Source organism: Terrapene carolina, unplaced genomic scaffold, assembly GCF_002925995.2.
Source record: "Terrapene carolina triunguis isolate 2854851 unplaced genomic scaffold, T_m_triunguis-2.0 Scaffold139, whole genome shotgun sequence".
NCBI lineage: Eukaryota > Metazoa > Chordata > Testudines > Emydidae > Terrapene > Terrapene triunguis.
This window is the reverse complement of record NW_020664490.1, coordinates 13,316,796-13,460,974: the sequence shown is the minus strand read 5'-3', so window position 1 is coordinate 13,460,974 and position 144,179 is coordinate 13,316,796. Positions and strand designations below refer to the sequence as shown.

The 144,179-nt window shown below is 43.7% G+C and overlaps 3 protein-coding genes across 3 annotated transcripts in view; 2 read left to right on the top strand and 1 right to left on the bottom strand.

Moving 5' to 3' along the window:
• Positions 1-60,541: 60,541 nt before the first annotated feature.
• Positions 60,542-81,745, bottom strand: LOC112119331 (NHL repeat-containing protein 3). Its single transcript, XM_026653525.2, has 7 exons — positions 81,538-81,745; positions 72,254-72,406; positions 66,684-66,831; positions 65,117-65,317; positions 64,269-64,360; positions 61,630-61,742; positions 60,542-60,880 (listed from the first exon to the last, which is right to left on the bottom strand). The coding sequence occupies exons 1-7, from the start codon at positions 81,628-81,630 to the stop codon at positions 60,652-60,654; spliced, it is 1,029 nt and encodes a 342-aa protein (XP_026509310.1). The 5' UTR covers positions 81,631-81,745; the 3' UTR covers positions 60,542-60,651.
• A 412-nt stretch (positions 81,746-82,157) lies between these two features.
• Positions 82,158-110,223, top strand: LOC112119332 (proline and serine-rich protein 1). The gene is made up of 13 exons (XM_026653483.1): positions 82,158-82,964; positions 89,403-89,468; positions 90,484-90,552; positions 91,010-91,104; positions 95,280-95,373; positions 95,940-96,050; positions 96,777-96,860; positions 98,080-98,158; positions 100,034-100,129; positions 100,245-100,289; positions 103,765-105,505; positions 106,153-106,300; positions 108,939-110,223. The coding sequence occupies exons 1-13, from the start codon at positions 82,920-82,922 to the stop codon at positions 109,059-109,061; spliced, it is 2,796 nt and encodes a 931-aa protein (XP_026509268.1). The 5' UTR covers positions 82,158-82,919; the 3' UTR covers positions 109,062-110,223.
• A 20,217-nt stretch (positions 110,224-130,440) lies between these two features.
• Positions 130,441-144,179, top strand: part of LOC112119338 (stomatin-like protein 3) — a 14,690-nt gene continuing 951 nt past the window's right edge. The window contains exons 1-5 of the mRNA XM_024217960.1: positions 130,441-130,492; positions 134,531-134,634; positions 135,591-135,663; positions 136,784-136,866; positions 139,679-139,882. Of these exons, the coding sequence (XP_024073728.1) occupies positions 130,441-130,492; positions 134,531-134,634; positions 135,591-135,663; positions 136,784-136,866; positions 139,679-139,882 (516 nt within the window). The remainder of the gene's footprint in view (positions 130,493-134,530; positions 134,635-135,590; positions 135,664-136,783; positions 136,867-139,678; positions 139,883-144,179) is intronic.

The window sequence follows — 144,179 nt, the reverse complement described above, 5'->3', positions numbered from 1 at the left end:
TCATTAAGTCTCTCAAAATCCACACCGATATGTATTTTCCCATTTTTCTTTATAACTGGTACCATTGGTGTGCACCATGCAGTTGGCTCAGACTTTCTCAATTACAACATTCTTTTCTAGTCTTTAACTCAGCTTCTACTTTATGAAGTATTTATAGGAATTCTGTGGGATGTATGTACACTAGATGGGTTAGCATTGTCTTTTAGAATTATTTCCACTGGATCTCCTTTTAAAAATCCAATATCGCTAAATATTCCATCAACTTCTTCCACCTTTCTCACTAGACCTGTTATGGTAACCACACTGTGACTGAGGAGATTGTCAGCCTTTGATCCTCTAATCACATACACATTAAAATTAAAGCTTTTTGTCTCTGTGGAAAATTGTCCAATGCAATTCAAAATACTTCCAGGACTATTTAGGAGAGTATCTGCTGGTTTCAGCTCTGGGAAGGGATGAAAGTGATTGTATCCCTTCTGATACGACTGTTATATTTGCACCTGAATCTATTTTAAAATAAACAGTCTTTCCACAAAAATTCAGTTCCACCCTCCAGGCTGGCTCTTTGTCATTACATCTGATTGATCCCAGAAAAAATGGCTCCTCACTTGCAGTGGTCACTTTCCATGCTGCCCTTGTGTGGCAGACAGTGACAAAATGTCCAATTGTTGTGTATTTAGCACATTTGGCTCCTTTAGCTGGACAATCACCTATTGGACTATGAACTTTTCTACATCTTGTGCATCTAGTCTGGAAAGTGATATGTTTTGCTTGGCGCTTACCTCACATTGGTTTTGAGTACTTATTACAATTGCTTTTTGCATCTGTGCTAGATCTCCATCACAACTTTGTAAATCATTTCTTCTCAGTTTCTTTCTCATGGCCACTGGTCTCTATTTCGATTTTTAATCCTCTCCAGTTGTCTTACCGTTTCTATTGGTGTGTAAAGGGTTAACGCGTTCATATTTGCAGTTTCTCGGACAGTCCCTTGTCTAAAATGCCAGTCACTATCTGAAGAAGAGCTCTGTGTAGCTCAAAAGATTGTATCTTCCACCAACAAGAAGATAGTCCAATAGAAGATATTATCTCACCTACTTAATCACTAATCTGTCTCTAATGTGGTCTTTCTTTTTGTTGTCAAAAATCATAGTTTTCTGCCATGTCATACAAGACTCTAATAAAAGATTCCTCAGGTTTTTGGACATGCTGGTGGAAACATGCTCTCTCATAGACCACATTACACTGAGGTATAAAATGCTCTTCAAAGTTAGCCTGCACCACAGTGTAATTGTTCTTGTGGCTCTCATCTCCAAAGGCAAAGGATTTAAAAGTATGTTCAGCTTCCCTGCCCAGAGCATAGATTAGGGACCAAACCTGCACCTCTCCACTCTCCTTGTGGAGTTCAGTTGCAATACGAAAACATGTAAACCACCCAGTCCAATCCGGCCAGTCTAGTGGTCTGTCGAAGCTGAAGCTCTGTGGGGCATGAAACTTTGGCATTGTGACAAAATTCTGCAGTTTCTATTGTTTTCCTTCTGACACCTTGTCAGGTTAGTCAGAGAGAGAGGCAAAATCAGTGCAAGCAACAGAAACAACTTTATGGGTAAGAGAGGGCGGGGGAGAATGTAGACTGTCCCCAACACACAGTAAAGGTGTGATGCTGTATTCACACAGTGCCACATAGGGTCTACACACTGTAATGCAGTTCAGGCCTTCTATCTCTCTACTGAAGGCATGTCCCAGAGGGGGATACCAACATGACAGACTCCAACCAGCTGATGCTGCTCATGACACTTGCCTTAGCTATAGGTTTTCCAGATGTAGCTTGGCACTTCTGGAGCAGGGCCACAAGCACAGTCTGGCCCAGGAGATTATGGGATAGCATTTGTGGACTATCTCGACACGAGTCTGGAGACCTTGGTTTGAGCTGCATCCACAAGACAAAGCTTGGAGATACAACCCCAATGTGTCCTAGGACCCAGGGCAGAAATACTTGTGTGTGGACAGTAGGGGGGGTGTTGGCTCAAACATGAGTCTGAGCCCAGGTTTACAATGTAATGTAGACATACCCCAAAGTCCCAGGCTAGCTCCTTAACCACTGGACCATCCGTCCTCCCTGAGTTTCTAGGAGGATATTGCACCAAGTAAAAGTACAGTACAAATATTAGTGTGACACAAGACTTGCTTAGCGCTATAATACAGTTTATGCAACAATTTCTTGTGTAGTCTTTCCATTATAAGAATGGCACTCCCAAAACTGACACCTCCTTCTACCTGAAGAAAACCCTTAAAAAATAAAATAAACCTCAAACAAATCAACCCCCAAACAAACATTAAAATAAAAAAATAAAAACTAAAAATCAAACACAAACCCTACCTTGAGTGGCCAGTATACCCCAAAACAGGAAGAAGTACACTTAGGGACTTCGCTCTTGCTGTGGAAGGTACCCAGATACTATAGTGATGAGCAGCAGCATAAAAGCCTTAGAGGTAATGCTGTACAATGTACTTTCCTATTCATAGATTCATAGATTCTAGGACTGGAAGGGACCTCGAGAGGTCATCGAGTCCAGTCCCCTGCCCTCATGGCAGGACCAAATACTGTCTAGACCATCCCGGATAGACATTTATCTAACCTACTCTTAAATATCTCCAGAGATGGAGATTCCACAACCTCCCTAGGCAGTTTATTCCAGTGTTTAATCACCCTGACAGTTAGGAACGTTTTTCTAATGTCCAACCTAAACCTCCCTTGCTGCAGTTTAAGCCCATTGCTTCTTGTTCTATCCTTAGTTCTATCCTTCATTACTACAGGCATAGATCTTGTTGGGCATGAGTAAACTTGCACATAGCTTGATTTGAGTTCAAGTTTAAATTGTAAACAAGGGTATGACTGGCTGTGTGCTAAAGACAGTGGTTTGGAGCTAGTTGAAATAAGTAGAAACATCCTGAACTGATAAGCTTGAAATGTAGATAAGGTGTGAACATAACTAATTGGTCCTTATACGATCTGCAAAGCGATTGGTCCTTACATGAATCTGTACAATGTCCAAACCAATTAGATTCAAGAGGTAGAGATGTTAGTAGCTACGAAAAAATGTGCATAAACTGTGTAGTGTATGATACGATTTGGAATTGTGGTATCACCCTGTAGCTAACCCGATGTCTTGACCTGGTCAGTGTGGGCATAGAGCTGTTAATTAGCTGTGGCTAATTAGGTAACCCGAGTGATGAGCCAGAGTTCAATAGAGTTTTTTGACCCAGAGAACTGAATGAGGTGTTATGGATAAGCCAAGTGGAAAAGGTCTCAGAGGGAATCCCCACAATTAGCATCAACCTGCAACTCATCTTTGCTGATCTAACCACTGCTATACTAAATTACCTACTAGTGACTGATTTGGGGGTATCAGGTAATGCTTTGGAAAAGTGATTCAGTATCCTGCATGACAGGGCTAAAAGATTTAATAAAAATTAGAATGGTTTTAGAAACTGAGAATGAGCGTATATTGTGGTTGTTGTGGGTTGTTCTTACAGGGCATGATGAGATGTGTGTTATAGAGTGTGGATGTGACAGTAATTGCTCACAGCTGTGTGCATAACTAAGCCCAGCCTGTGGCAGGCTACATTTATTTATTCTCCTTTTTGCCAGATTTTTCCCTGCCAGCTACACTTTTGGTCTCTAACAAACACTGTTTTTTAAAAAAAGGGTGGTGATGAATGCTTGTGAACAGAGCTGGATTGCCAGTGTCAGGGACTGAAGGAGCTGGGCCAGTTCTGGCCATGAACAGACAGCAGAGGATTCCCCTAGTGAAGGGGAACTCACAGTTGCTGGTGCTGGGGTTGAAGTGGTTTCCATCATATCCAGGGTTTACAGTTTGGTTCAATGGCTCTCAGTTCCCCCACTATATAAACTGTACCAGCATCCCTGGGGGAACTGGCGCTGTCCCAGCAGCTGCTTGTCTCTGGCATAAAAGCCACATCAGGAGAGGGAGGAGGTGTGCTGGGGTGAGGAAGGAGCCCCCTAGTTAGTTCTAACTCACAACAGGGCTGGGTTGCCACAGAGTCAAGAAGCCATACCCAAGCCATACCCTGGAGCTTGGATACTGGAGAACAGAGCCCTTTTTGTTTAAATAAACAACACGTGCAGCCCAGGGAGTGCAAGATTCTCCAGCCACTCCACCATCATGCCTTGTCCTTAAACTGGAAAGAGCACGCTATGAGCAAGAAGATAATTCAGCCTCTTCTGTGGCCATACAGTCCTTGACTCCTCTGCTAAGCCCAGCTACAGTGTTGTCAGTTGATGCCAGTTAAGATGTAGTTTTTATGATACAGACACGAGTCCTCTAAGAACTGAACTGAGACCCACCTCCCCCAGCTCATTTCACCTGGGCCACTAACCAGCTATCGCATGGTAATAACTTTTGACTACTCCTGATCAGTTGCCTAGAAGTGAAAGGTTCTGTATCCCATTATAACACCCACGAGCCATTCATTTCTCTCTCCCCTCCACATCCTGTGCCTGACTGGCATATAGTTCTCTCTGCAGCATATCTGATCCCATCCCTATGTGAGCTGAGCATCTGATAAATGAGGTTCAGAAATTGGTCACTTGCAGCTGAGTCCCTGGGTTAAGTTAATCACTAAAAGACTTTTCAAACCCAGTGTTATGCATTGTTCTTTTAATTTCATAATGGTAAAATAATGCAGGGTAAGAGCATATCTTCCCATCCCATCTGACCAGTTCTCTCCCTTTCTTGAATCTCAGCATTGATTTCCCTCATCTGTATTAAGTACAAATTGTTCACCTTCAAAACTTTTCCCATCTCCATCCATCCCTACATATCCACCCTTATCTCCTCCAGCATCTCCCTCCCTTCCTATGCAGTACCCATGCCCCTCTAAAAGTTCCCTGTCTCCTTCGCCCCTTCAGCCTCTGTGCCTTCTTCCCCCATCACCCAACACATTTGGAACCACCTCTTAACTGATGTGCACCAAACCCCTCCCTTGCCTTAACTGTTGTCTTAATTTTGATGGACTAAATGGGTCCAAAGAGCCAAAGGTTTTAACATGACCCTGTCATTGTCCCAAATTAAACAGTGTTAAACAACATTTGGGGTTTGCTATACAGAGACTTCAGCTTCATATCATGGCAAGCACCATAAAAAATTCTTTTAACCTTTTATTAAAGATACAGAAAAGCTTACGTTTAACAACATCCCTTGTTCCCTTTCCCTTCAGCTGTGGAGAGTTTTTAGAGAACTCCCACCCCCTCTATTTGACAGTCTTTTAGATGGTACTAAAGATGGTGGTACCTGTCCTTGGGGGGAAGAGAGAAGTTAGCTGAGATGAGCTGGAGCTGTTGTTATTGCTGTTATTGTTAAAGTCCAATTCCATCTCTTAGAAGACAAAAAAAGACAAACACACAAGAGAGGAGAGAAAAGAACAGGAAATATAGAAAATGCAGCTTCTGTCTCTGATGTCGACACTCACTTGCAACCTCACTGCTGGAAGAACACAGGCACAGTACAGAGTTGTGTCAGCCACTCCAAGATCTGGCAAACTTGTAGCAGCATCGGGCTGTTTAGAGCCAGGGCCGGCTCTAGGCACCAGCAAACCAAGCATGTGCTTGGGGCAGCACATTTTCAAGGGCAGCATTCTGGCCATTTTTTTTTTTGTGTGCTTCCGGTGGCAAAAGCCTAGAGCCGGCCCTGGCAGCAGCAGCGCGTCGTGCGCGGGGGGCGCCCTGGGGCCGCTGCAGTTCGCGCCGCGGGGGAGCAGCGCCCACACCTTGTGGCTGGGCCGGGTAGGCTTCGAGTGGGGGACACTCAGGCTGGGGGACACCCCACGGGGCACACGGAGCCGCCTGCAGGTGCCGCAGGGCGGCCACCCCCCAGCGCTGCAGCCGGGGCTGGGCGAAGCGGCCCAAGCCGCCCAGGGACTGTGGCAGGGCGGCCAGAAGCATCAGCAGCAGCGGGGCCATAGAGGGCGGGGCGCTGTCATGCGGGGCCTGCGTCCTGCTCTCCGGGGTTCCGCTGCCTCTGGGGCTGCCCTGCCCCGGCTCCTCAGCCCTCTGCCGGGGTGGTCCCCTGGCTCTGCCCTCCCGGGTCCCGGCCGGTCCTGGAGGCGGGAGCCCTGGATGGAGGAACCCTGGGCTGAGGCGTGGCCTGGGAGCCCCGCTGCTTACCCCAACCCTGCCAGCGCTGGACCGGCTGGAGTTGAGGGGGGAGCGGGTGGGGGAGAGCCCAGGGCTGGGGCGGCAGAGGGTGCGGGGGGAGAAGAGATAGCCCAGGACTGGGGTGGCAGGAGGTGCAGGTGGGAGGGGGGAAGAGAGAGCCCAGGGCTGGGGTGGGGGGCAGCCAAAAATTTTTTTGCTTGGGGCGGCAAAAAACCTAGAGCCGGCCCTGTTTAGAGCATTGCTTTTAGTTGTCTCTCTGGTCACAGGCTTACATCAGTGTTGCAAAACATACTGTCTTGGCTGGGTAAGCCAGACTCTGATTAGACAGAAGGGAAAAGAAAGAGAAGAAATAAGGTGGGGAAGGAAAAGGACCCAGCGGGGTGGAGGCGGAGGGGCAGAGGGAGGAACAGCAGGGACCCAAGGTGGTGGTCAGAATTTAGCTGAAGCCGGTGAAGGAGGCTATGTCATCCTGGTCCCTCTCTCTGGCCCAGTCTGCTCAGGACATCTCTCAGGATCAGGACAACAAAGACCTAACAGTGTTACAGTAGATCCTGGGGTCCCAGGAGGTGATGGGGTGGCAGCCATAATGGTGAAGCTTGCACCTTCCGGTTCTCCCATCTTTTAGTTAGCCAGCACCTGCATCTGTCCTCCTCTAATTTTCCTTCAAAGTCTTTTCTTTTAAGGACCCCAAAGGGGAGTGATGGGAGGAAGAGCCCATCCCTACATTATTTTGTTCACCCATTAGGCATGATTTCCAACACACCAATTTTGATTCACTGATTTCCGGTCTCACACATCTCTTGTTTACCAGGCATGAATTATATCAGTGGGCCTCTTGGTCTGGACTAATTCAATTTTTCTGTCTCCTTTTGGCACCTTTTCGCATCAACATTTATTGTTATAGGTTATTGTGATGTTTGATGAACTTTCACTCACTTTTTTGCAGTTGAGCTCACAATTAGGGTAAATTTGTTGGGGGCAATTATTACAACAGAAGTCAAGTCTTGACAAGCAACCTATGCCATCATTTGCTTTGTACTCATTGCATGATTTGGTTACACATTCACACACTGAACCTTGAGTGCAAACCTTTTGGGGGCAGACACTTATTATTTAATGGGCATGTTTTATCTCTAGTGCTGCACTGTTTGCACAGACAGTACAATATAAAAAGTCAATTACATTGCATAGGAGCTCAGAGGCTATGGATGAAGGGCCTTTTCTGGTATGTCTTAAAGTGATTACAAAGAACACATTAGACATTACCAAGACTGATTCTGTTTGAGGAAAAGAACTACGAACACAAGCACCAGGAGACATACCTATACTCCTTTGTGAAACTAAATTTAGAGATGCAGCAGGTGACCATTAGCTGTACAACTCTTTTTGACTTTTCAGTAGAGAGCAGGCCTCAACTGGAGCCTCAGGAGTCTTCTCGCTCTTCTTTAACTCACTCTTTTAAAGATCCGGCTGTCACGATCACTCTCCTTCTGCCTGAGGAGGACTAGACAAGAGACTGACGGCACTTACTTCCTTTAGTCATTTGATCAGAGAGTTTGCTATTCAATAATCTACTATCCCAAGAAGGGATGAATAGTGCATTTGCTGGGAGTGTTTGTTCATATTTTGTTTCTGAAAACTATACTGAATATATCGGGGTTTACAATGGAAAGCATTTTGTAATGTTTACCTATTGTTGCAACTGCTATATAACAGTGATAACAGACATTTAACCACAGGAATCCTTTCGCATACAGCACTGCGTTTAGATCACATCTGTAGCTAATGATTTTAGTTTAGTATCCATTTATTGTGTGATGTTATGATTAATCAATACGTTATACCATATATATTCATTGTATGTTAACTAGAGGTGATTTGTAGGATTATAAAAGTATAAGATTGATCAGTATTTAGAGGAACTATGTAGTAGACATAAGTAAGACAAGCAGAAACGCAAGAAACTGTGGGCTGAGGCTTGCAAGCTTAGCTATTTTAGGCCTTGGAGACAAGAAATGATGGCGTAAGTCAATAACCAAGAAATAACCCGAAAGATTATGGGAAAAGAGGTACCAACTGGTAATACTGCGAAAGTATAGCTGGGAAGATTAAATTTAAATGATAAAATGCTGTAATAGCAAATTGATGTACCACCTTTATCTTGCGGTTAAGGCACGTGTTAGAGACAATATTTGTTGTCTCCAACACATGCCTTAACCGCAAGATAAAGGTGGTACATCAATATTAATGAGAACCTACACAGCCTATAGAATTCGGTGTCCCTTGTGTTTCTAGGGGACACAGACCAATAAGAAAGAGAGGGTTGACACTTTCATATACATGCACAGAATGTAGGTATAGACAGAATCACAGTATAAGAAAAGATGCCCAGAGAAGGAAAATTGAGCTTCCTATGGGAAACCCCAGCAGGAACCATTGATGATCAATCCATGAGAGGGCCAACAGACTCTAACACCATCTAGGAGGATGTGAGTCTATTTGTAGGTGTAACTGGTACATTGTACTTATCTTTAGGAATTATATATGCTGTAACTTTGTTTATAACTTTGTTGGTAACTTTAATAAAACTACTAAAAGATAGATGCTCTTGTAATTGTGTGTGTTATTTGTTTATGGTTTCATGTGCTCCTATGGGCTCTAGATCCAGAACAAACAGAGATAACTCTGTTGAACTTGAGATTGTAGCCACCAGAGCTGAACCCACTGGAGTATAATTAACATTAAATAGAATAAAAGGCTACACATCTGTCTCTCTGTTAGAATGGTATTGCTCCTGTACTCTGTAGCGTAGAATGCCCTCTACAGTCTAGTTTTACATTGACTCACGTTAACAGGGAGTCCATCACTGGGCCTAGAGATCAATATACTGCATGTCCATATCTGTACCACACAATACATCTTGAAGCACTTGGCATGCTAAGCTGAGCCTGAGGCTGGTCTGAACTGTGCAAACAGCTGTGCACAGTTACTATCAGAGCCCCACTCCATGGCACACATCTATTCAGACCTTGCAGGAAGAACCCTGAGCACCACCAGTTTTGATGGGCCCAATTCTCCATTGCACTTCATCTTGTGTAGTCATTTATGCCTGTAGAAAGTGGGTGTAAAATGTTCCCTCTCTGATTAGGGATAGTGGCATAAATTACTAAACAAGGTGCAGGGCAGTGGAGAATAAAGCCAGCATCATAATTAGACCATAAGCACTTCGGGCAGTGACCATCCGTTGAAGTGTTCCAGCACCTAGCACAGTGGTGGCCCTGGTCTTTGATTGGGGCCCCTAGTCACTACCATAACACATGTAATAATAATAAACTGCTAAAACCATTCTAACAATTACTGGCAGTCTATTAAACCTGCTATGAAAGCTATTCCTGAGTTCTTAGAGCAAGAATACTTTCCTTATGGCCACTCTGGGAAGATTCAGGAATTCTCTCGAGTCTCATTTTTGGAGCTACTCATTATTTAAATGCATTCTTTCATAGCGACTGTTTTAGATCCATAAAAAAATAACAGTACATTCTGGGCCCTTGTATGGCTGATTGCTCTCCTGTTTGCCCCAACAGAAATAGAATAGTGCCAGCTGTATGTACGCACAGGGAACAGACCTTTGTTTTACATTATTTCTGATCAAGTTCAAGAATTACAAGAAGTGCTTTCCTCTCTTGTGTTCAGAACCATTTCCAGTGCATTTTTCTAAAATTCCTGGGAGTACAGACTAATATTAGCAGCTAGCAAATGTTTTTGTGAGGAAAATAGGTAAAAAATTCCTTTTTATAAATTCATAGATGTAAGTATAAACACATTGAGAGAGCCTTCAAGAGAGGAAAGTGTGATGAAAGGTCTCTCCATCCAACACTGCATCTACACCATTGTTCTTAGATGGGCGTAAATGAAGCAAATGACAGTACTGAATCACAACTACTATTTTCTCTTCTAACTGATGTAAAGTATTTATTTATTTTGTCTGTGGTATAATACCCAGAATTTGGCAGTATGAACCAAAGTGGACCCCACTCAGCATGTCAAACTTCCTTTTATGTGACTGAACAATCCCGTTTTCTAAATTTTCTTGTGAACAAGAACTCTGTACATCTGATTCTCAGTAGGAAACTAAACTGCTGCTGATGAAAACCAAAGGAGACAATGTCAAGGGAAAAATAAGAGTTGAGCGACCTCAAACAGTGTTCTGTACATATTCATACCAACAAAATAGCAAATTCAGTTTGATTCTTTTTGTGCCTCTTTAGGATTTGCTTTCAGTGAATGTTCTAGTAAATGAGGTTAGGAGAAGGAATGTTCATGGATTCAATGTGTTTTTAATGTCTATGAGATTCTTATGGAAGTGAATTTCTGACATGTAAACAAAATTATAAACCAAAAGCTTGAGTCTCTGAAACAATGTCTTTGGCCCTAGGTGTCCAATCAAAACTAACCAACACATCTCAAACTTCAAACATTAAATATTTTCAACAAACTAGTCACAACAATCCACCAACCAAGAATTAGGGAAAATTGCACCAGATTAATTTGAACTCTAATTTTAAACTGATATAGTTAATCGAGAGAAAAAAACCCATGTAGACACTCATTTCAGTCTATGGGTGGCTTATTTCAGTTTTGTTTAAACCAGTTTATAATCAATTTAAGCTAAATCAAAGTTCTTCAGGGTTTAAACCAATCTCTAACTTCTATAGATCAGTATAAAACGTGGGGTGTGTGGAAGGAGCAGATTATCCCACATCTTCCTACTTTGGCATTCTTTCCTCCAAAGCATTTGGCACTGGCCCCTGTCAGCTACAGGATACTGGACTAGATGGACTGGTCTGATCCAGCATGGCAGTTCCTATGTTCATAATAAGCTTGGTTTAAATCAAAATAAATGTCCACACAGACTCTTCCAACAGTTTAACTAAATTGCTTTAAAATCACACCGCTGAAACCTGTGCATCTTTCTCTTGTAGACAAGCCCCTATTCCCTGAATACTTTTGAAAAGACAATGAAGTCAAGAAAATTGCAATCAGCTAGTGGTCAGCTTGTGAACAGAAATAGGTGCAATCTGTATAATAAATTATTCACAAAGGAATATCCACTCAATTCTAAAGATGAATAGCCCTGTTAGCTCTCTTTAGAGCACCCTCATATTGAATAGACAGATGCTGCATGTCACACTGTTACATGGATTTGATTATAATGGGAGTTAACTTTGAAAAGACATGGCATACAAAGAGTAACTATGAATAAATGGATTTATTTTATTTTTAGTCATCCACTGGGAGGTTAATTTAACAGTGCACTACCTCAGAATGGTACTTGCCATGGCTGGCAGTGTCCAACAGAACTAAAATGGTATGTATTCATTTTATTTCTGTATATATGACATTAAAACCATACAAGCCTCTGAGTATCCTCACATTAATTTAACTTGTGATAATCACTCAGCAGCATCAAATACAATTTAACCCCACCAGCCGACAATAATCAAACGGAGGTAACGATTTGCCTCAGCCAGCACTGCAGACACTAAAAATTAAACTCCAAAAACTCCTCTCACTCCCAAACTATAGCCAGGAACATGCCCTCATCCTTCCCCTCAAATCCTATCAAACAAGTGGCTTTTGCAGCATGCCCAGAAAGTCATCAAAATTCTGGCTATTACAACAAGGGGTATCCAATCTGAACCCCTCTGCTGACTGCAGCCATGGCAGTATGGCCTGGGGAGAGCGGTGATCAGTCAGATTGGCCAGTCCCAGGCCAAAATGTCCACTGCCCCTTCATTAGCCAAAGATGGACAACATATGATTATGGTGCAGTGATTCTAACTGGAAAGTTAGTACATGTATTTAGCTGTCTTCTGCCCTAAGATATGCACATGCAATTCCCATTGACTTCAATGAGAGCTGCATGTATGTAGCCGAGGGGAAAATGTACCTCTAAATACGTTTGAAAAACTAACGGAATGGACAATGCTTATCACATGCTCAGAAATTACTTACACATAAAGTACTTTGTGATTATCAGATGACAATGAAATGTATTTATTTATATTAATATATCTTACATTTATATAGCACCTTTCATCTAAAAAAATCCCAAAGTGTCACCTATGAAGCAAAACACAGCAACGTAGCACACAACAACACTATGCACCAGGAAATAAGGGAGAATACTAGATCCATTTGAAACTCCAGGGGGAATTTAGGCAGACTATAGTTAACTAAACTGGAATTTGACTAGGACTCACATGCCTACTCAGAATGCCTGAGATTTGTAATGAACACCATTTGTCAGAATCTTGGTTGTACATCTTGTCCCAAAATATGATTGTTTACCTTGAATCAGTTGGCAACCACTTTCCACAGCCATTAACATAGGGACAAATCCTCAAGTCGTTACCCAATATTTACTCTATCCTTATTCAGACAAACTACCATTGAAGTCACTGAATAATAAACATTGAAATCAACAGAAATTTGCCTAAGTAGAGAACTCAGTAAAAACTGAGTACAGAGATCAGGATTTGGCCTATGGATATTATGCACTTTTATTAGGGGTATTTGAAAATTGTCTGTTAAAACTGTTTTTGGATAGAAAATTGGGATTTTGACTAAATGATACTTTTCACAAGAAGCGTCTGCTTCCTAAAGAAAACGGATTTTTTTGTTGAAAAGCCAAATGCCTAAAAACTGAAATGTTTTTGATTTTTTTCAGTTAATATACACAGATTGCCATTTGGTTATGCCATGCCCATGCCTTGTGGGATTTGTAATTGAGTTGCTGCTTGTTCCTGTTCTCTAGGGGCTGGGCTCCCCAGCCAGACTTCATTTCCTATGATGTACGGTGGCAGAGGGAGCATGATGAACCACTTCTCACCAAGAGGGGAGACTGTGGTGCCTCATGGGAACTGTAGTCTGACAAGGAAGCCTGACCTATAGAGAAGAATGGGATCATAAGGCACCTGAATTACAAGTCCCTTGAAATACCACAGTGGCATTTAGGAATCAACATTCTTTGGATTTTGGTCAAAATATTTCAGGTTTTGATTTCTTGCTAAAAATTCAAAATTTTCTGTAGAGAAAACAAACAAACATTTTCTGACCAGATACAACTTTTATACAATTGTGAATACAGGGCCAACTCTTTATGTCCTTATTAAGATTTTACTAAACAAAAGTCTCATTTTCCGCAATGCCAACTTTAGATATTTTATCAAGATTCTCGTGATAAATGGTGTTTGTTTGTTTTTTCTTAAAGCCCCTTCTCCTGCAGTTATGTGAACAGCTGAGATTCTCAGTTTTTATATATGAAAACAGAAGTATCCAGCCCTGTTGGCTGTCAAGAAAAGTAAGAAAACATAACCTGAATATATCCTAAAGGCTCAAAAACCAGAAGGCAAATAAAAAGAACCCAAAATATATTCTTTTATTAAAATTCACTAATTTTTGGGAGCCGGCCTCATTTTTTTTAACGTTTTGGAGTGGCAATACATAATTTCCTTCAGTAGGAGTTTAGACCAAATATAGAACTTCAGGATTGGCCTACGGTCTAATAAACCATTTTATCACCTGACAACATCAAGAAGTTACCTGTATGAATAATAAGCCATATCTGGAGCTGTTGGACAACGTAGTCAAACACTGTGGTGATGACTACTTTACTAATGGGTATAAAACTCCCTGTCTAAAGAAGGAGACGGTTCCCAGATTATTAGCTGATTTATGACACCTCTTTCTAATTAGTTACTAGACATAGTCTATGATGCCTTAGTACTCCAATAGGGTGCATGTTGCATAAAAACATCCCTTTAAATGATGGATTTGTCCCACTCCCGTCTATCTGTGGTGTTATTACAAGTAAAAATAAAACTCTCTTGGCAGATGTTTTTGTTTCACAACAAAGAGTTGATAGCCTTGTGAATTGCAGTATGTTTTTTATGGGCACGCATTACTCATTCAAATCTACACTGCAGCATGACTTCTGGGGTAGGCACGTTCAGAAAAAGGCAGATGAATTCTTGTGATGCCTTTGCTTTGCGGATACCAATTATGCAATTAAATCATAGGATCAAAGCTTTAGAGACATGAGAGTGCACATATACTAATAAACTCACCTGCAAGGCTATCAGAGTTAAACTATACAATCAGCGCCTCAGATGCTATCAGGGATCTGAAGGAGCACACATTAAATACGACATTTGAAAGTAATACAGTTTACTATAGCATATAGTGCTAGCTTTGGAGGAACAGCTAATAAAATGATCAAAGTAGTTTGATATGTCTCATTTTGGCTCACATAGCTGAGCTGTATTACAGTCAATACAGTGGATTCTTTTTGTGACTTCCTGAGGGAGCAGACCCCCAAGTGGAAATGGCTTGTGTGACTAGCACAGCACCACAGCATCTTTCAATTATTCTAAGTTAATAACTAAATAAGAAATCAAATATCTGAAGCCTGGAGAACAAATCCAACTGCCTGTTGGTTTTATTTTTCCAAATCAGTTTGAAAATTTGTCTAGCAAACAATGAGTGTGAAGACTGGATAATAAAAACTTTACAGAGGATTAATTGCTTGTATGTATTTCAGTGCACTATGCAATTGAGCTATTCACTACCAGGGAAATGTGTGCCATTCTATATTGTCATAGCGCAGGTGAGATGAAGTGGAAAGGAATGGAATTTTTACATCAATAGGAACTGAGTTATGTAAGTATTACATTCAGAGAATTCCCATGAAGCATCAGAATTGTATTGTCTTTGGCTTTATTTCTACTCTGTGTAGTTGGCAATCTATTTTATTAATGTTTTCTACAAAAGAGTTTATGGAATTATTAATTAAATTGGACTGAGACACAGATGTTCAAAAACAGTAATTGAAATTCTTCAAATCTCTCTGAAAAACCGAACCCTTAACTACATTAACACAGAGACTGAAATCCTGCATGCCCCACCAGTGCTTTAATAACTTACTTCCATCCCAAGGATCCTAGATGCTTTTGCAAATTAAACTAAATATGGGAAATCCTATTACCGACCACAGAAATAATCAGCTTAAGGCAATGAAGTAGAGCAGCTGTGTTGGCCCAGAATCTCTGAGTGGTTTTTTTGGCCCTGGATCGTGGGAGATATTCCAAATGCTAACTCTATATTTCTGATTATTTTAATGTACTCTGTGTAATGGCGTGGGAGATCATTCATTATTATTACTAATAATTATTGATTATTTGTACAGTATCAGTAATGTGCTTGGAAGTAGATGCCTGACTAGGACCTTAGAATAATCTATGGGATGCCCACCAGGAGAAGATTAATGCTGGATCTATTGATCCACAGATCCAAGTCCCAGGCTGGGAGAGGGTCCTTGGACCCACAAAGTTTGGATCCAAGGACCCAATAGAGAGCACAATGACCAGAATGCTGTGGTTCACTACAGAAACAGGGAAATATGAGCGTGGGTTGGCAGGACAGGGAGACAGGACCATGATTGTACAGCTGATTCTTGGCCCTACCCCTGTCTCCTAGCTTTAGGGTGACCAGATAGCAAGTGTGAAAAATCGGGACGGGGGTGGAGGGTAATAGGAGCCTATATAGGAAAAAGTCCCAAATATCAGGACTGTCCCTATAAAATTGGGACATCTGGTCACCCTACCTAGCTTCTTCCCTCAGCTTACTCTGTCCATGCCTGCTCTCAGCCAACCAAGAGCAGCTCCACTGTGAGGCTGTGTTGAAGTCTGCCAACATGCAGAAGAGTAGAGCTGGCTGGGAAATGGTACCTATTTTCTATTACACATTTTTGAACTAACAATTTTTTCCCCAAGAAAGTTTTGGCAAATTATAGTTTCATTCAGATCTTCCATTTGCCTTCACAGCTCTCAGTGTTATCATCTTTAACCCTGAACTTTCCTTCTCTTCACGCCTCTCCTGTCTATAAACCATCTGGTCACAACTTCTGCCATATTGTCAGTGTTCTGCACACTGCCTTGACTCCACCTCTGCTGAAAATCCTCTTTATGTCTTTACCTCCTCTCCCTTTGACCACTGCAGTGTATTTCCCTAAGGCCTCCCCAATCTCCAGCTGTTCAGACTCCTGAAGGTGCAGCATGATGTTGCCAGTAACCACCTAGGGCCTAATACAGCTTCCATTGAAATCAGTGGAATAATTCCCATAGACTTCAGTGGTACAAGATCAAGGCCCTATCTAGAGTTAAACCACATCATCCCATCCTTAAATAACTCCACCTGCCCAAGAAGGGTTTCAGTTTGGATTTCTTGTCCTGTTGAGTGAAAAAGAATTTGTAAAGACACACACAGAGATGGCTGAGTGGGCCCCCTCCTGTTCCCCATAAATACCGCAATCCACTTCCACATAAACCAAATGGAAGCACATTCTTTTCTTCCCTGTTGGCCACAGAGAGGGAGGGGACGATTTAGCCCAGTCTGCCTACATAGACTCCCATTGTCATGTCTTCATCACTTTCCCTTTGAACTGCGGGCAGGGGTTTATGCGCTGGTAAACAGCTGCAGAGATGCCTGCATGAAGGTGGTATGTGAAATTATAACTACAATATATACCCCTTGTTTTCCTTAGTGGCATGTGTGTGTGGAGGGGTGGGGTGAAGTGGGGGGCTTGAGATCCTCTAATGAAAGTAAAAAGTATGTAAGAAGAAAGTAGTATTATAAACTAGGATATGTGACAGACCCAGACCAGTGGGGTACAGGAGTCTGGTAGAGGGCAAATATACTGGTCACTGGATGAGTAGTTTTCTGTTCCCTGAGTGACCAGAGCAGGGGCTGCACTAGAGTAATCAGGAACCTGCTAGAACCAGTTAAGGCAGGCAGGCTAATTAGGACACCTGGAGCCAATTAAGAAGAAGCTGCTAGAATCAATTAAGGCAGACTAATCAGGGCACCTGGGTTTTAAAAGGAGCTCACTTCAGTTTGTGGTGTGAGTATGAGGAGCTGGGAGCAAGAGGCGCAAGGAGCTGAGAGTGAGTGCTGCTGGAGGACTGAGGAGCACAAGCGTTATCAGACACCAGGAGGATGGTCCTTTGGTGAGAATAAGGAAGGTGTTTGGAGGAGGCCATGGGGAAGTTGCCCAGGGAGTTGTAGCTGTCATGCAGCTGTTACAGGAGGCACTCTAAACAGCTGCAATCTACAGGGCCCTGGGCTGGAACCCAGAGTAGAGGGCGGGCCCGGGTTCCCCCCAAATCTCCCAATTGACCTGGACTGTGGGTTATTCCAGAGGGGAAGGTCTCTGGGCTGTTCCCCAACCCACATGGTGGATTTTCTTGCCTCAGAGATTCACCAATAAGCGCAGGACCCACCAAGATAGAGGAGGAACTTTGTCACAGATACCTTAATAGTATATTCTACATTATACACTAATGTTGAACAAAACAAGATCTGGAAGTCAATACAAGTTGAAGCTTCATTCTTGTACATAGTTTCTCATTTTTATTGACGGCATATTGTCCTTCTTCCAAGACAATTCTAGGATTGTAAAGTTTTAGGGAGATATTCAATAGAGCTAAACATGTATCTAGAATCACCAGAGAGGGCTTAAGCAATTCAGCCTTGTTATATTTAGTTAAGAACTGTTATTTTCTTGTAAGCAAAAATCTAGCAAGAAAAACAAATTCCGCTTCATTTGCTTTAGGACAAGGAGAACATTTGAATCAAAACTAAAAAATGTAGCTGGGACACTTGTGAATACTGCAACTGGCCAGAGCATCTTCAGCACAACATATTACCCCTTAAGCCTTGAAGAGTCATAACCAATTCTTCAGCATTCTATAAGCTAATGTACCAAATTAAAGAAAATGCCAAATTCTGCCCTAAATAACACAGGTGTAACTCCACAAAAGACAATGGAATTATTCTGGATTCACACCATTATGACAGTATCATGATCCATAGGCACAAGGATGACAAATTATGGTTGCACAGGCAACCTGAATTCTGGCATTTCCCAATTCTTGAGTGTTTGACTTTGCAACATTAACATTCTTTTGATGTAGTTTTTGGGATGCAATTTCCTAATGAACCCACCTCTGAAATAACAGAGTGTGACGGGTTCCCCCTGGGGTGCCACCTGGAACTGGGGTACCACTGAGCCCTCTGACCCACCAGCCTGGGCTCCCTCTCACATTGTGCTGCTGTGACCAGCTGCAGATATGTTCTTGGTCTTACACTTCCATCAGCATTCACACAGGTAGGGACATACCCAGCTGCAATTACATGCAGGCTCTCTGACTAGCCACTGCATGAACCAACAGTAGAAAGGCTACAACCAAAATAACCACCAGCTTCCCAACCTAGGACCCCAAGGCTGTACCTTCCTGCCGTGGTCCAAACCCCAACCAGTATGAATTTATTATCCAGTTTACCTCCCCCTCAATATGGAGAGGAATATGCAACAGCCCCTGCCCCTTGAGCTAAGATTTCCAGGCACTTCACTCCAAACTCACTGGTTTAGATAAAGCAAAAACAAGTTTATTAACTATAAAATATAGATTTTAAGTGATTATAAGTGAGAGCAAACAGATCAAAGCAGATTACCTAGTAAATAAACAAAAATGCAAACTAAGTCTAAGATACTAGAAAGACAGAATATGAATTAGTAAATTCTTACCCTGGCTGATGAGATAAGCAGGCTGCAGATTCTTAAGGGGCAAGCTGCACTTGCTTTACACCTTGGAATCCCCAGGTCTTTCATACACAGGCTAGAAATCTCTTTAGCCTGGGTCCAGCACTTCTCCCAGTTCAGTCTTTGTTCCTCAGGTGTTCCAGGAGTCTTCTTGTGTGGGGAGTGAAGAACAACCGATGATGTCTCTCCCTGCCTTATATAGCTTTAGCATTTGGCAGGAACCCTTTGTCCCAAACTCAGTTTGTGGAAAAACACTGACATCCCAAGATGGAGTCCAGAATCACGTGGCCTGATGACATGTCCTTGTAGAGTCATAGCTGCCATTACTTACAGGCTAGCTGGAGTGTTCTCAAGAAGGCTCACCAAGTGGGAGATAAGTTTCTCCTAAGGCCTATTGTTTTCCCTAACGGCTCTGTAGCCAGCCACGCAGACAGTCCTACAGCCACCTGCACTGGCTGCTACTGGAGCAGCTCTGGGGCCAGCCGCACTGGCCACTGCTTGGGTGGCCCCAGGCAGCTGGCCCCCAGGGCCACCTAAGCAGTGGTCCCTGGGGCAACCAGAACAGCCGCTGCTGGCAGTCCCTGGCAGCTGGTGCCCCTGGCCCCGGGGTGCTCCCCCTCAGCAGCAGTGGCCCCCAGCAGGGGCCCCCAGGGAGTACTTCCCCAGCAGTGCCCTTCCCCCCCAAGTCATGGACAGGTCACAGGGCTGTGATTTTTTGTTTATTGCCCATGACCTGTCCATGACTTTTATTAAAAATATCTGTGACTAAATTGTAGCCTTAGCTATAATGATATCATAATAATATCACTGTGAAGAATATGGGGTGCAGTGTCATACAGAGGTTCCATCATATGAAATCATACTGACCCCCAACTTGGGTCATCAGCAGGGTTTGGACCTTTAGACCTGTAACACTTGTGCTGAGTACATGGGAGCAGTAGAAGGCTGTTATCCTCTGTATGTGTCTCAGAAACTAGAGATGGATGAGACACACACTTTGCCAGTGGGTTTCACATCTACTTGCTGACAGCAAAGGAATATAGAGACTCAGGACACCTGGGTTTCATTCCATGTTTTGAAGGAAAGTGTTCTCTAGTGGTAATAAATCCTTCTGCCCTTGAACCCCTGCCTAAGCCTCTCTCTGTCACCCTATCCTTCACCCTCGATTCCTGTCTCCCTCTCATTCCCCCTCTACCCTCCCCCACATCGCTCTGACCCCTGCCTCCTTCCACCTCTGCTCCTATCCTCTTGCATCCAGGGCCTGTGCCTATAAAACCCCTCCCTTTTGCTCTCATCCACCCCCTGGCTTCTGTTCCTCTCCCGAGTGTTGCCCCTCTGCCAGCTCCTGTCTCCCACTGCTTCTCCCTGTTTCCAGCTACTGTCCACCCACCCCCTCTGATTCTGCCCAGAGTCTGCCTCTTGCAAACCTCTTTCCCTATTTCTTCCCCCCCCCAACCCAATTCCTCATGCATCATTCTAAGTCAGGCTACTTTACCTCCTTACCGCCTAGGTGCCAGCCAGGAGAGATGGGGGCCCTGAGAGCATGGGGGGAGGGGAGGGAAGGGAGGAAAGCAGGCTCCATGATATCAGTTCTGGCACCCAACACCACAGTGGGCTGGAGCAGCAATTGCAGGGAAAGTCCTGTTCAGCCCCTGCATCCCCATACTGGAGCATGCTCATTCATGCTGCGGGGGTGGCACATCACATGCAAAGGCTGGTCGGCACACAGAAGCTATGAGAGGCTGGAGCATGCTCAGGACAAATCGAATCTTTGAAAAATCTCAATCCACACATGCTCAGTAGAAACACAGAGTTTTGCTGCTAAATTTTGCAAAGACATGTAACTTGGCTAAATATGGGCAGTTTGTCATGGGACCAGCAACAAGCACATCTCTGGCACAAATGCACCCCTCAGAGCTGATAAAGCTAACTGGGAATCTCCTGAAATGCCATTGGTTTGTTTCAATGTCATTTAAGCACTCTAATTTGAAAGTGAATGATCTACCAATAGGAAATATTTAGTTTAGGATTGACAGGCCAAAACAATCTATTAATTCTAGCATCTATCAATAGCTGCCACCTTACTGACAATCACCATTTAAAAATTAATTGAGCTCATATTTACGTAACTTGACTGGGTCTTACTGTGCTTCAGCAACGAGCTACTATTTTGTTGTTTTTTCAAACTAGGGGAACAGACTCCTTGTAAGGCATTGTAAATCATTGTCAAAACTTAAAATTCTGCTTGGTTTGGGTTTTACCAAACTTCTTCATCTGGCAACTTGTTTTGCAAACACCAACCCAGGGATAGTTTGTGTTTATATTTAGTAAGACTTCAGGAGTCAGCTTGGTCAGGGAAAAATAAAAAGGAGCCATTGTGGTTAACTGAAAAAGCACTATCCGGATAGCCACAAAAAATTAAGGCCACTTTTTGTGACCTTTCAAATTGGGTTTGGTGGAAGTCAAATGGTTGAAGTCACCTAGTATATCTCTTGTTCTCTGACTGGCTTAGGCCTTCAGGTGGCTTATGTGTTCAGGAAGGTCAGCAGAAGTTTTTTCCTCTTTTCTCTTGGAGGTTTTGTGGCCTGTCAGAAAATAGCTAGTGTCTGATATTTTTACGAAGCTGAGACTCAAATGTCAAAAGTGACCACTAACTTTGGGTGCTGAACTTCAGATGCCTACTAAAGGACAGATTATCAAAACTGTTGAGCACCCACACTTCAGTTGGAGAAATGAGTGCTCAGCAACTCTGCAAATCAGGCTCTGGGCACGCAAAAATGGAGGCACCAAAAACTAAAGGACAATTTTGAAATTTTTGGCCATCAGCCTTGGGGCATCCCTCCACCTAAGGAGAAGCTATTCTTGACTGAAGTAACACATAAGAGTTGGTTCACAAAATGTGATGTTATCTGATTAAAATATGACCACGTAGATCATTGTTGCTATCACTGTTATATATGTAACCCTTCTGCTAGGTGGAGTAAGCAGCAACAAGGGCAGGGTTCAGTATCGAGGGGTTCCTTTTCAACGATACAACACAAAACTGGCTCGAGCCCCCACACGGTGACCTGGGCACCTCTAAGAGGCAATACTTCCCCTCTTGCAAGCACAGAGTTTGAGTGTAGCAAAAACTTTTAATAAAAGGAGGGAATTAACTCAGCATTAATTTGGGAAAACACCACAACTAGGGTTCATAAACACAAACCATGAGCAAAAAACCCACCCCCAAGTAAGTTGGGCAGTGTCCTTTCCCCCTCATTTTTGTATTTGAAGTTATGAGTATTGGCTCTATTCCTGGATTTCAAATGTTTGCTCCTGGGTCGCACCCACAAGGTATTTAGCCAGCACATTATGAAGGAACTATCCCAGTTGAATGGCCCATTAAATAATGCTTAACTCACAATGGAAGACACCCATCGACACTTAATGGACTTTCCTGCTGTGACTAAGTGAAATCATGCATGGACATGTGACTTGCTCATGTGACTCCAAACGCCATCTTGCTACCTGTAATTTTCCACTAGCTGTGCTGAGGGCTTTGTTTGAAACAATGGATTTCCCTCCACATGGCAGAAGCTATAAAAGGCCCTGGAAACATCTTCATTTGGCCTCTTTCCTGCTCTATGGACTATGAACTTATACTAATGGGAGCATTCTAACCAAGGGACTGATGACCTTCCAATGATTTGGAAGCAACTAGAGACTTAACAAGCCAGCAGTTTATTCCATCACTGATACAAGCCTGATCCAAGAACTTTGCATTTATTGTATGCATTTGATTTTTTTAACCAATTTTAACTCTCATCTTTCTTTTTCTTCTTTAGATACTAAAGGATTGGCAACAGCGTGATTATTGGGTAAGATCTGAGTTTAATATCGACCTGGGTGTGTGGCTGGTCCTTTTTGGATCAGAAGAACCTTTTCTTTGATTAAATTGGTTTTAAAGAACGACTCATCTTTAAGTCTAGTGTTTTTGGTGGTAATACAAGGACTGGAATAGCTAAGGAAACTGCTTTTCTGACTTCTTGTTAGCCAGTGTGATGAAACAGAAGTTTACTTTTGTTGCTGGTTTGGTATACCTCATGGGAGAATAACCTCCAGTTTTGAAGTGTGTCTGCCCTATTTCTCAGCAGTTTGTCCTGAATTTGGTATTCTCAATTGTGACCCACGGAGGCATGTTGATACAAAGTAATCATGGTTGAACCAATTAGTAACAGTGGCCATGGTTTAGATAAGTTCAACATCCTTGTGGGAAGAATAGTAGGGGGAAACACACACACACACACACACACACACACACACACACACACACACAAGCTTAGAAAGGAGAGTTAAAAAAAAAGAGGAAGCTCTCTTTCCATCTCTTGGGAAAGATTAATTGTATGGGGATAGTGTGCCACAGAATCTGGTGCGGGTCTCCATCAGTTTGCATACACTTTCTTTGAGTGAGCTCCACATTAAGAACAATTGGTGTTTGTAGAGCAAAAGTTACAGACATCGGTACAGAATTAGTCACGACAGTAACCCGAGGTAACAATCTACTACAAGTTTATATAGTCATTTTTATAAAACAGATTAATTGAAACATGGGTCAGTCAATGGTTATTTAAGAAAAAACAAGTGTAAGAAAACAATAAGAAAGAATACCGGTTACTGGTGTCTTAGCGCTCAATACTGTTTGGCAGAAACGTTAGCTAGATCCCAACTTGGAGATGATTGGTGCCTGCTAGGCAAATTTCTTTGGTCTGCCAGGCTATATCAGTTCTTAGAATTTTATCCAGCATACAGTGATACCTTCTCTCAAGGGTCCTTTGTTGTAAAGCCTCCATTGATAATAAGGCTGGTGCTGTATTACTACTAATTCTATTAAAGACCATTATAAACTCCAGAATGATATTAAAGTTCATTGAAATTCTCCACTGGCTACATAAGTCATCTTCATTTATCAGTCATCAACAATAAAAACCACTATCTTTCAATTTTCTACTCTCTGGATATCCCTCAGTTTAATGCCCTTGTCATTTCACTCATTCCCTAGTCACAAAGTTTATTTCTCTAAAGAATGAAACTTGCAATAGCTAAGAATCATCTGTGTAGTGTTTGGATTAACTTAAAACTATAGTGAATGTGCCAGGGTTTGACTTTACAGACTCTTCATACAGTACAACTGGCTTCTCTCTTTTCTCCCCCCACAGAACTGAAGGATGCTACATTCATTTACATGAAGCTTTCCTGCAAACCTAGCAGGAGAGCTGGTATCTTTATAAAATATGAGGAGTAAACAAGGAAAGCTATAGAAAACTGTCAGTGGGAAGTTCATGAATCAGACTTCTGCCACTTAACAAGATTCAAAACTGGCTGCTTTCTGAGGACACTAAACACGACCTTTCATGTTCCAGGAGCGATCTTTTTGACTCTGGCGTTACCTTTGAAGTAAACATGACAGAAATTCTCACTCCTCTTGTCAGTCGGAAAGGACCATCTGGTACTACATTAGACCAGTCTTCTATTAAATTCACCAGCATGCTAATTAAAGGATGACAAGAGGATGGTTAAACTGCCAGATGCTATGAAGATATATCACTGTCTTTTTACATGGTTAGGCAAACGTTTAATTAAACCTGCAGCTGCTGTGTCTGCTCTACCTACTAAGTTATCTAAATCTCATTTACCTGTGAAAAGAATGTAGCTATCAGTGTCTTTCAAGGGGTAAGCAACTTACAACAGAGCTTGCTGAAACATACAATACATATGTACATGATTTAATTATACACATCAATAATTTCATCAAATCCACTACAAGCTATTTCACTTCTCTCCCTGGGATAGAGCTGCCTGATACCTGATTTAATCTTTCACCAGACATGCCAGCTTTAACAGACTAGTTGCTCTACAGTTTAATGTTTATTGGGCTATTTCCAACATAACCTTACTGGAACACCAAGATATGGCCTGTGATATACAGGAAGTCAGACTAGATGATCAGATTGTCCATTCTAGCCTTAACATCTATAGATATTTGTAACCAGTGGGCTGGGATTCTGGCACCTTTACTCATGTTGAATTCTACTTTACTCTGGGACTAGTCCTATTGAAAATAGTAGGAGTACTCCCAGAATAAGATACTGCTCAGCATAAGGGTGTGTGATGGGGTGTCCAACCCACACAAGACTTGAAGGCCATTAAAGTGGCTAGGTGGGCCAATTAATTTCCCAGGCTGCACCAGGAGGAGGAACGAGGGAGCAGGGATTGATTAAATGAGGCTCAGCTGGACAGGAACAGGAGGGACCTGTATAAAGCCCAGGAGCTGAGAGCAGAATGGGACTTCAGGGAAGTAGTCTGAAGTCACTCTTAGGGGAAGGGAGGTGTGTTTAGGCCTAGAGGTAGGTAGCCTACAGTTACTCCCTAGGAGGAGGGAGTTTGGGCTGGCAAACCCAGAGAAGGGTGAGAGTCAGAAAGGTGGGAAAGGCAGCCAGGTATGGGGTAGGGCAGGCCTTGGCTGCTGATGAGAGGGCTGCTGAGTTGGAATGCAGAGTTGAGGGCAGGCCTAGGCTCCCCTACCAACTACTGGGGAAGTGGTGAAGAGCAGAGAGCAGGCAGCCTCGGGCAGTTTGCCTTGGAAGACTTTGATACCCTGGAAGGGGAGGATTATAGGGATCTGGTTAGGGGGCCAACTCATGAACAGGAATCTGCAGCTCCTGGAGCAAGAGGGGCCACAGGGTGATAGAAAAAGATGGGTGGAGAGACTGCCAGTGGGGGGTGCAGCACCTGGAGGGAGCTAATGCCCACAATTGTCAGGAGGAGGTGCCCTAGTGGTGAGTGGACCCCATGACAGGGTGGCAGAATTGGGCCCAATAGTGCTCACCATTTATATTCAGCTGCTTCTTTTAAGAAACACTAAGGGCTAGATTCTGATAAGCTTTCCTGTACTCCCAGGTCTGCCACAGAATCTGTGTGACCTTGGCTGAGTCACTTAGGGTAGAATTTTCAAGAGTGCTTAAGGCCCAGATTCCTAAAGGTTCTAAGGTGTTGATCTGCTCAGCATTGCAAGGCCTAAATCCTATTGTTAAAGATGACTTGGGGTCCTAATGCGCATCAACTTTCAATGAGGTTAGGCTGCTAATGGCCAGGTTTACAAAAGTATTTAGGCATCTACCCTGTCTAGCTGCTTTTGAAAATCCCGCTAGGCTCCTATCTTCATCCTAAATACTTCTACAAATCTGTCCTTATATCCTTTTGAAAATGGGACTTAGGCCCTTTTGAAAATTGTATCCTTAATCTCTGTGTTTCAGTTCTCCATCTGTAAAATGGGGATAATAATACTTCCTTGCTCCATCTTGTCTACTTAGACTAAAAAGCTCTCCAGGGCAGGGATTGTATTACTCGGTTTGTACAGCACCTAATAAAATGGACCCGGTCTCAAATGGGGCCTGTATACATTACTATAATACAAATAAATAATGACCAATGTTATCTCCAGTTAACACATTAAAATGATTAATGTATGCATCATATTCCGTAGGCAGTGTGTCAATCACGTGACAAGTCCACTACTGTAGAAAACAATATGGAAAGGCACCAGCTAGACAAATATAGATTCATGTGTGGTCTTTGCAGCTGGAAAGCTTCAGGGATAAAATGGGTTTTGAAAAATGACTCCAAGGAAGAGAGGTGGGATTCTTGGCACATCAGGGGTTGGAGGCTGGGGAGCTCATGGGAGATGATACATAGCTAAAAGTGAGTTTTACCTGCAGAGGGCAGGTGGGATTGGCCGCTGCAGAGGAGTGAAAGGAAAAGGAGCTGTGTGAGGAATAGGAAGAGATGTGGCCAGAAATGAAAGGAGCAGGCAAGGTGGAGTAGAGCAATCTTGAAGGGATGAATGACATGGGCATTGATTCTGCAAGCTGCTGGAGTGCTGAGCCTCTGCATTCATGCTGAAGAAAAGGAGAAGGCAGTGAAGAGCTCCTAGGTTAGGTGGATGGAATATTGTACAATAGGAGATGAACTTAGAGGCACTCTTTTTTAGTCTGGAGGGAAAAGAGGTGAGTGAAGGGCAGTCAAAGAGAAGGAAATTCCAAGGGCCAGGGTTCTGGCCGCAGGAATGAAGAGGAAAGGAGGGAGTACGGAGCTGTTATAGAGGAAGAAATAAAATATTTTCATCACTTCCTATTTCAAAGCATATACAGCCATTTATTTTCATTGTTTAAAAGCCTTTCCAGGTTATAACTTTCTTCTTCATTCATGAACTCAATTAGCTCTTTATCATCTGCTTCCAGTTAGGAGGCTGTGTCCTTTCCTTCCATCCCACTTGTTACCTAAAGATTAGACTTCTGCAATATGCTCTACATGGGGCTATACGTTAACCCACCGGGAGACGGAAGCTGGTGAAGAGCATAATAGCTGACCTGAACGGAGCATCACATGGGGAGCACATGACACCAATGCTCTGGAATCTGCTCAGGCAGCCCACTGGTCTCTGAGTAGAGTTTAAGGTGTGAGTTGTGACCTATAAAGTCCTAAATGGCCTGCTACTGGCCTACCTCCCTGTGCCATGCTGCCACAGCTACGGTTAGCAGATCCAAGTGGATCCCCCTTGTCATGAAAGATGGGGGACAGCTGGCAGGGGCTCCAGGACTCTGGAACTAGCTCCCCACATTGATCCAAAATAGCCTGAATTTGGTGACTTTCTGCGAAAGACATCTTTTGGAGGGTTTTTGGAGGACACTGAGGGATGCTTCCTAGATGATGAAGGGTGCAAGTGGACCTGATGATTTTAATGCTGCGGAGATTTAATTGAATTATATTTATTGTATAATTAATTATGCCAGGACCTCCTAGAGCATCTTTGTTGGTTTGAATCTAAATAAATAATGGATCATTGTATTAATTGACACTAGATTTCAGCTGACAAACTTCAGGCATAACATACATTTCTAATGGAGGCTTGGAGTGCCAGAATCAACTGTAATTTTACAAGAATGCCCACTACATAATTATCTTAGATCACAAAGATTCTGTGATGTCACAACATGTTCCTCTGTGGATTTGCAGTCTGGCATTTAGTATTAATCTCTTTACACAATCAAAAAGTCAAAACAGTACACGCTGAATTTCATAATAAACTGGGGCTAGTTGAATACTAGTGGTAAAATCATCATCTACATTCAGTAGCCCCATTGGTGTGCATGGCTCTTTACAGGTAAATGAAAAGACAAAGTCCTTGGCCTGAGGAGTTTGTGCCACATTCTGTTACTTTTATTGACAGTTATCTGTCTATCCAGGCAGCCACCCCCTTATACAGAATCTTAGGACTGCAAGGGACCTCAAGAAGTCATCTAGTCCAGTCCCCTGCACTCCTGGCAGGGCTAAGTATTATCTAGACCATCCCTGACAGGTGTTTGTCTAACCTGCTCTTAAAAATCTCCAATGACGGAGATTCCACAACCTCCCTAGGCACTTTATTCCATACGATTAAGGGTGGCAGAATCCGGCCCTAAATAAGACAGATAAACAATGATAACCACTTAAGGGCCTGGGAGAAGGGAGTTGACAGGAGTAACAGGGGAAAGAGAAAATGGCTCCAAGGGAAAACGTTATTGGGAAAGAATTCAGATCATCCGTTTGCTTATTTTGTGTGATCTGCTTTCTTGTAAATAAACTTGCTTTTCAAAATTAAATGTTTAAAGTAAAAATAACCTCTTTTTTTTTTAAGCCATAAGGGGGAGGGAGAAGATAGTGCCAGAATGGAGATTAATGATGGCAGTTTGATAAATAAATAATGTCATTGCTATTACATATCAACTAAAGTCACTGATCACTGTCAAGCGAAGTGAGGCATCCCTGGCACCTCCTCCTCTTCTTGCTGGACAATTTCCCTGCTGTTCTGCTGAAGAGCAGAGGAAGGGGCAGCCTTCATCCAAAGGAAAGGGGTTTTTTATTACGTAGTGTGCAAATCCCATTAAAAAGAGAATAACACTAATGATTGTATTGCAGTGTCAACTCAGAGTTTCCTGGTAGTATTTCCCGACCTAACTAATGGTGAGATTGTGATTTTAGACAGAGCCCTGAACAAGCAGTGTGGCATAAACTCTGCTCCCCAGGAGTAGCTTTAAAAGGCATTTTAACTCAGAGATATAAAATTCCTGCCCTGCTTCTTCCTTGCTCTGGAGTACACCAGCAGCAAATTATGAGACCTCATGGGTTGCTCAGCTGCATTGCCTGGGGAAGTAGGGGTGTGTGTGGAGCTGAAGCACTGCCTGTTCCCTGCCAGCCTGCTCAGGGCTGGGGGGGGGGGGGCAGGTAAACACAGGCAGCACCTTCTTACTCCAGCAAACCTGGACTGAAGGTCAAGTAGCCCATAGGGAGGTTTAGTTCCTCTCACTCCCTGTGACATCCCACAGGGTACAATCTGGGCTGCTGAGCAGCTGTGTCCCTTGAATTCTCTAGCTGGGGTGATTTTTACACTGCTTTGCTGTATAAACAGCCACTTCCGGCCAGTTCATACACAGCCCCCAGCATGTAAAATCACTCCCAGCTCAATACATGAATGCCATGGCTAGCCACTCATGAATCACATACAGGTCAACACCAGCTTATCCCTAGTCCTAGCCTTGTTCCTCAGAAGTGTGTCTTTTACTCCTCAGTACCCCTCTGTACAAGCTCATGGAAAGTCCATCATTTCATCAAGGGAAAATGATAATGCACCAGCCTTGTTATCCCAAATGGAGCTTCCCATGCACTTTAATATAAGCACACATTGGTATAGATAACACAATAAGATAAGTTTATTAACTACAGAAAGATTTTAAAGTGGTTATAAGTGGTGATGCATAAAAGGCGGGATTGGTTACAAAAGAAAAGAGTAAAATGCAAGCTAATGTCTAACTTAAACTAACAGAATTCAAAGCAAAGGTTTCCCTCACCATACGCTACAGTAAAATTCACAGGCTGGGTCCCCTTTCAGCCTGGGACCAATCCCCCTTAATTCAGTGTCCTCCAGGACTTCACTGTTGTCCTGAGCAGAGAGATGGGAGGAGGAGAGGTGAGATGGCGGCTACTGTCTCTCATTCTTATACCACTCTCCCTTCTTTGAGGATTACCAGCAGCGGGGGTGCAGGTGACACAGTCTCTTATGGACCTGAGGTTTGAACCATCCCTGTGATGAAATGTAAATTTCTTGTTTACCTCTTTTCCCTGCTGGAGAATGTCCATGTAAGCAGCGGATAGCCCTTTAACACCTGGCTGGGGCCAGTGTGTCTTCGTTTCTGAAAAAATGGTTTGTGGGTGTTACCCAGAATTACAACATATTCAGTAACAATCATACAGTCTTATAACTTCACGTATAGTGCTTACACATATTTCAATGGGATAATGTTCAGCAGATTATGACTTTTCAGATGATACCTCACAAGGCATACTTTGTACAAACATTATCATAGTCTTGTAAAAGTGGTGACTGCCACATTCCCTGCATGGGCACGTAGACTAAAGTTAGCCTGAGTCTTGGACACATCTGGCTGCCCTATCACACATTCCTGCAGCCCAACTAGATTCTCATGCCTCCTGCTGAGCTGTGTGAAGGCACCAGGCATTTGCCTGTAGTTGCACCTTGCAGCCACATGGTGCCTTGTGAATAGACAGCAAGTTGGCACCTCTCCCTCCCCTCTTGCTGCTTCCCCTGCTGGATCCTAGCAGCCAACCATCACCCCCTCACTGGTCCCCAGGCACCCCAGCATACTCCTGTCTAGCCCAGCAGCCACCTATGCCCAAAAAAACCCTTGTAGCCTCAGGCATGAAGCAAGCACACCCCCAGATACTTCAACAATTACAGGCACCCCACCACTCTTAGTTACCATAGTACCACCCATCCAGCATCTCAAGCTATCTGGCTACCCCAGGTGTCCTACCCCCCAACCACTCCCAGCTTTCCTTCCCAACTACCTTCACCCTTCCAGCTATCTCCCAGTCATCAGCCTTCCACCCTGTCACCCTCCCACCTACCAAGTTTGGATACTTCCACCAGGTCCTATCCCACCACTGTTTGGGAAAGGGTGTACAGACCATAACCTGGAGAATATGCTTATATGCAAGTTACTACACAAATTAGCCTATTAAAATATTAGCTAAAAATGAAGTCAGGAAGCTGCACAAAACTCATCAGCTCTTTGTACTCCACACGTGTCCTGTCTGAATCTCTCTCTCTGTAGCTACAAAGCATCAATCCATCTGGGTACTTTGATGAGACATGTCGGCAGCAGCAGGCTAGCACTGACTTACTAGCACCAACTGTCTGTTTTTCTTTTAATGCCGCCTTTCTGAAAAGTGAATGAAGTCTGCAAATTATCCTCCGTGAAACAGAAATTTCAGCTCTGAGTTTAGACATGAAGTTTGCATATTAGGGGATGTCAGTTCCCTGAGGTGCTTCTAAGACAGCATGCTGGCCTCTACTATTCACTTTGCTTGCCTCTAACCTCAGTAGTATTTCCCCCCGCCCCCCCCAAAATTATATTCCATGAGGCAGGAGGAGGAAGTGATTAAACATTCCATGAGGCCATTATTTTTGTATCCCAGAATAAAAACAAAAGGACAAATTTTCATACGGCTTCTACATTCACACCTGCAAGATTTTGGGTGCACAGATTTGTGTGCTCCAAATCTCAGAGCTGTGAATGCAAGCAGCTCTTTTGCATGCAAATCAGGTAATTAGATGTCTAGCTGCCCGATTTCCTTGAAAAAATGCCATTTGCAGCTGTACTACTTCATTTTTGTGGGAGCAAACATTTGTGTGCCACAAGCTGTAATCTCAAAAACTAGTGTGCGCAAAATTGCAGGCCCAAATTTGAGGCCAGGGTGAAACCTTTTTGAAAATTTGGCCATAAATTATTAGTATCTGCTGCTAACAGGGTCAGGCAGCTTGATACTGCATCAGAGCATGCACTTTTCAACACAGCTTCTATAGGTGTGAGTTTCTGTGTTTCCAGGAAGGGAAAGACACATAATTCACCCAAGTGTGAAGTTTGAGAAATATCTTAGAAGACTGTTTTTATCTGTAACTTGAGACCTATTAATTTTACATTAATTATAATATTAATCGGATCCATAAACAGACAGAATGATAACTGATTATGGGGCCATATGGTAGTTTCAACATGGTCGGGAATTTTTTGACAAACTTTTTTTGTTGAAAAATGCTGATCTGCTGAAACCAAAACTGTCTTTGCACAGGGCCGGCTCCAGGCACCAGCCGAGCAAGCTCGTGCTTGGGGCGGCAGATTCTAAGGGGCGGCTTCCCTCCAATCCTTTTTTTTTTTGCTTCACCACTTCGGCCACCCCGCAGATTTGTTTCTTTTTTGGTTCGCCACTCCGGCCGTCCTGTAGGGGGTGGTGGCGCGGAGGAGGGGAGTGCCCTGCTGGGAGCGGGTTGCGCACTCCGTCTGCCCCAGCCGGTGCCAGGTCTGCAGCAAGCCCGGCAGGGCAGTCCGCGTCCTTCCCTCCCCACCAACTGGAGCAGCGCAGAGCCCTCCCGGCAGGCAGTGCGGCGGGAGGGGCCGCGTGGTGAGCGCCCCGCTGAAGGAAGCCCTGGCCGCCCCCATTCTCTCTCTTCCCCCCCCTGCTCCTTCCGCCTCCCCCCGCTAGCCAGGGCGAGCACTCAAGGCAGGACTAAGTCCCCCTGGCTCCAGCTGCCCCGCACGTTTTGTTGTTGTTTTTTTGCTTTGCCGCTCCGGCCGCCCCGCAGGTTTTTTTTGTTTGTCTTTGTTTTAGTTATTTTTTGCTTGAGGCGGCAAAAAAGCCAGAGCTGGCCCTGTCTTTGAAACAGGGTCCGTTTTGATGAATTTCCTGAAATTTTTCTGAGAAATCTCAAATTGTTGAAGTGTCTGGTTTTGAAACATTTAAAATAAAAAAATTCCACTTTCCAATTCAAAACAATTTTGTTTCAAAATGTAAGTTAAATTAGCCCAAATAAAAGTTAAAAAAAGAAAGGTCAAAATCAAAATGAAAGTTTTGAAATTATCCAAATGAAACATTTTGATTGACCCAAACAAAAACAAATTGTTTTTTTGGTTCACAAATATTTTTCAGATTTCAACTCCCCCCTCCTCCCCCTGATTTCAGAGAGGGGAAAATGTTGAACTCTTGTTTCAGCCTTAATAAACTATTGATAGTTGCATTATACTGCCTGAAGTTTCTGTGCTATCTGTCATAGTACAAGCATATATTAGCGACAAGGGACCTATGATGGTGTCCCTTGAATAGATATGAGGACAGAGTTGGCACTGGGGTTTGTTGGTGCCAACTCTGTCCACATATCTATTCAAGGGACACCATCATAGGACTTAATCACATCAGCGACACCATCAAGGGCTCATTCACCTGCACATCTACCAATGTGATACATGCCATCGTGTGTCAGCAATGCCCCTCTGCCATGTACATTAGCCAAACCGGACAGTCCCTATGCAAAAGAATAAATGGACACAAATCTGACATCAGGAATTATAACATTCAAAAACCAGTCAGAGAACACTTCAATCTCCCTGGTCACTCAATAACAGACATAAAAGTGGCAATTCTTCAACAACAAAAACTTCAAAAACAGACTCTAACGTGAAACTGCAGAACTGGAATTAATTTGCAAACTGGACACCATCAAATTAGGCCTGAATAAAGACTGGGAGTGATTGGGTCATTACAAAACCTATTTTCCCCCCATACTAATTTCCCCCTACTATTACCCCCTTGTCAACTGTTTGAAATGGGCCACTCTCATTACCACTACAAAAGTGATTTTTCCTCCCTTGGTATCCTACTGTTAATTGAATTGTCTCATTAGACTGACCTCCCACTTGGTAAGGCAACTCCCATCTTTTCATGTGCTGTGTATTTATACCTGCTACTGTATTTTCCACTCCATGCATCTGATGAAGTGGGTTCTAGCCCACAAAAGTTTATGCCCAAATAGATTTGTTAGTCTCTAAGGTGCCACAAGGACTCCTCGTTGTTTTTGCAAATAAAAAGGGGTTACCCTCATCTCCATGGGAGAATATAAAGAAACTGAAAGCCATATAAGGTGCCATGATTTGCACTATGTGTTTAAAAGACCCAGGTAACTAAAACAGCAAGTGTTACAGGGCAGAGTAAATGTGCAATGGCAGAATCAAATGACAACCTATATGATGACTGACTGAAACCAGTCTTAGAATCCGTCACTTTCAGGAGCTCTACCATTTATTTACAAAAAGAATAGGAGTACTTGTGGCACCTTAGAGACTAACAAATTTATTAGAGCATAAGCTTTCGTGGGCTACAACCCACTTCTTCGGATGCATATTGAGTGAAACAAATATCGAGGAGATATATATACACACATACAGAGAGCATGAACAGGTGGGAGTTGTCTTACCAACTCTGAGAGACCAATTAAGTAAGAGAAAAAAAACTTTTGAAGTGATAATCAAGGTAGCCAAGTACAGACAGTTTGATAAGAAGCAAGTGTGAGAATACTTACAAGGGGAGATAGATTCAATGTTTGTAATGGCTCAGCCATTCCCAATCCCTATTTAGCCCTGAGTTGATTGTGTCTAGTTTGCATATCAATTCCAGCTCAGCAGTCTCTCGTTGGAGTCTGTTTTTGAAGTTTTTCTGTTTTAAGATAGCCACCCGCAGGTCTGTCATAGAATGGCCAGACAGGTTAAAGTGTTCTCCCACTGGTTTTTGAGTATTATGATTCCTGATGTCAGATTTGTGTCCATTAATTCTTTTGCGTAGAGACTGTCCGGTTTGGCCAATGTACATGGCAGAGGGGCATTGCTGGCACATGATGGCATATATCACATTGGTAGATGTGCAGGTGAACGAGCCCCTGATGGTATGGCTGATGTGATTAGGCCCTATGATGGTGTCACTTGAATAGATATGTGGACAGAGTTGGCATCGGGCTTTGTTACAAGGATAGGTTCCTGGGTCAGTGTTTTTGTTCAGTGATGTGTGGTTGCTGGTGAGTATTTGCTTTAGGTTGGGGGGTTGTCTGTAAGCAAGGACAGGTCTGTCTCCCAAGATCTGTGAGAGTAAAGGATCATCTTTCAGGATAGGTTGTAGATCTCTAATGATGCGCTGGAGAGGTTTTAGTTGGGGGCTGAAGGTGACAGCTAGTGGTGTTCTGTTATTTTCTTTGTTGGCCCTGTCTTGTAGGAGGTGACTTCTGGGTACTCGTCTGGCTCTGTCAATCTGTTTTTTCACTTCAGCAGGTGGGTATTGTAGTTTTAAGAATGCTTGATAGAGATCTTGTAGGTGCTTGTCTCTATCTGAGGGATTGGAGCAAATGCGGTTATATCTTAGAGCTTGGCTGTAGACAATGGATCGTGTGGTGTGTCCTGGATGGAAGCTGGAGGCATGTAGGTAAGTGTAGCGGTCAGTAGGTTTCCGGTACAGGGTGGTATTTATGTGACCATCGCTTATTAGCACAGTAGTGTCCAGGAAATGGACCGCTTGTGTGGATTGATCTAGGCTGAGGTTGATGGTAGGATGGAAATTATTGAAATCATGGTGGAATTCCTCAAGGGCTTCTTTTCCATGGGTCCAGATGATGAAGATGTCATCAATGTAGCGCAAGTAGAGTAGGGGCGTTAGGGGACGAGAGCTAAGGAAGCGTTGTTCTAAGTCCGCCATAAAAATGTTGGCATACTGTGGGGCCATGCGGGTACCCATAGCAGTGCCGCTGACTTGAAGGTATATATTGTCCCCAAATGTGAAATAGTTGTGGGTGAGGACAAAGTCACAGAGTTCAGCCACCAGGTTAGCTGTGACATTATCGGGGATACTGTTCCTGATAGCTTGTAGTCCATCTTTGTGTGGAATATTGGTGTAGAGGGCTTCTACGTCCATAGTGGCCAGGATGGTGTTTTCTGGAAGATCACCGATGGATTGTAGTTTCCTCAGGAAGTCAGTAGTATCTCGAAGATAGCTAGGAGTGCTGGTAGCGTAGGGTCTGAGGAGAGAGTCCACATAACCAGACAAGCCTGATGTTAGGGTGCCAATGCCTGAGATGATGGGGCGTCCAGGATTTCCAGGTTTATGGATCTTGGGTAGCAAATAGAATGTCCCTGGTCGGGGTTCTAGGCATGTATCTGTACAGATTTGTTCCTGTGCTTTGTCAGGGAGTTTTTTTAGCAGATGGTGTAGTTTCTTTAGGTAATCCTCAGTGGGATCAGAGGATAATGGCTGATAGAATGTGGTGTTAGAGAGCTGTCTAGCAGCCTCTTGGTCATATTCCAATTTATTCATGATGACGACAGCACCTCCTTTGTCAGCCTTTTTGATAATGATGTCAGGGTTGTTTCTGAGGCTGTAGATGGCGTTGTGTTCAGCATGGCTGAGGTTATGGGGCAAGTGATGTTGCTTATCCACAATTTCAGCCTTTGCACGTTGACGGAAGCAATCTATGTAGAAATCCAGTCTGTTGTTACGACCGTCCGGAGGAGTCCACGCAGAATCCTTTTTTTTTTAGTGCTGGTAGGGGGGATTCTGTGGGTTAGTATGCTGTTCAGAGGTATGTTGGAAATATTCTTTGAGTCGGAGACGTCGAAAGTAGGATTCTAGGTCACCGCAGAACTGTATCATGTTCGTGGGTCTGGAGGGACAAAAGGAGAGGCCCCAAGATAGGACAGACTCTTCTGCTGGGCTAAGAGTATAGCTGGAAAGGTTAACAATATTGCTGGGTGGGTTAAGGGAACTACTGTTGTGGCTCCTTGTGGCATGTAGCAGTTTAGATAGTTTAGTGTCCTTTTTCCTTTGTAGAGAGGCAAAGTTTGTCTTGTAAATGGCTTGTCTAGTTTTTGTAAAGTCTATCCATGAGGAAGTTTGTGTGGAAGGTTGGTTTCTTATGAGAGTATCCAGTTTTGAGAGCTCATTCTTAATCTTTCCCTGTTTGTTGTATAGGATGCTGATCAGGTGGTTTCGCAGTTTCTTTGACAGTGTGTGACACAGTCTCTCAGCATAGTCTGTGTGATATGTAGATTGTAATGGATTTTTTACCTTTAGTCCTTTTGGTATGATGTCCATCTGCTTGCATTTGGAAAGGAAGATGATGTCTGTCTGTATCTGTACGAGTTTTTTCATGAAGTTGATGGATTTCCACTCCATACGGCTAAATGCAGTGCCTTGCATAATGACAAGCATTTATTTACAAGTTTATTAAGAGAGTAACTGATAGATCAATCAGGAGGCTGCACTCATAAGATATTAGATAAGCCATCTAGGCCCAAAGATCTCATCTCGACTGTAATTCCTTCTGTACTGCAACATGGTCATCCCACAAAATAGCTGAAACAGAGTTCAGTTTTGCAATGTAATGGACCAAACTGTTTTAACCTTGGGCTTTTGCAGAGCTGTTGTACGGGGGAACATTTACAACTGGGAGCATCATAAATACGTTTTTCAGTCCCATTTTCACTACAAGACCAAGGTGTTTTATTAACTTACCAAAGTTCTCAGTTTCACCTAACAGTACGAATTACAGTGTAGAGAAGACCAAACTTGAACTCTGCTGCACCACGACCTGTTATCCTATAGTCAACTTCCCATGAACACTTTCCTGGAAATGATTCTGTCTTCTTAATGTTGTCAATAGGCATATGCTGATTTTAAAGATTAAACAATGGGTCTCTAAATGAAAAGAGACATGCCACCCATTGTTGTTTGTTTACAGCAAAACTGATCAAGGGACATTTCTGGCTCTATTGAATAAAAGAGGAATACAGCATATACAATAGCTGTTACAATACTCCAACCATTTCACTGAAACAAAATGGAACAAAAAACAATTATTATGGTAAATCATAGAATCATAGGACTGAAAGGTCAAATAGTCCAGTCCCCTGCACTCAAGGCAGGACTAAGTATTATCTAGACCATCCCTGACAGGTGTTTGTCTAACTTGCTCCTAAAAATCTTCAATGATGGAGATTCCACAACCTCCCTGGACAATTTATTCCAGTGCTTAACCACCCTGACATTTAAGAAGTTTTTCCTAATGTCCAACCTAAACCATCTGTGCTGCAATTTAAGCCCATTGCTTCTTGTCCTATCCTCAGAGGTTAAGGAGAACAATTTTTCTACTTCCTCCTTGTAACCACCTTTTATGTCCTTGTAACGATGCTGCCTCTGGCGGGACGCAACTGAGAGTATCAATTCATAGATTCATAGATTCAAGGACTGGAAGGGACCTCGAGAGGTCATCGAGTCCAGTCCCCTGCCAGCATGGCAGGACCAAATACTGTCTAGACCATCCCTGATAGACATTTATCTAACCTACTCTTAAATATCTCCAGAGATGGAGATTCCACAACCTCCCTAGGCAATTTATTCCAGTGTTTAACCACCCTGACAGTTAGGAACTTTCTCCTAATGTCCAACCTAGACCTCCCTTGCTGCAGTTTAAGCCCATTGCTTCTTGTTCTATCCTCAGAGGCTAAGGTGAACAAGTTTTCTCCCTCCTCCTTATGACACCCTTTTAGATACCTGAAAACTGCTATCATGTCCCCTCTCAGTCTTCTCTTTTCCAAACTAAACAAACCCAATTCTTTCAGCCTTCCTTCCTAGGTCATGTTCTCAAGACCTTTAATCATTCTTGTTGCTCTTCTCTGGACCCTTTCCAATTTCTCCACATCTTTCTTGAAATGCGGTGCCCAGAACTGGACACAATACTCCAGCTGAGGCCTAACCAGAGCAGAGTAGAGCGGAAGAATGACTTCTCGTGTCTTGCTCACAACACACCTGTTAATACATCCCAGAATCACGTTTGCTTTTTTTGCAACAGCATCACACTGTTGACTCATATTTAGCTTGTGGTCCACTATAACCCCTAGATCCCTTTCTGCCGTACTCCTGCCTAGACAGTCTCTTCCCATTCTGTATGTGTGAAACTGATTTTTTCTTCCTAAGTGGAGCACTTTGCATTTGTCTTTGTTAAACTTCATCCTGTTTAACTCAGACCATTTCTCCAATTTGTCCAGATCATTTTGAATTATGACCCTGTCCTCCAAAGCAGTTGCAATCCCTCCCAGTTTGGTATCATCCGCAAACTTAATAATCGTACTTTCTATACCAATATCTAAGTCGTTAATGAAGATATTGAACAGAGCCGGTCCCAAAACAGACCCCTGCGGAACCCCACTCGTTATGCCTTTCCAGCAGGATTGGGAACCATTAATAACAACTCTCTGAGTACGGTTATCCAGCCAGTTATGCACCCACCTTATAGTAGCCCCATCTAAATTGTATTTGCCTAGTTTGTCGATAAGAATATCATGCGAGACCGTATCAAATGCCTTACTAAAGTCTAGGTATACCACATCCACAGCTTCTCCCTTATCCACAAGACTCGTTATCCTATCGAAGAAAGCTATCAGATTGGTTTGACATGATTTGTTCTTTACAAATCCATGCTGGCTGTTCCCTATCACCTTACCACCTTCCAAGTGTTTGCAGATGATTTCCTTAATTACTTGCTCCATTATCTTCCCTGGCACAGAAGTTAAACTAACTGGTCTGTAGTTTCCTGGGTTGTTTTTATTTCCCTTTTTATAGATGGGCACTATATTTGCCTTTTTCCAGTCTTCTGGAATCTCTGCCGTCTCCCATGATTTTCCAAAGATAATAGCTAGAGGCTCAGATACCTCCTCTATTAGCTCCTTGAGTATCCTATTCAGGACAAATTGCTTAGAGCAGGGCAGTTACAGACCAAGGCTGGCTTTCCTTTATTATTAAGGCATATCAAACCAGCCAAACAGAGAGGACTTCGGTCTTACCCCACTGGCTAACCATAAGTCATACAAGCAATTCCCTTAGACACTCCAGTTTCCCAGTATCACCACCAGTGCCACTCATTATGGGGATGAATGGTTATGAAAACCAATACCCCAGTAAAAGAAAAAAGGTTCTCCCGATCCCAAAGGACCAAGCCCCAGAACCATGTCAATATACAAATCAGACCTTACCCACAAATCACGCTGTTGCCAATCCTTTAGAATCTAAAAGCTAAAGGTTTATTCATAAAAAGAAAGAAATATATATGAGAGCTAAAATTGGTTAAATGGAATCAATTACATACAGTAATGGTTCTTGGTTCAGGCTTGGTTCAGGCTTGTAGCAGTGATGGAATAAACTGCAGGTTCAAATCAAGTCTCTGGAGTACATCCACAGCTGGGATGGGTCATTCAGTCCTTTGTTCAGAGCTTCAGTGTAGCAAAATCCTTCCAGAGGTAAGAAGCAGGATTGAAGACAAAATGGAGGGGTTTCCAGGGGCTTTTATATTCTCTCTCTTGTGGGCAGAAACCCCTTTGTTCTCCTGTGCAAAATCACAGCAACAAGATGGAGTTTGTAGCCACCTGGGGAAGTCACGTGTCCATGCATGACTCCATTTTCAGATGGCAGCCATTGCTCGCATGCTATGTTGAATGTCCCAGGAACACTTCTCATATGTGGACTGGAGTCTCCCAAGGTCCATTGTCAGTTAAGTGTTTCTTGATTGGGCACTTAATCTGAAAATTCCTTTCTCAAGAAGCTGACCAATGCTTCACTAATGCTACTTAGAATCAAACATATTGAGATACAAGTACATAAACAATATGCATAATTTCAAATACAAAAATGATACACACAGACAGATAGCATAATCATAACCAGCAAATCATAACCTTTTTATAGACACCTCACACGACAACCTTTGTACAATATTTGCTGCAAATATATAACAGTGGTTGCAACAATGATCTATACAGTCACAGTTTATATCAATAATGTCACAGTACTTGAAAACTGTTGTCATTTCCCCTCTCAGTCTTCTCGTCTCCAGACTAAAACAAACCCAATTTTTTTCAATCTTCCCTCATATGTCATGTTTTCTAGACCTTTAATCATTATTGTTTATCTTCTCTGGACTTTCTCCAATTTGTCCACATCTTTCCTGAAATGGGGTGCCCAGAACTGGACACAATGCTCCAGTTGAGGCTTAATCAGCACAAAGTAAAGCAGAAGAATTACTTCTTGTGTCTTGCTTACAACACTCCTGTTAATACATCCCAGAATGATGTTTGCTTTTTTTGTAACAGTGTTACACTATTGACTCATATTTAGCTTGTGATCCACTATGACCCCCAGATCCCTTTCTGCAGTACTCCATCCTAGGCAGTCATTTTCCATTTTGTATGTGTGTAATTGATTGTTCCTTCCTAAGTGGAGTACTTTGCATTTGTCCTTATTGAATTTCATCCTATTTACTTCAGACCATTGCTCCAGTTTGTCCAGATCATTTTGAATTTTAATCCTATCCTCCAAAGCACTTGCAACCCCTCCCAGCTTCGTATCATCTGCAAACTTTATAAGTGTACTCTCTATACCATTATCTAAATCATTGATGAAGATATTGAACAAAACCAGACCCAGAACTGATCCCTGCAGGACCCCACTCGTTATGCCCTTCCAGCTTGACTGTGAACCACTGATAACTATTCTCTGGAAAGGGTTTTCTAACCAGTTATGCACCCATGTTGCAGTAGCTCCATCTAGATTGTATTTCCCTAGTTTGTTTATGAGACAGTAATGTGAGACAGTATCAAAAGCTTTACTAAAGTCAAGATATACCACATCTACCACCACCCCCTATCCACAAAGCTTGTGACTCTGTTAAAGAAAGCTATCAGGTTGCTTTGACATGATTTGTTCTTGACAAATCCATGCTGACTGTTATTTATCACCTTATTATCTTCTAGGTGTTTGCAAACTGATTGCTTAATTATTTGCTCCATTATCTTTCTGGGTACAGAAGTTAAGCTGACTGGTCTGTAATTCCCTAGGTTGTCCTCATTCCCCTTTTTATAGATTGGCACTATATTTGCCCTTTTCCAGTCCTCTGGAATCTTTGTGTAATGATAATATTAGGGTTACCATATTCAAACATTTAAAAAAGAGGACACTCCATGGGGCCCCGGTCCCGCCCCGCCCCCACCCCAACCCCGCCCCTTCCCCACCCCCACCCCCGGCCCCGCCCCAACCCCACCCCTTCTCCGCCCCCATTCCAACCCCTTCCCCAAAGTCCCTGCCCCAACTCTGCCCCCTCCTCTGATCACCCCGCATTCCCCCTCCTCCCTCCCGCTCTGATCTTGGTTGGGGGTTGCTAAGTGCTTCCCTGCCCCCGACTCGCCCCGCAGCCCCTATGCCCTTGCCTGCCCTGCTCCTCCTCACCCTGCAGCCTCTGCACCCCCCCGCCCCTGCAGCCTCTGTGCCCCCTGCTCCCCACTCACCCTGCAGCCTCTGTGCCCCCTGCCTGCCCTGCCCCTGAAGCCTCTGTGCCCCCTGCTCCCCACTCGCCCTGCAGCCTCTGCGCCCCCTGCCTGCCCTGCCCCTGCAGCCTCTGCACCCCCCGCCTGCCCTGCTCCTCCTCGCCCTGCAGCCTCTGTGCCCCCTGCCTGCCCTGCCCCTGCAGCCTCTGCACCCCCCCGCCCCTGCAGCCTCTGCGCCCCCCGCCTGCCCTGCCCCTGCAGCCTCTACACACACCCCCCCTGCAGCCTCTGCTCCCCCACTCACCCGGCAGAGGGAGAGCTGCGGGCTCCACGTGGAATCAAACACTGCCGCGCTGCTCTGTGGGGGAGGAGGGAGCGGGGGAGGGGGAGGGGGAGGGACTCTGGCTGCTAGAGGCCCTAGTGGCTGCGAGCGGCTTTCAATCAGGCCAGGAGTCCAATCAGCCGCGCTGCACTCCGCATGAGGGGAAGGGGGAAATCCCGGACATTTCTACTTGATTAGAAATCTCCCCCCGGACGGCCATTTAACACTGAAAAAGCCGGACATGTCCGGGGAAACCTGGACGGATGGTAACCCTAGATAATATGGCAATATGCAAGTCTGTACATCAGCAAGTCCTTTTACTTTTCTGTTAACAAAATAAAAAGGATTAGGGGAATGGCTCACCTTCTGTTTGGAAAATCTGCTTTAATATTGGAAGGAAACTTGAATGATAGCACTAACTTTATATGTAAAAGGCTCTGTTCACTTACAGTTCAGCTCTGCAGCTTGCAAACTGCTGACATTCTGCAGCAGCAGAAACAACTCACTTCAAGTGTTAATAACTCCTTAGTGCAGAAATGATATCTACCGCTGTCTTTGTTAAAACAGCTAGCACAGCAGGGCCCTGATTGTGATTGGGTCTCTTGGCAATGTGGTCATCTTAATAACACTAATCAAATGAAATTAATTGGTGTAGTATGAAATACTAGCGCCATTGTAGTTAATGGGAATTTTGCCATTGACTTCAGTGCAGCTGGGATTTCACCTGTAATAATTTAGTCCTTCACTGAAAATATTTCTCCTTTCACCAGAGCAAACTTGGAATCAAAGTACATTTGAAGGTCTCATTTCCAATCTGTCTGAGGCCATACAAGTGTAAGAAACCATGCAAGTCTTAACTAAGGCTATGCAAAAGATTCCACTTAAACCCCAAACACAGTGGAACCACAGACATTAGGCCAAGTTCCAAAAAGTTCAGCAGAGCTGGGCAATATAAACAGCACTGGTCCAGTACTCCCTGCAACCAGTCCATCTGCCACCCCTCCTCCTAAATGCCAGATTCCTGCTTGTTAGCACTGTTGTCATCAGTGGGGGGGATCCAGGGGCCTGATCCTCCATCCTCTGCCTCCTGCGGTTGGATGGCCACTTTCCCCAGGTCTCCTGGTTGTGTTAGATGGCCATTCCTCTAGGGGGTAGAAGGAGTGAGGCATCAGAAACAGCCATTTCCCCCTTCAGGTCTCTTCAGAGGAACAGGAAGCTGAATCCCATTGGGCTCAGGAACCAGGAGAAACCACCCAGATCTAATGAAGAAATTGTCCATGTCTCCTCTGAATAAATCAGGTCTGGTCCTCCACAAATAAAATATCTCTCCGCCTATTTCTCATTATATCTATTCCTCCAAATGAATCGGATAACTCTGTTCCTGCCAAAAAAAAACAGTCACCCCCTGCAACCAATTTTGCTTCCCTTTCCCAAATAAATCAGTCAATTCTTCCTCTCCATCTTTCCCCCATCTTTGCACAGTTCCTCAGTTGCTACTTCAGTCTTCCAGCTCCTCCTCCTCCTTCTCCTAGACCACTCTGCTCCTCTCCCCTTTTAAAGGAATGGTGGTTCAGGGAACACCCCATGCCTCACTTCAACAATTTAGTCTCAAAAATAACTAGTGGTGCCTGGGCCAGTCTGCCATCTCTCTCCCCTTTCCCTCCTTATAAAGAACCAGGAGCAGCGAGGCCACACTGCTCCCTGCTAAAAAATTTCCCCCAAGCCTGTGGCTCATCGGGCTGAAGCGGTTAAGGTGCACCACTTTCATAGCTAGTGGTAGACAAGGGAGCAATGTGGCAACCTTCACGTCTGATGCCTTTGACTGCCCTAACCTGACAGATCAGGTACCCATTTTGCAGCAAGGTGAACTGAAGGTGGCCTTCCAATGTGAGATGAAGCAAGACACAAAGCCACAACCTTCAGCATCATAGTCAAGCACCTTACACTACTCAGGTACTGCACACGAAGAGTGATCTGGGCAAAATTTCTACCACCATAACTATGGCTTCTTGTGGGGGCTCTTCTCACCCTAAGTTTCACAGTATGTGTGACCAAGCCCTTGGTCAGGGTATGCCAGTGAGGGAAAGGGGTTCATGATGCTTTGGTTTTGTAGAATCCATATATGCTATGTTTTTGGGACACAGTCCATCCATTTTTAGCAATATATTTGCCATTTTCTTACTTTGTTCCTCCACAAAGTTCGCTGTGTCCCATGCGTGACTAGGTGTCTGGGATGGACCACACTGATAATGCCACACACAGGGCAGACTGTAAGAATCAGGGCAGACAATCCCCCCAAATTGGTGGTGTATTCTATAATTAGATTCACCAAGCCAGTATCAAAAGAGCTTCTGCAAATACTACACCTGGTTAATCAGAAGCCAAAAATAGTCCCCTTTAGACAGTCCAGTCCTAGGCTCCCATCCAGACAAAAAGGTCTAATATACTGAGAGGTTACTGAAAACCCAATTCACCATATGTGGGGTTCTACTAATCCAAAAGGATCAGAAACTTACCCCCATGTCAATATGTATCTCAGATCTTACCCAAATATCATGCTGTCAGCCAATCCTTAGTAAACTAACTAAAGATTTATTAATAAAAGAAGAGAGTTATAAATAGTTAATAGATCATATACATACAAATGATTGCAAAGACCATGTATCAGTTTTGTACCAGTGATGGAATAGACAGCTGGCTTGCAAAAGTCTCTCTGGTAACTTCAAAATGATTGGAAGGTCCTCAGTCCATAATTCAAGATACTACTTTTAGTTGTAAATCCACAGTCCAGAAAATTAGGAGCAGGAAAAAAGCAAAATGGAGATATCTCAGGGGTCTTTCATAACCTCTGCCATGTGCATGGAAATTTACTGTCCCAAACAAAGCCCACAGCCCCTGTGTATAGAAAGTTACTGGCCTAACATGGAGTCTAGGGTCACATAAGCATAGAAAGCTACTGGTAAAAGATGGAGTCTTAGATCACATGTCCTCATCACATGTCTTTACATGCTTTGCTGAATCACAGGGGTGGCCATTGGTGCCATGCTATCTGAGGCATCTGCAGGAAGGCCTACTGGGCAGGATGAGTTTCTTCAGTGGCCCTTTGTGACAGCTGAGTGTCCTTAACGGGCCATCAACACATTGCTGTCTAGCCCTGATGTAAATCTATCTGGGGGGTGTCACCCAGGAATACAACACAGGAATATTGGCTATGTACTTGTATCTTAAACATTACATCAGATACAAAGATGATACATGCATATAAACAGGATAATCAGACTTAGCAAATCATAACTTTTCCATTCATACCTTACATGATATACTTTGTACGAGACTTATGGAAATTGTGTAACAGTGGTAAGAATGATATAAATATACACAGCATCACACCATATATTTCAATTGAGTTAAAAAATCCCCACTTTATCCTCCCTAGATCCTAGCTATTCTCTTCCACAGCTTTTCCAGGATTAGTGCATATGAAATCCTGAACCTCCAGCAGAAACAGCAAGGTTTGGGCATGCTATCTCCACCCCATGAAGAGAGGCTCTGCAGGGTCTGGTGTGTGTAACAGCTGGGCTTATTTGGCCCAAGTCACAACTTCATCTTATTCATACAAAAAACATCATAATCACACGCTTTAATGAAATTCAAACTTCACTACAGTCTACTCAGAGGGACCCATGATTTGAATAACAGAGGTGTTGCAGGCAGCTTCAATTTGCATAGATGCTATGTGGTAATGCTTGTAGAGTGCATAATTGCGCTATGTCTGGCTCTGGCAAGTGCCATCTGTTTTTCATTTTCTTTAGCAGTATAATCATCACCTCCACCCTCCCCGCCTCCCAAATTCAAAATGTGATTGCCTTCGCACCTTCAATGCAATCCCAATTAGGCTGGGGGTCTATTGATTTATTCTACCACAATGCAATGAACCAACTACTAGATCATTCTCTTCTAAATTAGAAGGAATTTGATTTGTAACTTTTAACAAAGTAACATCACTCATAAAACTGAATGTATAGGGGGAAATCAAATGCTCAGAAGATAGTGATACAAACCAGAACCCAATTCTGCTCACCTGAGCTCATAAGAAACGTTCTTAAATATGAAAAAGTTCATGAAAATGAAAGCAACTTAAGTGCTATCTTAATACAAACTAATAACAACGAAGAAGTGGGCTGTAGCCCACGAAAGCTTATGCTCTAATAAATGTGTTAGTCTCTAAGGTGCCACAAGTACTCCTGTTCTTTTTGAACAAACTAGTAGTGAAGCAGCAGCAGCATGGGAATGGGGAAAACTCTTATCATAGCTGGGTGAAGGGAATTATTTGCTTAATGTTTTCTGTTTCAACTAACATTCCTGCCAGTAAACTCATTTGCAAAATACATGTGGAAAGTGAACACAAAAGGGACATGGACACTATCACAGTGAATTCATTTTAAAATCGGAATATTTGTGGAAGTTTTTTCCCCCCTGGTATTTACTTCACTGTACTTATTAAGCATCTTTCATATATAAATTTCCAGAAAACTGCCAGATATACTCCAACTTGCTCTGCATATGTGGGGGCAGAAAGAACTGGGAAGACAAAGTTATGATTTTGTATAAAATCAACTAATTTCAAACCAACATATGTGATGGGTCAGAACATTCAGCAGATTAAATCGAGTAATTTAGTGTACTTTAAACACCATGAATGTATTTGCTGAAATATGGTACAAAGTAATCATAGATTCCTGAGTCCTTGAACAAAGACTCTTTCTGTTTAAACACGTAGATTGCAAATGATACAAAATATAGTTGCAATTTGGTTTGAGAACAATTACAAAGAAAGCCCAAATAAAAAGGAGAAACTTTACCTAAAGCCCTCTTTGCTTTGTACTTTTCTACACTTCTCAGCAACACTGTTGTGATACAATTACTTTCAGGGAGAAACAGGACTTGACCACCAAAGCTACTGTGCGCTGCAAACCGAATGAGATGATTAACAGGACATTGTCAGATTACATATACAATTACACCCACAAAACCATGTGAAAAGAACAGTAACACGGTTGAAAAGTTGAGCACTCGAAGATTAGGAAATGCCAGAATGAAGGTTGCTGTGCAGCTAGCAGGATGTACAGAACTGTGCTGCCGTTTGACAAATGTGAGTGAGGAGAGCAAGGGGGGCAATTGCGGATAGAGAACACTGGGACGGAGTGCTTTTTGGAGGTGGTGTTACAAACAAAACCAAGTATAAACATGATTCAACATGGGGTGAAATACTGAAGCCATCGAGGGAAGGCCGTACTGTCCCGTTCAGTCCTGGGAGGATGGTCAGGCTACGAGGGCCGAAGGCTCAATCACACAAAGCCACACAACAGAATGTGGAAATCAGACAACAGGTTCCCCACGAGTCCTAATTCCTCTGTTTTCCTTTCCTAAGGCCCCTGGAGGCTACCGCTGCCCTGGGTTGGCAGTACCTCCAATGGACCTACCTACATGAAGGAGAGAAATGGGAGGACCAGGACTGGGGGGCTCACTCTACAACCTAAAACAACTGATGCCTGAATGGAACTGGAACCAGTGGCTTCCGAGAATCTGTATTGTTCCCAGCATTTTTTTTTTTAGCTTGGGGAAGTTGATGGGGGGAAGATCTTCAACCCCGCTGTTTCATTTGGCAATGTGTGTATATGTGAGATACTTAACAAACTTCAGCTCCAGAGGGAGGTGATGGGGCTGGCAACCTCTGTGCTTCAGTGTGGTTGCTGCAGAATGGGGATGCCCATTGCTCTGCAACTGCAAAACTCAACCAGGGTGTGGAGCCCAGGCTGGGGTCCCCAGCTGCAGGGGAGCAAGGCCAGGTTTTAATTTTTCTTTCACTGCATAAAAAGAGGGAACAGAGCACTTACCCCGGGCACCAGAAACCCTTCTACTTACTTAAAATACATATCATGGAACTCAACCAAATCCAGCAGCCAAACTATACTTACCCCAGAACAACAATGAACCAAGACGATCTAACTTGGCCTGTGGTTTTTAAGTAGACAATGTCCCTTTAATTTTATCCTTCAGTGTGTTTGATTATCTATATTAAAGGCTAATAAATTCTTAGCTAGGTTTAACGCAGCAGCAGCAGCATTTCTGAACACTCAACCATTTAGCCCATTTTAATTATTATGCTTCATGAAATGTATCCTGTTTTGCCTTTTCCCCTCTTTCTTACAGAGGAAACGAGATCTAGAAACAGAAAATTGATCAAACGCCAAGTCAGTCTGTGTATTTGTACTTAATTACATATCACCAATTGCCACAGTTGATTTGGAATCTAATCTGTGCTTCAGATTTGAAACTGCTAATTTAGGAAGAGCACCCATCTAAAGCTCTGAATGCATGCATTGTTGGTCACATTTAATTTGACTCAGCTTATATGAAGCATGACCTAGCGAAAGGCTATGTTTCCAGTCTGTCTTATGGACTCGTGCCTCCATTAAATCGCACTGTAGGTCTAATTATATTTTGAATGCTTTTTACTTGAGTGCATATATAAACACACAAGGAAAAAAAAGAAAAACCCATTCCACAAGGCCCACAAGTGAATTCATAAAAAATAAACCATTTTAAATGTTGCTCAGTGTTCCCCATCTCTTGATTTATTCCAGTGTTTCCCATCTTCTCTGTGCCTATATTTTAGACGGCAAACTCTTTGGTCCGAGCATTTTTGTGAGTGTATTAGGGTGCCAAGCATGTTTGAAGCTCAACAAATAGTTAATAAGGAAATAATAATAATCTGGAGTCTTTTGAGCTTTTGGTCAGGCTGCAAGTTTTGCTCCTTTGATAAAGCTTTTCCACCATGCAATTACTGCCCCTTCCCTATCTCAAGCAGCACATCATATAACTAAAAGAGGAGAGATGAAGACTCCATAAAGTCGGCTAAAACCTTACTATAGCAAGTAATGATGTCTATTAGACTGGTGTAATGGGAGTTCTTGGGTACCCATGCTGTTCTGTCTTTAGAATGTAAACCTTTCAGGGAAACCATTGTTTGTTTTCTATGATTGTACAGCACCCAGTACAGTGGGTAACCTCAATCTCTACTACGACCTTAGGGCAATACCATAGTATAATATTTACTACTACTCCACTCTCTCCCAAACTAATAGGAATCCACACTATCCTAATGCAACATTAAAATAATCAAAAAACCCAAGAAATTATGATATATCTATAATAATATATCACACATCCCTCGGCCCCCGCCACTTCCCGCAGCCCCCATTGGCCGGGAACGGCGAACCACAGCCAGTGGGAGTTGCGATTGGCCGAACCTGTGAACGCTGCAGGTAAACAAACCGTCCCGGCCCGCCAGCGGATTTCCCTGACGGCTCACATACCAAAGGTTGCCGATCCCTGAAGTATACTATATGGTGTTTTTCAAATTAATTAAAATGTGGCTTCTTAAAAATGATCTCCAACTGTTTACATTCCTCCAGCTTCTTACCTGTTTTATTGATGACCCAACGCTACTTTAATCTGATAGCATCATCTGTCACAAGCCCCACTGAGGGTACGTCTACACTGCAATAAAAGACCTGTGGCACAGCCATGTCTGGCCCAGCTTAGCTAACTCTGGCTGCGGGGCGAAAAATTGCAGCGTAGACATTTGGGCTCAGTCTGGAGCCCGGGCTACAAGACCCTGTGAAGGGGGTGGGTCTCAGAGCTTGGGCTCCAGCCCAAGCCCGAACATCTACACTGCAATTTTTAGCCCTGTGAGCCTGAGTCAATTGACCTGGCCTCTGAGACTCAGTGCTGCAGGTATTTTATTGCAGTTTTGTATGCTAGCCCTTAGGTGCAGCACAATCCCCGCTCACACAGCAATTCCCTGTGTCTAAGTTTTGACAGGGTATCAAATAATACTGGGGATTAGACACTGCAGACCTTACAGCAGAATTGTCATTGCAAAATATGTAGAGTAGAACCCACACCTCTAACCTATCCCTTTAAAAATACTTATTAAAGAAATATTCCTTTTACGAGAATTATATTAAGGTGAAATATTCCTATTGTGTGTCTCTCTCATTTTATTAAGATATACATGGTTACCATCTATACTTGCTTATAAGCCAAGCACACTAACATGAATATTGAAATTGATCCACGTGTCAGCTGACCATAGACACACGTATATATGTATCTAGCAGCACACATATGGCTACTATGGACATCCCCCAGCCAGGTGAAGATAAGTCAGTGGGGGCAGTAGCAGCAGTTGCTACCTAGGGATCCTGAATATGTTTGAAGGAGGCACTTTCCTTTTAAATCCTAGATTTTTCAAATGCTTCTTACTATCTACAGAACTTAGCCTGTGGCTGGAGTTTCTCATGTTTGTCTCAGCCTAATTGTGACTCTGGGTTGTGGAAAATATGGCATGATTCTGCTCAGCAATTTTGGGTTGCCCACATGCAGAAAGGAAAGTGTTTTGTACAGCTTAACCCTGGAGGAACTGGACAGTTGCCAGATTGCTGTCAGCTAGAGACCAGAGGGCCAAATGACAGGAAGAGGTGGACCACCGGAGGAGCAGAGCACCTGTGGCAGGGGATGCCAGATGGGGAGAGATCTGCCATGCCCAGCCATGAGGATGTGCTCTAATGTGAGTCCACCCTTTCACAGAGGCCATTACCAGAATACTGTGTCCTGTTCTAGTATCCACACTTCAAAAAGGATGCTCAAAAACTGAAAAGGGTTCAAAAAGGAGCTACAAAAATGATTCACTGTCTGGAAAACCTGCCTTATTCTCAGTCTATTTAGTTTATCCAAGAAAAGATTAAGAAGTGACTTGATCATAGTCTGCAAATACAGGGATTCCTGTATCAGAGAGTCCTGATAGATAGCTCAATCTAGCAGAAAAAGGCAAAACTGTGGCTGGAATCTGAAACTAGACAAATTTAGTCAGAAATAAAGTGAAAATTTTTAACAGTGGGGGTACTCAACCATGGGAACAGTTTATCTAAGGAAGTGGTGGGTGAGGTCACTTGAAACTCTTAAACAAAGATTGGATGTATTTCTAAAAAACTGAGCAATAGCTCAAACAGAAGTTATGGGCTTGATGCAGAAACTGCTGGGTGAGGTTCTGTGGGCTGTGTTATGCAGGTCAGACTAGACAGTCATAATGATTCCTTCTGGCCTTAGAATCTATAAATCTATGACTTAGAATCTATGACTTATAGCTTCAGTTCAGAGGCACAAAACAACAACAAAAATAACTGGTACAATTTGGACTGAACTGTTTTTTGTTTTGTTTTTCTTGATTAAATGAAAAATCAAAAACATTCATTTTGGCCAAAACATTTAGAGAGTCAGTTCAAATTGAACATTTAATTTTGAAAATGTCAGTTTGAACCAAAGTGTCAAAATGGTTCTTTTAGACATTTCCAAAAATTGTTTTCAGGGTTGTCTGTTACAGCTGTCCCCCTGTTGGATTCCTTTTCCCCCCTTCCTTTCTGTTTGTGCTGAGTGGCCGCCCCTCCCGGCCATGGAACTGACCAAAGTCACAGCCTGGCCCTGCTCATGAAAATGGCTTGTGCAGACTGACTGGAGCCATTGCTCTGCTCAGGGAGGTGGGGGCTTTTTCGCTCCTTTGTCTAGCTTCTTTGTTGGGACCCGGCTCGGTGTAGGGTGCTCTGCCCAGGTATGTAAGACCTAAAGTGGCCACATAGCTGAGCATATGAGTCATACCTGTGACTCAGAACTTGCCCAGACATGTCCTGTGCTTACCTGCAGTTTCCCTGCCTTCTCTCCTCCCCTGGATTAAGGGGAACCAATCAAAGTTACTGGCGGGAAACTGCCTGAGTTTACCCTTAAAACCAGACATTTTCTGATCAGACCCCCGGAGAAGGTCCTTGCTTTGCCACCTGGTCTGATCAGCTAGGGGTCTTTGGGGGGCCCTCTCCCCGCTCTCATTTGTTTTTGAGCGTACCCCCATTTTTAAACTCCCCTCCCACGAACAACGAATTTGTGCCTGGAGATCTCCTGATTATTGTAAGCGAATCGAGTAATCTCTGCGTCCTCTGATGCTGAAACTGCTGTTCCTGCTGCTGCTTTGGGGATTGGTAAGGAAAAACCTCTTGCACACTCCCCTTGTTCTGGCTGCTGGCTTTCTTTCCCCAGCAGGCAGGCCCAAGCTAACTCCTTGGTCTGTATCTGTAATCTGCTTCTAGCTCCGCAGTGCCTTTGCTGCTAGAAATAAGCCTGCTTGCAGCCACCACTAGTTAACCCCCCCCCCCCGCCTTGAAGCTGTATTCTGGGCACACACCACTCTGCCCTCTGGAACTACCCCTAGTATAAGGTGCACCCATTAAGTTAGATTTAGCCTTTAGTCTAGATAAATTGTAATTTCATTTTGCATAGTTGTGGTTAAGGTAGGTTTAGAAAATTGCTTGCATTGTACTCTGTAAGTTAGGCTTAAAGAATTGTTGCATTGTGTTTTGTTACTTGCTAATTTGTGTAGTCTTGGTTAAGTTAAATCATAGATAAGATTTTGCTGTGTTCTGTATAATTGTCTCTCTGCAGTTTAAACTTGCAGCCTGTCTGCTCTGTGTGTGTGTGTGTGTCTCTCTCTCTTTCTCTCTTAATCCCTTCCCCCACGTGCTCACCCTGGTCCTACTGCTGCCAGACCTCAATTGTATTACTGAAGTCTAGCATAAAACCCCATTGGTTACCCTTTTTCTCTCTAACACCCCTCACATTTTACATTTACACCACTGGGACACATTTTTACCTAGAGTTGTTGGTTATTTAACACATTTTACCCATAACTGTTAATTGGGTATATGCTGCTGTGACACACCCTTTACATAGAAATTGTTAGCTACCTGTTACATTTATACTTCAGTGTAGGGTTACCATACGTCCGGTTTTTCCCGGACATGTCCGGCTTTTCGGCAATCAGACCCCCGTCCGGGGGGAATTGCCAAAAAGCCGCACATGTCCGGGAAAAATGCTGGCCGGGCACTTCCCCTCCCGTGGCTGCTCTGCTCCTCCCCTGACTTTTCGGCTCTGTTTAAGAGCTGAGCCGCCCGAGTGCTATGGGCTTAAGGCAGCCCCCTTGCCTCTGGACCCCAGCCGCCGGCCGGGCACTTCTCCTCCCGGGCTCCGGCGGCGCAGGGTCCGGAGGCATGGGGGCTGTCCGAAGCCGGTAGCGCTCGGGCAGCTCGGCTCTTAAACAGAGCCGAAGAGTCGGGAGGAGCAGAGCCTCCGGCTGTGGCGGCTCTGCTCCTCCCCTGACTCTTCGGCTCTGTTTAAGAGCCGAGCGCTACGGGCTTCGGGCAGCCCCCGCTGCCGCCGCCGGAGCCCGGGAGGGGAAGTGCCCGGCCTGGGGCGCAGGGTCCGGAGGCATGGGGGCTGCCCGAAGCCCGAGCGCTACCGGCTTCATGGTTTGCCGGGTAGCCGCCAGACTCTGCGCCCCTGGCTGGGCGCTTCCCCGCCCGGGCTCCGCTGCGCTGGGGAAGCGCCAGCCAGGGGTGCAGGGTCTGGGGGCTGCCTGGCAAACCGTGAAGCCGGTAGCGCTCGGGCAGCCCTTTTCGCGTGGCTGGGAGTGGGAGGGAGCGGAGTTAGGGTGGGGTTGGGGCAGGGAAGGGGCGGAGTTGGGGCGGGGCTGGGGATGGGAAATGGGCGGGGCCAGGGCCCCGTGGAGGGTCCTCTTTTTTTATTTGTTAGATATGGTAACCCTAGTGTTAATTGGTTACCAACTGTATTGTACCCCACTGTATTGTACCCCACTATTGAAACCCCCTATCCTATTTACTAAAAGAAACCCCTCCCCAATTGTCTACCTTAACAAACCCCATACCCCTCACCATTAAATTTTCCCTGTTTTTGCATTTTCTTAATAAAGTTTATTTTACACCCCACCAGTGCAGTAGTTGTCCCCCAAGATCCCCTACCTGCTGGCAGGGTCAAGGGTGGGGTTTTTTTCTGCACTTAAACTATTTGCCGAATTTAACCTGCATTTGTGAATAGTTTTGGTGCCCTAAACAATGCATTTTTCATCAAATTTACTATTTGCTGGGAAAAAACTGCCTAGCTCTTCTATGACTATGTTTATTATTTATACCTACTTGCATGGGTGTTACTTAGTCTTCAGCACTGTGACAAACTGCTGTATGTGTGAATTAATACATTACAATTATCACCATTTCACATTTCCTATAAGCAGTAGCACATTACAAGGTGTTTTATGCTGAACACTGCAAGTCTCAGATTCTTTCAACCATTTATCATAGACAACCCAGTTATGCAACCTCTTTATGCAGTGTGTTATTGTGGATAATATGATGATGCTGAGGTAAGGCCTGATTCTGACAACCTTACTCCAGAAGTAACCCCATTGATCACACTGGGAATTCTCATGGAGTGAGTTATTACTCAACAGTAAATTACAGGTGGTAGAATGAGGACTGATGAATCAGAATCAACAAGCTTAATTCTGACTTCACTTAAAGCTTGTCTTTACGGGAAAATTTACTAGCATTATTCCAGCATTATTATACTGCTAGTTATACCAGTAATTCATGTGGACACAGTTTTTGGAATAACAGTGATCTTTTTTGGTTTTACATATGTCACTTCTAACGCAACAAATTCCACTGAAATCTCTGGTGTAAGGAAAAGAAGAATCAGTTCAGATATCTGGTAGCCTGTGGATATTAGATTACTGAAAGGATTTCGCTCAACTAGAAAATGTAATGGAGACAAATAAAAATGACCATAAATCCTGTAACAATACACAGTCATTTGTAACAGAATTATCTGGTTTGAAAAGAGAAAATAAAGAGCAACTGATTACTGTTGACTTTCAGACCTGATTTGTTGTTTGCTCTTGCCTTGTACATTGAAGATGCCAGCCATCAATAACAGAGTTTTGGTGCCCTCTTGTGTTTCAAATAAGCAATTTCAGTAACTGCCAAAATTTACCTGTTTGCAGTGTTGCTGTAGCTGTGTTGGTTCCAGGATATTAGAGGGACAAGGTGTTGAAGTAATAACAGACATACTTCCCTGATGGTTGTATTTTCTAAGGGAGAACCTATCCTAAATTCTCAATCACTGAGGGACAATCTACATTCATTCCCATATTTGCTTTCTACAACCAATTCTCTGTATAACTTTTCATGAGTGATGTACCCAAATATTTGGATGCTAATATCTAAACTGAATTGTTAAATTTATTCACCTAAATTTGGATTATTTAAGATTATGTACTATATGTATCTTATGATTTTTAAATCAAACTTTGTATTTGTGGATAATCTAAGCACTATACCCAGATGTACAGACACTCTTTCCTTAATCTGTGTATTATATAATTTTAACATTAGGTTTAATAACATTTTTAAATCTCTTTTTCGAGCTCTGTGTAAGCCTGAAAGCTTGACTCTTTCACCAACAGAAGCTTGTCCAATAAAAGATATTACCTCACCCACCTTGTCTCTCTAACCCATATTTGCACATTTGTTTCAGATGTAAACTTCTATGGGTTAACCTGTTTGCTCAGGTTACTTAATTCCTTGATAATGTATCAGAGAGGATAACAATCACTTTTTTATATGTGTCACAGAACCTCCATCCACTTTGCTGCAAGGATAATGTCTGATTTGGACATGATTTGGACAAACTAATGTACAGTTTAGTAGCTATTTTTCAGACTGAAAGAGTTCAACTTTTTTTTATTTCTAAATCAACTTTAACAAAACAAAAAACCAAAAATCTTCGGAGGAGTCCCTGGCTCAGGGATTGTCAACAGGATAAACTGGTACAATTGTTATACAACGTTATTAACCAATGACATGTTGCAGTATCGTAACATATTTAAATGCTGTTAATTTGTTGTCACCAGAAACTGGGATTTTACAGTGCTTTGTAGCAGTCTAGACAGTATCATGTTTCAAAGTGTCTAACAAGGCTTTCTAGCATAGGTGTCTATACGTAGTTAGCACAATGTGGTTACTGATTTTGCATACAGAAGGTAGCTCTATTATAATACAAATAATAAATAATAATTCTCACCACGTTCATGTAGTCATCCAAGAGATTGCTCTTCCCATGGGGTCATTACTATGGCCCCTCTACACTGTGTAACTACTGACTGCACAGCAGATTTCCCACAGGATGAAAACACATGTGCATGAAAGTGCCTGTACTTTCCATTAATGTTAGAGGAAGGTGCATACACTAAGGAAAATTGATGTCAGCTGGCCAAAGCCTGAAGTTTCAAAAAAAAAAAAATAATGAAAACTTTTCTGCATTTTTCTACCAGCAACGAAATTAACTTTTTTTGTACAGCCTGGTTACACTGAACAATGGAAAATGTCACCAAGCAAATCCTTTGTCTTTGACAGAATGTGGTCAATTTTTCTTGAGGCATGGAGGAAGAAATGCATCAGTACCACACTGCTGTTTTCCGCATGTTCAAGATATAGTTTCCCATTCTCCTTAATGAAAAAAACAAACAAACAAAAAACTGAACAGCCTTGCCTTCATCCAAAATGGCTTGCATGGCTGAAAAGATATCAATAATGGTATTTAAAGATACAGGCAACAAATTGCTAGCACACAATTCAGAAAATAAATTACATAAATAAACCTTATTTTGAGGAAGAACTACCACCTCTGGCACTACAGAAATTGTTTATTTGAAAGATTGGTACTATTGGTACACACAAGAAAAGTAAGCTAGGTTACATTAACTCAGAAGAAACACCCACCCATCCATCCTCCTTATAGTATGGGAAGTCCAGCTTCACAAAACTGTTATTAAAATTCACCGGCTCGCTCACACTTATATTGAGAATAATCAAGTAAAAATACTCTTCTGATGTATTACTCACCCAACCCGAAACAAACACAGTGTTGCTCACCTTGACAGAGTTTTAAGGAAGGTTGTTGTAGTCAAATTCAGTCACTAGATTTTAAGGCCAGTAAGGACCATTAGATCTCCTGTGCTCTCCTGTATAAACATAGGTCTTGGATTTCACCCAGTTAATCCTGTATTGAACCCAATAACTTATGTTCCAGAAATCATCCAATCTTGGTTTGAAGACATCAAGAGATAGAGAATCCACAATTTCCCTTGGTAGTTTGTTTCAATGGTTCATCCCCTATTAAAAATGTGTGCCTTATTTCTAATTTGCATTTGTCTGGCTTTAACTTCCAGCCATTAGTTCTTGTTATGCTCTTTTCTTCTAGATTAGAGCCCTTTAGTACCTGGTATTTTCTCCCTGTGAAGGTACTTTATACATTGTAATCAAGTCACCACTTGATCTTCTTTTTGACAAGCTGAACAATTTGAGCTCTTTAAATCCCTCATTGATTTCAATCTTAATTTAATATCTGGATATTTTAAAAGAATTAGTCTAATCCTCTATAAAAGACTCAGTGTAGCTGGAAATGATCATATTGCTGTTTTCATATCAAGGCTTATGTAACTCAATCATCACATATTAGTAATTACTCTGAGGAAAACATATGATAAACTGTAATAATTAAGATGTATGCATCCATTTTCAATTTACTATTGATGTCATACAGAGCGAGAGTCACAAGAGTGGTGAGGTAGGAAGAGAAAAGGGACACAGAATTTTAGCTTCCAAGTAAGTAATTTTACTAAGCTGTGTGCAAATCAGGCAAAATGTGTTTAAAAACATTTTTTATACAAAACATTGTCATTTAGATGAACAGTTCAAGTTTACCAGTCTGATTTCCCCCCCCACTTTTCCCCAGATCAAAAAATCCCATGCAGCCAAAATCATCACACCGAGCTACAGAAATGAGGAGCACTTTCAAATTAAGCCATAAGGTTCCCCATTGTGAAAGCCTTACTTACTTTTTGCCAAATTATGCTAAAATGTAATTTTGCTCAATTATTTTTACAATTTCAAGCACTTATCAGTCACCTCTTGAACTAGGTCACAAGTATAGCAGTGAAAAGGAGTTTGATAGCCTCCTACTAATCACCAGGTGACATCTGTTCATACCACAAGTACCTATAAACTGAACAAACACACTTTGGCCCAGATTCTCAAAGGCATTTAGGCACCTAGCTCCCACTGATTCTAAGGATGAGGCGGGCAGCAAAGGTCAGCCAAAAATGGTTTTAAAAAATTGATGTTTGAGTGACAAGTCTCAAAGTCAAGTCTCTAAGGCACATGCAGAACTTTATGATCTGCATCACTTGGAAGGCTTCTTGAGCTGCCAATCTGAAGGTATCTGCCAGTACAGTGTCTTTTTCAGTATCACAACCATCTATACAAAGTCCTCTTTGTTCAGGACTGCCTGGTTCCAAAGCAGCAATAATGTCCAGACATGGCAACCAAATCTGACTCTTCCTTGATGATTCATGTAGACTGTTGCTGTAACGTTACATAAGGATCTGGACACTGTGGCAAGAAAGGTCTTCAAAGCTAAACTGAGCAAACCTTAATTTTAGTTAACCTGGTATTGAACTAAGCAATACCATATTCAACTGCTGGGACATCCATGATGGTGAACCATGGTTCCACTTCCCATACTCCTTACCTGGGGAGGTGGAACAGCTTAGCCTCTCTTGACCTACTACTAGCACCCAAAATAGCCAAGGAATCAGGATAGTTATGTGAAAAGAAAAGGAAAAAGCATTCATAACTCCTGACTGAACAGGAGGATGGGTCCACAGTTTCTTAAGATGCATCCAATCTTTCACCAGGAGAGTCATTCTTGACCACTAGAAATATATCAAAGAACTGGTGCTCTTTTTTCACCCCTTCTACACTGAAGAGAGGATACTCTGAAAGGCTGTCCAGCAACACCTAAAAGGCTTTGGAATTACTGTGGACTAGGGAAGGGATGGACAGAAAGATGCTGGTGTATGTTTTTTGGAGAAGATAATGAAGCTAATTTATGCAACTCAAAACCCAAACTGGATTCAGGGGAAGAAATATAAAGACAATGACTCTGGAACAGTCACAAAGAAGTTTGCAAGTTCTGTGCTAAAGAGAAATCAACTGCTGATGTATTGGCAGAAGTCCCTCAAAAAGAAATGGAAAGTCACAGCTTAATATTGAAAGAATGTCCTTGAAAATCTGAAGGCAGAATAAAAGATCAGACTGGTCTTTAAAAACAAGAATCCAAAGGCCAAATATTGCTGTAGACAACGTGTCTAAGTTTCAACAAGATTAAGAGGACAGAAGCATGTTATAGGTATCCAGGCCTAAGGTTGATTAAAAATCTCCTAGTAAATCCCCAGTATGAGCCTCAGGGATCTCAGATGTTAAACTTCAACACATTCTACTTTGAGGCCTTGCTTACACATAAAACTTGTACCGATTTAACTAAATCAATTTAGAAACTCAGTTAGTTAAAAATCAGTGTCACCTCATTGTGAAGACACTCTTAATTTCATTTAAAGTGCTTTATATGGAGTTAGCTTAAATCAGTAAAGAACTGATGCCTTTGATGTCAACAGCGGTATCAATGATTACCTAAGATAGATGCTAGAGATGCTAAAACCTCAGCACTGGCCATAAGTGTCAAAGGTCGCACTGAAGCCCAGGAGACTATGATATGCTACATCTTTATGTTCTGAGTTGGACAATGTTAGCATAAAGGGTCAAGGAAACCTGAAGCAATGTTAAGCTAGAGTCCAGAGCCTCAAGTGGACAAGGCTTCTGGAAAATTAAATATGTAGACATTTCTCTCTGCCAGCTAGGATGTTAGGAGGTAGCAGAGTGCACTGGCTAGGCAAAGAAGTCACAAGATTCACCCCGGACACTGGAGGTAAAGTGTATATTGATTAACAATGGAAATTATGTCTAGACTAGCAGAATAATTACAAACCTAATGTCTTATGATATATCAAGAAACAAGGGGAAAAACTACCTTGAAGTTAAAAGCAGGGTAAAACGGAACTAATATGCATATCAAATGCATTCTCCAAATCCCAACAACTAACAAAAATGAAACAAAACACACAAAAGATGCCAGTAAAGACAAATAATGACAGATCAAGAGAAAATAGCTCCCTGAGTTTGACAAAGAAAATAAGAGTGAGCGCAGGTCACAAAACAGTTATTTTATACATTCTAGTGCTGCAACATGCTGTGCTTATGAGTGGAAGCACAGTCTGCAATGAATGTAAGGAAATCCAGCACAGATCTTGCAATCCAGAAGAAATGGCTTGTGCTGAATGAACCAAAGAAAACCATTAGTTTAAGGGTACATATTTTTGTACTTGTTGTGCACCAATTTCTGCAACATAAATTGCTCCAGTCTTCACATTTACATCCACAAGGTGTGGTTTAACCTCATCAGCTAGCTGGATTGTGTTTACCACATGGCAATCTCCAATGGATCCTATCGGTGGTGCTGCCAAGACAGACACTCTGTTAATATTCAGCTGAGCTACAATTAGATATTCCTCATTGGTAGTTAATCTAAAAATAAATAAATAAAATTAGAATTACCATATTCTTAGAACACTTCATGTTAACACTGCTATGTGCTTTAAAAATTATTATCCATATCTAGGTGAGCAAAGAGCATTCATGTGCAGAGGAGGCAAACAGTTTTCTAACTTTCTGATTTGGACTTCAAATCTGAGTTTTAGGGTATCCTCATGTATAACTCATGTGTCAGTCACTTAACTTCCAGCTGCTGAAGTTTTCAAATCAAATGAAAACGATTCTAACATTCTCAGTCTCACAGGCTGTAGAGTACACAGAGTAAGCATGCAGGACTTGCTCTACATGCTGCTGCTGCTGCTGCTCTTTGGAGCCACAGATTTTGGTGTAACAGCAAATTAATAGGAATTTACACAAAGGAAGTTAGGGCCTGTGCCTGTAGCCTTTACACATCTGAGTAAGGGGGGCAATATCAAGCTCCTAATCATGTTCCCCAATGCCTATGAAACTCACAGCTTTAAATTAAAATGAAAGTCCCAATCCACCAGATGGATCCACGTAGGCAGATCTTATGAAGTCATATGATTGCAAGGATTTACCTTTACAGATCCTATTGCAGGATCAGGAATCAGGACCTAATTCCACAGCAATTCCACTTGCTAATTCCAGAGCCTGATATCAAGCATTTGCTATCAACTTAAAGTAATGTGGAATCTTACTGGAGAAAAAGTCGCATTCTGTTTCCTTTGAAATGTTTTTGTGGAAATACATAATTACAGTACCTGACAGAAGAGGGACCATCTTCTACGAAACAACTACTCCAGGACCCCAGCCATTCCCCTGTGACTTTATCAAAAACCTGGATTCGTTTGTTTCCTCGGTCAGCAACCCACACCTATTGTACACAGTAAATATAGCTATACTACATCAATACAGTATATACAGCTATAAATAGCTACATCAAAAGCATCAGATGTTCCTTACACATAATGGGCCAAATATAGTGAAGAAAAGAGGGTTACATCAGGAATGAATTTGGCTCAACTTTTACTTTACAAAGTTGACTAACCAGGTATTAATTCTCAGACTCCCCCTCAAAAAAAAAAAAAAAAAAAAAAACTAAAAAACATTAAAAACAAATTAAACAAAATATCAAAAATCACAAATAAGACACACAAACTACTTTACTCTGCCCCAATAGAGATGCCAGTGTCTTATGCTCCCCTCTTTTGTGGGTGCTAGACAGAAATGTTTACCACAAAACACAGGTTTTTCAGTGCTCTTATACATACACATATCCAATACTAAGTATGATGTTACCAAACTAATAATTGCTCTTTATTTTCAGCTATGTGATCTAATTTCATGAGCAGGATCTAGGAGGTTTGCATATGTAAATACATATGTGCGCAATGACAATTTGAAAACTGGCTGGCACAGGGAATTCTGGGGATTGGTTATCTTCAGTATGCCCTTGGGCTAAACAGAAATGTGTGGAGTAGGCTTCTTTCTGTGGACTGTGAATGGGTTGTAATAACACTGTACTATTAAGATTAAGGCATCCCATTTATTGCAATCGCTGACAAGATGAAACTGTTTTGTTATAGACAATCATGTCCATCAAACATTTTAGCTTTCTCAGATTATTGCTGAGGTAAGATTATTGCTGAGGTCAGATTATTGCTCAGGGGCAGAGGTAAGTGACAGTTTGTGTACCTTACCTGTGAATTTCCATACTTTGAATTTTTTAAAAAAAGTTTATATTTTAAAAGTTATTTATGTATTTATTTATCTGAGAAATTAAAGCATTTCTGTAAGACTGTGTGTGACCCAGGGGCTCCCTGCCTGGTGCCAACTGGCAGAGGGCACAGGGGGCACGCATGTTTTTACAGGGATTCCCTAATATATAGTGAAAATTATGTTCTAACGGTCTTGGAGTTAAGGCAGATCACCAGGAGTGGCATACCTCAAAGATATTCCTTTCACACAGGAGGTAACTGATATCTATTTCCCTGTCTGGCCATTGGTGTGTTATATGCCACACACTGTATGCCTATTTGCATACTGAGCCAGGTACAAATTGAGAGATTGAGAAATATACAAGAGAGGAAATTTATAGGAAGAAACAAAGAGTAGGGGTGTGTCCTGTTTATGAATAAAGACAAAGAATTGGTCTGGTATATCTTGGAGTGCTAAGAGACACACTGAATCCTTCATCTTGGAGGCAAACTTACAGTGTGCATGTCTCGTGAAAGAAGGGTCACAGCCACCCTAGCTGTAAAGTGCTGCAAGGAGTTTGGGCGAGCAGTATCCTATCCTACTAGATATGAGGGTATCTTGTCAATTAAGTCTAGGCTCCAGAATGCATAATATGATTTTATTTTAAATACAATCATTTGTTTCCAATATTTCCACTTGCTATTACTTGAATCTCTATGTTTTGTTAAATAAATTTATACCTGATTTCACTATAAACAAATCTAAGTGCTGCGAGTTAAGCAAAGTGGTGATCTGAAGTTAAACTGGCAAGGTGAGTTGTAGTTTCTTGGAAGCAGCAGATTGGTGAATACTGCGAGTGTCCCATGGACAAAAGTCCGGACACTCCAGGGAGACACTAGGAGAGCTCAACGGTTCCAGTGGCCTATCGTTAACCTGTAGAGTGACAGCAGAGCCTGCAAGGCCTAGAGGGGAGTACTTGTGTTGCCTGTGGCCAGTAAGGTTGGAGAGCTGATCCACAGCAGTCCCAGACAAGGCTTCCTCACACTAAGGGCAGGTGGTAGTGTGGTGCCACATAACCCTGTGTTTACCTGAGAAGTGTCACAATGTGTACTCAACCTCTGAGGCACTCAGTTAGAACTAAGTTAGAACCCATCAGAGTTGTATGTCAGGGAATTTTCTTAGTTTTTAAATTGTCCTAAGATTCTCTGAAGGAGCTTTGGAGCCACAACACCAAAGGTTCTCAGAGTCAATGCTCCCACCTTACAGAGCCCATAAGATGCACAGGAACAGGGTAGGGGTGGCAGCATGTTAGGGGGACTTCCTTCTTCTTGCCCCCTTGCAGTGCAAACCCTTTAAAGGTCTGTAGGAGTAGCAGCCTCTTCCTGGGGTCTGTAGGAAGTCCGTGTATATATGTATGTGAAGAGATTATGGCAGCTTGTCAAGACTTCCTCTTACCCTCCCAACCATGTCAAGAAAAAGTTTTCAATGTGAAAAAGTTAAGCATGACTGCTCACGTGATTAAAATTGTATGCAGTAAGCCAGATCTCAATAATCAAAGATGAAAGAATGGCACTTTTTAGGTTGTCTTTCTCCCCCCGCCCCCACAAAGGACATTAAGTACCAAAAATACATATAGACATATACAGGAGAAGGCATAAAAGTTGTCTCTAAAACACTGAAAAATAGCGTTTTAATTCCTTACCCGTCCAACAGAATCCACTGTGACACTGTGAGGAATCTTGAACTGACCAACACCTGTACCATTTTCCCCACGCAGCCATATCTCCTGGAAATCTAATAGTAGAAACCAGAATAAATAATGAAAAAGTAGTTTTCACTTTTATTATGTAGTACAGGGATCGGCAACCTCTGGCACGCGGCTCACCAGGCTAAGCACCCTGGCGGGCCAGGCAGGTTTGTTTACCTGCTGCGTGCGCAGGTTCAGCCGATCGCGGCTCCCACTGGCCACGGTTCACCGTCCCAGGCCAATGCGGGTGGCGGGAAGCGGCGCGGGCCGAGGGCTGTGCTGACCGCTGCTTCCCGCAGCCCCCATTGGCCTGGAGTGGCGAACCGTGGCCAGTGGGAGCCGCGATCGGCTGAACCTGCGGACGCGGCAGGTAAACAAACCGGCCCGGCCCGCTCTGGCAGCCGGGCTTGGGCGGTGATTTAAAGGGCCCGGGGCTCCACACGAATTCGGATATAAGGCGGTAAAGCAGCGGGTCTTGGGTGGCGCTTTAAAGGGCCCGGGGCTCCCCGCTGCTTTACCGCGTTATATCTGAATTCGTGTTATATCGGGTCGCGTTCTATCGGGGTAGAGGTGTATTAAAAACATGACAATCAAGGAGTTAGCTGATTAGCTGGGTATTTTTGCTAAAATGATCAGTAGTGAAATAGGCTCTGATCCAAAGCTCATCAAAATCAATGGGGAGTCTGTCAACTAATTCTAATTGCCATAAGATCAGGCCCACAGTTAGCAATGTTGATGTTTAAAACAACTAGGCCTCTACATTTTCAAATGTCAACTCTTGTGTACGTTCCCTTTTCACATACCTGTGGACAGTTTGAATAATCTGTTGTTCATCCCTCCATCTCCATCCACAATGTAGATCTCCCCTGTTTGTTCCACAAATATTTCTGCTGGCTGATCGAACTGCAGCGGATTTAAACCTGAGCCAGCTTTACCTTGAGTACCCAGGATCTGCATAAGTTTACCAGAAGGACTGTATTGTTTAACTGTGTGCCCATACTCCCCTGTATTAAAGAAAGGCATAGAAATTTCTCAGCAAAACCATGGCTCTTCAACATCAACACAGTAATAACAAGATAAAAATCCCTTGTCATTTTAAGAATGAAACTGAACTAAGAAAACTCTGTAGTAAGAGAATGATTTCAGATTAGCGAGGCATCAAATGTACATGTGCACAGGACTGGAGCTATCAGGATGGGATAGAGGACAAAAATTATGCATTGAGATGCATGCTTTTCTGGCCCTGCTCCTTGATTAAGATCTGGAAATGTTGGCCAAGATTATCAGCTCTGGCAAATGAGCACGTGGCACAACTCATGAGCCTTCAAATTGCTCTACCTTGTACTGGGGAACTGGATCAGTGCACAATTAGGACTCGGGGAGCATGAATCTGGCTTAGTGTTCTTTTGGTACTGTCATAAATATAAAGGGAAGGGTCACAACCTTTATGTATGCAGTAACATAAAATCCCTCCTGGCCAGAGGTACAGAATCACTTACCTGTAAGGGGTTAATCAATTCAATTAACCTAGTTGGCACCTGACCAGAAGGACCAATGGGGAAAGAAGATACTTTCAAATTGGGGGGGGGGGGGGGGGGGAGACGTTTTGTTTGTGCTCTTTGTTTGTTCCCTCTTGGGACAGAGAGAGAGACCAAGCAGGTAAACCAGCTCCTAAAAAGATACCTGAAATGATACATCTAAAATTACAGAAATTGTAAGTAAATGCAAGGACATGCGTTAGATTATCTTTTGTTTTAGCTTGTGAATTTTCCTTATGCTAAGAGGTAGTTTTATTACTGTTTTTTTGTAACTGTGAAATTGAGTCCAGAGGGGAGTCCTCTGTGTTTAAAATTTTTGATTACCCTGTAAAGTTACCTTCCATCCTGATTTTGCAGGTGTGATTCTTTTACTTTTTTCTTTATAATAAAGTTCTTCTTTTAAGAGTTAGTGTGCTAAAAACCAAAGGGTTTGGTCTGTGCTCATTTTGTTAACCTATTGGTTAGTATATTATTCTCAAGCCTCCCCAGGAAAGGGGGTGAAGGGATTTGGGGGTGATATTTTGGGGAAATAGGGACTTTGAGTGATCTTTTTCCTGAATCTTAGTCTAAATCACTTGGTGGTGGCAGCAATACCATCCAAGGATAAGGAAAGGATTTGTGCCTTGGGGAAGTTTTTAACCTAAGCTGGTACTTATAAGCTTACGGGGTCTTTCATGCGGGTCCCCACATTTGTACCCCAGAGTTCAGAGTGGAGAGGGAACCCTGACAATTATCTTATTCAAACAATTAAAATTACTGTTCAAAGGGATACCTGCAAAAAACCTATTTTCTCTGTGGAATAATATTTTTAACATGTTCCCATTATACATACCACTTCCAACATCTGTGATCCATATTGAGGTATCTGTAGGGGTGCTGACTGCAAAGATACCATGAGGCATTTCAACTGTGGAATTCCAGGCATGCAGGAAATTTCCTTCATCTGAAAACACTAGTACCTTTGGTACATTAGCCCCTCTCTGAAGGTGTACAAAAATAGTCAATTGAAAAAAGGATCTTATCAAGCAAATAATCTCACCTTTGACAATTCTGTTTAAATGTTAGTAATTTTTATGTCAAAAACTTTTACAGACATTAATTAATAATTCTGACAACAACCTTTGTGACGTGGGCAAGTACTGCTAACCCCATTTTACAGCTGGCGAAAGACACAGAAAGGTTAAGTTTGCAACTGTGTTCATTAATTTTGGGACACTTACGGCCTGATTTTCAGAGGTGCTGAGCCTGCTGCTCTCACTGTCTTCATTTTGAATTGTGATTGCACACCATCTCTGAAAAAAACATCATGCCCTAGGTCTCCCAAGATGGGCACACAACATTTTTAATTGTAGTTAATTGTCCAGGATTGCAGGTGCCATGGCTGTGTTTTATAAATGAAAATCTCACCACTTTTGTTTGCATTGCTGAAGAGAGAGGGTCTCAACCAGAATCTAGATACAAACATGTAGGAATGACTAGTACAGTTAGTAAAATTCTATTATAACACTTGCTTGGGATGGATGATTTTCTGTCTATCCATCCTAGGTACTGATATGGCCACTGTGACAGATATGGTAATTTCCTGCAATATCCTTGAAACTCTTATGTATCTATTATTGTGGGCCGGGGCTGTATGTAATTTCTTTATGAGAGAGATGTGACAAATATTGCAACCCCATGTGTATCTTTGGGGTCCACTGTTTAAATGAATGTTTTATTGTGTTCCACTACAGGGGGGAAGGCTACCACAGCTCCTACAGGAACTAAAAACAGTGGATGGTGATTAAGGCAAGTCAGCCAGGTTGTAATCCCCAAAAGAGGTACCACCTCCTGGGGATGCTTGCGTATACTAGCTCAAACTAGATTTTTCACAGACCAACAGACAAAGAAATGACTTTGGGATAAATAGCCTGAGTTTAAACTGACTTGGGCCTTCTTTCTGATTTACACAATGTACAGAACCTTCTATCTGGAGGGGTGGGAGTGAGAGGCTAAAAAATCAATGATTTTGTTAAAAAAAAAAAAAAAATTTTCATTTAAATTGGATTATTTTATTTAAATTTTAATACGTTTTTCTTTATAAAAATAAACCTGTTTAAAATTAAATATGAATGTAATACAAAATATGTTAAGACGTAAACTTATTATAATCTCTTAAAACATTTAAATAAAAAATAAATATGCTGAATCCATAAGCCTCTATCAAAACTGAGTTAAAGACTGCATTTCTATATAAAGAAAGAAGCAGGGGGAAAACAGCTAACTTTTGACATCAAGCTTTATAGATAGAGCACAATAGGTCATGTACTGTATTAAGGGCTTGTTTTGTTAAATAAAAATAATTTTGATATGCTGTTTTGTATGTTTAATTAAATTCTAGTTACCATGCTAATGCAGCTTGACACAAATCATGAGAAAAAAGTTAATTATCTAGTGAATAAGCAATATATCATTCACCATCTTCTAACATACTAAAAATGTATAATAAGAATTTGAAAATATTAAGCTATATAATTGCTTAAATAAATGTATATAGTCATAGTGTAACCTCCTAGGTAGTAAAAAGATGTACCAAATCTAGTGTAAAGGCTCTATTTAGTTGTAAATCAACACGTTTTAATGGTTATATCAACCAATGAGAATGCACCTTTCCCTAGAAAATAACTGAAGTAAAAATGGAAAAGTAAATTAAAATCAATCATTTAGATGAGGAGTGGGGAACCTACAGCCTGCCGGCCGGATCTGACCCACTGCTTCATTTCATCCGGCCCTCGGCAAGTGCCCACGCTGTGGGCCGAAAGCCCTGAGCCTCAGCACCCCCTGCAACCCCCTGTGACGCTGGAGCCGCAAGCGCCGGCTTGCCCCGCTGCCGGGGGTTAGCTAGGGTTGCCAGGTTATTAAAAGTCCGGTTGGCTCCGTGCAGCTCCCGGAAGTGGATGGAATGTCCCTGCAGCCCCTAGGCGCTGGAGCAATCAGGGAAGCTCCGTGCGCTGCCCCCGCCCCCAGCTCCCATTGGCTGGGAACCACAACCAGTGGGAACTGCAGGCGTGGGCAGCATGCACTGCGCAGAACTGCCTGGCCGTGTCTCTGCCTAGGGGCCGCAGGGATATGCCGTCCGCTTCTGGGAGCAGCGTGGAGCCAAGGCAGGCAGGGAGCCTGCCTTAGCCCCACTGACTGGGAGCCACTGGGGGTAAGCGCCAGCCAGCCAGAGCCCGCACCCTGAACCCCATCCCCAGATCTCGCATCCCAATCCCCTGCTCCAGGTCGTATTCCCCTCCCACACCCTAAATCCCTCCCAGAACCCATACCTACACTTGCACCCCAACCCCCTGCCCCAGCCCTGAGTCCCCTCCTGCACCCAAACTCCCTTCCGGAGCCCACACCCTGACCCTCCTCCCACACCCCAACCCCCTGCCCTGAGCCCCCTCCCACACCCAAACTCCCTCCCAGAGCCCACACCCTGAACCACCTCCCAATCCCCTGCCCCAGCCTGGAGCCCCCTCCTGCACTCCAAATGCCTCACCCCCCTCCTGCACCCCAACCCCCTGCCCCAGCCCAGAGCCCCGTCCCACACCCTGAACCCCTCATTTTTGGCCCCACCCCAGCTTGGGGGAAGCCCCGAGCCTCTGTCCCCCGTCCCCCGTGGGGCTGGAGCTGTGAGCACTGGCTCGCCTGGCTGGAGTGGGACACCCCGAGCCTCCGTGTCCTCCATGGGGCTTTATGTGGCCCGCGACTGATTTTTTCTGTGGGTCAGTGGCCCCTGATAGAAAAAAGGTTCCCCACCCCTGATTTAGATTGAGGCTTTCCACATGCTGATTTAAATCAACTCACCTGGGGTGGCCCAATCCTTGCAGAAGAGTTGGAAAGACTAACACCTACCAGAGCCCTTGTTGGAGTTGGGTGTGATCTTTATTAAGCTTTTTAGTATGTGTGTAGGTTCCTTTATTGTTTTTAATATGTTTTGTCTCTAAAATTTTCACCTTAAATATAAGTGTGCTTGGTTAGAAAAAGATTTGTGGTAACTTATAATGGCAAGCAATTACAGCTGTTCATAGCCTGTGAAGACAAAAGCAAATCACAGATGCTGGCCTGTTTAGGCAGTCTGGCTTGCTGGGAATATCACAGTGTACCCAGGGAACTGTGCAGCCTAGGAAACCCCTCCACCCCCGTCAGGAGGGAGAGAGATGTGGGTCTCGGACCAAAAGAGTTGTTGGCTGAGAAGCCATAAACCTAGAATGGTGCCCTTGAGGGACCATGAAGGGGGAACACAGGTGCAATTGCCCTGGACTATGACATATATGGTGGCAGTGTGAATTGCCATAAGTGCTAACAGCAGTGAAAGCAAGTACCATAGAAGGAAAAACCACAGAGTGAAGTCATAGTCTTTTGTGGAAAGGAATAGCGAAAAGAGAGCCAGGCAAAAATGAATTATCCACAGCTGAAGAAAGGTCAGCTGGCTGAGCTATGCACAGACAGGCAGCTCAACACAGAGGACTAAAGACACAGCTAGTAGATTTGCTGTATTTTGATGATGGGAAGAGATATGAAGTCCAGGTTGGTAGGGAACATTCAACTCACTGGCGCAGGGTCCAGCAGGCAGGGGGAATCTTGGAGCCAACACTTTGCAGGGCAGCATGGAAGAGGCTGACAAGAGGCAGCAACTATGTTCTGTCCAGACCGAATCCATCACTACAACTGGGATCGTGGGCAGGTCCACAGGCTGACCAAGACAGGACACAGCTGGAGAAGGACGGACTGCATCTGGAACCCCAGCTGTTTGCAGACAAGGAGCAACAGCACCAGCATGAAAAGTGCCAGTGTCAGCACAAACATGCAGAGAAGGAGAAGTATTGTCAAGATGGAGAGACTGTGCCAGTAGGACCAGGTTCAATAACATCAGCTCAAAAAAGAGAAACTGCACCAGCAGAACCATAGTCTGGTAAGTGGAGCCAGTCACTAGCTACCTGTCCTGGTGAATGGCATTGACTCCAAATTTCTTCCTCGTTTTAGGGAGGAGGATGACATGGATGTATTTCTAAATGCTTCTGAAATGGGATTTGAAGGACTGACTCCTACCAGAGCCCTGGCTGAAGTTGGAAGGTGATCTCTGGTAAGCTTATTAGTTTGTATGTAGGAGCTTTCGTTGTTTTAATATGTTTTCTCTCTAGCGCTTTCACTTTAAGATTAAATGTGCTTGCTTATAAAGGGCTGTGTGGTAACTTCCAACTGCTGGCAATTATGTTGTGCATAATTGCCTTGAGAGAAAGCAAAATGCAGACCTTGCCCTGTTTAGGCAGTCTGGCTTCCTGGGAATATCACAGTGTAGCCAGGGAACTGTGCAACCTGGAAAGCTCCTTGGTCAGGAGGGAGAGATAAGGTCTCTCCCCAAGGGAGTTAATGGCTGAGGAGCTGGGAGCCTAGAAGGGGTGCCCTTAATGGACCATGGAGGTGAATGCAGGTGCAGTTACCCTGAATTGTGACAGCCCCCAACACTGGAGTATCTGAGCACCTCACAGTTTTTGATTTATTAATCCTCACAACATTCCTGTGAGTATTATTATCCTCATTTTACAGATGGGGAAGAGGGGCAGAGAGACTAAGTATCTAGGGATGTAAATACCCTTTACAACTAAGTTTCTAGGGATATAAATACTGTTAAAAACGTGAATCGTTTAAACAATTAAAAAGAAGTCGTTTAAACGGTTAACCGTTTAAGCAGCTGGGGCCCATCTGGCCAGCACGGCTGGGCCCGCTCTGTCCGGGTGCTGCAGCTGGGCTCACTCTGGGCAGGTGGCGCTGCCCCGGGTGGGCGGCGCTGCTCAAGCTGCGCAGCTGGGCCCACTGGACTGGCCGGTGCGGGGCAGCCAGGGTTAATGGTTAAGGCGGTTAACCGGTAAGACTATTCTTACCGGTTAACTTTTTACATCCCTATAAGTATCTTGCCCAAATTCACACAGGATGTTTGTGGCAATGCAGGAATTGAACCCGGGTCTCCCACAGCGGCCATCCTTCTTTTGCGGTTTACTGAGTTGAGGCAGGGATGCAAAAAACAGTAGCAGAAGTGACATATACAGTTGCCTCCGTTCTCCTAGCAGGCTTCCATGTTGTATGCTATCTGGTTTGTATCTTTCCTTGTAGCACTTGCCATTTCAAAACTATTTTTTTTTTAATTTTAAGCCTTTAAAAAACATAAAAGCAACAAGCCCAATATGCAAAGGAAGAACCTTCATATCCAGGACTACTTTAAAGAAATGTATACTATTAATAACCTTAGTCAAATTTACATCGAGAATTTAATACAATAAACTGTTATAATTATCTTAATATAAATGCAAATGGTAACTCCACACAGGAAAAACAATATAATGCTAATAAGGACAAAATTCTAGTCCTATTACTTACTTGTGCAACATAGACCAGATCATGGAGAGGGTCAACAGCAACACAAAATGTTTGCCCAGTGAAATATTCTGGACGTTTAGGCCAGCCTACATCCAGCTTGTAAAGCTGTTGTTCTATCCTCCCAGGGGAGTAAAAAGCAATTGCTCTTAATACCTTAAAAATATAAAAGTAAAAAACCATTAACAGTTAAATTCCATGAAATTCCACTTTCTATAATCCTTCAGCTTTTTATTAGTTATTATTAGTGTGAGATTTTCAAAGACACAAATTTGATGGTTGGGTGTCTAATTTCCATTGAAAGTCAATGGATGTTAGCCATCTAGCTGTTTTTTGGTCCTTTGTAAATCTTCCTTGTTAGAGCCAAGTGAATCAGCACACTTGAAATGTTAAATCAAGTGTACATCCACCAATTACTCAATAACAAATATTATTCTGACATGGGATTGTATCTAAACAGAGTGCAGGGATGCTGTAGAATTACTGAGGCAAAAATACACGATTGTTTCCCAGTTGGGTAGTTCTTGGCACTCAAAATGTGCTGAGCTCTTTCTTAAAACTTTTAAAAACTGCTAAGCTCTTGTAACAATTCTGGATGGTATGTCCACAATAGCCTTCCAGTAGCTGTATCTGATGTGCTGGCTAAACCATGTTGATCAGAATCATGTTCAAGACAATTCACCCCAAGCACCCTGAGCAGTAATATAGTTTTGAATTGGGTAATATGGAAACAAGTCATACCACCTGTGTTTAAAGAGGTTGTGTGAACTGGGTGGTGGCTAGATTTAATTTCCTAAAGCGGTTTCCATTATCAAGGGACCTTCACTGCATAACACCCGTGTGTGTTAATAGGTAGTTGACAGCTCCATCACAAAGCATCCAATGGATCTCAAGACTCTTGCTGCCACAACCACAGAGTTCAACATGACTCCATTCTGCTACAGCCAGCCTGGAATTCTAGTTCTTCAGCTCCCTACAGCTCTCTACAACTTAAGCTAAAGAAGATCTCTAGTGGCTTATTCTAGTAGTAGGCTCCTTATGCTCTTGGTGGTCTTCGCTGAAGGACAACATCATGCTCACTCTCTTGTACATGTAAAACCAGAACGTTACTATAGACGAAAGGATCAGAGACGGGTCATTGGAGATGAAGGGGGTGACAGTAGACAGGATGAGCACACGTGCATTTCAAAGACCACATCCAACCAGGTCTAACACATTTTGCCACCCTCCCAGAAGCCTCCCATACAGACCTTAAGCCTTTCCTTACACACAAGGAGAGCCAAAACTCTTAAGGAAACACTTGATTAGTAGCCCTGCAAGCAACTCAGCCTCCTGGCCACAATATGCAGCTGGCTACTGATCCTGGCAGAGCTGGGAAGGCATCTATGCTTTACCTCACCTCCTCTCTCCAAAGGTAAAATGCTGGATTGTGCAGGGCAAGTGAGCAAAGGCGGGGGGGGGGGAACTTAGTTTAAGGAGAGGACAGAAGAGGGAAAACAAAGTACAGAGAGAATGAGTGTGGCAAAGAGAAAGCAGAAAGAGAGGAATAGGTTGAAACACAGGGAGAGAAGGAATGAGCAGGGAAGTGAAAAAAAGGATAAAAGCCAGAATCCTGTGAACATAGACAGATCAGGAGGGCAAGAAGCATAAAGACAAGAAAAAGAGCAAGGAATATGCAGGGCCCTGGACACTCCATGATTCCATGACAATGGAATCTGCTACAGAATTTATCTCCTTACCATAGAACTGTGCTCCAGAATCTGACATTTATATATATATTATATTTATATATTTATATATTATATATATAAAATGTATGTTCTAGCCCTTACAGTCACGGAGGAAAACTCAAATGTGAGCCAAGCATAAACTGTCTGCATCATCTACCAGCATCTGGAGGGAGCCTGAAACAATAGCTCCGATGGGGTGACTTGTCCCATTCATTTCAATCAGGGCCCACTGGACTCTGCAATTCTATGGCTGCTTAATTTGGCATTCTCCTAATAAAAGTTAGACTTGCAGACACCTGATAGAAAATATAGTAGAGGGAACAAAGAGAGAGAAAATGTTTTCTAAAACCTCACCCTTTACTGTAATATAGCTGGTATTCTTTTTCTTAATCAAGGGAAGAGAGTCAGGGAGAGACACGAGGCTGAAGTTGATTCCTTACTCCCAGTTCCTTATTTGTGGTACCAGCTCCACATTCATGGTTCCCAGTTCCTTATTCAAAGGCCAACATTATTTTAAAATATATCAATGTAAGATGAAATATTTAGAAAAGTCATCAGATTAATGTGACAATGTGATCATTTTAATTACTAATTCCTTATTTATCAAGTAAATAATCAGAGAGCTGGGTTTTCACTGCCCGCATGTGACAAAATAAGTCTTGGATCACCCAAAGTGACATGTCTCCATGACATGTTCTGTTCTGACCCACATGACTGTTCTGAAGGAGCTGGGGGAAGTCACTCCCCAGCCCCAAGTTTTGTTCCTGTGCAATATACTGCCACATGTCACACCCCTACCACACTTCCATATCGTACACAGAGTTTGAATAAGGCAGTGGGTTTTGACAGACTGTATGTGAATAAATGAGTCTAGTGACACATCCCTGTGGCCATCAGACTGTTCTTAAGGAGCTGGGAATCCCACTCGCTGACCCAAAGCTTTGTTGTTGCATAGTATGCTGCAAAATGTCATACCTCCACTCCACTTCCATTTTATAAATGGTGATTGAATAAGGAAACTAGGATTTGACTAAATGTACATGACAAAATGTCATTGAGGGTGACCCGAGACACACCTCCCCATGACTATCAGGCTGTTCTGAAGGAGCTGGGCCATGCCACTCGCCGATCTGAGGATTTGGTCGTGCGTAATGTGCTGCCACATGTCACACCCCCAACCCACTTCCATTTTGTATATGAAGATTGAATAGGGAATCACATTTTGATTGGCTGTACAATGTGTCTCGGGTTATCCCAAGTGACATGTCCCTGTGATCATCAGACTGTTCTGAAGAAGCTGGGACATCCCACTCGCCAACCTGAAGCTTTGTTGTTACACAATATGCTGCCACATGTTACTCCTATTCCACACTGCTTGAATAAGGAGCAGGGATTTGACTGCCTGTATATGACAAAATGTGTCTCAGGTCACTTCAGGTGACATGGCCCAGCGACTGTCAGGATGTTCTGAAGGAGCTGGGATATGCCTCTTGCCGACCACAAGGTTTGTTCTTGGGCTATATGCTCCCCCACCCCTGTTCCATACTGTACATAGTGCTTAAATAAGGAGCTGGGTTTTGACAGACTATACGTGAGATAATTCAATTTGGGTCACCCCAAGTGACATATCTCCACAACTGTCAGACTGTTCTGAAGTAGCTGAGACATGCCAGGGGTTAGACTAGACAACCCTTGTGGTCCCTTTTAACCCAATGGTTCTAGGATTCTATGCCACTTGCCAACCCAAGGATTTGTTCTTCAGCAATATACTGCCACTCGTCTCATCCCCACCCCAGTTCCGTATTGTACATAGTGTGTGTGAATAAGGAGCTGGCTTTTGACTGGTTGTATGGGACAAAATATGTATTGAGTTACCCCAAGTGACAAGTCCCTGCAACAATTATTTCATTATGAAGAGATGAGGATATGCCCCTTCCAGAGGCGAATCTTTATTTCTGGTCTGACAGATATATTGCCCCAATTTTTGTGTGTGTTTTCTCTGTTAGTTAACATACAATATGTAATATTGCATGTAAAAATCAACAGAATCAGTATTCAATGAATTTGCTGCAAATCAGGCCGTAATGTTTTCATAGAAATTATATGATAGTTACAAATGAAGAACTTTGGTTTGTTTTTAGATGAAAAAGGTATAAAAAATTTTTAAATTCTGTTACACACATAAAACCAGTTGTGTTTATTAGAGTTGTGTGTTTTGCTCATTACACAAGAAAAAAGCTTTACTGTTTATACAAATAATATTGATGACTTCTATTGAACTAATCAATATTTGAAACACTGTAAATATTAATACTATATTCAAGTTACATAAAAAGGTACTACAGGAAGGGCAGTTGGCGTATTTTTCTGTGGTAGGGGAACTGCATTTTTGTCTGAATATTCAATAAATGGTATTTGAAAAAGACAAGTCACTACTCTGAAAAACATCCACCAAAATGCATCTGTTGTCTTTCAACTTGCTATCATGCTGAAAATCTCTGCTGGAAATAACCCACGGTAAAATTTTTGAATCTTTCTGTGATCAGACTTAACAATAATGAATAAGATGCATGGGTCACCATTAATGAAATGATGTGTACTCAATAGACGTAATCCATTGCATATGTTCATGTTTACTCTGAAATTGTAAAATAAGTATAGATGTTGCTATTTATTATAATATTTTAATTAATTGAGCAATGGTTGCTGTTGTTAGTGCTGATTATTGGTGACACCTATATTTAAGCATTCCTAAGGATCTGTATGGTCAGACCCCATTTTGCACAGAAAGGACGTTTCTTCATAAATTTCTGCACAGAATTACTGCATAATCTGGTGCTGTCTGCTGCTTTATGGTCTGTAATCCTGACACAACCACCTATTGCGCCAAACATCCACATGGAGGGGGAAACTTTGATAAAGGTGTGCGTGCAGAAAGGCCAGTAACAGGGTTTCATAGATTCTCAAGTATACCTAGACCATCTATAGCGAGGCGGTGGGATACCCCACAGCCCCGCTGAGGGCCGAACCTCCCCTAACACCAACGTGGGCGGAGCCACCGGGTCCGGCGCCCGCCCCTCAGAGGTCACGGCGCCGACCCGGAAGTATAAAAGCCCGCCTGCAGAGCTCAGTGGAGGACAAGCCGGCGGAGAGAGCAGACGGCTGTGGCCGAGCTCCCGCTTGGGAGACAGCCGCAGGCCGCGACCGACCTGCTGACTCACCAGGCCTGCCGAGCCTACCCCTCGCCCGGTACCCCGAGGAGGACTGGCCAAGCCTGCCCCGTTCCAGCTACCCCGAGGAGGAGCCGAGCCTGCCCTTTTCCAGCTACCCCGAGGAGGAGCCGAGCCTGCCCCTTTCCTGCTATCCCGAGGAGCCGAGCATACCCTTCGCTACCTACCCAGAGGAACCGATGCTGGTGTAGAGCACCGAGGACACTAGTCTGGTCCAGGTACCCTACGAGGGGGAGTGTGGAAGTAGCCCGGGGGCAGCCGACCCCCGTCTGGCTGCAGCACTGCCAGAGCATATGTCAGTGTGTTGCGGCCAGGATCCCCACTGACAGCAGCGAGTTTCTGCCGCTGCTAGGGCCCCGGGCTGGGACGCAGTGGAGTGGGAGGGCCTGCGTCCCCCCTGCCACCCACTCCTTGGGTGGCAGATTCCCCCTTTTCCCTGGCCTAGAGAGGCTGGGACCTGTTGCTCACTGACCCAGCCCCTGCTTAAGGGCCTGGGTTCCTGACTGACTATTTGATTGCTGCTCCGCCCTGACCTAGGGCCTGGGCTGCTACAATCCCTTGACTCAGCCCCTGCTTAAGGGCCTAGGTTCCCGAACTATTGGCTCAGCCCCTGTGTGAGGGCCTGAGCTCCAGACTGCATGATTGCTGCCCCGCCCTGACTGAGGGCCCGGGGCTTTTTCTGACCTATTGGCTCAGCCCCTGCTTAAGGGCCTGAGCCCCTAACCGTGTGTTTGCTGTCCCACACTACCGCTGGACCAGGACTGACAGCAGACCAGAGCGAGGCGGTGGGATACCCCACAGCCCCACTGAGGGCCGAACCTCGGCTCAGGCAACGCCCCGGGTCAGGCGCACCAGCTGCTGCTGGGGCAGTCTCCCCACCTCAGCCCCCCAGCAGCAGGAGTTTGGGTGTGGCGGGGCTCAGGGCTGGGGTGAGTGGTGCTTACCTGGAGGGGGGGCTTCCCTCCCTCAGCTCCTAGCTCCATGTGCTGCCTCTACCAGCAGGCACCGCCCCCGCAGCTTCCCAGCCAATCGGAGCTGCAGAACCGGGGCTTGGGGCAGAGCGGAGGCAAGACAGCACATGGAGCTCAGAAGCCGGGTAGGGAGCCTGCCCCAGCCCCGCCAAACCCCACCCCCAACACCCGCAGTGCCCCCCGGGTCACCGCCCCCAGTACCTGCAATGCCCTCCCTCAGCCACCCCCCGCAAAGCACCCGTGGCACCCTCCCACGTTTTAGTCGGGGGTATATAATAAAAGTCATGGACAGGTCATGAGCTGTAAATTTTTGTTTACTGCCCGTGACTTTTACTAAAAATACCAGTGACTAAAATGTAGCCTTACTCAAATTCAATCTGTGATCTGCTAAACCCCCCCAGATCATTTTCAGCAGTACTACCACCTAGCCAGTTATTCCTTATTTTATAGTTATCCATTTGATTTTTCCTTCCTATGTATAGTATTTTGTGTGACAGATATGACAATTTCCTGCAATATCCTTGGGAAACCTTCCTGAATTAAGGTTAAGTATATTTGAGTCCATTGCATTAAATGCAATGGTTATGTATTATTGTGGACTAGGATTGTCTGTACTTCTCTAGGGGAGAGATAGGATGTAAACCTCAGGAAGTGTTAATAATTTCAGAGGAGTATACTGAACAATGGGCCAGACAAGAATGGACAATTGGGGTAGTGTCAAGTGATTTTCCTGAGGATCGCTAGGGGGAGGTGAATGAAAATTTCCCACCTCTGGTTATGCAAAAAAACCAGACTTTTGAAGCTATGCTCTTCAGAGGGGCTCATTGTCTACTGATTACCTGTTCCTGGAATCTGAAGATCAATGAAAGAGTGAACTTTCCTAGCAATTCTGGTTGTGAGCTGAGGTTGTTATGAACTTGTAACCACAGAAAAACCCTTTTGTGGGGTTTGAAGGACTGTCTCCTACCAGAGTCCTTGTTGGAGTTGAGGGTGATCAGTAGTACGCTTATTGGTATGCATGTAGGTTCTTTTGTTGTTTTAATGTTTTCTCTATGATACTTTCACCTTAAGAATAAATGTGCTTGCTTATAAAGGGCTATATGGTAACTTGCAACTGAAGGCAATTATGCTGTTCATAGCCTTCAAAGAGAAAACAAACTGCAGATGCTGGAAATCTCAGTGTAGCTAGGGAACTGTGCACCCCTGGTTAGGAGGGAGAAAAATATGGGTCTCTACTCAAGAGAAGTGACAGCCGAGGAGCCAGGAGCCTAGAGTGGGTTCCCTTGTGGGACCATGGAGGAGGAATACAAATGCAGTTGCCATGAACTGTGACACTTTGAACTTGTCTTTATTTAATTTAATACTGTTGATTTCCAACCAATTCTTGACTTTGTCAAGGTCATTTTGAATTCTGTTCTTTTCCTCCAATACCTTGCAACCTCTCCCACTTTGTGTCATCTGCAAATTTTATAAGCGTACTCTTCACTCCATTAGCTATTTCATTACTGAAAATATTGACTAGTGCCAGACCCCTACAGGACCCCACTAGATACATCCCCCCCAGTTTGACAGCAAACCCTCACTACTGCCATCTCTTATGCCCCCATCCTACTTCATATTGTAAACGGTGCTTGATTAGGGAATTGGATTTTGACTGGCTGTACCTTACGTGAAACTCTTTGCAAAAATTGCAGCCTATTTCACGAGAGATTGTGTTGGGGTGGGGGGAAGGGGTAATGGGCCACAATTTTTTGCACCATAAAAGTTTCAAGTAAGGCAGTTCCATGTCTCAGCTACATTAGAACAGCTTAATGATTGTGGGGACGTGTCACTTAGGGTGACCAAAGACTTATTTTATCACATACAGTCAGTCAAAATCCAGTTCTCTATTCAAGCACTGTTTACAATATGGAAATGGGGTGGGGGCATAACAAGTGGCAGCACACTGCTCAAGAACAAAGCTTCAGGTCAGTGAGTGGCAGTGTAGCCCAGCTCCTTCCAAACATTCAGATGGTTGTGGCAATGTGTCACTTTGGGTGACCTGGGAAAGAGTTTGTCATGCACAGCCAGTCAAACCCACTTCCTTATTCCATCACCATTTACACTATGGACGTGGGATGGGGTGCTATGCAACAGCACACTGCACAGGAACAAAGCTTTGGGGTCAGTGAGTGAGGTGCCCCAGCTCCTTCAGAACAGGCTGACTGTTGCAGGGACACGCCTGTTAGGTGACCTGAGGCTTATATGGTCACACACAGCCAGTCAACACCCAGCTTCTTACTTGATTAATTAGTAAAGTAATGAGTAATTTACATTATTCACATTAAATATAAAAATATATGGAAATATACCTATCTCAGAACTGGAAGGTACCCTGAAAGGTCATTGAGTCCAGCCCCCTGCCTTCACTAGCAGGACCAAGTACTGATTTTGCCCCAGATCCCTAAGTGGCCCCCTCAAGGATTGACCTCACAATCTGGGGTTTAGCAGGCCAATGCTCAAGCCACTGAGCTATTTCCCCCTCCCCCATTAGGTGATATTTCTAAAAACTGACTCTTACACTGATACATTTTAAAATAATGTTGCCCTTTGACTAAGTTAACTAGGAACCACGAACAAGGAGCTTGGAACAGAGAACCAAGTTCAGCTCTTTGGGAGGGCGAGACAGAAAAGGTGGGGGTGGGAGAGGGTTTGGCTTGAAGTATCAGGGGGTAGCCGTGTTAGTCTGTATCTACAAAAACAACAAGGAGTCTGGTGGCACCTTAAAGATTAACAGATTTATTTGGGCATAAGCTTTCGTGGGTAAAAACCTCACTTCTTCAGATGCATAGAGTGAAAGTTACAGATGCAGGCATTATATACTGACACATGGAGAGCAGGGAGTTACTTCGCAAGTGGAGAACCAGTGTTGACAGGGCCAACTCAATCAGGATGGATGTAGTCCACTCCCAATAATAGATGAGAAGGTGTCAATTCCAGAAGAGGAAAAGCTGCTTCTGTAATTTTCACTCTATTCATCCGAAGAAGTGAGGTTTTTACCCACGAAAGCTTATGCCCAAATAAATCTGTTAGTCTTTAAGGTGCCACCAGACTCCTTGTTGGTTTGGCTTGGGAAGAGACAGGGAGGACGGAGCGGGCTCCCCCTTCCTCCAGCAGCCATCTCCTGCCCGCGCCCGTGGCCCAGCCCCCCAGTGCAGCTGTGGCCCAGGGTGGGATGACTGACGCGGAAGATGGGGGGGGGTACGGAGCCAGCAGACACGGGGGGCCCAAGCTCACCCCACCCACCTGTAGGTGGATCCCCCGCCCGCCCGCGGGGCCTAGCGAGCGGGGAGCCCCGCCCCCCTGCCCAGACCCACCTGGGATCCCGAGAGCGCGCAATAGAAAACCAGCAGCGCTACTACCGCGCTGCCCATGGCAACCGCCAGGCCGGGCCTGCCGCGCAGCTTCATGGAGCCCGGACAGCGTCACCGCCGGGGCTCGGTCTCCCCCGCCCCACCCCGGAGCCGCTGGTGGCTCACGTCAGCAGGAGGCCCCACCCCTCAGCGTGCGCGAACCGGGCATGCTATGGCAGGCTCCAGGCAGAGCCACGGCTCCTACTGGTTCCTGTCTGGGAGACTGTAGCTTTGTCACATGACAACAGGAGGCGCATGTCAGTCACGTGACTTGGAGATGGCGAGGTCAGGCCTCCCTCCCAATTTTTTATACCCTGTTGATCTCCTTTGGAGTTGTCCACCTGAGTGCCTGAGCGCAGGAGAACAATGTCCGGTATCCAGGAATTTTTAAACAATCGATACCGGTCCTTTCGGCAGGATGCTAGGAGCATAGTAGCTAGGGTTATGATCGCTGTAACAGAGGGACCATTCCGCCCGGATTCAGGCATTCTACTCAGTCAACTTACTGTTGGGGTTTCTGCCGCATGAGGGGTCCTCCGAGAGATACAGTGGACGTTGGTTGATGATGTCATTGGAGTGCGATTCATGGGCATTGTGGACCCCAGTGGCGAGGAGGAACCTCGTCGCCGATGGTTATTGCTCGTGCAGGGCGCTCTACAGTTCACTTGCGGCGGCGGTCCCGGGGCGCGGTGCGGCGCGGGCTGGGGGTTGGCTGGGCTAGCTCCGGAGCCGGGGCTACTTTGTGCCGGAGCCGCGGCAGCGCTGTGGCTTTTGTTGCTGCTGGTAACAAAGAGCCGGGAGCTTTGCAGGCGATGGGCAGCGGGGGAGCCCGGGGGCTGCCGGGCCTGAGGGCCGCGCGCTGACGGGAGCGGCAAGAGGCTGAGGCAGCTGCACAGCTCTACCGCCCCGTATGCCCGGCGGCACCTGAGCCAGGCGCTGCCCCGCTTCTCACCCCCCCGTTCTGGGGTCCCCTCTCTCCCTGCTCCGCGCCTCCTCTTTCTTCTTCGTCCCCTTTCTCTCCCCGTCCTCACAAAACCATGTAACTCTTCCCCCCTTTAATGTGCCAGCTCCGAGGCAAGGAGCGTTAATCCCCGTCTCCTGCTGAACCGTGCATTGGACCAAGCATTTATATTGTGACTGAAATCCGCACCTCTGTCCAAAAGAGTCGCATCCCCTGCCCTGACCCTTTTTCTTATTGACTGTTTTAAAAGATTTTTTTCATCTCTGTAAAGTGTCGCTTTTCGGTGCTTTTCTTCTACAATAAAAAAGACGCTTCTGCAGTAAAGAGTCTTGCCTGGATGTATTTTTTCTTTAAATAAAAATCTACGTTGGATGAACGAGTAAAGATGGATAAGAAATCATTTGAGACCGTGCTTGATGAAATTAGAAAGGTAACTTATCTTTTTACATGTTTGGTTGTGTAAATGCAAAACACCTTGCTGGAGTACAGTTGGTTAAACACAGTTTGCCTTAATTGTTGTTCCTTCTGGAAGGCAGTAAAAGTCCAATTATTGCCCACTCTTCAAAGAGCAGAATGATATGCTGATAAGACATACTAGTTTTTGCTGAATGTAAACCAAATTTAGTCTAGTTGAGACTCTTTCTTGTGTGGCATGTTTGTTTCCATCTGCATGCCTCATGGCAGAGATTATATCTTGTGAGATTGTGTTGAAACTTGACTAATTCATAAAAGGTTAAAATATAACTGTATAATAGATATTTTTAAAAAGTGGGTTCAACCTTTCTTCATTTGCAGACCCCTAAAAAATTTCAAATGGAGGTGGAAATCTTAGTTTGCAGACCTCCAGGAGTCTGTGGACCACATGTTGAAAACCACTGTTGTATATTGACAGCCTTTTGTGGACCCCTTAGATATAGTCAGCGGACTCCTGAGCTCAGTGCCACAGGTTGAAAATCACTGTTTTAAATTATTTTGTTCTGGACTTGTAAGTAGTATATATTATATTGTATAGTTAAAACATGAGAGTGAAAGACAGAAGATCTGCATTATATTTCTTGCTGTTCTAGAATTACTGTGCAGTGTCTTTCTAGTTACTTAGGCCTTGTCTACACTGCGGGGAGAAATCGATCTAAGTTATGAAACTTCAGCTACATGAATAACGTAGCTGAAGTTGACGTACTTAGATCTACTTACTGCAGGGTCCACACTACGCTATGTTGATAGAAGATGCTCTCCCGTCGACTCCTCTTGCTCTTCTCGTTCAGGTGGAATACAGGAATCGACGGGAGAGCGATCTGCGGTCGATTTAGCGGGGCTTCACTAGACCCGCTAAATCGGCCGCTTATGCATCGATCGCCACATGTGGATCTCCCAGTAAGTGTAGACAAGCCCTCGGTCTCTTGAAACCCTAGGTTTCCTCAGTCTTTACGTAGAACGAGGCATGCTATGGGACTTAGTTCATTCATGTCTATAAAGTGCTGTGAGATTCTTAGATGAAAGGTTTTTATGGAAGTTCAACATATTATAAAGGTTTCAATATTAATGCTATGTTGTGCATTTTGTGCTTTTTAAACAAGTATGTGTAATCCCTCCCTGACTTTTGGTCATGTATGAACAAGTTTTCGAACGCTTTTCATTTGCTCAGAAAACTGAGACTAAATGACAGGCATTTTAATATTATACTGGATCATGCTCTATCAAAACATTTATGTTTGATACTGGCGAACTTTAAATTGCTTAAGTGGACTAGCCTGTTCTATAGCTTGCATTCTCATCCCAGATGTGATGAAGATTTAAGGAACACCAAAATGACCCATTTATTTTAGGTATATTTTAAATTTGCATCACTTTCTTCCTTGACCAGATTTAAGGAATATGTTTTAAAGTTATATTAAGCTAAAAATTCATGGGATAGAAGGTAGTTGGAAAGTTAAATACTGCTACTATTCCATGTGAAATTTGACTAACACTGACATGTATTTGTCCTTATATGTAATACATCTTATTTTTATCTATTTCCCACACTTTATCTTTTTAATATAGATTTGTACATCGTAGGTGTTCAGTTTAGAATTGAGTTGTTTTTAAAGTGGCAGCAACATCCAGTTTCATGTTTAAATACAGTTTTTGATTGCAAGTAAAATTAATTCAGTATCTTAAAAGAGCACCCCTAAAAGTTAATCATACATTGAATTAATTTGTTATCCCATTAGTGAAAGGCCCTGCCTAAACTGGCATTTTTTTTATTTTTTGTTTTTTGTTAATCTTGAAACTACAATTCTTTTAGAGGATATAATGCTTTGAAAAATCAAATTTTACCTAGTGTTAGTGACATTAAATACTTATTATGGGTATGAGGCTAAATCTTCACCAGCAAATATTTTTTTTTATCAATGGTAGAAGAAGAAAGTCATAAAAAGTGCAATTTTAAAAATAGCTTGCTAGTTGGTTAAATTAAATGTGGGTCTCTAATATTTAAAAGTAGGTTAAACATTCACTTGTCTGAAAAACCGCTAGCCTGAAATGGTCTACTGGAATTTTCTGCTGAGCTAACTACTGATGATCGAGTTGCTTAACTTGTTTGCCTCCATTTCCTAATCTGTAAAATGGGATTAACATGTCCCAACATTAGATATGTTGTGAGTCTTAACTAATTATTTGTAAGTGATTTCAGATCCTAGTACTGAATGCACGGTAGAAGTAATTAAGTGGTATATATGTATATGAGAGAGAGACTAAGTATTCAGGGTGAACTTGAAATCTAGTCAACTTTAAAAATGTATCGAAAGTACAGTATCAGATACTGTGTGTCTCCCTGAATTCACATGTAAATTTTTGCAATTTTATTTTATTATTTTAAAAATATGTTCTCTCTGCTTTTCATTATGTGAAAGGTTCATGCCAATGAAAGGAAACCTCAGCTTTCTGTAGTGTTTTAGTTGTCTTATGCTATTTGTAACAATAGTAATTTTTTTTGTCAGCATTAATTTTTCACATAGCCTCCCATTAAATAAAGTTCAGTTTTCTGAGTTATATTTTAGAGATACCAACTGCTTTTTGATTTAATTTAAAATACCTTAAATGCAAGTTTTATTATGCTATTGTTACTCAAACTATTAGCAACTTAGCGCTGAACATGTGAATGAAGGAAAGGTTACCCCTGTTTCTTGTAAGTACTGTACCTACAATCCAAGTTCCTTTCTTGATGAGTAGGCCCATTGACTGACTAGAATCACTTGTGTAAAAATTTTAAGACCAGCTCTGTACCACAATGACAAATAATTCTTGTATCCTTTTATTATGAAACTGCAAATAAATAATTTAAAATGTGATCTGTAATTGAACAGCAACCTATTTTGGCACGAATATCACTTCATTCTTCCCCTGAATATATCCTTTCAATTTCTTTTGTTTTCAAGGGGAGTTACCAATGTGCAGCATTTACTGCTAGTCTAAAGCTGTAACAATATCACTGATATTTTTTTTCTTTTTCCCCAAAGAGTTGTAGCTTTAGAATGCTACTTGAGACCATGCATAATTATGCCAGCTTCCAAGTGCTGGGGTGTAATTAAGGAAACAGTCCAGTGCTTGAGCTGCATCTTGAGTAACTTATTCCTAACTGGAAAAGAACTTGAGCAACTGTGCTATGTGTCTGAGGCTATGTCTACACTACAGCAGCTACAGTGGTGCAACTGCGCCATTGTAGCACTTCTGGTGAAGACGCTCTAAGCTGGTCATCTTAACTCCTGCCTCCGTGAAAGGCAGTAGCTATGTAGGCAGAAGTTCTCCTGCCGGCATAGCACTGTCCATACCAGTGCTAAGGTCGGTATAACTTATATCGGGCAGGAGTGTGGATTATTCAGACCGCTGAGCGACGTAAATTATTCATAGTAATTTGTAGTATAGACATAACCTGAGCCTCTACCTGCAATCTCTGAAAACACAAACTGATGTATTGTTCCTTATGAAACCGTTCAGTCCTTTTAAAGAAGCGATCCTAGTCATTGGCTCACATGACACCAGGCATCATCTTTATGCTGATGACCTGTAGATATAGCTTCGCCACTATCTCCTTCCCTCCAATCATATCTCTTTCCTTGGATGTCTTGTCATCTCCAATTGAATATGCCCAAAACAGAAGTTCTTCATCACTGTCAGCAACATGCTCGCCATTTCTCAGGCCTATAATCTTGGGACTGTTTGACTTCTGCTCCCTCGCATATTAAGGCCATATCCGAATCCTCCTGCTGCTGCCTTTTCAGAACCTTCAAGTTCCATTCTATTCTTTTCCATCCCTGCAGCCAAACCTTTTTGTTCAGAATCTCATCACTGATCTCTGGAACACACGTATTTGATCCGATAACTCTTACCTTTGAATCCCTCCACTGATCCCCCGTCTGCTATTGCATTAAACTTAAGCGTCTCGTCACCTCCTGTAAATCTCTGCGTAACTTTGCTCCTCCGTCCAGTTTCATGTTGCCCATCTCCACTCTGCTAGTGCTCTCAGCCTTGTTGACCCATTTGTCTTATTACACAATCATTTCCCCACCTTCTTCCACACAGCCCCCTATTCATATGACCATCAACAAGGCCTCTAAACTCCTCATTTATGTCCCCTTGAAAGAACCACTTCTGCTGTGCTACTTACAGTGACTGTTGACCTCTCTTTCCCTGTCAGTCTGTTTCTGTCCTGAGACTAAACTCCTTCAATCACAGACCTTTTTTTACTGTTTGTAAAGCGCCTAGGACATAGTGGGTTCTACTGTAAATAAAAACAAAGTTCTGGGAGCAGGTTCAGAACTGTATTTGAATAAAATTCTGAAACAAGATTTTTTCAGATGTGTAGATGTGTAATATTTTGAAATTTTATGCGATCTTCCTGGATATTTGGACATAGTATAAGTAAATAAGAATCTCCCAGAATTTAAAAAAAAAGAAAAGGAAAAAAAAAAAAGAGATACTCATATCATTCTAAGGCCTGCAACCCATTTCACTTCCTTCAAACATACCACATGTTATGATTTCTTGATTTCTGGAAATAACTTTTTAAATGGAAGCAGAGGAATAGGAATGCAGGAGTTCAGTAAGAATGGGGTTATTTATCCTCAACTTTGTGTAGAGATGAATTTTCTTTGTAAATAGCTTGATCATACTAGAGTGGTATGGTGCAGAGAGAGAGCACTTGTTCATTTGCACTTATTGTTGTAGTCCCTAGAGGCCTGAACTGTGGGCCGGGGGGGAAAGGCTATGTACTGTACACAAAGAGATGGTTCCTTTCCTTTCTACCTTTTCTTTTAACTTCTAGAGGGGATAAAGCCAGCGTGATTACTTTTGTTATGGTTAAGCTGGGTTTAACAACTTGATTGTGGAGTTTCACAACAGAATACTTATGTTTGCTAGGTAGGAATGCACTGAAATAATATTGTCTCTAGTTTTGAAGATCTTGCCATGGGCCATAAGCTTAGACATCTAACAGATATCATGGTATCAAAAAACATCTGATATAAAAATAATGGGTCAGTCTAGTGCAGTTTTTGTGCGGGGCCTAAAGATAGCATAACTTGCCCCCGGATTGTCTACCTCAGGTTTGCGACGCCCTCATGCAATGATGATCACTGAATATGTTTTTAGTTTTGCACTGTTGGAGTAGTTAGAACACCCTTTGCTCATACATGACCCCAAGACCTGGCCTAATTTATTATAACTGCTCTTATGTAGTGATTTTTCACCTGCAAATCTCAAAGTATCTCATAAAGGAGATAATTATCATCCCCATTTTATAGATGGGCAAACAGAGGCACAGAAGAGTGAAGTGATTTGTCCAAGGTCTTACAGCAGGTCAGTGGCAGAAAGGGGAATAGAACCAGTCTCCTAAGTACCAGTTCAGTTCCCTAACCACTGTGCCACTCTGCTTCCCTATGTTTTGTACAAGTGTGTATTAAACATGTGTAACAGGAGAATATTGACAAGGTCACAGCATTCTCTAGAGCTAACTTTCATGACCATAATTTTAGTTATCACCTTTATATTTCTAGCAGCCTGTCCCCAAGAAATGCCCAGAGTGAGTGGCTCTAGATCAGGGATTGGCAACCTTTGGCACGCAGTCTGCCATGGTAAGCACCCTGGCGGGCCGGGCCAGTTTGTTTACCTGCTGCGTCCGCAGGTTCGGCCGATCACGGCTCCCACTGGCCGCAGTTCGCCGCTCCAGGCCAATGGGGGCGGTGGGAACCGTCGGCCAGCAGATCCCTCAGCCCGCACTGCTTCCCACAGCCCCCATTGGCCTGGAGCGGCGAACCGCGGCCAGTGGGAGCTGCGATCGGCCGAACCTGCGGACGCGGCAGGTAAACAAACTGGCCCAGCCTGTCAGGGTGCTTACCCTGGCGGGCCGCATGCCAAAGGTTGCCGATCGCTGCTCTAGATTCTTCATAAAAGTAACTAAAGCAAGATGTACAACTAAATGCCTTAAATAGGAATATATATAAGCTGCAGTTTGAAGTAATTAACTGCCATCTCTTGGTTTCAAGAGCCATTAGAGAGTTAATATTAAAGCCAGTGTATCTAAAGCTTGAAAGGAGGACCATTATGGTATTCTTCCAGTCTGAACCTAAACAGAGATATGGTGAACTTCTTAATAGAGAAACTAACAAAGTAAAAGAGATTTTAAGTCTCCTTCTGCTTGAAAATATTCACGTAATTGTTCAAGGAATATTCTGTAGTATAGAAATCTTTCAGTATAATTGATGCAGATTTTTGTGAGATTAGATGTTTTTCTCTGGAATACATTTGTCTTGCAGATGGTGTGTTTTTAATTGTGGTTTTTTTTTTTTTTTTTTTTTTTGTCAGCTAAATGTCTTTCTTTGCCTTTTAGGCTGTGTTGACTGAATACAAATTAAAAGCTATAGAATATGTGCATGGATACTTCTCTAGTGAACAGGTAATATTCTACATACTGCTATGTATTTATGGAAAATGTAAAATTAAGGATTTGATCTATACACTCATGTACATAGACAATTCCTCCTACTATGCAAAGCCAGATCAGATTTCACTAGTTGCCCTTTTACTAATTTAGGAGATTTGTGACAAATTCTTAGTTACACCAATTTTAATCTGGAGTAACATAATAATGGGGTCCAGATTGTACCAATTAATAGAGATCAGATTTTGGCTCTTAGCATGTGGGAGGGAAATATCCGTAGTTAATTATCATGGAATTCAGGACCTTAATGATGATGGGATATTTTGAACCTGTCTTTATCTTCTAAGCTTATAAGTAAAGATTGTTACTTTGGTGCCAAGTAAGATAACGTTACGGGATTTTTTTGTGTATATATATTTGTGTATAAATTTGGATGCTACTCTTTTTGAAATTAAATTATTATAATCTTCTCTAAGGCTTCTTTTTTAAAAGTCTATAATACTCTAGCATGTGTGATATTTGGTCAGGTATTTGTGTATATAAAAACAAGAATATTAAAATAATTACCCCAAAATCTACCTTGCTACCCAATGGGATTTTAAGGGTTAGATGAAACAAAAAAACACACTGGACAAGAACATAAGAACGGCTTTACTGGGTCAGACCAAAGGTCCATCTAGCCTGGTATCCTGTCTTCCGGCAGTGGCCAATGCCAGGTGCCCCAGAGGGAATGAACAGAACAGGTATTCATCAAATGATCCATTCCCTGTCGTCCATTCCCAGCTTCTGGCAAACTGAGGCTAGGGACACCATCCCTGCCCATCCTGGCTAATGGCTGATACTGTTGTGTAATAACACCTGATCAAATATTGCCTACATATGCACACAGTGCCTAGCAAAATCCCACCACGCTCAATGAGTAGAGTGGCAGCAAAGATATTTAACGTTGTCAGCAGAACGTGTGTGTGTGTGTGTGTGTGTGTGTGTATATATATATATAAGAGGTGAACTGTAGGTTTTTCTGTTTCAGATTGTTGAATTACTGAGATACTTTTCTTGGGCTGAACCACAACTAAAGGCAATGAAGGCTTTACAACATGTATGTTTTCATGGAGCAATCCTTTGAAGTGTCTCCGCCTGTTTCCTCTGCTTTTAATTTCCATAACCACATCTGTATTCCCATTGCATGGGCATAGTTTATAATCTGTGTGCTTTCTTCTTCACCGCTTTCTCTTATGATGGCATTATGCTGTGTTGCTTCTCTTACTCTCTGCTTCTATTGGGAGTATCTTGATTGTACGCTTTCTGCACCATATATCCCAGGGAATAATCTAGTTCTTGGTAATTATGACTAATTTAAATGTTTTGCAGTAGCATACAGTTCCCCAGAATTGGGGCTCTATTATGTATTCAGCACTTAGCACATAAGAATACTGTTCCTCAGAGGGTGTAAGATGATTGTTTATTGAAATTCCTGATAATGATTTTAAAGTTACATACTGTACTAAAAATAAGAATCTTGTCTTATTTTTTATTTTCCCTACTTGTGTTGTCAGAAAATGGTAGCTGTTCCAGCATCAAAAGTGGTTAATATCCTTAACTGCTTCACCTTTAGTAAAGACAAGCTTGTTGCTCTAGAACTCTTAGCTTCGTAAGTATTTCTTTTATGTGTTGTATTTACTTATTGAGATGTTACCGTTTTTACTCATGTCTGAATATGTCAGACAAAGGAAAGTTTCAGAGGAACCACTTTGGACAATTAAGGCAAAACACCTACTTGCTTTAAAATGATTTGGTGCTCATGAATGGAAAAAGTAATGGAGATAGGCGTTGCCAAACTTCCTAAGTTCATCTGTCCTGAACTGCAATACCCCTGCTACCCGATTGAAAACTGACTGTTGTGCCAAAGTTAATGATGTATTCAAAAGCCTTTTAGGCTATGTCTACACCGCATATCACTGGCAGCAGCATGTAGGGCAGTGTGTAGCTACAGGCTTCAGTGAAAGGCTCTGGCAGGCGGGGCAGCAACAGGGAAATGCCCCAGCAGCTCTCCGCTTCCAAAGCCTTTTCCCACTGGCTACCCGCTGCCTGAGCGTTTCCTGCTGTGGGAAAGACTCTGGCAGCGGGACACTACAACCCTAAAACTAGCAGTGTAGAGCGGGGAGGCATTTCTTGGGCGTGTACCTGTTGTGGTTGCTGGGAGACGGCAGGCCTAAGCCCACTCAAAGCCAAAGGCTTGCTCCCTCAACCGAAGGAAAGGGGCCATTGAACCCAGGCCACAATTAAATACTGAGGACAACAAATGGGGGAAAAAAAAGACAAGAGTGAAGCTTAAAGGTTAAAAATCAAGGATCCAGAGGAGGATCCTGAGCAGAGAATCCCTGACAATGCCCACTGCTCCTCAAAGGTGTCTGAGGAGTCAGTGGACACCACCCAGAGGAACTCTGCCCGGGATTGGACAAGGAACCAGAAAGAGGTCCCACAGTAGCAGAGCACCTGCCATCCAGCTTCCTCCTCTTCCTGGTCTGATGGTTGGCCATCTTGGCCAGCATGAAAAGGAAGTTGATGAGGAGGTCTCATGACCTTGTGGGGCTGCGGCTAGAATGTGCTAGGATAAACAAGTGAGGGGGAAAGTGCAGCTAGTGCCTCAGTAAGAGGTTCTGGAGGAGCTGGAAGAGGGACTGCAGCCTGATGCACTCTACGTTAAATGTGTGCCAGTGTCTCCCTCTCACCGCAAAAAGAACAGCTGTTGGGAGTTCGTAAATAATGCCAAATACATGCCTGTACTTACGGCTCCATGGAGGAGCTGCCAACTAATATCCCCAGCAGGCTGTGATATCAGAGTGGAGTACAGGCTGGCCCACCGAGGTTCCTCACCCGCCTCAGGTGTCAGCAGGTCCTGGAACTTGGTGTCGGGGCAGGACACAAGGGCGAGGAAGTGGATGGTATGAAGCATGTGTACAGATGTTTTCTGGGTGCAGTTCAGAGACAGACCAGCTGGATGGCATTCAGCCTATTCAAGTGGCTTGTTGGAATGGCCAGAGGGGCTCAGGCAGGGGCCTGATGACAACTTCTAGAGGGCCAGGGTGAGAGGTGGGCCGAGAGCACCCTCGGGCAGGACCTGCTCAAGAAAAGAGAAGCAGGAGACTTTGGATGTGTAGAGAGCCATGTAGGGTACAGACCCTGTGGATTCAGATGTGTCTTTACTCTAGTCACCTAAGCCGTGCTTCAGTGTATACACTACTGTTTATACCCATGCTATTGGGGGGGCATGTAGTGTATCTCCATAAGGAGTGTGTAGTGTAGATGTACACTTAGAAACTTGGCAGAGCTTATCAAACTCATTTCCACTTACTGAACTATGCCAAAAGTAGTCCAGGTGGGTTAAAACTGTGTATTAGGGTTCCCCTGAGACCTCTCCCACTTGGTTCTCCAAGAATTCAGTCCGACTCAGATACCTTTATTTGGCACATGGCAAAGCTATGCTGAGTTGATAGGGGGTTGGTATAGGACAGTGGTTCTCAAACTTTTGTACTGGTGACCCCTTTCACATAGTAAGCCTCTGAGTGTGACCCCCCCCCCCAATAAATTAAAAACACTTTTTTATATATTTAACACCCATTTTAAATGCTGGAGGCAAAGTGCGGTTTGGGGTGGAGGCTGACAGCTCGCGACCCCCCATATAATAACCTCACGATCTTCTGAGGGGTCCCGACCCCCCAGTTTGAGAACCTCTGGTATAGGGCATACGACACATCCAAAGTTACACAGCAAACCTCTTCCTTTATATGCATTTACACATTACATTGCATATACTATCAATTGTATCACATGTTTTGGGATTGGCTTAGTCTCGTTGTAGGAACCAATCCCTGTACATCATGCACTATGCATGTAGGACTACTCTTTACCTCATTTTATGTTCTAGCATTATCTTATCCATTGTTATCTTGTCCATTGTAAATGGTTCCCTGGGTATTCCCCCCTCCCTTATCTTATCTAGTATAGACATTCTGTTTCCAGTCAGCAGATTCTAATCCTCTCTCCCAAGGGATGAGGCCTCACCCATGTCCAACAATTCATATCAAGCCATTCCTACACAGGGCATTAGCTCACTGTCATCTATCCAATACCCAACGCCTTCTGCATTTTAAAAGCTCCCTAAGTATTTATTTACACTTGGCAAATAATTCACATTTTTAAAAGTATGTAAACACCTATTTAAATAGGCACGTTCAGTTGCCAGGTCAGAACAGTTTTTAAAAGGTTTCCATGTAAACATACATTTTGGATTATTGATGGAACACAACTGCTCCAGGATCTATCATATAAATCTATATTTGGGGACTCTTGTACTGTGGTTCATAGTGTTAAAGCCTATTTGAGGACTTCTTAGTATGCCAATTCTTGATATGAGCAGCTGTTAAAACAAAGAACACTAACACCATAAAAAATATACTAAGTTCATGTTATGGCTGTGGTGCAAACTAACAAAACAGAAAAAAAGTTAGTTGATCCACCTTTTTTATTTTACACCGTTGTGCTTGTGTGTGGCTAACCGCTTTGTTCAGTACCATGATGATCCCATTTACACCACATTTTCCTCTATCAAGAAATCTATTTTAATGGAAAGTAACTATAATCATAGTTGTTCTTTGCTATTAGCTCTCCCTGCTGCTAGTCTGGAACATCTGTGACAGCAGTGTGGCTGCTGCTACCAGGGCCATTAGGCAAAACGGTGACACCAGGTATTGGGATGCCTGCTGCACTTTGAAATGTTAGTTGTTTGGTATATTTCTTTATTTAAATTTTGATGTGACATTTGGAGTGTTTCACCACCACTCCACAGCATGGAGGTAACTGCCAAGAGCCTCTCTTTGATCCTGCAGGAATCTGTCACCAGGCCACCAGATGGTGGAGAGCAGGAGCCTGTGCCAAGCCTGGTAGCTGCAGCCTTGCTGCTGTGATAAGAATTGTGCATCAGTCGGAGTGAGAGCTGCTACTGTGAACTATGACAATAAACTTAGGTTTTACTCATCCTTTCAACGTGGCTGTTTTGGCCACTCAGAAATTCAAGTTTGTATTTTCCTGTGTATTGTATTAATTTACAAATAATTGAGAGACCCTATTTCAAGACATAAGCATTGGTGGCATATGTAAGGCTGAATTCATTTCTTGACCTGTAAGAGGGAGAAATCAAGCACTACACAGGTTTAATAATAGTTTGTGCACAGACTAATTATATATATTAATATATTACTGAGAACTGTTTGAACAAATAATGCACTATTCAAAAATGATTAGTACACCTCTACCCCGATATAACGCTGTCCTCGGGAGCCAAAAAATCTTACTGCGTTATAGGTGAAACCGTGTTATGTCGAACTTGCTTTGATCCGCCGGAGTGCGCAGCCCTGCCCCCCCGGAGCGCTGCTTTACCGCGTTATATCCGAATTCATGTTATATCGGGTCGCGTTAAATTGGGGTAGAGGTGTATATAATATTCCAGGAATGTCACTCTGTGTGTCACTGTGAAGCCTAAAATGTCTGGTTAGATAATGTAAAGTCGTGGAAGCAGCTACAAGCATAGTCGAGAGCTCTTTTGGTTCAGAATATCACCAGGTTGATCCATCACTGGGTTTTGTGATCTGTTACCATCCAATTTTTAACGTCTCAGCCATTTTCTCTTTTTTACACACACACCTTCCCCCCCCCCCGCCCCCCCATGCCTGTGCAGTTGCATGGGCTTTCAGCTGCTAGTTCCTGATCATGTGTGTGTGATAGGTATAAGAAATGACAGTAACTGTTCAACCGTTTCCTTTGTAGCAACATTGTTGATGCTCAGAATTACCGCCTTATTGAGGACCTGTTCAGGATTAACATGTCAGAGAAGAAAAGGTGCAGGAGAATTCTTGAGCAGGTATTAGAAGATGTTCGCTGATATTGTTTTATTTCCGTCCATATGGTCACTGCAGGATCAGGGCCCATATAATTAATCGCTAATGGAAACTGTTCACAATCTGAAGGAAGTGAGTCTGTGAAGGAGGCGAGCAAATAATTGGTGGTTGTACGAGAAGAGGAAGACTTTTTCACACAAGGGTTGTGTAGGGAAAAAAGCCATGATAATGTGAGAGATGACTAGGGTCACAGTCCTACTTTCTTTAAAGTCATTCTGAGTACTGCCATTGACTTCAGTAGGAGCAGAATTGGGCCCAAAGGAGCCATCAAAACAAGGGTGGGACTGGATAGAGCATATAGCATGCAGTGAATAGGGGAGGAGTAGATGGAAAGAAGAACTAACATACAGGGTAAGCAAAGCTATGGAGAGCTTTGAATCTGGATTTCCATGTAGGTACATTCATTATTCATGAAGGCTGAATATCACAATTCATATCCTTTTAAAAGTGCTGAATTTCAGACACTAAATAATGCAATACTGTCTGAATTTGTAGAGTTTTAATGCTACTTTCTTTGGTTATGTTGCAGGCTTCCAAAGGAGGTTGTAAAGCCCCTCACGCTATGATATCTTCCTGTGGCATGATTCCTGGAAACCCTTATCCCAAGGGGAAACCAAGCCGGATAAATGGAATTTTCCCAGTATGTGAAGTCTACTTAAGTTCTTCAAAAGTGCTTTTGATTTAGGATGTACTGTAGTATACCTGAACTGCTGTTCATTCAAATGAAAGGAGGACAACTTGGCATGAGTGGAATTAAAAGCAATAACTTTTTGTCATGTGTGGCCCAGTAACCATTCATAGTGAACAATTAAAAAGAACTCGGATTTCTTTCCTTCAGAGTTCTATGTAAAACCTCCTTTTATACAAGAAATAGATAGCAAGTTTGTGGTACAAGTTTTTCTATACAGAATCATGGAAACTAAAGGTGTAAAAGGCTTATTAGTAGATGAACTTTTTGACATAATATGTGATTGGTCTCTGCAATACATTTACTAATCTCAGCTCATTTTTAAATGTCCTATGCTAAATGTTGTCTGTGAACTCCTTATAGCTTGTCTTTCTGGTGGTGAGGACCCCAGAATTGAATGCAGAATTCCAGGTGTAACAAAAACTGTGACTATTTAATATGTTTCTGCATACAAAAGCCCAGTGTTATAATGCAGCCTAATTGGAACTTTCTTAATTGTGATGCGACAAATCCAGAACACAGTTCTGTATTTTGGAATGTGTGATTAATTGAGACTATCAGAATAGCTGTGAATTTGAATATTATTCAGAATAAGACTAAGGTGAAAATCTTTATCTCTGCTTTCTCCTATTTATTTCTAAATAAAATGCTTAATAACTGATGTTTTTTATGTCTTAGGGAACGCCTATCAAAAAGGAGACTGAAGAATGTACTAATGAAGGGAAGGGAATTGCAGCCCGTATACTTGGACCATCCAAACCAGTACGCCTTAAGCCTTATGATTTTTTTTCCTTATGAAATGCTGTCATATCACTAGAAAATAAAAAGACTTGAAGAGGGTATGAGGAAGCTGCATCTCTACTTTCTTGTCATTAAGTATTGATGGCTTTACTTAAGCTTCTTAACTGTAATAAGAATGCTATGCAGTATCCCAGTATTTCTATAATTTTATTAACTATAAAGAAATAAATTCTGCAGGGGCTTCCATTCGATACACTATGCATGCATTCTAGGACACAATATCAACTAGGCTAGTAAGGAAAGCCAAGCTGGTTCCCGTAGTTCCATCATGACCTCGTCTAGAAATTTTAACAGCCATTCTGGCTTTGCTTCATGATCTGTGAGGCTTTTCCACATCAAAATCTAATACACAACTCCTGAAATAAGGTGCGTTATGAGGAAATTTATTCTGTGGCAACACAACTAAATTTCTGATTAAAAATTTTTTTTTTTTTTGGTAACAAATGGACAGCAAAGTACTGAATCTGACGTTTTCAGTGTGAGTTGAGAAGTATTGCAGAAATGTATGACTAGTACTTCTGTTTCCAGGTGTTTCCCAATCTAGTGGCTGTATTTTTAATTGTATGTATTTTAAGGACTGGATAATTTTATGGCCATAGTTTACGTTTGTGGTTGTGCAAATTAAGAGAAGGGAAACAGAATCCAGTGCTTCAGGGCATGAAAACTGCATGGATCAGGAAAGACTTTCCTTTTTTCCTTTCCTATTGCTATATTACACAACTATGTTATTACAACACAGTATTTCACCTTCTTTAGAAGCATTCAAGTATTGGCAGCTTTAGAGTCAGGGTAGCAAACATAATGAGTCAGCAATGTGATTCGATACAGCAAATGCTCTTTCCCAGGATAAATAACAATGATCTGTACAGTATCTAAGCATCTAAATCGGTGGTTCTCAAACTTTTGTACTGGTGACCCCTTTCACATAGCAAGCCTCTGAGTGCGACCCCTCCCCCCCCCCATAAATTAAAAACACTTTTTATATATTTAACACTATTATAAATGCTGGAGACAAAGCGGGGTTTGGGGTGGAGGTTGACAGCTCGCGACCCCCCCATGTAATAACTTTGTGACCCCCCTGAGGGGTCCCGACCCTCAGTTTGAGAACCCCTGATCTAAATGCTATAATTTTTGGTGGAGAAACGTATTACTTAATGCTTTTTCACTTTTTTTAACGTAGGCTCCCGCAACGTACAACCCACACAAACCTGTTCCATACCCCATCCCACCATGCCGGCCACATGCAACTATTGCACCAAGTAAGGCTTCTTTGTGCTTTAGCTTGATCCTATTATTTGATCTATTTGTTTTCTTTTAAAAAAGTTCTAGTGTGGTGATACATTTCTGACCATAGTTACCTTTTTAGTTGACTGTGCTCCCTTTGTGTATTCTGCGTCCTAGCTCTAACTTCTCCTGTTACCACTGTAAAGCCAATACGATGAGTGTGTTGGCTTCTTTTCCAGCTGGTGCATCATTCAGAGAACTGTCAACGCCGTTCTGATTGTAGAATCTCTTATTACTGGAGGTGACATGCGTTTCAGAAAAGATGAGGATGATAACTATAGAGTTCTTAGAACTCAATTGAATATAAATATTTGACTTCTGTATCATAAATGCCAATACAAAGTTTGTTGTTGGAAAGCTGGATGTGTTCTTTGAATCTGGCCATGAAAAAGATATGCTGTCCCTTTTAGGGTATGTCTGCAAAGCCAGTGCAAAGCCAACAGACTTGGGCTCATGCTACCCCACTAAATATAGCTGTGTAGATTGCTTTTAAGTTGCAGCTTGTGCTAGAACTTGGGCTCTGAAACGCGCTTCCCTCTCTAGGCTTCAGAGCATGAGCTCCAGCCTGAGCCACGACATCTACAAGCTATTTGTAGTGTGGTAGCACGAGCCCTGTGAACCTGAGTCTGTCACTCTGGGCTCAGAGGCTCGCTGCCCCAGGCTGTGTAGATGTATCCTTAAAGGCAAAGACCACATCGTCAAGCAGAAGTAAGTTTATTTCAGTTGCTTTAAGCTCCTTTGATCAAATGCTACACTGCATTAAGAAACTGCATTGTAATTAGTTAGTAAATAAAGTGAGCTGAGCCTTGCTTCACTTGACTGTTTTTAAGCCATGAGCAAAACTTATGTGTAAGGTGTTTTGGTATATATCAGTGGGGAGTGTTTGTCCCCTCAGTGAATGTAAACTGCTCCTTAGATCTTTGCCATAAACAGTCATGCAAGGAATTTTAATACCTGTAGCATGAATGAATAGTGCACATATCGCAAGCTACTTGATGTTGAAAAGCTCCTTTCCATGTTTTGAGTGGTGTTGATAGTGCTGTCTGTATCTTATATGTGTGAATTTGCATATATGTTTTTCACACCCTTTGTGGGGGTGTGGATACATATTTTTATATAAGCTCTGATGTCCCTCTTCACTGCAATAACTAAACGCTAAAACAGTACAACAGCGTGTGTCAGTTACTATACATTATAGGAAAATAAGCTATTTTTATGATAGGAAACATTTACTATACCTAATCTATCAAGATCACCTGCTATTCCAGTTTAGTACCTTATCATTTAAAGAGATGTTGAAGGACGACAGTTCCAAAGTATGACATTTACCTTGAAAGGACTCTTTCTTTTTCATGTAAATCTCCTTGCCAGTGTTGGTGGGTTTTTTTATTATCAACCCTCCAAAAACAAGGGTTGTCACAGCTTTGGGGTGGGAGTTGTTAGGGTGGGAACAATAACAATAAATACTGTGACCCACATATGCATTTCGTATCACTTCCTTTCTCCCATCTCTTTTCTTGTAAGACAGCATGGAATTGAAAGAGGCAAGAATTTTGCTCTCCCAGATTGCTTCAGAGAGCAAGAAATACATTTATCTCAGTCTTCCATTGACACTGTTCTTATGAGCCATCAGAGAGTTACCCTAACTAAAACTTACATTGGAACACATGCCTCTCATCCTATGCAGCCTGGAGGGTTAAGTGGCTTTGCTTTAACAAATAAGGGAACATTTTAGAGCCTTGAAAGTATCCTTTTAACAGAATAATACTGACTAGTCCACCCTTAAATCATCTGTTTGTATTTATTGACTTTTGTTTGACGCATATGTGTGGTGTTTGGGTTTTTTTTAGGTGCTTACAACAGTGCCGGTCTAGTTCCAATGGCCAGTGTCCTAGCACCAAGCTTACCAGCTCCTCCACCATATACCCCTAATCAAGTGGGATCAGGTAAAGCATGTGTTTCTGTATAAATGTTGGCATAAACAAATGTTTTTAAATGTGAGAATGGATAACTTATTTCTGAAGTTGTTCTGCCCTTAAATAACTGTTGTTCTCTACATAGAAAACGAAGACCTTTCCAATCAGGCAAAACCTTCCCAAAATCAAGGTAAAGTGCAGCTCTTCAGGGAAAATCTGCTGTATTTTGATGCAATGTAATGCATTCCTTTCAGAAAGTTGTAAATTATTTTTAAACCTCAAGATTTTTAACTTAATCTGAATGAACATAATATTTTGTATTTTTAATTGTGTGCCTATTTGTCCAGATAATATAGCAAACAACTAAGACAAAATACTCTTAGAAATGCAGTGCACAGAAATTCATTATTAGCAACTGTTTTTCAGTTGCTGAAAAAATTGCTTTTTGCCTAATCTGGGGCAAGTAGGATTTTTGTGTATGTAAGTCACAGTGGGAGATTTGAATGCACAACCGCCAAATTTTACTGATAGCACAATATATTCACAGCTTGTTTAAATCCAGTATGTGGGGAAGGTTTCATTGCTGCTACTTGTGCCATTCCTATTATGTGGCAGAAACTAAAAACAAAATAACTTGAACTTTTTTCAAGCTGAATTTGTCTTCTGTTATGCACACAAGCAAGTAACCAAAATAAAGTAAAATGGCCCTGTTAAAGGAGCTAACATTAAAAATTCTGGGAGAATGTTCTCTGTCTGTTTTGTCTCCATCCTCTGTGCCCAGGTGTAGTTGCTCAGGAATTTTGCTACTTAAAGACACACTTAGTTATACGCTTATGACAGATACACAGGTAAATCAATACAATTAAAAGGACAACATCCTCATTGAAAACCAGAGTACCAACAACAATCCTTGGCTATCTTGAACCTAGATTTCTCTGATACCAACTTTAATGGGTCAGAGCCAAGAACTGTGATCATTAGTTAATTCTAGGGTTGTCGATTATTCGCAGTTAACTCACGCGATTAACTAAAAAAAAAAAATTATTGTGATTGATTAATCGCACTGTCTAACAATAGAATACCAATTGAAATTTATTAAATATTTTGGATGTTATTCTACATTTTCGTATACTGTATTCTGTGTTGTAATTGAAATCAAAGTATATATTATTTTGGATTACAAATATTTGCACTATAAAAATGACAAACAAAATAAATAGTATTTTTCAATTCACTTCATACACGTACCATAGTGCAATCTCTGTCGTGAAAGTGCAACTTACAAATGTACTTTTTTTTTGTTACATAACTGTATTCAAAAACAAGACAATGTAAAACTTCAGAGCCTACAAATCCACTCAGTCCTACTTCTTATTCAGCCAATCGCTAAGATAAACAAGTTTGCTTACATTTACAGGAGATAATGCTGTCCTTTTCTTATTTACAATGTCATCAGAAAGTGAGAACAGGCATTCACATGGCACTTTTGTAGTCGGCATTGCAATTTATTTCCTTGCCAGATATGCTAAACATTCGTATGCCCCTTCATGCTTCGTCCACCATTCCGGAGGACGTGCTTCCATGCTGATGACGCTCGTTAAAAAAATAATGCGTTAATTTAAATTTGTGACTGAACTCCTTGGGGGAGAATTATACCTGCAACATTATCTCCTGCAAATGTAAATAAACTTGTTTATCTGAACGATTGGCTGAACAAGTAGGACTGAGTGGACTTACAGGCTCTAAACTTTTACATTGTTTTATTTTTGAATGCAGGTTTTTTTTGTACATAATTTTACATTTGTAAGTGCAACTTTCATGATAAAGAGATTGCACTACAGTACTTGTATTAGGTGAATTGAAAAATACTATTTTTGTTTTTACAGTGCAAATACGTGTAATCAAAAACAAATATAAAGTGAGCACTGTACACTTTGTATTCTGTGTTGTAATTGAAATCAATATATTTTAAAATGTAGAAAACATCCAAATATATTTAAATAAATGGTATTCTATTATTGTTTAACAGTGTGATTAATCACGATTACTTTTTTTAATTGCTTGACAGCCCTAGTTAATTCTTCAATTTGGAGTTCAGGATGAGGTTGTGGAAAGAGAGTCCAGGACATGGGGCACAGATCCTGGTTTTGTAGAAAAGGACAGAAGTGAACCTTTTTCATTTTGTTTGCAAATATCTAAAATGTTTAAGTTTCAGAATATTAAGAGTATTTGCCTATATCAATTTAAACAGTATCCGAAGTTCTTAGGGCTGAGTCTTCAGTGGTGGAAAACTTAAGGTTATAAAGGGGGGAGAGGTAAATTTAGGATATAACATGGAGTTAAAGAAGTAGTAAGTTTTGCCTCCTGGGTCAGTGTTCTGTTCATGGTTAAACAGAAAATGTTAATTTCTAAACAAAATATAAAAGTTGTTTTTTAAGGGAAACGACCAGTGATTAGATTACTACATGCCTTATTTCTAATCCACAATGGAGCAAGGGAATTATATTAAAAATAATGGGAACAAAGAACATGATAGCATTTATAGGGAGAGCAAGGTGTTATAAAAATGCTGTGGAAGTGACTAGAATTAAAGGGCTCAATCCTTATGTAGTATTTACATAGCACTCCAAATTGGTTAAAACACAGTTTAGCACAAATTTTGGGGTGTTGAGGTCAAACAGTTCTTACTCATGGAAATGCCCACATTGAAGGTGATGGGGCTACTCACATTTAGTAAGAGTTTCAAGACCCATAATGAGCTCTGAGACACCAGCTTTCAGACCTAGACTTAGTGTCCTCTCTCCCATTTAATCTGGTAGTGTGCCTTCCTGCTTTCCTCCAGAGAACATCCCTCTTTATTTACTTTGTAGGGTTGATATAAACTGAAATTCTTGGTGTTAGCTATAGTGCATTGGTACTTGAAGATTGGACATTTGATCCTCAGTTGGAACAAACTGTTTTTTAGAGACTTTGTTTTTATGAGCAGGTTTCATTGTTAGCTAGTACACCTGTAGCACACATGAATCTCGTAGTGTACTTCCTCTACTGTCCAGATTGTGATATACAGAATCAAAAACAGTGAAAGATTTAAACCTACCTACCAATAAAATAAAAACCAAACTTCTCCTAAAATTATGTACTCTGCAGTTGTGGACTGGATTCCAACAAACGTCTGTAAAATCCTGGCAATCTACCTGTTCTAGAATTAGCGTAGACCTTCATATAGAGCTCATGTGAAGAGCAGAATGCTCATGCTATTATGGGTGCTGCTAGATGTTAGGGGCAGGAATTAGCTGTTTACCTGTCTTACATAGCGATATCTCTGGGAGCATGTTTGAAGATCTAAACTCGCTTGCACTAGCTCATTAAGAAATTGTAAATGCTATAGAGTGGTTTAGACATAATTGCTAGTGCGTGTAATAGATAATCGTTGAAGGGAGACACGTAGATACATGTAGTCTACTTACTGTATACTGCTCGGCATGTATCACCTATATGTAGATACCTCTATATTTTATCTTCATAGCCTTCCATGTAGATTGTGTATATACAAACATGTTAGTTACTGCTTGTGTATCATATTTTATAATTATATAAGATGCATTTGTTTAATTGAAACATTTCTGTGGGTTTCAAGTATTCTTACCAGTTTTGTTTCTTTGCAGCTTTTTCTGCACAAGCGAATCAGCTCTTTACTCCTCATGGTTCTAATCCTTCAACACCTGCTGCTACTCCAGTCCCTACCCCATCCCCTGTCAAGGCGATAAGCCATCCATTAGCACCTGCCACTGCAGTCATCCCTGGGATGAGCATGTCTACCCCTGTGCTTCCTGTTTTCCCAGGGCAGGTCTCCTCTTCCATCCATACATCTCAGCCATCAACCCCAACCCCATCTGTCATCAAATCCCTTTCATTGTCTGGTGTTCCTGTCACATCTGTTCATAGTGCAACCTCCATCCCTATTCCTGCAGTTTTCTCTGGACTGGCTTCTATCCCTGCTGCTACGCCAGCTCCACAAGCTTCTTCCACACCATGTGCCACACCTGCCTCTAATGAAGCTTTTGCATCTGCTTCTGCACCATTTGCTGGCCTCCCTTTTTCTGCAACCTCTTCAATTGCTTCAGTTAATAATCCTGCTCCATTGTCATCAGTTTTTGCTGGCCTCCCTTTGTCCTTGACCCCCACTCCTCAAGGGATGTCTAGTCCCATTCCCTCTGCAATTGCTAGCTCTCCTGCCACTAGCATCTCTGGCCCACTTAGCTTGCCTAATCCAATTCTGTCTGTCTTAAAGGGATTTCTGACATCAAATGATACCTCATTAATCAGTGCTTTACCTTCTGCTGTGACAAGTGAGCTTGCCTCTTTATCTGCTCTTGCTAATCAAAGCTCTGAGCCTCCTGCCTCCTCTGTAAACAAATGTTATACCCCATCTGCCACACCTACACCTCAACGTTCTTCCACGCCAGGGCTGGCCATTTTCCCGGGTCTTCCATCTCCCTCTGTAGCCAATCCTAGTTCCACTCCCCCAACATTGCCAACTCAGTCACCATTAACCACTTCACAATCTATTATACCAGTCAGCTGTGGCGCCTCTGTTGCGCTTTTGCATGGTGCGAGCCCTACTAATCCCGAGCATCAGATTTCATCAGCCCCAGTTGCCACAGGTATTCCAGTTCTGGTCAAAACTGAACCCATGAGCCCTACTCTCTCAGCCTTCAAAGGCCCTTCTCATTCGGCTGGCCCATCTCATGGCACGCTAGGATTGTCAGCGCTTGGGCGTACATATACCTCTGCAACTTCAGTGCCAGTCAGTTTACCTAGTTCCCTTAATCCAGCATTATCAGGTCTCTCCTCTTTGAGTGCTCCCTTAAACAGCTCCATTTCCCTTGCCCCACATGCTTCCTCTGCTCCAGTTGCCCCAGTATTTAATGGACTTCCTCCCTTCACGTCTCTGACCAGTAACTTTGCTTTTACTGGTAACCCAGCACTTACACCACCGGTCTCTGTCCCAGGGTCTTTGTTAGCCACTCCATCTACAACTGCTTCATCTGTGTCTGCTTCTCATGTGAATTCTACAGCAGCTGTTCTCTCCGGACTCACTGCTTCAGCAACAGTCTCTGCTCCACCCTTTCCGCTTAACTTGTCCAGTGCCGTCCCCTCCCTATTTTCTGTCACCCAGGGGCCTCTGGGATCATCAAACCCATCCTTTCCTGGTTTCCCTGTCTCTAACACACCCACTGTCACTCCAGCTCTCCCTTCTTTCCCTGGCCTCCAGGCATCTTCTACAGTAGCAGCAGTTGCACCGCTGCCGGCAGCTGTCACAGCCCCATCTCCGGCTCCGGTCCTGCCAGGGTTTGCCTCGGCCTTTAGCTCAAACTTCAACTCTGCACTTGTTGCACAGGCTGGGTATGTTTCTGTTTCTGAAGGAGGTCAAAACCATTTCTTTCTTGGCAAAACACTGATTTACTTTAGACATAGATGGTATTTCCAGGCATAATTATAAAGTACTTTTAATATTTTAAATGCTTACTTCAGCAGTAGATTTTCATCTGTCTTTAGAATTTAAACGAGGAGGCCAGTCTATATTTTGCAACTAGTGTACAGGATTACAGTTTCTGTAAGGTCCAATCCTGCAAGGTGATGAGTGTCCTCAGCTCCATGTTGAGGGTACTTGGCATCTCCTACAACATGCTAGGATTTTGCAAGAATGGGTCTAAAATATGTATCAATTGACATACTCAGGTAATAGCAGACAATATCCTAGCCTTTTCTGTGTCAAGAAAAACATCCAGCACTACATTTTCACCTACAAAATATTCATGCACAAGCAGGTAACCGCACATAAGATACTGGCTTGCATGCTCAAGTTGCATGTGTGTACCAGTGTCCTGGCTTGTACATGCAAACATTGTGTGGGTGGCAGCTTAGGTGTTCTGTTTGGGAAACTTAGTTAACTGAGGTTTAGAAACCCTGGTGCTCTAGCATGATAAGAAATCTAGGATAAAATATTGTTGAAAGTGTTCCTAATGACTGCCATGTCTTGATTATTTCAGCTTGACTTCTGGGCTGCAAACCCCAGGAAATACAGTTTTCCCTGGACTCTTGTCTCTTCCTGGTATCCCTGGATTTACCCAAAGTGCCGCACAGTCTTCCCTGCAGGAATTGCAGCATAGTGCAGCAGCGCAATCAGCGCTACTACAGGTAAGCTGCATATGTCTTGATATTTCACTGCCTTAAGGCTCCACTGGAGCATTAATTGTTCAATATCAAATCTTCGCTTTTAGAAAGCACAGCTTACTTTAAAGAATTGGCTACAAGGGTGATACAGTACACTCTGATAATCCAACATCCAGTTGTCTGAAGATAGTCCTGTCCCCCAAGAGCAACAGCTATCATCAATGGCACTTCAGCTGACTTTCTATAAAGACTATGGATGTGTCAAATTCTTTCTTATGGGTGGTGGCATTGTAAAAGTGGGGAGGAGGAAAGAAGGAGACAGATCTGACTTGTAAAATTTGTAATATCTTGATCTAGTGCACTGACCTGGGTTCTGTTCCCTAACACTAATTTTGTGATTTTAGGCAAATCACTTAATCTGTGCTTCATTTTTACAGACAGAGAAACCGTTTGCTTTGTAAAGTCTTTAAGATCTACAGATGGAAAATGATAAGGGAACAAAGAATTACCTACAGGATTTTAAAATTATACCGATATATATTGTACTAATAGAAGACATTGTTCTTGTTTGCATGCTTTGATCACTGAAATTATAACTTAAATATAGATCTTAGTTAAAAATACAATAAGGTTGTGAAGGAAGATTTAAGATTAGAAAATTAGTGAAACTCTTCTTAAAACCTCAGTCTCAAATGAAGCCATCTGGAAAACCACCCCTCTTTACCGTCTCTGTGAATCAGACTGCTTTCCTAGTGTTCTGTAGTGGCTGTAGCATAGATATAGCCTGAGTTACACCTAGGAAGGAACATAAAAGGCAATAAGAAGAGGGTTTATGAATATATCAGGAGCAAGAGAAAGACAAAGGAAGGTGTAGGTCCTCTACTTAGCAGGCCAGGAGAGCTAATAATGGACAACATCAAGAAGGCTGAGATGTTTAATGCCTATTGTGCTTCATTCTTCACTAAAAATGTAAATTGTGGCCAGATACATAACAAAATTAATATTTGCAACAAGGGGTAAGGAATGCAAGCCAATATAGGGAAAGAGCAAGTTAAAGACTATTTAGATACGTTGGATGTATTTAAATTGACAGGGCCTGATGAAATTTACCCTAAAGTACTTAAGGAATTAGCTGAAACAATCTCAGAACCATTAACGATTATCTTTGAGAACACATGAAGGATGGTTAAGGCCTCAGAGGACCGGAGAAGCGCAAATCTAGTACCTGTCTTTAAAATGGGGAACAAAGAGGACCTGGAGAAATTATAGACCAGTCAGCTGAACTTGGATACGTGGAAAGATACTGGAACAAATTATTAAACAATCAGTTTATAAGCAGGTAGAGGATAATAGGTTGTAAGGAATAGTCAGCATGGATTTGTCAAGAACATATTATTCCAAACCAACCTAATTTCCTTCTTTGACAGGGTTACTGGTCTAGTGGATGCGGGGAAGCTGTATGCATGATATCTTAATTTTACTAAAGCTTTTCATACAGTTTCACAGGACAGTCTCATAATCAAACTGGGGAAATGCAGTCTAGATGAAATTACTGTAAGGTGGGTGCAAAATTGGGTCAAAGACTTACTCAAAGATGTAGTTATCAATGGTTTGCTGTCAAACTTGGAAGATGTATTGGTGTGTGTGTGGGAGTCCATAGGGGTCTGTCCTGGGTCGGGCACTAGTCAATATTTTCATTAATGACTTGGATAATGGAGTGGAGAGTGTGCTTATAAAAATGTAGCAGAGGTGGCAAGCACTTTGGAAGACCGCATTAGAATTCAAAATAACTGTAACAAATTGTCTTGAAATCAACAAGACAATAAAGACAAGTGCAAAGTACTACACTTGTGCATTTGATTTTTCCTTCCTATCTACAAAATGGGAAATAACTGGCTAGGCAGTAGTGCTGCAGAAAAGGATCTGGGGATTACAGTGGATCCCAAATTGAATATGAATCAACAATGTGATTCAGTTGCAAAAAGGGCTAATATCATTCTAGGGTGTATTAACAGGAATATCTTGTGTCGGACACAAGAGGCAATTGTCCCGCTGTATTTGGCACTGATGAGGCCTTAGCTGGACTACTGTGTCCAGTTCTGGGTATCACGCTTCAGAAGAGATAGGGACAAACTAAAGAGAGTCTTGAAGAGAGTCTAGAAGAGAGCAACAAAAATGGTAAAAGGACCTGATCGCTGAGGAAAGGCTAAAAAACCCCCAACAAACTCTGTATATTAAGTCTTGAGAAAAGAAGACTGGGAGCAGGACCCAAAAAGTCTTCAAATTACGTTAAGGACTATCATAAAGAAGATGGGGCTCAATTGTTCTCCGTGTCCACTGAAGGTAGAACAAGTAATGGCTTAATCTGCAGCAAGGAAGATTTAGATTTAGATTTAGATTTTGGGGGGAGAGAGAGCTCAGTGGTTTGAGCATTGGCCTGCTAAACCCTGGGTTGTGAGTTCAATCCCTGAGGGGTTGTTAAAGAACTGCCTACGCTTAGATATACTTCCTTCCCATCTCCCTCTTCTGCAGCACACCCAACATGCTATTCTGAAACTTCTCTTGTTAAAAGTTCTGTACCATGAACAGGAATAGTTCTATGCATGGCTTTTTGCTTTTTTAAAAGTTCCTTCCTAACCTGCTTGTTTTCTCTTTATTGAAGGCACATTCAGCTTCAGCTCTAGAGAACTATCCAGCTCAGCCTGATGGTTTTACTAGCTATCCCTCTGCACCAGGAACACCATTTTCACTGCAGACAAGTCTACCCCAGAGTGGATGGCAATAAATATCATCTTTTTCTTGACAAGCAAGACATATTTGAAGACTGAAGTGGTGGCTTGACAGAGCCTGATCCTGTTGCCATTAAGTCGATGGCAAAATACCCATTGACTTCAATGGGGACATGATCTGGCCCAGAAATTGGGACAGAGAAGCAAGACGAGAGTGAAGAGCTTCTGGGAAACTGTTCTTGTGTCAGATTACAAACAAATCCATGATTACTCTTGCTTTTAAACAATTTGGGATGTGATCCTGTGATGTGCTGAACATCTTCAACTTCCTCTGTAGCTGGGGAGCTGGGTGTTTGGTTCCTCATAGGACCAGGCCCTTTAAACACAGACTTCCTATGTAATTAGAACAATTGGCAGCCAAACGGTATGGGGAAAATGGTATTCTAAATAGTGTGTGGTATTTTTCACATCATTCTTTTCAAATTTGTATGGTATGTGTGGTAATGTAGAAAGAACATCTAGATTGAAATTAGACACTTAAAGCTGTAGACAATCCTTAGTGTAGATGCACATCTCTCGTTACCATCAGTAAGAGTTATGTGCACAGATCAAGGTCTGTGTATGGCTCTTGGGATTTATTCTCTCCTTCATATGCATGAGTAACTCTTTATTAGTATCAATAGTATGTTGAGGGGAGACTAGATCAGGTTCTTAAAATGCCATATGAAATACTGTTGTGGACCTGCTGCTGAACTGAATACTCCTCTATCTGAGTCAGAACAGAAGGAAGCCAGACAATGATGCTGTACTGTATTCTGGGATAGGAACTAGTTACTTTTAATTGAGTAAAGTTTAGCTAGTGAGGAACACTTCTTTACAGAAATGCAAACAAGCCTTTCATTTTGTCTCCAGGATATGCTCTTTACCATCCCCCTATGTTAATGGAAGTAATTGTATTGCACATAGACTACCTATCCATCACTGTTTGCTGCAGACTTTTGTGAATGTTTACAGTCATGGACCAAATTTTGCTCTCACACTCATGTAACCAAAATGTGGTTATATTCTGTGGAATAGCAAGTGTGTAAGTGAGTGCAGAATTTGGGCTATGGATTTTTAGCATTTTTCTTTGGAAAACGTACATGATTTTAAAGGTAAATAACTGAATTAACTGCATTGGCTAGGAATGGTATGACACAGCATATGGAAAGGTCTTGCTTTGTAAGTAAAATGCAGTGTGTGCACTCATAATAATTGTAGTACCTGTGGCAGTGTGTAACACATCATTGAATATCATCTGTTTAAGAAAAACTCTTGATCAAGTTCTAAAAGACAATAGAGATGATATGCAATCATGTGATTTTAAAATAAACTGTAGAAGATATACTGTAGAACAGTTCTGCACCTAGAGTTTTACTTTTTTAAAGATGGATTCTGCTGGAAGACGTTGCTAATGTATTTTCTTTCAATGTGTGAACAAACTTTTTTAAAACATTAATGGGAATTCCTGTATTAGTTTTTAACACAATTTTTTAAAATAAGTTTACACTCATGGCACAAAGGCTTTAGTGACTATTTGCCTAGTAGTTTATAAAACACTTGAATAAACAATTTTTTTACAAAAAAATTTCCTAAAGTTTTATTTTTAGATTAATTGAAATGAGAGATCGTATGGTATAATGTAGAATTTTATGCTGAACATAATTTAGTTACTTAAAAACAAACAGTGCGATAATACAACAAATATCCTGCTGAGTATGTCTGAATCAGAGCAGTATTTTAAATACATTATTTGATTCTATAATACTTTAAACTGCATGTAACTGTCAACAGCAATAAGAGTGACACAGCTGTTTTCAAATGTCTGAAATATAACTTATCAGTGTATGAAAATCTTCCAAAGCAAGACAGAACAGTTGCTGCATACATGCTTTGATACTGAAGCTGGGAGAGATGTCTCTTCAATGTTTTCTTCAACTTGGGCCCAATCCTAGAGTGTGCTGAGCAGCCTCATTTTTCTTTGAGGTCATCTTGTGGGTTCAGCTGTCTTTTTCCAAAACTGTATTTCATTGCACAACTATTACTATCTAGCACTTGGTTAGTTTTCAGGAGGAGGAAGATAAGGTAACAGATAAGGTTTCTTGTTTCAATTTAATATCTTGGAAGATAAGCATTGTGTGTTAGTGAGGATAGATACTGTCAAACATAGAGCCTGCACCATTTTGGGGGTTAGGATATGTAGTACACGTCCAGAAACATTAAGGCAAGTGGCCAAATTTGGATCTAGTGTAAGTGGTTGTGACTCCATTGAAGACAGTGCAGTTGCTGTACCTGTTTCCATCAAATCCAAATTTGGCCATGGTATATTATGTCATTGAGTTTGCCTGTAAAATCTCTAATCTTCTTATAGTGCTTTACAACAAATATTAGGCATCAGATATGATACTTGTATACAATACATAGAAAATTTGGCTGTGGTTTGGCTACAAAATATGTGATTCTGGCTACCCACTTCACTCCCCATGTAGGGAGACTGTTTCTGACCCAGCTGTATTAAAATGCGAACCACCTCAGTTAGTTCCGTTTTCCAAAGATACAGCAGATATTTAAACTCTCTGGAGATGAATTTTATAAAGCACTAGAATGTCTTGGGTCAGGCATCCAAGTGCAGGTCAAATGTTGTCTTTTAGTTCACACCAGATGTACAGGCTTTCCTTTGGGAGTTAATACAAGGAAAAGCTTATTTAAAAATTATCCAGAAGAGCCAATGTCAATTTGCTTCCCATACTCTTTCCCACATCAATTACTGATTTGTGAATATTTTACCATAGAATACTGTAATCCGTATTAGATAAGGAACTTCAGTAACCTTGATTTTGTTAATGCAAGCAACAGTGATCACCAGTACAGTATATTTAGTTCCATGTTTTCAGTTTTTATTTGTTTAAAAAAAAAAAAAATTCTGGGAATATTTGTGTTTATTTTCCAAATATTAAAACCGGGATGAAATCGAGTTTAAAAAAAATTAGAAACATTGGGGGGGAAAAAAGAGAACCCCAAAAACTTTCATAATATGCACATTTTACTACAGTATAATTGAAACTTTTTTTTTTTTTTTTTCAAAGGTATTTTTTGTCTCTCTGAGCTAGTAGTTTTTCTCTAAATCGTGGTTTGCGTACGCTCACATAATTTTTTTCTTCAGTGTCTTCACTCATGTTGAGTCTCTTGCAGTCTTGGAGGTGGTCCAAATTTGAAAATATGCACTCTGTGTCAATAGATCCAGAGGATACACTCAAAGCTTGCTGTGCCACTTTGCTGAAGTGGGAAGTGTCTTAATGACTGTTCCAAAAAACTAGCACATCCAATTTCACATTGTCAGGGTTAGGCAAAGTAGTAAATTCCCTTTTCAGATTTGAAATTTCATTTTTAGAGGCAAATGGTTGAAATGCTCTGGCATAATGGTCATAGTCTGCTGCAAAATTCACCCTGAGGAAGGGGTGCAACATTCCAAAAACAATCTTTGTCACCAAACTTAGGGACCATGGTCCCCTCCCATTTCTCGCTGAGCGATGTGTTGAAGGTTTTGAATGCTTTTTTGGCTTACTCATGTTCCGGGGTTGGAAAGATTTCCAAAAACAGCTGTTTTTTCTTGCCATATGTTTCTCTTGCACCTTTTGTGCTCAATTCAGCTGAAATTTTGCTTGTCAGGATCTGGTAAATGTCAGTATTGGCAAACATGTTGGCAGTAGTCAGAGAAAACTCCAGCGTTTCAACAATGAACATTACCTTTGTGTGCTGAATCTGGCGGTCATTTTGGTTATTTGCCAGTCTCTTCAGAGTTTCTGCTATAGAACCAACAAACTCAGGATGATCTAGGAGACGCACTAGCACAGCCCAAGAATTATTTACATGATAGGCAGTGAAATCCAAGCTCATCCACTGATGTGGCACAAGAAGGGTAGGTAATCGGCAGTTAGCTCTGCACTTGTCTCACATTGTGTAAAACAAAGCCTCCAAGTTGTTCGCATGCTTGAAAACGTCCCCGAATCCAATGATGGCAAAATGTCATGTCTTTCATTTCTTCTGTAACAGTAGCTGCTGACAGCACAACGTTAATCAGATGAGCAGGACAGGTAATGCTTAGCAGCTCTGGTTTCTGATTGAGTTAAATCTGTGCAAACGGAGCTATGTAGGAAGCAAAATCTGTGTTAGTTGTTGCCACATTTTCCCAAGTTAGTTGGTACATCTCAAACATGTCACTGATTGCTGCATTGACAAAACGGCTGTCAGCAGAAGGGATGAATGTCACATCAGCACAAAACAATGCGGGTTTATTTGCTTCGAAATCAAAAATGAAAACAAGGCCAAGAATCAGATGGTCCAAAGCATTAGGAGACCTGTAAAAAATCAGACTAGACACCACATTTCCATCAATTTGTTCCATCGATTTAGATACTAAAGCATCATTTTCTTTTAGATACTTACGAGTGAGATTGTCTGCATTAGGAAGGGATTTTGCTGCTGGACAGTACTGTAACACAAAGTCACCAATAGGCTCCTGCAATTAACAGCGGTTGTCTGGCAAAACAAAGAGCACACACAAATTCATTGACAGAATTGTGCTGTGTTCTTCATTAAAGCCTTGGTGTAAGATCCTGATACTGACTGTTTATCCCGACACTCGCTCTCTTTTTTTAAGCTGCTTGTGTCGCTTGCTTTCGACATGCTCCTTTATTCAGCCAGCATGAGCACTGACCTCAATGCTGCAGTACTTGCAGTGCAATGAGTCTTCTTCACGCTCATCTTTACTTCTCTTGAAAATTTCTAAGCACTGATTTTCTTGTTGGTATTCAGGCATAGATTTGCATTTTCACCCCATGTTTACCTTTTTAGCTTATCTATCTGTAACCACCAAGAAGTTTACCTAGGTTCCTGGAGCTCTGTGTGCTGGTAGTTCAGGGAGAGACACACTGTCCCTGATAGTAAGGAAGAGCCAAGGTCAAACTCAGACTCTGCTAGATAGCCAAGGGGGAGAGAAGAGAGGCACTATGTAGAACAGGGGTGCCTGTTGGTTTGGAGAAAGATTGCAGGTGGTCCTGCTCAGAGGATGGGGCAGAGTGAAATGATTGGCAAGGGAAAGCCCAGGAAGAAGAGCTAGCCTGACCAACTGAGAGTGAAATGCCCTCCCCTGGGATCCCTGGAGGGGGGAGAAGCCATTTTGGGGGTAGTCTGGAGCCAGCCACAGAGAGGGCAGGATTGGGTGTGTGGGGATCCAGAAGAATCCAACCCAGTCCAGCCAAACCCATAAGGAGATTGACACCAAAGGAGGTATCCGGGTGGATAGGGGGCATTACATATTTTTATCTGTGGAGGCTTGATTGTTTAAATTCAGCGCTACACTAAATTGACACAAAGAAATAGGTGGGCAGCATCTCCTTGTGAGCCAATCACTGCGCAATATTAACGTTTGATTTTTCTTCCCAACCTCCCCTGTATGTGTTCTGTGCTTTACTCTATAGAACTGCCACAATCTCAGAGCTGCAGGACACAACAGTCACGTAAAGTGTTAGTGTTTAACAAAAAGAAGTACCCCCTCCCCCAAAATACTGACTGGATCAATCAATGGGTGTAAATCAGTAAAAACTGAACTCCTTTTATTAAACATCTGGTAATTTATCAGTGAAAATCAGTAAAAACTGAAAAGGCAGAACACTAAATATATTTCAACTTAGTTTCAATATTCAATATTTCAATTTGCTTAATGCTCCAACACTCTGTTTCAGAAACCTTGTTGGCATCAAGGAACAACATGTTCTTGGGCAGACGCCGCAGTGAACCAAGGAGGCTATGCCCACACTGTGGTGTGTAGCTACATGTGCCAGGAAAAGGCTCTAGCAGTGGGGAGGCAGCAGGGAAAGGCTCCCCACTGCTGAGCCTTTCCCCACTGCAGGAGTCTGTCACTGCAGTGGGGAAAGGCTCTGACGGAGCCTTTCCCTGCCCAGGGGTGAAAGTAACTTAAAGGACTTACCGGTACGCCGGAGTCCTGAGCGCGGGCGTGGCCTCAACCAGAAGAGGCGGGGCCTTTCAAGATTTAAAGGCCCTGGGGCTCCGGCTATGGCTGGGAGCCCCAGGGCCTTTAAATCACCCTGGAGCTACCAGCTGCAGAGGCAGCTGGGAGCCCCGGGGCTCAGGGGTGAATTAAAGAGCCTGGGACTCCAGCCGCCGCGGAGCTCCGGGCCCTTTAAATCACCGTGGGAGCCATGCTGCTGCTACCCATGGGGTGGCAGGGCTTGTGCGGGGATTTAAAGGGCCTCCGGAGCCCTGCAGGCCGAGGTATGTGCTGGCCGACCTTCCCGCAGCCCGCATTGGCCTGGGACGGTGAGCCAGTGGGAGCTGCGGACGCGGTAGGTAAACAAACTGGCCTGGCCTGCCAGGGGCTTTCCCTAGCGGGCCGCATGCCAAAGGTTGCCGATCCTGTAGACTTTGTCCTACAGTGCCTCTATGCTTTGTTCTCAGTGTTCCGTAGTACTTATAAGGGAAGAATGCTAGCATGTATGTTATTGGCGTGTTGGGGCATCACTCAAAGAGGGAATAGTTAAGATTGCCTTGCAGGAGTGGTGTGTACCTTTACCTTTGTATTTCCTGGTTTTCAGATGCTTAAACGTAACTAAAGCTGATATTCTGGAAAGGCACAAAGCACCACTAGGCAATCTTATAGCTGCATTAACAAAGGTTTTGGGCAATTAATTTCCTGGTTCTTTAAAAAAAATAATTTCTCAACACCTGCATGTTCCACAGCCCTGATCTCCCCCCTTCACTGCCTCTCTCTCCTTGACAAGGATTAAACCAGCCCTAGAAGGCACTGGAGGCATGTTAGGCTCTTCAGTGTCCCTGTGTCATTGCTGTGTCTCCCATCTACATTAGGGTTACCATTCGTCCGGATTTCCCTGGACATGTCCAGCTTTTAGAGTTAAAAATAGCGTCCGGGAGGGAATTTGTAAATGTCCGGACTCCCCCTCCCCCCACAGAGCACGCGCTGCTGACAGGGCAGCCGGACGGATGGTGCCACTTACATGGGGCTCCGACAGCCAGAGAGAGCCCCTCCTCCACTTCCCCCTCCTCTCCCCTGCAGCTGAGAGCACTCCCTCCCTCCCCGCATTCGCAGATCACCAGCCGGCCGTTCGCACCGGCAGTCTGGAGCTCCTCCCCCTGCTCCTCCTCCCCGGTACGCTGGTCTGAGCGGCAGAGTAAGGGGGCCAGGGGGTCGGAGAAGGGGCAGGGAGGTTCTGGAGGGAGCAGTCAAGAGACGGGGGGGGGGTTGGGCGTTCGGGGGGGGCTTTCTGGGGGTGGGGGTGTGGATAAGGTTTTGGGCAGTCAGGGTACAGGTAGGGGGTAGGATCCTGGGGGGGCAGTTAGGGTTGGGGGGTCTCAGGAGGGGGCAGTTAGGGGACAAGGAACAGGGAGGCTTAGGTAGGGGGTGGAGTCCTGGGGGGCAGTTAGGGGCAGGGGTCCCAGGAGGGGGCAGTCAGGGGACAAGGAGCAGGGGGAGGGTTGGGGGTCCTGAGGGGGGCAGAAAGTGGGAGGGAGTGGAAGGGGCAGGGGCGGGGCTCCTCCCGTCCTCTTTTTTGCTTGCTGAAATATGGTAACCCTAATCTACATCCACAACTGCTCAGCTCTGACTGTCTCCTTCCCTCCCCATACTTTTCTGCACTGGTCTGATCTCCCCTTTTCCCCTAGATGGAGCAGCATTGGTTGAAAGGGGCTCTTCCCCACTGCAGGAGGCAACATGGGGCAGGAGGAGACTTCTGGGTCCCTTCCCCTAATCAGGGAGCAGTGGATAGGAGAGGAGCCTCTGAGCCACCTCCCATGGCCTAGTAAGGTGTAGCCATGATGAGGAACTGTTGAAGAATTTGTTGAGGAGGGCATAGATGGCTCCATATCCTTTCCTCCAAGAAGTACGTCACTGGTGGGGAAGGTGCCCAATTCCCCCCATCATAGTTCTGCTCTCTCAGCACTTTCTAGCTCCCTCACTAATAAACACCCCCATCCTGATTACCCCTAATTTGACCACTAGCTCTACCCATGAGGCATAATAAAGGTTAAGACCATATGAGCCAATGTGGGTTTTAGCGCATTTCGAATAATCATCCCTTAAACAGCAAGTGACTCTCATAACTGCTGCTCCACTCCACTACCCACCCAAGCAAAACTATGTTCATAGTTTATGTATTTCACGCTTTTGGGGGGTTCTATTAACACCTTTAAAAATATGTAATGATTTCAGATGCTTTCTCCCAAAGAAACTGGGCAGGAAACTGTAAAACAAGCTCAATCTCTGACTGCCCAAAGGGAAATACAGCAACACTCTTTCAGGGAAAAGAAAAATACCAGCTGCTTAGTCATCTTCCAAGGGACATATTTATGATCCCCATCAGGATTGCTCAGTAGGCAGCAGGGAGCAATTATTATTACTGTTATGTTTTAATAGGTTTTTACATAACTATCAAACATGTAAACGACTGTGCAGATATTGTTTCTAATTAACAGCATTATTTTCAGTAAAATCAGAAAAAAATAACATTTTCTGGAACACTGTTACTTGTGCGGGGTCTGCTTCAGGAACATGCAACGCATGAAGCATGAACCTACTTTCCCACCCCCCCCTCACTCCCCCAAGCATGCGCTGCATGGCTTCTGCTGGCTAGGGGGGAGGCAGATTTGATCCAGTTGTGCATGTACCTGGATGACTTCCCATTTGAAAGGCCACCAGGTGGCAGCAAAGAGAAGGGACTGAGGAGCAGTCAAATCGCCCAACTTTTGCCCCAAGAAAGTAATTTATAGCCCAACAAGTCACCTGATGCCTTTCAAAAGTAGCCCAGTTGGTCACAAATTCCCAAGGCTGGCAACACTCAGCTGGAGCTAAAGAGTCCAGCAGCTCAGGTTGGTACCCCCACTTCCTCTTCAAGGCCAGGCAGCGGGGTTAGAACCGCAGGAGGAGCAGAAGTGAAGATGGAGCTGTGTGGGTTGAACAGATGGGGGAAACTGGAGGGTAGTGCCGTCCCTAGGGGGGGGGTGTAACGCCAACAGACCCCGGTCATTGGCGGGTGGGATTTAACCGGGGACCTCTGGAGCTTAGTACATGAGTCTCTACTGCATGAGCTAAAAGCCAACTGGCTGCTAGTTAAGGCGGTAGAGCAGATACATTTTATCTCTCTCTCTCTAAGTGGTCTCGGTGCCACTAGATAGGACAGAACACAACACCCAGGAGGTGTGTGGGTAACATGGGGCCTGGGACAACCCTGCCGGCCCAGGCCCCGCCCTATTCACCCCTTTCCCCCAAACCTCCACTCTGCCTCTTGCTGGCTTCTGACCCTGCCCCCGAGCGCTGCTGGGAGCCAGCGGGGTGGGGCGGGGCGGGGCAGGTGGGCTTGGGCCGGGTCACTTGCTGCTGCCGGCACCAGGCCCACCATTAACCTCCAGGCTGCCCTGGACCCCATGTCCTGAAGTGCGGCCTCCGCCCCCCCCCAAAAGCGCGGAGCCCAGGGCAGTTGCCCTGGGCCAACTTATGGACAGGATGGCTCTGCTGGAGGGACAGGATTAATTGCAGGATAGGGAACAGGCATGTGGGGCGAGAGCTCCTGGTGCAGCGGCCAAAAGCACATTACACAATACATTTGGGAGTGCGGGCAACACTAATTGGCCCACACAGGACGTGTATGCAGTGTAGTTATAACCATGTTGGTCCCGGGATATTAGCAAGACAAGGTGGGTGAGGTAATATCTTTTATCAGACATTGGTCCAATAAAAGCTATTACCTTATCACACACTGGATGGGCAGGAGACGTTAAACACTCAAAAGCCAGCCAAAACACCAGAACATCATCTTTTTTATTTTAAATCTAATTTTTTTTGAGCCCCTCTCCTGAATTTTTGGGGTGCTGACCGATAATTTTTGAGCTCTTGGGTTTGGCAATAGTGTCAGATATCATTCCCAACATTTTCTTTTACTTTCAATGGAGAACTGCTGGAAAACAACAACAGATATTGTGAGAGTTTGGGGAATCTATGTAAACTTATACATTCCAGTTTGATTTTATGAACTCTCTCTAGTCTAGATGACTGTATTTTTCAGTGTGGAGCAGAACTGCAATATCATGGTAGGAACAGACCATGACTGTGAATCTGAAACAAGGCCTTCCAGGGGCCCGTCACCTTTGACTATCTTTCACCTATGAGACCAAGGAGTTTGCTAAAAAAAAGAGGGTGGGAGTGGGAGGACAAGGTTAAAGCAAACTGGTTCTCCCAGTTTGTTTCCAGGGTTGTGATGATCTTGGGAGTCTGTCAATGTGCAATTTATTAATTCTGTTTGCGATTATGATGTTTGTATGGTTAAGACCAGATGATTATCTTTGCTGTGGTCATGCCTCATTTCCCTTGTGTTAAGGAGCCTGGGCGAGGCACCTGCGTGTTTGTCTCTAACTAAATCATCCACATTTGACCAGATCTTGCCTGAACAGAAAATGGGCATGCTGTATCCTAGGTGCAGTAGCAGGCTAGGGAGGACATTCATTCTTTATATGGCTTTAACAGCACAATACATATGCTAACAAACGTAAAAGCTTTGTTTAAGTTTGTTAGCATATGTATTGTGCTGTTAAATTGGTCAGGAGTCCTCAAGGGGGAGGAGTCGGGGGTGTGGGGGGGGGGAGACGGGGGACGGAAGGTATTTAAACAGTGTTTTTGATTCTGTTTCTCCCCATTGGTCTGAATTATCCATGGCATTCTTACTGCATCACATCAAGTGCAAATAATTAGAGGTATGCCTCTGCTTGCACTGACTAGAGAATGTTTGGATTCCGATGTCAGCCCAGTTCTGCAGCCTGACAGGTATCAGGTGTTGTCCCCAGTGTACATAGAATTCTTCTTTGCAGCCCAACTAGTCTAACATGCATTTTGCTAACTGGAACTGGAGCAACAAAACAAAGAAAACAAATGCCTCATTTTCCAGCTTTGTGGGTGAGAGAACTATAAGTAAAGATTATAGCACCGGACACTCATAGGATCATAGAATCATAGAATATCAGGGTTGGAAGGGACCTCAGGAGGTCATCTAGTCCAACCCCCTGCTCAAAGCAGGACCAATCCCCAACTAAATCATCCCAGCCAGGGATAAATAAATAAAAACCTCTAAGGAAGGAGATTCCACCACCTCCCTAGGTAACCCATTTGAGGGCTTCACCACCCTTCTAGTGAAAAAGTTTTTCCTAATAAACAACCTAAACCTCCCCCACTGGAACTTGAGACCATTATTCCTTGTTCTGGTACCACTGAGAACAGTCTAGATCCATCCTCTTTGGAACCCCCTTTCAAGTAGTTGAAAGCAGTTATCAAATCCCACCTCATTCTTCTCTTCTGCAGACTAAACAATCCCAGTTCCCTCAGCCTCTCCTCATAAGTCATGTGCTCCAGACCCCTAATCATTTTTGTTGCCCTCCGCTGGACTCTTTCCAATTTTTCCACATCCTTCTTGTAGTGTGGGGCCCAAAACTGGACACAGTACTCCAGATGAGGCCTCACCAATGTCGAATAGAGGGGAATGATCACGTCCCTCGATCTGCTGGCAATGCCCCTACTTACACAGCCCAAAATACCGTTAGCCTTCTTCGCAACAAGGGCACACTGTCAACTCATATCCAGCTTCTCGTCCACTGTAACCCATAGGTCCTTTTCTGCAGAACTGCTGCCTAGCCATTCGGTCCCTAGTCTGTAGCAGTGCATTGGATTCTTCCGTCCTAAGTGCAGGACTCTGCACTTGTCCTTGGTGAACCTCATCAGATTTCTTTTGGCCCAATCCTCTAACTTGTCTAGGTCCCTCTGTATCCGATCCCTACCCTCCAGTGTATCTACCACGCCTCCCAGTTTAGTGTCATCTGCAAACTTGCTGAGGATGCAGTCCACGCCATCCTCCAAATCATTAATGAAGATATTGAACAAAACCAGCCCCAGGACCGACCCTTGGGGCACGCCGCTTGATACCAGCTGCCAACTAGACATGGAGCCATTGATCACTACCCGTTGAGCCCGACGATCTAGCCAGCTTTCTATCCACCTTAACTTATCCACCTTAACTTGCCGGCAAGAATACTGTGGGAGACCATATCAAAAGCTTTGCTAAAGTCACGTAATAATACATCCACTGCTTTTCCGTCATCCACAGAGACAGTTATCTCATCATAGAAGGCAATTAGGTTAATCAAGCGTGACTTGCCCTTGGTGAATCCATGCTGACTGTTTCTGATCACTTTCCTCTCCTCTAAGTGCTTCAGAATTGATTCCTTGAGGACCTGCTCCATGATTTTTCCAGGGACTGAGGTGAGGCTGACTGGCCTGTAGTTCCCCGGATCCTCCTTCTTCCCTTTTTTAAAGATAGGCACTACATTAGCCTTTTTCCAGTCATTCGGGACCTCTTCTGATTGCCATGAGTTTTCAAAGATAATGGCCAATGGCTCTGCAATCACATCCACTAACTCCTTTAGCACCCTTGGATGCAGTGCATCCGGCCCCATGGACTTGTGCTCGTCCAGCTTTTCTAAATAGTCCTAAACCACTTCTTTTTCCACAGAGGGCTGGTCACCTCCTCCCCATGCTGTGCTGCCCAGTGCAGGAGTCTGGGACCCTGATAACCTTAAACCAGCTGCCTCAGGAATCTGTCAGGAACTTTGCTGAAAATATGTTCCTCATCTTAGCAATGGAGCTAAGACTTCTCACACATCTGCCCACCTTTATTCGAATGACCCTCCTTCTGATCTGACAGCTCAGGCATTGTCAGTTTCATCTAGAACAATTTACAAACTTGAAACCTAATCCTGTAAACCCTTAATCATTTGATCAATCCCATTGAAGATAGGGTGACCAGATGTCCCGATTTTATAGAGACACTTCCAATTTTGAGGGCTTTTTCTTATATAGGCACCTATTACCCCCCCTCTCCCCCCATCCCGATTTTTTACACTTGCGATCTGTTCACCCTAATTGACGACAATGTGACTATTTGCATGTCTATGGACCCCTTTTGTGGTAAGAGTTTCAGGAGTCTGTTCTGTTCCTATAAAGGAAGTTGAATGTCCCATTGAAATGCAATGTTTGGGTACAATACCATAAAGCAGTTTAGGATACAGTTCTACTTAAAATTTGTCTTTTAATAAGTCATACATATGCTGAAATGGCTCCTTACCCAACTCCCATATTCCACATAAACAGACTGAAATACTACATATTTTGGGGGAAAGTGAGTAGTTAAGCATGTTGATGTTTGTATATACAAACACCCATTTCGTCACTGTACTGGAAAATATAGCTGAACTTAATTTTCTATGGAATTTGAAGAAAGTTTAACAGCCCCAATTGTTTTCTGTGTTAGTCAGTGTGAACCTGCAAAAATTACATGCCTTCTAAGAGAAAAGAATCAGTCCATACTTACTGGAAAAAAAAATTCCTTCCAACTGGTGTTCAGAAGAGTGCTACAAGACATACATAACCTCATGAGCAGAGGGCGGAGAAGATACCCTCCCACATTATGACCAGCAAAAATAATAATAATTAATAAAATCTCAAATAGGCAGAGGTTCACGAATTTGCAAACCTAAAAACCTGTGTTATGCGTTAAACCACCTCGCCACGTACCAGGTTTATGAACATTAAAAAGTTAACTGCAAAAGAACACTGAAGCCCATTAACCGGAATGTGTGCCAGCCAGCATGCCCTCACTGACTAAAGGTGCAGTCACACCTGAACAGCTAAAAATTAACCTTGCCCTTTTAAGCTAAACTGAGTCATGTCACTGGCTTCATCTCTGTTGTTACATAACAGATAACAAAACTCCAGTGGGGCATGGTGCTGGCACATAGGGTCTCAGGTACTTGGTGTGCTTTTTCAGAAACTTTTTTCGGAATAGTCATGTAGGTGAAATAGCTGATACTTATGATTATGCTATTTCTATGCATGTATATTCATCTTGGTATCTGAAGTTATGCATATTAGCTATAAGAACAAGAGTACTTGTGGCACCTTAGGCCTGGTCTACACTAGGACTTTAATTCGGATTTAGCTGCCTTAATCCGAATTAACCCTTCACCCGTCCACACTACAGAGCCAGTTAATTCGAATTAAAGGGCCCTTTAAATCGATTTCTGTACTCCACCTCGACGAACGGAGTAGAGCCTAAATCGATTTTGTTAATTCGAATTAGGGTTAGTGTGGACGCACACCACCGAATTACTGTGTTTAAGTTAATGGGGTAGTGTGGCCGCACACCACCGAATTAATGTGGTTTAAAACCGAATTAAGGTGCTTAGTGTGGCCGCGCACAATCGAATTTATACAACCTGTTTCCCAAATTCGAATTATCTAAATTCGGATTAATCCTGTAGTGTAGACATACCCTTAGAGACTAACAAATTTATTTGAGCATAAGCTTTCGTGGGCTACAGCCCACTTCTTCGGATGCATAGAATGGAACATATATTGAGGAGATATATATGTAAGCAGAGTCAGGATGAGCTCTACCCTGACATCTGGTGGTGAATTATGGCGAGTGTGGAAAAGAACTCCAGGGGCGGATCTCGTTTGCATAGGCACACCCACACGCCTAGCATGAGCCCACAGCAACCAAAAGTGGTTACTTTGGCTGGTGTGGGATCCCCAGTTTCTCTGTAATTGGGGCAGGAAGAATAAAGTTTTGTTACCCTGATTCTGTGAATCAAGGCCAGTGGAACTGTTGTATGACAGAAGGACTGAGTGAATCCGTCACCATTACCTAAGTAGCATTTGCTTGTCAAGGGGCATGGGTTACAAAACCCAGTGAATTGAGAGAGGTTGGGGGCAGGTATTGGTACCTGGTGGTGTGGGGCCCCTGCGTGAGCCTGAAACACCAATTGCACCTCCTCCTCTCTCCACTGTTGAATGTCAGAGCTAACTTTGATTCCCTTAGGAGTCTAGTTACAGGCTGCTGAGCTGAGTTCACTTTGGGCCACTAGTGCACCAGCACTGGGGCTCCCCTACTATGAGCTGAAATCACTATGAGCTGAAATCACAAAAGAGCTAAAGTTACTAAGAGCTGAGATCACTGAGGCTGTGTTAACTAGTGGGGGAGCCTGAATTGCTAAGCGGCTGGCGGAGCAGTTTGCGGGGACGGCTGGAGGAGCAGCTAGCCGAGTGGAGCCTCGCGGGACGGTTGGAGCAGAGCAGAGCGGAGCAGAGCAGCTGGAGGAGCAGCTGGCAGAGCGGAGCCTTGCGGGGACGGTCGGAGCGAAGTGGAGCCGGGCGGCTCACAGGTCGGTGAGCGGAGCAGAGCAGAGCAGTTCGTGGGACGGCAGGAGCGGCTCACGGGACAGCAGGTGGAGTGGAGCTGCTCGTGGTGAAGGCTGCGGCGGAACCCCACGGAGAGGCGGCCGGTTGGTCTCGGATCACGTAAGGTGCCCCTTAACACCCTGCGCCCCTCCCCCCTGAACTCTGGGGCTGCACTGACCAGGGACAGAGACTTTGAGGGGTTGTTGGACTTTTGGGACTTTGGTGATTCTTGGGTTGCTGGACCCGAGAGACTTTGGGGTTGTTGGACTTTTGGGACTTTGGTTGCGGGTTTCAAGAACCAACGGGAAAGGACACGGCCCAATTTGCTGGGGTGGGTCTTCGCTCATGGTTTGGTCTATGAACTCTAGTTGTGGTGTTTTCCCAATTTAATGCTATGTCGTTTACCTCATGTTATTAAACATTTTTCTGCTACACCGAGGCTCTGTGCTTGCGAGAGGGGAAGTATTGCCTCTTCGAGGCGCCCAGGGGTGTGTGTAAGATTTTCCCAGGTCACTGGGTGGGGGCTCGAGCTGGTTCTGTGTCACGCTGTTGGGAAGGGTCCCCTATGTACTGAACCCGGCCCTTGCTGCTATCACTTGGCCTGGCAGAAGGGTTACATATATACACACATACAGAGAGCATGAACAGGTGGGAGTTGTCTTACCAACTCTGAGAGGCCAATTAAGTAAGAGAAAAAAACTTTTGAAGTGATAATCAAGATAGCCCAGTACAGACAGTTTGATATCTTGATTATCACTTCAAAAGTTTTTTTCTCTTACTTAATTGGCCTCTCAGAGTTGGTAAGACAACTCCCACCTGTTCATGCTCTCTGTATGTGTGTATATATATCTCCTCAATATATGTTCCATTCTATGCATCCGAAGAAGTGGGCTGTAGCCCACGAAAGCTTATGCTCAAATGAATTTGTTAGTCTCTAAGGTGCCACAAGTACTCTTGTTCTTTTTACAGATACAGACTAACACGGCTGCTACTCTGAAACCTCATATTACCTATGTTTACTACATGTTTGCTCCTGTGGTGATGCCTAAAGGTATTTAACCAGCACATGAAGGGACAAGTCAAGTTGAATGGCCCATTAAGGAACACTTAACTCACAATGGCCCCTGGAAAACGCCTGTCTACACTTAATAGACTTTTTGTGAATGTTCTAACTAAAATATGGTTGGGGGTGATGGACATGTAACTTGCCCATGTGACTCCAAACACCATCTTTCACAGTAAGAACAGATTTCCCTTTACTTGACACTTGGCAGAAGCTAAAAGACCCTGGCCTGGAAACATATCCATTTTGCCTCTTTCCTGCTCTGGCCAATTTCCTGCTCCAGCCTCTGGACTATGAACATATATACTAATTGGAGCATTCTAACCAAGGGACTGAGGACTTTAAAGTAATCTGGAGCCTTCACCCTTCATATTTCCCTGAGCCTTTGCAGATGGACTTATGAGTTGGATATGGTACAGAGACTGTTCTAGCCTCATTGATTGCTGATTTCTCCCTTGCAATGGACAAAGACCAGATGTCTGTTGACTTTCTCACATGAGTCAGCAGCCTTTGATACCTGTGGTATAAGCAACATAGCCCTTACTTGAGTGGTTTTGTTCTTTCCTCTCCAAATGTCAAAGCCTGTTCCCATTGAACTCAATAGCAAAATTCCTTTTGATCTCAATGGGAACAGGATTTGGCCCTAAGAGATCAGAGAATGTGATTTTGATCAATTGCTTATCTGTCCAGAGACAGTTCTCATGCCTGTTCTGCCAGGCTGGTTTTGATTGCCCCTCCTGTATGTCACACTGAGGAAAATAATAAAACAAGTTAGGCTGTAGTTCTATCAAGATGTACATGGCACACAGTTCTATGCCTCTTCCATCAAACCCAGATGGTGCAGCATCTTTGCTTTCCTAGTGCCTGGAGGAGAGCAATACTTAGATAAAGGCAAGCTGGCAGAAGCTTAGTTTGGACATAAGGGAGGCACTGATAGTGTGTTAAGGGAAAGTGGGGTGATTATCCTTCCTATCCTTCTTTCATTGAAGAAATTTTCAATTTGGGGTGCTGCTGGATCCTCAATGACACCTGGAAGTACAGATGGCACCAGGGGCCCAAAGCATCATTTCACAGCTGCATCTGCTTAACAGATGTAGTTGTAAAATTTTAGACAGGTAAGGGGGGTGTTGGTGGAGATGGGGAGAGCATGGGGTCACCGAGCTGGGGGCGAGGCAGGGAGGAGTCACATGGAGGGTCACGTGAGGTGGTCACATGCCCTCTTTTGTGTCCCTCCCATGAGTGCAATACCGGCAAGAAATGATTTCCACTTGCACCACTGCCTAGGTGAAAGCAGTTTTCTCCAGCTTGTCTGCAGAGACCTAGGGTTTTAAGGAATGGAAAATCCCGAGAAGAGAATAGAGACAGCAAAACCAGAGCAGGGGTTTAAAAGCACTAAGGCTTGGTCTACACTAAGTTGACATAAGGCAGCTTATATCGACCTAACTCTGTAAGCGTCTACACTGCAAAGTTGCGCCCACCAATGTAAGTCGCCCACTACACCAACCTAATAACTCCACCTCTGCGAGAGGCGTAGTGCTTAGATCAGTGTAGTTAGGGTGATGCACAGGGCCGTCCCTAGCCATTTTGGTGCCCTATGGAGCGCCCCCCCCGCGGAGGGGGGAGGCCTCTGTGGGCTGGGGGGGAGGAGGGGCTGGTTCCAGGCCTCCGCAGTGGGGCAGGAGCAGGCCAGGGAGGAAACCGCCCTCCAGCACAAGCTGGCAGAGCGGAGCGAGTTGGGGCCGGGTTGCTCCACTTCCTGCTGCCCGGTGATTGCAGGGCAGCCCTGAACCCGGACTCATGGGGTGGCGGGAAGTGGAGTGACCCAGCCCCAGCCTGCTCCGCTCTGCTTCCCTGGACCCTGGCTCCCAGCCTTGAGGTTTGGGGGCAGGGAGGAACTGCCCCCCAGCACTCACCGGCAGCGCAGCTGGGAGCCAGGGGAGCGGAGCGGGCTGGGGCTGGGTCGCTCCATTTAGCGCCGCTGGTGAGTGCAGGCCTGACCCCTGCTGCAGTCCTCAGGGGAGTGGGAGCGGGGCTGGGGCGGAGCAGAGGCGGGGCTGGGGCGGAGCAGGGGCAGGGGCCATGGGGAAGAGGCAGAGCAGGGGCTGGAGCAGCATGCAGCTGCATATCACACCAGGAAATTTGGTGCCCCAAATTTCCTGGTGCCCTACGCAGCTGCATACTTTGCGTATGGGTAGGAACAGCCCTGGTGACACAATGTCTGTGTAGACATTGCATTACTTACATTGTCTGTTGGCTGTCAGCCCCGCACCAGGCTCATAGCTGGAGCTCCCCCTGCCCTGGGGCTGACGCCTGGCTGTCAGTCCTGCACGGGGCTCACAGTGAGAATCACACTGTCAGCCCTGGGGCGGGTGGACTCCAGCTATGAGCATCGCATGGGGTGGGGGGGCTCCAGCTGTGAGCCCCACACAGGAGGATGGGTGCTCTAGTTATCAGTGCCCCACACTGCCCCACACTATTAAGTTGGTGGAAACACTCCTGATGAGGACATGCACCACCAACAGGGCGCGTAGTGTGGACATAAACCACTGCAGTAATTACTGTGGGTGGCTGTATGCCAACCTAAATTAGTAAAAAGCAACAGAGGGTCCTGTGGCACCTTTAAGACTAACAGAAGTATTGGAGCATAAGCTTTCGTGGGTGAATGCCCACTTCATCAGACGCAAGAAATGGAAATTTCCAGAGGCAGGTATAAATCAGTATGGAGATAACGAGGTTAGTTCAATCAGGGAGGGTGAGGTGCTCTGCTAGCAGTTGAGGTGTGAACACCAAGGGAGGAGAAACTGCTTCTGTAGTTGGATAGCCAGTCACAGTCTTTGTTTAATCCTGATCTGATGGTGTCAAATTTGCAAATGAACTGGAGCTCAGCAGTTTCTCTTTGGAGTCTGGTCCTGAAGTTTTTTTCCTGTAAGATGGCTACCTTTACATCTGCTATTGTGTGACTAGGGAGGTTGAAGTGTTCTCCTACAGGTTTTTGTATATTGCCATTCCTGATATCTGACTTGTGTCCATTTATCCTCTTGCATAGTGAGGATACGCAAGAGGATAAATGGACACAAGTCAGATATCAGGATATCAAAGACTGTGACTGGGGCCTATTTGGGGAATCAAAGGGAGCTTAACTGACATGGTGCTCCAGTTTGTGGGTCCAAACCCACAGACTGGTGAGCATCCAGCAGGGGCATTTTGCCAGGGCTGTGACACACCCCTGACTAGGGCTTTGAAGATGATGAGTGACTCATCTGACAGAAGGGGGATGAAACTTTATTTAAGGGCAGGCTCTGCCCCAGACACTCTCTTTCTCTCACAACCACATACACCAGCCGAGCAATGGCCAGCAAGTAGAAGGACTGCTGGAGGAAGAGGGACCTACCTGCCTCTCACAGAGACTGGGCCGAAGCACACACAGAAGGGGGTGAGCATAGACTCAGGGCAGAGGAACAGGGTATAGGTGTTTGTTGTTTTTGATATCTCTTGTGCTAAGAGCATTATTATTTGTGTTACCATAGCACCTAGGAATCCCAGTCATGGGTCAGGGCCCTATTGTGCTAGGCACTGTACAAACACAGAAGCACAAGACAGGCCCTGCCCCATGGGGCTCACGATCTAGGTAAAGGGGTGTGTTTAAGAAGTTCCTTTGCAAAGCCTGTGTGTTCCTTGCTTTATCTGTCACATGTCCCCAAAGAGTTAAACTAAACCCTACAGTTCCCATGAGGTGGGGTTCTGAGGGATGCCTGTATAAACTGCTGGGGAGACTTGGAGGGTTAGTATTGGTTTGGGGGCTAGGGCAGCTGGCCTGTGGGATTCCATTCCCAAAGGAAGGGGCACCCAACAGGGAGTCTGCCCCTCTGAAGTGTGCCTGAGAGCCCAGATCCAGAGATGGTGCCTGGATGCTGCTCAAACCCAGTGGGTGTGGAAGGCCATGAGATCCAAAGGTTGGGTCCAATATAGCAGCCTGGTGCCCATCCACGGGGAGGACATGTAACAGGTATTAGGCAAAATGTAATTAAATGTATTGGCAGCAATAGGGAAGCAATGGATATAGAGGGAGAATTAAAGTGTGATGGAGAAGATAAGTCATAAAAATATAATTAATGCAACTAAGTGAGAGAAAGAGAGAAAATGGCTCATTGAATTAACATACTATGACATTTTGTCCTATGTCCTTAGAAGGTGCTGACACCTTCCCTCCGCCCACACTCTTTGTAAATGGTTTTGTCTTTATTTTCACACTCTAATTACAGCCAATTTGATGCAGTACTAAAGCAACGAGTTTTAGGAAGTCTAGCAAATGTCCATTGACCCGTATAATTCCTGGGCAATGTAAGGAGTTAAAGGCTGAAAAAGTTTCCATATATTTTTACAGTGTCTCGCACAATAGAGCTTCAACTTGGTTGGCCTCTAGGTCCTACTGTAGTATAAATGTTTATTAATAATTAATAATTTTAAGGTGTCTTTCATAAGCTAACGAGGAGAAGGAGGATTCACTATGCTCCTTGAAATCTCACTGGCGTCCTTACATTATTATATGTATTGCATTAGTACCTAGGGACCCTAAACAAAATTGTGGCCCCATTACACTGGATACAGTAAAGGCGCAGCTCAAGAAACAATCCCTGCCCTGGAGAGTTTACAATCCAGCTTTGACTTCTTTTCCTTTTTTGCTGTGGCTTTGAAAATGGTGCCATTCATTGCTGACGTGTGTAGAAATCATGCCCAGAGATGATTCTGCAGGAACTAGAAGTGCTGGGCCAAATTCAGCCCTGGAGTAAAGTCATTGAAACCAGTGGAGTTACTCCAGAGAAGAACATGACCCATCAGACTTTGTTTTTGTAAACATTCTTCCCTCACCTGGGTAACTAAACCCTTGAGGACTGGCTCGCAGGTGAGAGCTTGTTCTTCTGTCACTCTGCTTTTCTTCTCAGACACTTTAACAAGCTGTGTGCCATTTGAGGGGGTGTCTTCATTACGGCTTGTGAGGTGATAAGGATTTCTCTATAATGAGATGGATTCCGGGAAAGGCTCCCTTGGGAAAGAGAGTAAGGAGACTCTAGTTGGTAAGTATTCCTTCCATTCTTACTGCAAAATAACCCCAACAAACGTGTGTGTGTGTGAGAGAGAGAGAGAGAGAGAGAAGTTAAGTGTGGGTCAAAGGCCTCAGATTGCTGGCCCTGGATTCCTCCATCTTCATGGACAGCACTTGTGCCAGCTTCCCCACTGTCCTGCCAGTATGTCTCAACTCTTATCTGGGGACTGACACCTATAGGGGATAGGCTAATTCAGAGTCCATACCCATACAATCCTTAGCCTCTCTCTGCTAAGACTAGCCGTGATGGTACCAAATGGTGCCAATTACGCAGGTGGTTTTGTAATGAAGGCTCCTGAGAATTGGACTGAGACAACCAACTCATTTCACCTAAGTCACCAAGCAACTGAACAGGTAACAGCTTTCAGTCAGTGGTCCAATATGGACTGGAACTATTTACCAGTTCCATTCATTCTAGTTTTTTCACTGCACCCATTGCCAGGGTGTCGGAGCTCCTACAGGTAAAAGACTCCATATTCCATTACGTATCCCTGGAGCCATCCAACATCCCCCTGGTTTTTTTTTAAATGGTTACTAATTTTGTGTGATAATTATAGGTTAGATAGACAATCTATGCTGCTAGCATTTTGGCTTTAGCAATCAAGAGCAACATAATCCTTATGAAAAAGTCCTATAGATTTTAATAAAGAATTATAAACGTTCTATAGGGTTTTAGACCATCTTATAGAATTCTAGGATAGGGATATAATTCTCTATGATAGTCTATAGGGATCCATAAACCTATATAAAGGGTAGTATTTTCTACTAAATCCTATAGGACTTTTCCATAAGGGAACATCTTTCTTTCTCTCCAAAACATGTGGCCTTATATTCACTTAGTTCTGTCTCTCACAAAGTGATGGTCAAAGCACCAATAGTGCTCAGCTCTGTACAAGATCCCAAAATAAAAACAGTTGTGGCGCCAGAGGCCTGGCCCTTCAAAAGACAGACACAGAAGAGACTTGAGGCACTGGGAAACTCAGAGGAGGAAATAACTTGGAAGATTTTTTATTTTATTTGTTTCTATTACCTCACTTTGGGAGGGCATCGAGTAGGGAAAGCTAGATCCACAAAGGAACATAGGCATGGCCACGCTGACATGCAATGCCTAACATTCAGGCATCCTGCCATCCAGTGGAATCCTCAGCCCCGAGTTAGGCTCCCTATTCAATGCATGGAAAACGTCTGACACCTAAGAATGGAATTCATACAAGCTGAATGGGGAGCGCCTGAAGCTAGCCAGTAGGAAATGCTCAGGAGAGGGGTGCGGCCTAAGCCCTGGGCATCAAAGGGACAGTCCTGGAGTTAGGCTCAGGTCAATCCTTTGTAGCAAGAAAAACACACAGTGAGAGCGCCTTCTTTCCATCCCCCATGATAGCAAATAGCTCCGGGGTTAGGACTGTCTCCTGGGATGTGGGAGACCTGCTTTCAGATTCCTGCTCAGCTGCAGGGAGTGGAATCTGGGTCTCCCATGTCCTAGGTGAATGCCCTAACCACTGGGCTGTCAAATGATTCTTTTTCTAGCCTAATGAATATTTAGCTATTTACCCAAAGTGAAACAGCTTCAACAGGAGAGACCGAGGGAAACCCACATCAGAGTAGCTAATACCCTAGTGGTTAGGGCACCCGTGTGAGAGGTGGAAGCACTGTATTCAAATCCTGCCTCTGCAGTAATCAGCCCAGGTGAGCGGTCTAACAGCCATCACCACACCTGACTTTTGTGCGAGTTAGGCGTGCTCCAAGAACGCCTACCAGATCAGGCCCTGGCACGATAGGGTGAGGGAACATCTAGTTTATGAATCGTATTAGGGCACTGAGCACCTTGGGGGTGTCAGGACAGAGAAGGCTGTGCATGCGCCCATCAGCAGAAACGTAGCCACCTAGGAGACGTTACCAGTGGGAACTTGGGAATTTAGGGCTCAGTTGAGTGAGAGCTTTGAGGATCTCAGTGACATGTAAATGTTGGCCATAGGCACCTAAGTAAGTCCCTTGGAAGATCTAGCCCAGAGTCTTTAGGAAGGATGTGAATGACAACAGTGGCAGCATGGTGAACAGGGATACAAGTATGATATTTTAAATCAGAGTAACTTTTGAGCTGCAAAGAAAAGCTCTGTTGAAACCTACAGCCTAGCTGGGTGTAAAAGGGGCAGGGGGAGAGGGGATGATGGCACGGTTGGAGGTGGGGAGGATGACGAAGGCCAAGAGGTACAATATGCCTTTTTTCAGCATCTGTAAAATTCTTCTGTGATTAAAACATGGCCCTGCTTCTTGAGCAATCTTTCACACTTGAAGCTGACAGTGAACCAATGTTGATACAAACATCTCCCATTATATGTTCACATTGCATTTGATCATAAGAATGAGTAGGACATTCAGCTGATGGAAGAAACATTTATCCTCTTGCCTATTACTTAATGTACCAGCTATAGCCTGACACTCCAGTGATGGCAATTGAATCTGAATAGGGCAGGATGTATGGTGGAGAAGCAGCATAGACAATGTTTTTAAATTTTTAACACTAATCCCTGAGGGTCCTAGTCTGACCTCAGCTATATGTACCTGAGCTTTTCATGGTAATTTACTCAAGAGAACTGCTCAAATCATTGGTTCCAGCAGTGGCAAGCCCAAATGATATTTTTCTGGCAACTGGCCTGCACCTAACCCCTAGATTTGTGTCTTTTCTGTTACAATGGGTCAGAACAAAAGCCTGGAGTCAAACTCTCCCAAATGTAGAGTATTAGTGTAAGATGCACACACAGTTCTCATGCAAAAAGCTTGAACAGAAAAGGCAGGATGTTCCAAAGAAGGCCTGAAACTTGGTCCTCTTGGGCCCAAACCTCTCAACCTGTGATTGATTAAATCTGTTTCAAGGACCTCAGAAATGTGGAGCAGAGAACTGCAGAGCTCAGCATTCTCTCCTCAGGGATTGTGGTGGGGGGAAAAGATTTTAGAAGTTATACAAGGAGAAGGTTTCTACACAGGGCAAAGTTTGAATCCCAAGCAGAGCAAGTGAGCAGGGAAAAGACCTTAGTTCTGGTATAGGAGTCCTCATACAGGGAAGAGCAGCCCCCACCACAGGTTGTGTTCAGCCCAGTGCGGGAGCAGGTTGTCTGGAACAGCCTCTACACTCAGAGCCTGTGAACATAGAATCATAGAATATCAGGGTTGGAAGGAACCTCAGGAGGTCATCTAGTCCAACCCCCTGCTCAAAGCAGGACCAATCCCCAGACAGATTTTTACCCCAGTTCCCTAAATGGCCCCAAGGATTGAACTCACAACCCTGGGTTTAGCAGGCCAATGCTCAAACCACTGAGCTATGCCTCCCTTGTAGCCTGCTCTGAGCCCCTAGCTGTCTTCCTCTCCAAGTAGTGGAGAGGCATGGAGCGAAGAGGCGGAGGAGGCAGCAACATTCAGTTTCTCCGTAGCATGCCCACAAAAATCAATTACAGTCACACTTTCCATTGAAAAATTGATTCCTGCAGCTGGTCTTCCCCTGGGATGGCTCCCTCCACCTCTCCTGTCCTGGTTCCTATTGCTTATGCCCCAGCTGCTCCTCTTGTGTGGGGCTTGGCTGGGCTGGATTTGTCACACCCTTCCTGTGGAAAAATCTCTGGCTTTTCCTTGCCTCATTGCAGCTCTGCTCCTAAGTGCCCCCTCCCCTGCTAAAAAAAAACAACAAAACCTGGCACCTGGGGTCTCCAGGCTCTTTCCCGACACAATTAATTAATAATAATACAGTGCTGAGGAAAGGCAGCAGGACCAGAGAGTGAAAAGAACTGCCCAGAGGGCTAGTCACACATCTGCACATTTTGACAATCACTGGTTTAAAGCTTTTCTGGCATTAGGTGAACGGGCCAGCTCTCTACACCAGGAGTTTCAAACCTAAACTGTCCTGGAAGGCCCTGTCATTTTCCTCATGTAGAGCTTCTTTGTTGTGCCAGATGTTTTACTATAAACTCAGCAGATTGACCAGGCAACTGACAACGGTTCCCGTCTTTTTATTCTGTAGCAGATAAGAAGGAAGGAATTGGGGCCTGTGGCTGGATCCTGGTTTCTCTTTCATTCCTGTTCGTGCTTATTACCTTTCCTTTCTCCATCTGGATGTGCTTGAAGGTAAGCTGATGGGAATTGGAGCACTGAGAGAATGGTCTATTACTACTATGTATTTCACCAGGACAAAAGCCATTTGTACCCCATGTTATGGGACAAAGGATAATTTTTGTAGTTAAGGTTCAAGACTGGGATGCAAGGGTTCTGTGTTCTGGTCCATGTTCATCCCCAGGCTTCCTGTATAACCTCAGACAAGTCATTTAAATTGTCTGTGCCTTCAGCTCTCACACAGGGATACTACTTCCCTACTTCACTGGGATAGTGTGAGAATAAATAAATGAATGTTTCTGAGGTGCTGGGGATGAGAGACCTAGAAAAACTGATCAATATTTGAAGAAATACAAATGCAGGTCCACATCTTGGACCACCCATGGAAAAAAATAGTAGGTGCTTAGCACCCACTGGCAGCCAAGCTCCCTCCCCCACGCCCTCTCCAATCGGCTCCTTCCCTTCCCTCCCAGTGCCTCCCGCCCACCACGACCAGCTGTCCCGCGGTGTGCAGGAGGTGCTGGGAGGGAGGAGGAGAAGGAGCGGGAACGGGGCGCGCTTGGGGGAGGGGCGGAACTGGGTGGAAAGAGGCGGGGTGGGAGCAGAGGGGGGCCGGGAAGAGGAGGGGCAGGGCGGGGGGGGGGCGGGAAGGGGGGGGGCGGGGGGGGAGGCAGGAAGGTGTGGAGTGGGGGTGGGGCCTGGGGCTGAGTGGGGGTTGAGCACTCCCAGGGAAAGGAAGAAGCAGGTGCCTGTGATCACATGCATAAGTATTTGCAGGATTGGGGCTTGATATTCCACAGCAAGGGGCTAGAGGGAGACCAAGATCAAAAATGTGTAATTACCTACACATCTTTTGCTATAATTATTTTGTCATTTCCATGTGGTCTGAAGGATAGAAGGTCAGGCAAGAGGGAAGGGTGGTGTTAGTTTATTATTTATTTATTATTTATTATTTAAAAATATTGTCCTAGATTGTCAAAGAATATGAGCGTGCTGTTGTATTTCGGCTGGGACGTATAGTGTCTAAAAAAGCAAAGGGCCCAGGTGAGTAAATGAGGTTTTATTATGTTTTCACTGTAACCAGATGTTCTGCATCTGAGGTTCTCTCAAGTCCTTGTTCAGAGAATGGGTGATGCAAGGAATCTGTCCAGGGCACAGTAAAAAGGCCAAAGTAATTCTTTGTCCATGAGCCTGTCCATCTGCTGCTTGTTTTCTCTATATTGCTGTTTAGAGAGGTAGCCAGCAGATCCTGAGATCTAAACCTGGCTTTATAATAGACTAAAGATCACATGAAGGGGAAGGATGATCTTGTGCTTAACACACTGGACAGAGACTTAGGAGATCTGAAGTCCATTCCCCATTCTGCCACAGACTTCCTGTGTGACCTTTGGCATGTCACTCAATCACCCTGGACTTCAGTTTGCCATCTGTAAAATGTGGATAATAATACTTCCCTTATCTCACCCTTTATCAGTCTTGTCTATTTAAAGTTGTAAGCTCTTTGGGGCAGGAGCAGTCTCTTATTAAGTATGTGTACAGCGCCTAGCACAACACTTGGTATCATAGTTGGGGCCTTCAGGTGCTATTGTCATTGGAAACGATCACTAAGAAGAAGACTGTTCTCTACATTATTATAACAAGTACCTTTGCACCGTGCGGATGAAAAACAATCCATTGGAAAAGGTACAGTGAGATGGTGCAAACGTGGAGTAGGAATGGAGGAAGAACCCCCTTATCACATAACCATCTCGCTTCCTCTGCAAAACAACCATATGGCCCAAAAAGTGGGCAGGGCCAGGGGGTTGAAGGAGGAGCCACACTAAGTGGCTAGTTTCCCCTGAGCCACCATCCTGAAGAGCTAACAATCTAAATAGACAAAAGTTTGAGAGGGGAAACAGAGGCACAGAAAAAGGAAGTAACTTGCCCAAGGTCACATGGCGGAGCTGAGAACAAAACGGAGTTCTTCTGACTCCCAGTCTAGTGCACTATCTACTCAACCATACAGAAAAAGAAACGCTGTGGTAATGAAATATCAGTATAGCTCTGAGGACCATTCTCATTACACAATAGAAAGAGTTATTTTCAGAGGTTTGCTTCATATGCGATCAGAGCTTAGCCTTCAGATAAAAGTGTTTCAGCTTTGGCCTTTTCTTCTTTTTTGCAGGTTTGATCATAGTCCTTCCATGTACGGATGTTTTTGCCAGGGTTGATCTTAGAACTGTTACCAGTAACATTCCTCTACAAGAGGTAACAACCACTCAATAGTCATTTAAACTCAAAATCAAACCTAAAGCAGTTTTAGTTTTTAACATGTCAAACTAAGAAAGCAGTTTTATTGTCTCACAGTCTTTGGCAGCGGTACAGACTTAACTTCATTTGCTGTACTTGTTTACTTCCAAATGCTAGCACCAGAATAACACTGGAACCTAATCAAGCCTACAACCCTACCAGCTCAGGTTACAATCTTGTCACTCCCGGCAAGTCAAGCAGGCTTTTCTTATTGACTTTCAGCATTCTGGATTAGAAAAAGAGGAAAGTGAGATTAGAGCTGGAGATGTGGGGAGGTCCAAAGATGAGAGAGAGGGAAATCCATGGAAATCAAGCAATAAACTAGAGTGGGATCCCCATTAACTATTTTTCCTAGTAAGTAGAAGATCTGGTAACTAACTGATTAGATTCAAAACTTATCATCATTACGAAAGCCTTCACTGAAGTCACTTAGGCCTGGTCTACACTAACCCCCAAAGTCGAACTAAGGTACGCAACTTCAGCTACGTGAATAACGTAGCTGAAGTCGACATACCTTAGTTCGAACTTACCGCGGTTCAGACGCGGTACACGTGGCAGGCAGGCTCCCCGTTGACTCCGCGGTACTCCTCTCGCCGAGCTGGAGTACCGCAGTCGACGGCGAGCACTTCCTGGTTCGACTTATCGCGTCCAGACCAGACGCGATAAGTCGAACCCAGAACTTCGATCCCCAGCCGCCAAACTAGCGGCTGGGTGTAGACCAGCCCTTAGAAAGTTAATGTTGTTCCAGACAAAACAATGAGCAAAGACCAAATTTGTCACATTTGGTGCCTACGGATATGTAATTTAATACGTACTTAGGTACCTTAACAAATCACCTTGAAGTCAAAGGAAGCTGCAGGCACTCGTCATCTCTGAAAATCTGGCTTTAATAGGGATTTAGGGCCTTCTCTTTAGGCACCTAGGGTTGAAAATGTTAGCCAAAGAAGTTCATTTTTAAAAATAGTCAATGGGAAATCTCCCCCTCTCCAAAAAAAGGTTTATTTACATGTAGCTACAGTACTGTGCTTCTACTTGAAGAGTTGCCATTTTATTGTGCTTTTCTGAAGAAAGGAGAAACAAGAATCAGTAGTGATAGAGCCACAACGTTTCCGTGTTACAGATCTGAGAAATCTTTATGATATAGTGTGCTGCTAGAGATTGTTCGTAAATATTCCATCCAAAATTTAAATGCCTGTGGCCTGGAGTAAATATGCTTAAGGAACCTCCTAGGTTTTAAGAGCTCATGGGTCTTATTTTATGTAGTGTCAAATTCACTGAGTCTAAACTCTGTTACCCCCTTTGACCCAAGCGGTCAGTATTCATGGTCTTGTGGGTTGTTTCCATTAGGAGGAAAAAATGATGATCGAGGCAGATATTTCTTCGATGCAATCCTGTTTATTTACAAAAAATGTACCAAGTCCTGTTTCCCTAAATACAGTAGGAATCAAACAGCAGGAGACCGTTTCTTTGCTCATAGTTTCCCACCTATTTCCAACAGCACTCTGTGCAAAAGCTCCAACTCTTAGCCATTTCTGAGGGTCATACTACAAGTGCTCCTCTGGCTGAACATAAGAACAGCCATACTGGGTCAGACCAAAAGTCCAGCTAGCCCAGTCTCCAGTCTTCCGACAGTGGCCAATGCCAGGTGCTTCAGAGGGAATGAACAGAGCAGGTAATCATCAAGTGAACCATCCCCTGTCACCCATTCCCAGCTTCTGGCAAACAGAAGCTAGGGACACCAATGCATCTGGGGCTTCCTTGCTGCCTTCTTTGTGTGCTTCTATGGTACTGATCCTCCTCTCTCTCTCATACACAAACTGCATTTCATTCAGACCCCAAGGAAAACCTCTCAGAGTGCATGGCTCAACTCCTATTCCAGCCTTGCATGTGGCCTATATTTGTGGGTGGTGGCTCCCTATTGTTTCAGCTCTGGATTCCATAAAGGAGCTTAACTGCTTCTTACTTTTATCCTGTATGAAGAGTGACTGTCATGCCCACCAGCTTCAGTGAAGTTTATCCCAACCCCCAGCATAACACCCTGTTAGAAAGACTCCATAGATGGAAAGTCAGCTGGGGTGGAGGGGAAGCTGATGTAGTGAAAAGGGGAGCGGGGAGATGACATGCAGGAGGGATGAAGAGAGCCAGCTCTGAACATGGGTAGGTCTGTACAGGAAGGAAGGTGGCCATAATAGCCTGGGAACATTCTTACGCAATATATCCTCACTGCAATCTCTTCTGGCAGGGCTTCTATGGAGCCCTTGGCTGCAAACTAAAGTTGCCTCCCACCTATTCTGGTGGTAAGGCAGCGGTGGAAACATCACCTGTGCTCCAGCAAGATGAATTATTCACTGGGGCACAGGGGATTTACGGCTCCCTTCACCAGCGTTGGTGAATGTGGCCTGGCATGCTACGTAAAGGGACCCCACAGACCATTTAAGAACATGTCATCCAGTTGTTGCATTTTTTCCCTGTACTTGTGCCTATGATTTTTAAATTCCATGAACCTGCCTATGATTATTCCAAGGCAAATGCACTCAGAATCATCACAAATGGTTAACATATTACTGGTCGAGTCATTTAAATACTTTACACAAATGTTGCTTTGGTTTAGAGGTTGTAAATCCAGGGTGTTGCCATTGAAATCAATTTACCTTGATTTCTTCGAATTATAGTGGCTTCTTGTCTCACTACAGGAAACAAACATCTCCATAACATTGGGATTTGTGTGTCCTGGATGATTATCTAATCTCTGTATGTTTGTTTTTCGTAGATTCTTACAAAAGATTCTGTAACTACCCAAGTTGATGGAGTGGTCTACTATAAAATCCACAGTGCTGTCTGTTCAGTGGCTAATGTCACAGATGTCCATTTAGCCACCAACCTGCTGGCACAGACCACTTTGAGAAATGTTCTAGGCACCCAAAGCTTGTCCCAGATCCTGTCTGGTCGAGAAGAGATTGCCCACAATATCCAGGTAAATCCACATCTAATGTTCTATTGATGGGCACAGCATCTCATTTTATGGAATATAATCTTAGAAACGAGTGGCCTTTTTAAAAAAAAAACATGATTGTAAAATCTTTCATTATCTCCTTTCAGTTTCATACCCCACCTACTGCAAAATATGGAAGAAATATTGTAAAGATAGTTCCTCAGCTGATAAAACTAGTAATCTCTTGTTAAAAAGCAAACAAGGCTCTTGGAACTTAACTTTTTGAGAAGTGAATGAGACAGTAAAGAGTCTTGATATGGGGCTCCCTGCCACTTCTTTAGAAATGAGCAATAATGTGGGATGGTGGAGAAATCCATAGTTACTGGGATGCTCTATCTTAGACTCATAGACTCATGACTTTAAGGTCAGAAGGGACCATCATGGCCAGCTAAACTGACCTCCTGCACATTGCAAGCCACAGAACATGGGTCGTGGGTATAAGAGGCTTGGGGAGACTAAGCCTCCCCAAACCAGGCAAGAAATGCCAGATGCAGTGCACCTCTCTTTGGAGGCCTGCCGCCACCCCTGGAAGCTCCCAAGAAGTGGCGGGACCAACAGTGCCCAAACTGTGGCCCCATTTGTGCTCTGCCCTGAGGCCCCACCCTCACTTGGCCTCTTCCTCCGGAGGCCCTACCCTCATTCTGCCTCTTCCTGCCCCCACTCTGCCTCTTCTCCTGAGGCCCCCCCCTTGCCTGCCCATCAGTTGCTCCTCTCTGCCCCCTCTCTCCCCATCACTTGCCCTTAAGGCAGGAAGGGCCAGAAAGAAGTGAGTAGGGAGGGGGTGGAGAGGAGTGAGAGGCAGGTATGGGGGCCTCGGAAGAGGGGGTGGAGAGGAGAGGGTGGGGGGAGACTCAGCGAAGAAGATGGAGAGGAGCGGGGGGCCACGGAGGAGGGGGCTAGGGCTGCCAACTTTCTAATTGCACAAATGTGAACACCCTTGCCCCCCTGCCCCAAGGCCACACCCCTGCCCCGCCCCTTCTCTGAGGCCCCGCCCCCCACTCACGCCATCGCCCTCCCTCTGTCGCTTGCTCTCCCCCACCCTCACTCACTTTCACTGAGATGGGGCAGGGGATTGGGGTGCAGGAGAAGGTGATGGCTCCAGCTGGGGGTGCGGGCTCTGGGGTGGGGCCAGAAATGAGGGGTTCGGGGTTGGGAGGGGGCTCCGGGCTAGGGTAGGGAGTTAGGGTGTGGGAGGGGGCTCACGGCTGGGGCTGGGGGTTGGGGTGTGGGAGGGGGTGCGAGCTCTGGGCTGGGGGATGGTGCCAAGGGATTCAAGTGTGGGAGAGGGCTATGGGCTGGGGCAGAGGGTTGGGGTGTGGGAGGGGGTGAGGGCTCCAGTTTGGCTAGGATTCTACTGGAATGGGCATCAATCTCCCTGTGAATTTGAAACCAATCCGGGAGATTTTAATAGGCTGCTAAAAGTCCAGTCAGCAGCACAGCGGGGCTAAGGCAGGCTCCTTACCTGTCCTGGCTCTGCGTGGCTCCTGGAAGTGGCCAGCATGTCCACCTCCTAAGCGCAGGGGTGCCCACGGGGTCGCCACATGCTGCCCCTGCCCTGAACGCCGACTCCACAGCTCCCATTGGCCAGGAACCACGGCCAATGGGAGCTGCGGGGGCAGTGCCTGCAGGCAGGGGCAGCACACAGGGTCATCTGTCCACCCCTGAGCCTAGCAGCCGGACATGCCATCCGCTTCCGGGAGCCACACGAGGTAAGTGCCGCCCGGCTGGAGCCCACACTCCTCACCTCATCCTGCATCCCAACCCCCTGCCCCAGCCCTGATCCCCCTCCCGCACCCAAACTCCCTCACACAGCCCGCACCCCGAGCCCCCTCCTGCACCCCAACCCCCTATCCCAGCCCTGAGCCCTCTCCTGCACTTCCCTCATCCGTGGCCCCACCCCAGAGCCCGAAACCCCAGAGCGGTGGGTGGAGTGGGTATTGAGGGAGAGGGGGGAGAGGAATGGGTGGAGGGGCCTCAGGAGAAGAGGCGGAGCAGGGGTGGGAAGCGGCGGAGGGTGGGCAGGAAGAGGAGGAGTGGGTGCGGGCCTCGGGGTGGAGCAGGGGGTAGAGCCACAGTCCAGGAGCTTCTGGGGAGCTTCCGGCACTCCCACCCCACCTCCCCAAATGCAAGAGTCACATGCTGCCTATGCCACAGGACCTCACCCTCACCCACCCACTCCTATAATAGACCCCTAACCTCTGGCTGAGTTACTGAAGTCTTCAAATCATGATTTAAATACTTGAAGTTACATAGAATCTACCATTTACACTAGTTTAAACCTGCAAGTGACCCATGCTCAATGCTGCAGAGCAAGGCAAAAATACCCTAGGGTTTCTGCCAATCTGACCCAGGGGAAAAATTCCTTCCTGACCCCAAATATGGTGTTCAGTTAGACCCTGAGCATGTGCGCAAGACCACCAGCTAGACACCTGGGAAAAAATTCTCTGTCGTAACTCAGAGCCCTCCCCATCAAGTGTCCTATCACCAGCCGTTGGAGATATTTGCTGCTGGCAGTCACAGATTGGCTACTTACCATTCTCATCATACCATCCCCTCCATAAACTTGTCAAGATCAGTCTTCAAGCCAGTTAGTTTTTTTGCCCCCACTGCTCCCCTTGGAAGACTGTTCCAGAACTTTTACTCCTCTGATGGTTAGAAACCTTTGTCTAATTTCAAGCCTAAACTTGTTGATGGCCAGTTTATATCCATTTGTTCTTGTGTCCACATTGGCACATAATTTAACTAGCTCCCCTCCCTCCTGGTATTTATCCCTCTGATGTATTTATAGAGAGCAATCATATCTCCCCTCAGCCTTCTTTTAGTTAGGCTAAACAAGCCAAACTCTTTGAGTCTCCTCTCATAAGGTAGGTTTTCCATACTTTGGATCATCCTAGTAACCCTTCTCTGCACCTGTTCCAGTTTGAATTCATCCTTCTTAAACATGGGAGTCCAAAATTGCACATAGTATTCCAGATGAGGTCTCACCAGTGCCTTGTATAATGGTACTAACACTTCCCTGTGGCTACTGGAAATACCTCACCTGATGCATCCTAGGACTGCATTAGCCTTTTTCACAGCTACATCATATTAGTGACTCATAGTCATCCTACGCTCAACCAATACACCCAGGTCTTTTGCCTCCTCTGTCACTTCCAACTGATACATACCCAGTTTATAGCAAAAATTCTTGTTGTTAGTCCCTAAATGCAATCTCATTTCTATTACTCCAGTTTACAAGGTTGTCCAGATCATATTATTTGATAATGTGGTCCTCCTCTGTATTGGCAATACCTCCCAACTTTGTGTCATCTGAGAATTTTATTAGCACACTTCTACTTTTTGTGCCAAGTTCAGTAATAAAAATGTCAAATAAGATTGGGCCCAAGACTGATCGATGATGAACTCCACTAGTAACCTCCCTCCAGCCTAAGAGTCTACCTTTCAGTATGACCTGTTGTAGTCTCCCCTTTAACCAGTTCCTTATTCACCTTTCAATTCTCAAATTAACCCCCATCTTCTGTAATTTAACTAATAATTTCCCATTGGAACTGTATCAAATACCTTACTGAAATCCAGGTAGATTAGATCTACTGCATTTCCTTTGTCTAAAAAAACAGTTACCGTCTCAAAGAAGGAGACCAGGTTGGTCTGGCACAATCTACCTTTTGTAAAACCATCTTGTATTATCTTAAGCAGATGCTTGATTAAACTTTGGCACCGCCCATCTCTCATGTCATGTCAATAAAATGTATTGAATTGACCTGAACTGGATTGAACTGTTCCAGTGTTTAAATCCCTCCCCCTTTACCCCCCCCCCCAATCCAGGGAGTGTCACTCTGGCAGCCAAGAGAGACTAGAGTTGAGAAAAAAGATCTTGTTTCCTCTTAGATATCAGGAAGAGAGAGAGAGACCAAAAAAAGACAGCTCACCTCCACACCCCTTCCAACAGCCAGGAGAAAATGTGTGCATGAGAGAGGTGATATGACGTGATGTTGTGTCAATGTGTAATGAGGAAGAGTCAATGGTCTTGATTGTGGTAGCGCCCTGGAGCCCTAGTCATGGACCAGGATCCCATTGTGCTAGGCATTGTGATGCATCATAATGATTTTATGTATTGATGGCAAATAGTACAGGACAATTTCAGGATGTCACTTGCACTCTTCTGAGGGTCTCTGGCTCCAGCGGATAACAGAGTGGCTTATCTGTGATGAAGGGTTGAGTGCTATTCTTTTACATGGGGGTACTTACTTTTCTATGTTCCCAGGTTCTCTTGGTCCTT

Coding starts and splice junctions, on each gene's coding strand:
- LOC112119331 (XM_026653525.2), bottom strand. CDS start 81,630: ATGAAGCTGCGCGGCAGGCCCGGCCTGGCGGTTGCCATGGGCAGCGCG. Junction 61,743..64,268: donor CAGTGGATTCTGTTGGACGG/GTAAGGAATTAA, acceptor TGTGTACAATAG/GTGTGGGTTGCTGACCGAGG. Junction 60,881..61,629: donor GATGGTCCCTCTTCTGTCAG/GTACTGTAATTA, acceptor ATTTATTTTTAG/ATTAACTACCAATGAGGAAT.
- LOC112119332 (XM_026653483.1), top strand. CDS start 82,920: ATGGATAAGAAATCATTTGAGACCGTGCTTGATGAAATTAGAAAG. Junction 95,374..95,939: donor GCAGGAGAATTCTTGAGCAG/GTATTAGAAGAT, acceptor GTTATGTTGCAG/GCTTCCAAAGGAGGTTGTAA. Junction 98,159..100,033: donor ACATGCAACTATTGCACCAA/GTAAGGCTTCTT, acceptor GGTTTTTTTTAG/GTGCTTACAACAGTGCCGGT.